Source organism: Mesocricetus auratus, unplaced genomic scaffold (assembly GCF_017639785.1).
Source record: "Mesocricetus auratus isolate SY011 unplaced genomic scaffold, BCM_Maur_2.0 Super-Scaffold_100004, whole genome shotgun sequence".
Lineage (NCBI taxonomy): Eukaryota > Metazoa > Chordata > Mammalia > Rodentia > Cricetidae > Mesocricetus > Mesocricetus auratus.
Window position 1 is genome coordinate 95,496,181 of NW_024429189.1, and position 118,545 is coordinate 95,614,725.

Consider the following 118,545-nt stretch of genomic DNA (forward strand, 5'->3'; position numbering starts at 1 on the left):
TTGAAGAGTAGAAGGGCCTCACTCACAAGCAGATGCCAACCCCTGGCTACAGCTGTGTACACTACACCCTCGAGCATGGGCGGTGCTCTGCCACATCCTGCACACAGAACCCCACGTGGGCACAGCGTGAGGCAGATGCTGCAGAAGAAATGACCTTCACTTCAGCTCACCAGTTGCCTTGCAGCTCCCACAGGTAGAGAGAATGCAAGGACAAGGTAGGAGGGTAGAAAGCTGGGGGAGGGTGCAGTGATACATGTCTGTCCCCAGGAGGCTGAGGCAGGAGGATCACAAACCAGAACCAAGCCAGACAGGAAGCTGGAGTGGTCCTGCAATGTAAGGGAAAAGCCATTGTTAGTTTTTGCTTGATTTGGCACTAGAATCCACATAACCTTGTGCTGACATCCTTTCCTAGACATCAGTGAATGCTCCAGCCAGCCTTGTCACAATGGGGGAACATGTGTGGAAGGAGTCAACCAGTACAGATGCATCTGCCCTCCAGGAAAAACTGGGAACCGTTGTCAGAATCAGACCCAGCCTGGTATGTAGCCAGAAGACTTGCTGGGGATGCTACCCTGGGGGCTGGCATGGATGCTGGTCACCATCACCAAAGGCCGATGTGTCAAGAACTCTGTGGTTCCCATCCACTGTCTGATCCTGCTAGTACCCTACAGTATTCACTGGGGTGGGCTTAGCTGTTTTTTATAGCCAGAGTTTTGATCCTCCTTTTAGAGAGACAGGCTCCAAACTAACAGCATTAGATTAGGGACGGCCTGGGAAGACACCCTGGGACACCTTTGCCTGGTTAGAATTTCATCCTCTTTGCCTGGTTAGTGTTTCGTCCTCTAACAGAATTACTTTTCCTTCCGATATCACATCCTGCAAAATCAGCAGACCAAGGAATTTTAAGATATGAATAACCAGACATCTAATTACTGAGTTACAGCACATGGCAAGAAAACCTCCTGATAAGGAATCTATGGTGAGGGGTTTCACACCATTCTGAAACTGAGAGGTGTCTTGAGAATAATTTCAAGAATTGTTTTTTTTTAATCCACTTTCTAGCGGGGTGGTAGTGGCCATACCTTTAAACCCAGCACTCGGGAGGCAAAGGCAGGCAGATCTTTGTGAGTTCAAGACCAGACTGGTCTACAAAGTGAGTTCCAGGACTGTTTCACAGAGAAACGCTGTCCTGAAAAACAAAAACAAACAAAAATCCCTTTACGAGGTTAGGAGCTGGGGTTCCCAGCATGCACATGGTGCCCCACAGCCACCTTTCACTCTCCAGTTCCAGACAGATCAAGAAACGCTTTTCTGGCCTCCATGGGCATCGGGCACCACAGATTGTACACATATACACACAGACACTTTAACATAAAATAAAATCTTTTTAAAGTATCCTTCCATCCCAGCACTCAGGAGGCAGAGGCCAGTGTGGTCTACACAGTTGAGTTCCAAAGCCAGCCAGAACTACATAGTGAGACCTTGATTTTGTTTATTCTGTTTACTTTACTTTTATTGTGGTTAGAAAACTACTTTTTGTTCTTCGAAAGACGGAAAAACTGTAATAATAAAACAACTACCCTGAACACATTGACGAGACTGCAAGATTGTGTACACATGCACACACACACACACACACACACACGGAACAGAAAAAGTGGAGGCTCAAATTTTTAAATTGTAGTGCCCACTGCATTGTTCACATTGTCCAAGATTCTCAGAATGAATCTCGAACTTCACACTGCAGTATGCCTGGCTGTCCGCTATTATATTCCGCTCTCTCTCGGGTCCTGTCCGGCTCGCAGTCTCTCAATTTAGGTTAACCGCTTGTCACTCCTTGCCTGCTGTAGAGTACGCACTGAGAGATAGGGTCTTGCCCGTTCTGGGGCGCACTGCAAGTGCCGGGGTGGGGGTTCCCGGAGGGTCAGGTGCTGAGCGTGTCTTCTTCTCGCAGCGGTCCCCGAGGGCGGAGTGGTCGGCGACCCCGCCTTCAGCCGCGCGCCGCGTTGCGCGCAGATGGAGCGGGAACAACATTGCAGTTGCGAGGCGGGATTCCACCTGAGCAGCACAGCGGGCGGCAACAGCGTCTGCCAGGGTAGGCTCGGGCTCCGCAGAGGAGACGCGAGAATGGGAGCCCAGGAACAAAGGGTGCCATCTGCCTCCCTGGGGCGGAGTGCAGGGTTGGGAAGTGTGTCTTCCTGGGCGTGGTCTCAGAGATACCTGTGATTTGCCTTTAGGTGAGGGCTGCCAGGATGAATGAAATTAACCGGAAGACTTGGAGGGCGGGGCGGGATTCTGAAGAAAGAAGTGGCTGCGCACCCATCTTGGTTCTCCTTTTCACCCATTTTGGTCTCCTTTTTACCTTCCCACAGCTGGGCTGCAGGAGGGTGCACCAGGGCCTTCTCTGAGATCGTACAGACAGCAGGTGGACTGCAAGGGATTTGCATTCAGTCTCTAGAGTGCTTGCATAGCGTGCACAAGGCCCTTCTTGCAATTTCATCACCGCTTAAATGTGAAGTGACATGCTTGGGATACAGAGGCAGGAGAATCAGAAGTCCAAGGCCATCTTCTGTAGCATGGGGGGAGGGGAAGAAAGCAGTCCAGGGTGATAGCCTGGAACTACTGAGCCAAAGAGGAACCCTTTGCCTCCACGTGTCCGCAACCTCTTCCCCGCCTCTGGGGGCGTGACAAGGGAGTTACACAAACTGAGACGCATTCTCTAGTCACCTCCTCAGTTTAGCTGACTCTAGAGCCCACTTTTGATAACCACAACTAAACAGCAGTTCCACCCTGAGGTCTGGCCAGTTAATGCTAAGAGGTTCATTTCACGGCATCAGAAATAAAATTACTCCCCACCCCCTCCTAAAGAGGCGTCTCAATATACAGCCCAATATACTGGCCTCAGATGAAGTTCCGTGCTTCTGCCTCCCAAATGCTGAGAGTACAGGCCCGCCCCACCACACAGGCTGTCTTACTCCATGTGTCCTTTGCTGAAGATGACGAGGGCTAAGATGGGTGTCTGAAGCTGCTTCTCCAAGTGGGGTACCTGACTTGCTAGGCTTTGTATAGTTTCCTGAGTTAGACCGAGGAACCCGGCTAGTGTGGCTCACATCATTCCACTCCTCCCTTCAGCCTTCTTGGTCCTGGGGCCATCCCAGGTGCTCTTCGGCAGGGTAGCTTGCCACTTTATCCAGCTATTTAGTCACAGCTGCCAGAGTCTACTTGATGGAGACTGCATAGCCTCCTGGAACCAAGAGCACTTTTTGTCCCCAGATGTGAATGAGTGTAAGATCTACGGGCAGGAAGGACGCCCCTGGCTCTGCATGCATGCCTGCGTGAACACCCCCGGCTCCTACCGCTGTACCTGCCCCAGCGGATACCGCATCATGGCTGACGGGAAAAGCTGCGAGGGTGAGTGAGACTATAACAGAGGCAGGCGACCACGAGGCGAGAGGTCACCCTCTACACTTGGCCGCCTGCTGCTGCTGTGACCCCTGCTCTCATCCCCATCCCCACTCAGGGTGATTAGGCTAAGAGAGCCACCGATCTGGGTGCACAGTCAATCTTGGAAGAGAAATCAATAAAAAGAACTCCCAAAGATCAGGTTATATATTCTACACAAACTAACTGTTTAGCCATCCAGCCTCTTCTGACCCCATGTGAGCGACATTTCTAGGTAAGGTCACTTCCTCTTATTCAGCACTGTGTCAGCCAGACTGGAACCCAAAGACCAAAGAGCCAGCCAGAGTCCACTCATCTGGAATCTGAAGGGACCTTGGAGGCATTGTGGCCCTGCGTATTCACCTATTAGTATCCTCTGACTACAGGAGCTGTACCTCAGCGTGGCCAGGCTCCACAGCTCTGGCCATGTGTGGTGGCTAGCTGAGGACAACAGGGAGGAGGCAGAGCCACCAGTGACAGGCAAGAGTGAGGGACAGGGTTCATAAGAGCCTGATGACAATTGTGGCTGGAAGCATGAATCTGCCACCAGAACTTAGCCTAGACTAAAAACAGAGACCATAGCTGCTCAGGCGTCCATTTACCAAACTCCACTAAACACCAGAAGGCCCGAAAACTAGAGGGCCTGGAGGCCCGAAGGTCTGGGAGCCTAGGCAGACAGGCCAGGCCAGTCAGTCTGCCAGGAACAGAGAATAGCCTGGAGGGTGGGCTGTAAACACAAAACACCAGACTCAGGTTCTCCCTAAGTGCCACCCATCCATTGTGACCCCCTGGACGAAGGGTTGAGGTTTCTGTTTCCAGACATGGTGCAAATAAGCACCATCATCAGCAAGGAATGTCTGCAGGTAAAGCGGGAGTGGGGGGAAGAAAGGAGAGACTGAAAGCTGTTCTCACCGTCATGGACACCAGACGAACCTAGTGGAGCCTAGGCACACCAATATCACGCCTCCCATAAAGACGTAGACACATCAGTTCTCCGTAGTAGCACAATCAGAATACAGTAGCCCCTCCCCCATCCATGGGTCAATACCCAAATTCAATTGAATAGTATCAACCCCTACCTGTACAATGTTTCTGTCCTATAGTATATACCTAATGTGAAGTTTAACTTATAAATTAGGCAGAGCAAATATTAACAACAGCTAATGGCAAGATAAATGACTATAATATACTATAATAAAACTTATTAAAATTAATGAACTGCTTGTTTCTAGAAATTTTTATTTAATATTTTCAAACTATAGTTGGCCACAGGTAAGTCAAACCCTGAATAAGTTAGGTAAAGTAGAGTCTCCTCTTGCTCAGCTTGATTCTAGGCCTTGGAACTTGGGTTGCAGGGGACTTCTGGGGAGAATGCAGCTGTTCCAGCCTCACATTGGGAGGAAGTCCAGGCCTGACTCCTCCATGAACTAAGAACACTAAAGGGACCCCAGCAGACTTTAGAAAATGGCTTTGAACTACTGGGGGAGAAGGCAGACAAAGGACAGGGGGCTAAGTCACAAGCTGACTTGGAATATGAAGGGAGAAGTGACTCTCTGCTGACATCTTGTTAGACTCCAGTGTAATTCTCAGAGGAGTGGGCAGCTGGGGACTAGAATAGGAGATCCAGATAGACATTCTCACATCCACCCATCTACACTTCCACTCATCCACCCACCCATTCATCCGTTCACCAACCCGTTCATCTGCCCACCCATTCATCCGTTCACCAACCCGTTCATCTGCCCACCCATTCACCACCCACCCATTCACCACCCACCTGTTCATCCACCCACCCATTCACCACCCACCTGTTCATCCACCCACCCATTCATCTGCCCACCCATTCACCACCTGCTCATCTGCCCACCCATTCACCCGTTCACCTGTTCATCTGCCCACCCATTCACCACCCACCCGTTCATCTGCCCACCCATTCACCACCCACCCATTCACCACCCACCCGTTCATCATCTATTATCCACCATTCACTCCATCATCCATCTCATAGCGCTCAAATGAGCCCACATAGGATTACTTGGGCTTGGGAAGGGACTACCTCCAGGTGGGTGAATTCACTGCATGTTTGTAAAGGGCACAGTTTCAGTATGGGATGTGGTTAAGGGGGCAGGCATTCCTTTATGTTTGAGTCTGAGTGTGAGGACAAACATGGGCAGTAAGGAGACTCAAAAGCACTTGAGAAGGAGGCAGATGACTGGTAACACTCATTTGGTGTTGGCAGGAACCCCTGTCACTTGTCACACCCCAGGAAAAGAAGACAGCATCCCAGGGAGGGGGTTCACTACCACAGTCCTAGAGTATTTCTGACGGACCCCGATTCCAGATGTTGAGAGAAAACAGAATACCTGACAAAGTTCTTGCTCTAAGAGGATGGATCCCTGGCACTCACTAGCCAGCCAGCCTAGCAGAATCAGTGAGCTCCCGGTTCAGCGAGAGACCCTGTTTCAAAAAACAATGCGAAGAAGCGATTGAGGAAAATACCCACATTGTCAACCTCTGGTCTCCACACACATGCACATTCACATGCATGTGTACTGCCCCTGACACAGAGTATTTGTTGGATATCTGGTAAATTCACCCCTTGTGGAGTCTCCCATTTCATCACCTACTGGGTTCCAAGTGACTGTATGATATAGGAAAGGCAGGAAGAGTCACAGCCTTCCTTGTGTCTCCCGATAAACAGATGTGGATGAGTGTGTGGGCCCACAGCACATGTGCCCCCAAGGGACCACATGCATCAACACTGGAGGAGGTTTCCAGTGTGTCAGTCCTGAGTGCCCCGAGGGCAGTGGCAACGTCAGCTATGTGAAGACCTCGCCCTTGTGAGTAGATCCAGGGCTGCCCACGGCTGGGCATGCAGTTCATGGGGAGGGATATAATGTCATCGTGCCCAGGAAATGTGAAAGACAGAGAAGCTTCTCTGAGCTTCCATTTCCCCTATAATTACCAGCTCACATGAAGCACAGACGTTTTGTTCTTCCAGAGAGATACTGGAGTCTACGGGAGTGTGGCCTCTTCAGGAGGGTGGGTGGGGCAGCCTCTCTTGAGTTTTCCCAAGTCTAACTGTCTCCATTTTACCCCTGTTCCAGCCAGTGTGAGCGAAACCCCTGTCCCATGGATAGCAGGCAATGTCGACACCTGCCCAAGACCATCTCCTTCCATTACCTCTCTCTACCTTCCAACCTGAAGACGCCCATCACGCTCTTCCGCATGGCCACAGCCTCGGTTCCTGGCCATCCTGGGCCCAACAGCCTGCGTTTTGGAATTGTGGGTGGGAACAGCAGTGGCCACTTCGTGATGCAGCGCTCAGACCGGCAGACAGGGGAGCTCATCCTGATACAGACCCTGGAGGGGCCTCGGACTCTGGAGGTAGACGTTGACATGTCCGAATACCTGGAACGCTCCTTCCAGGCCAACCACGTGTCTAAGATCACCATCTTTGTGTCTCGCTATGCCTTCTAAGGATGCCATGGCAGTCGGGAGACTAAGGTTTGGAATCTGGGCTGATTTCTCTTCCCCAAGGACACAACTGAAGGCAAGAGCTGTGATGGTCGTTTTTCCTGTCATGTTCCCACCCACTCTGCCTGTTCACCCAAGCTTCTAGAGCAATGTGCTGTGCTCTGTTCCATGGGCTGGCACAGAAAGGAAGCCAGAATACAAATGCTTTACCACCATCACTTTTTTTTCTGCTTTAAGCCTCACTGTAGTATATGTGAGTTTGAATGAACTGAGGTGGGGGAGATCTCATGGTGCATGCCTGAGACAATGGCTGACGGTTCTGCATTGAGTTGCCAAGCCTGTTCTGAGTGTGTTCTAGCTCTGTTAATGGTCTAATGCCCCTGTGGGCCTTCCCATCAGGGGCCTGGTCACCCCAAGTGGATTCTTCTAAACCAAGGAGTCAACATTAAATCATGGATTCTGCCAGAGTTTCTTCACTTGGCTGTGGACATAGAGTCTGCTTCTCTTCTCTGCCATCAGATTTCTCCCTGAGCTGGAGAGTTCCTTCTTGGAAGGAATAGTTCCCGTCTGCTCAGGTTGAAGGAGAGTGAGAGAGGTGATGTTTAAGATTGCTCTGCTAGTTTCAGTATGGGCTGGTCCCATGGGAGACTGGTAAGGATGGCATCTGGCCATGGAATGTTTAGAATACTCAAATTGTCTTTCATTGCATGGCTTTCTTCTTCTGCTGCTGCTGCTGCTGTTGCTGCTGAAGAACCAAGAGGTGGTGTCTTTCGGATGAACGAAGCAGGAAATCTCTCTCTAGCACAGAGAACTGGGTGGAATGAGGGAAAAATACTCCAATTAAAATTTAAAACTAGATTGGTTGAGAGGAATTTCAGTGTCCGAATACACATCAATCTGCTGGTAATATTGCTTTGTACACATTTTATTTTAAAAATATCTCTAGAGGGTAGGAGATCATGAGTTTGAGGGCAGCCTGGATGACATAGTGAGACTATGTCTCAAACAAAACAAGACAAGAAGAGGGCTAGAGGTGTAGCTCATTTGGAAGAGTTATTGTCTGCCATGCATGAAGACCTAAGTTCATTTTCTAACACTGCATTAAACTCATTGTGGTTGTACATATGTCGGCTACATAACCAGTTTGAGGCAGGCCTGCACTGCATAAAGCCCTGCATCAAACAGAAACAAACAAACAAAAAACCTGCCAGCTTCCCATTTCCCATCTAAATCTTTGTATTTGTCCTGACAGCAGCTAGGAAGCTGAACTAGGTGTCCCTCATTTAGTGATAAGTGTGTTATGAAGCTCCTCGGACAGTGTGTCCCTGGCCTCTTTTGTCAGACCAAGACTGAGCCTCCCATGGCTTCAGCTGCAGTCTCTAACAAGACAAGGGCCTGAAGATCTGCTTTTCCGGGTCATAATGTTTAAAACATCGTCCAGAGCCTTGTGTTTCTAGATGGTAATATGAAGGATATGATGGCAACTCTGGTGTCAAACAGGCCCTGTGTTAAGTGGTATTTTTCTCCACTGAGATCTGTCATTATCAAAGATGCTTCCAAACACATGGGCTTTTGGGGAGACATTCTGATCCAAACTGCAGCAATGCTCTCTTGTTACTTTCAGAAATCTGCTTCTGGATCTTTTTAAGGCTGCTGTCTGTTAAGTCAGTATGACTAGTTGTCAATTTTTCTGGGTAATATGGATCCAAGTACTGCAAATACACAAACTAGAGTAACGTAAGGAATCCCATGTGTTATCATCAGCTCCACCATCAACGCCTGCCAATCACCTCCTCTTCCTCCTCCGCATGATAGCTTTGAAGGAGGCCCTAGACATGATATCATTCCATCTCTATTTCACCTTGTGTCTCTAAAACATTTCTCTAAAGCATGACCTCAACATTATCCACAAATTTAACAGCAGGGCCTGTGGGGCCTGGGAAAGGTGTTAGCTATCAATACTGACAGCGTGACTTCAATCCCCACGACCTCTGTGGTGGAAGAAGAGAATCAACTCCCACAAGTTGTCCTCTGACCCCACATTGGACTGTGGTACGCTCACACACACACACCCCACACACACCCCACACACACAAATAAATAACTAAATAAATAGACAGTAAATAATATAATTAAAAATAGAAATTTAACAATGGTTCCTCAATGCCGGGCCGTGGTGCACGCCTTTGATCTCAGCACTCAGGAGGCAGAGGCAGGCAGATCTCTGTGAGTTCCAGGCCAGCCTGGTCTAAAGAGTGAGTTCCAGGACAAGCTCCAAAACAATACAGAGAAACACTGTCTCAAAAAAAAAAAAAAGCTAGACCATTTCCTATCCTCTGCCATTGAAGATGTTACGTCAGTAAGTGTAGCTTTTAATATTTTTGCCTTCATGTCTTAGATGTCAGTATTTCCTCCATAAGACAGAGACAACCTCCCACCCCCCAAAGGTCCCTGTCTCTCATGAAGGCGGATCCCTGCCTCAGCGTTCTCATGTCTGCTCCCTGAGCAGACCCTGCTTTGGAAATGAAGGAAGGCCCAGTACAGGCTGATCTACAGCCAGCCCAACGGTCTGCCTTGGCCCTCTGAGGAGCAGTCAACAGCCACCAGAAGACGGAACAGCCAGCCAGGAGATCACGAGCTGTTGAGCAATGGAAAGTGAAGTAGGATTTTGGATGAGTTTTTAAAAAATCATTTTATTTTTAAATTGTAACATGTCCAACCGTAGCAAGCAAAGAAGAAAATACGCCAAACCCCAAAATGCCATCCCAGGGTCGCAGTCAACCTGACTGGTTTATAGTCTGAGGTCAGACTGGAATGCATCTCTCTCCATCGGCCACTGTCCCAGCTTTGCCAAGCTCTCATTGCAGGGCTAGAAAGATGAACCCTCCTGACTCTGGTCTTGTTCATAGGAGTGTTTGTAAGTGTCATCAATCAGCTAAAATTGCATAGACAGCCTGCATATCCACTAGGGATGGTCCCTGCTCTGGTTACTGAAAGTGCAATGGATGATGAGACCACTAGATCCCGAACCACTAAAGCTTATGGGTTTTTTTTTTTTTTTTTGGTTTTGCGAGACAGGGTTTCTCTGTATTGTTTTGGAGGCTGTCGGTCCAGCCTGGCCTCGAACTCACAGAGATCCGCCTGCCTATGCCTCCCGAGTGCTGGGATTAAAGGCGTGCGCCACCACCGCCCAGCAACTAAAGCTTATGTTTAGCAGAGGAAATTACAATGTAGGGGGAGACAAGAGAAGCACGTGATCAAAGAGGGACGGGGGCTGCAAGAGTAAAAAAACGATTCAGGTGAGGCAGCTCACACCGTTCATCTCAGGTCCTGGGAGGCTGAGGCAGGAGAAGTTCAAGGCCAGCCTGGATTACTAGTAAGTGCTAGGCTAGCCTGAACTACGCATGAGATCCTGCCTCAAAAACAATAATAACAACAAAACAAGAGTCAGAAAATATTGCTTTCACCCAAATCTGCCACAGTCTTGACTATTCCAATAAACTTAACAGAGCTTTTTATAAATAAGCAAAATTAAAACAGTAAAAAAGGGCTGTGAATATACAATAAATGTATACATATAACGTATACATATATATATGTATAATGTATATATAAACACTGCATGTCACCCATGCAACCTGCATGCTGCAGGCACAGATCATTCGTGGTGACAGCTGGATCACTCATCCATGGTGTTTGGAATTAAGACTCAGAATCGCTTGCGGGCACAAATCAGGATGTAAACCCAAGCCTGTGTGATCACATTGAGTTCATATGTATGAAGGAAAGGCCCCTGGTCTGGATATCGAGAATAATGATGCCAACAAAGGAAAAGAAGAAAAATGGAAATGCATATTACGAGGGTTAGAGCCTAATTTTGTGTTCTAAGTATCTATTATCACTGCTACATAAAATAGCCCCAACTCAGTGGCTTTAAGTTACTATCTTAGTATATTATCATGTATATGGGTCATGAGTTCAGTTAGAGTGGGACTTCTTAAACATTTTCCATTTTTTAAAAAAATGAAAATATTTATTTTTACTCTTTTTGTTCTATGTATGTGATTTTCTGGGTGGGGCTGTATATGTGACAGTACAGGTGTCCTCAGATGCCAGAAACGGACATTGGATCATCTGGAGCTGGAGTTACAGGCAGTTGTGAGCTGACCAATGTAGGTACAGATAACTGAACTTGGTTCCTCCCTAAGATCTGCAAATGTGAACTGTTGAGCCATCTCTCTAATCCCCCCTCCTTTCCATTTTTATCCCCTTTACACTTGAGGAATTTTTACATGAACTCAGATATACAGTGTGCTGCCTAGTTTTATGTCAGCTTGACACAAGCTATAGACATCTGAGAGAAGAAAACCTCAATTGAGAAAATGTCTCAGGTTGGTTGTGATGGCACACGCCTTTAATCCCTGCACTTGGGAGGCGGAGGCAGGTGGATCTCTGAGTTCAAGGTCAGGCTGGTCTACAGAAAAAGTTCCAGGACAGCCAAGGCTATGCAGAGAGACGCTATCTCAACATCCCCTGGACTCCACAAAGAAAAGAAAAGAAAATACCTCCGTAAGATCAGTCTATAGGAGAGCCTGTAAAGCATTTTCTTAATTAGTGATTGATGGGGGAGGGTCCAGCCCATTGTGGGTGGAGCCACCCTGGGCTGGTGGTCCTGGATTCTGTAAGAAAGCAGGCTGACCAAGCCAGTAAGCAGCACTCTTCCATGGCCTCTGCATTAGCTTCTGCCTCTAGGTTCCTGCCCTGCTTGAGTTTCTGTCCTGGTTTCTTTCGATGGTAGACTATGATGTGAAAGTGTAAGCCAAAGAAATCCTTTCCTCCCCAATTTACTTTTGATAATGGTGTTTCATCACAGCAATAGTAACGCTAACTAGGACACATAGGTTCATAAAATTGATATACAAACCAAACATATACTAATAAGTCATAAAAACATATTTAATGCAACTCTTTGATGTCCATATAATTTACCATTTATTAAAAACTAAAGCAAGTTTGCATATTAATGAGATGGATGTACTAAATACCTGATATTGCAGAAAATAAAGCATCTTCAATGTTTTTCAGAGTTAATTTTTAAATTTTTAAAGAATCAACGCTGAGAATGTCACCTTCTAAAATATATAGTACAAAATGTCAGACAAGTGTATTTAGGGCCACTTCAGCAATTATTAGCAATGCTATTCTAATCCCAAGTCAGATTTTATTTAATACTTTAAAAAATGAAATTCAAGTTAGCAATCCAAGCAAAATTCTGGGGCTGAGGAGGTAGTTCAACCGTTAAACACTTGCCATCCAGGCAAGACGACCTGAATTTGGATCCCCAGAAACCCACATAAATGCCAGGTGGGCATGGAGATCTAGCTATGTTTCCAAGCTTGGAAAGGAAAGCTGGCTAGCAAAATTAGTGTTCTAGTTTCATTCTTGTGATAAAACACTCTGATCAAAAGCAATTGAGGAGAGGAAAGGATTTATTTGTCTTTCACTTCTAGCTCAGACTGTCTTTGCGAGAAGTCAGGACAGGAACTCAAGCAGAAACTTGAAGCAGAAACCATGGAAGAATTGCTGGCTTGTTTTAGCTCATGCTTAGCTAGCTCCCTTATATAGCCCATGGCTACCTGACCAGGTGCCATCCACAGTAGGCTAAGCTCTCCTGCATCAGTTAATAATCAAGACAATCCCACACAGATATGCTCACCGGCTTTGATGTGGATAGTCCTTTAATTGATTCTAGGCTCTGTCGAGTTGACAAATAAAGCTAAGTAGGACAATTACTCTTATTGGCAATCTATGTGTTTGATTGAAAGTCCCTGCCTCAATGAGTAACGTGGAAGATCAATCAAGGGTGATTCCCAACATCAGTCTTAGACCGCTACATGTGTACATGCATGGGCACCCACGCATATCTATGACCACACACATGCAAAAATGACAAATATATACCATGCACACATGAAAAATTAAAAGGGAAAGATAAAACTGATAAAAATCAAGCATTCCAACACGATCCAATCCAAAGATATACTAAGTTGATATTTTTATGCTAAGAAATCAGAATAGGAAAATATTAAAAGACTTTGTTTGCATTACGTTTCTGAAAGGGCAGAAAATATTGTAAAATAACTACAATTCACAACATGCAATGGTCTCTCAGATTTGTGCCATAGTGTTTCAGGCAGCATTCAATGGCGTTTTGTGGTGTGACTCTGTATGCAGCACAAAGCATACCTGTTGTGTGTTCTGAATCAAGGCTACACTGATGCATGATGCAACATGAGTGAAACCTGCAAGAAACATCTGATTCATTACATGCTTGATTCTGAATTAACTTTTGTTCATTACCACCTCAGAAACCTTTCACTGTTGTCAAATATTTTGCAACCCCTTCCTTTAGTTGTATGACTCCACATGAGGTCATCACCTAGTTGAAGGAGCCTGGAGTTAGGGCACTGGGGGTGTGGTGTCCATCAGCCATAAGACTTCCTGAGCTGGGGAGACTCCTTGCCTGAGACCCTGGTTACCTAATGGTTATTTGGTCACTCTTGTGATTGGCTTGGGCTCAGTTAAGTCAAGCATGGACCAACAATTGTGATGCCTACTCTTGGTTCCTCCATGTGATTTTGCCCTCTCAGAGCATGGTGGCCTCCAAGTAATTGGACTTCTGACACCATGACTCAAGTTTCCAGCAGAAGGGAAGTTTCCTGGAAGGGTCACAGACAGTTCATGGAGAAGCTGGCACTTGAAATGGTTCTCTTTAGAGTAAATTTAATGAGAAACACAGGCCACATCCTTGTGATACAAGGATTTCCAACAAAGCCAGCATTAGCAGAGCCATGGGAATGGAGGCTGACTCACAAACAGGAGTGTCCGATTGATGCCAAGTGGGTCTGAGCTGATGAGTCTGACCCTCTCCTAACCAAAGTTAAGGTCTTAGCTATCTAGCTCCTTGTCTCAAGGGAACTTCTCAGAGACCCTGTTGGAGGAAAGTGGGCTCTCCCATATGGCAGGACTCATAGCCACCATGGGTGCACTTGTATAATAAACAGCTTTTCTTTATGTCTTTCTGTCTGCGGGACACACATAGCTGTGCAAAGTTATTTGGCCACTGAATTGCTCCACACACTCCATCTTCAAACAGGATTGTTGTGTTTTCTCCAAAGCCAAGGCATATTAGAGTGAGCCCCTAAATTCTTGCATTGATAAGTGACCCTACCCCTGTTGGTCCCCCTGGGCCCCAGATTGGTTCCATTGTTCACGATGGTGTTTATGTGCCCTGACTCTGCCAAGCGCCTTTCTATTGCTAGGCCTTTGTATTAGCTGCTTCTTCCCTCAGATCCCCACTTGACTGGGGCTCAAAATCTCCTCAGAGAAGCCTCCCAGCCAGCCTTGCCAGTGCTGCCAACCCTCCCAGGCTTTCTTGATCACCTCATTCTCTTTTATCTTTGTAAGAACTTTTTAGCATGGAGGATGTAGCTCAGTAGCAGAGTACTGTCTAACATGCAAGAGCCCAGGGTTTAAACCCCACACTAGGCGGGGAAAGGGTGAGCTGATGAAATTTAACTGGGCATGCATCCCAGCATTTAGGAGGCTGACACAGGATTGCCACAAGTTCGAAGTCAGTTTGGATTAGAAAATGAGTTTTAGGTCAGCCTGGGCTAAAAAATGAGACCTTATCTCCAAGAATACTCAACCAATCAACCAAACCCAAAGCACTTTTCTCTACTCGAAATTATCATAAACAAATCTTTCTGGGCACATCCTGTTGGCTGTCCATCTGGTATTCGTTTTCCTTTTCTACATTCTGTAAAGAAGTATTTGGCTCACGCCATCTTCCTTTTTCTGAGCTGATCTGTGTGTTACCTGCACATCCACCAACCCATACGCTGAAGTCTTAAACCTCACTACACTAGAATAGAGACTGTGTCTTAAGTCACTGGAGGGGGCCATAATCTAATACATCTGCTGTCCATGAAAGAGATAGGACACGAACACACCCTCAGGGGAGATGACATACAGCTCTAGAGAGTAGGCAGCCAGACATAAGCCAAGCAGAGGTCACACAAGAAACCACCTATGGCAATACCTTGATTTCATACTTCTACACTCCAGAGCTATAGAAGAATATCTTCCTGGTTACTTATTATTATTATTACTTTTACTCCTATTATTTATGAGACAGGGTCTCACTGTATGCCCTAGCTGGCCCAGAACTCATGAATGCAGAGCAGGTTGACCTCAAACCCACAGAAATCCACCTTCCTCTGCCTCACCAAGACAGATTTAGTTTTTGTTTTTAAGGGTGTGTGTGTGTGTGTGTGTGTGTGTGTGTGTGTGTGTGTGTGAAATTCAGAAGAGGTCCTTAGATCCTCTGGAAGTGGAGTGACAGGCAGTCATGGACTGCCTGATGTGGGTGCTAGGAACTGAATTCCAAGCCTCTAAAAGGTCAATAAGTGCTATTCTTCAGCCCTGAACTCTACTGTTTAGCTCATCAGGTCAATGGTTCTTTGTGATGGCAGCTGGAGTTAACATGTGTTTATTATTCCAGCCTGTGTCTCTATGGAAGATAACCCTCCTCCCTCCCTCCAGACGCCAAGGGCAAATACTATGAGTCATTACCAGCAGAAACAGGCTAGAGCAGCCGTGAATGGATGGGATTAATTCCTAGACAACTGCTACATCTCTACTGGGACAGTCAGACAGAGTGAGGAAAATAATCTTAAAGTAAATATTCATAAAACAATTGTATTATTTTGGTGTGTATATGGCTGTTCTGCCTGCATGTATGTCTGTACACCATGTGTGTGTCATAGCAGTCAGTTTCCTCAGAACTGGAGTTACAGACAGTTGTGAGCCGCCATGTGGGTTCACATGAGCTTGGGTCCTCTGGAAGAGCAGCCTGAGCTCTTAACCAGCTCCGAAGGAATTTTCTTTCTGAATGGTCTTTTTCTTTCTGCCAATGAGAGGAAATATCTCAACACAACTGTTGCTGAAAGCCATCTTTTTGGCAACAAAGGAAGCTGGGAAAGGACGAAATGTCCTGGTGAGGACAGCCAAAAACATGGAGATGGGCTTCCAGCAGGACTGGACCTGGAATCTTCCTGCCTCTGGACTCCCAGCTATGTGAGATGACATAGGATTGATGTGGTTTCAGATGACGTTCTCATGGAAGCCAAAAGCAATCCTTACACACCGAACCCACTGGAATTCCAACTCAACCAGAGCAGGCATCTCGAAGCAGCCCCGGCACCTGCCTATACCATGGACAAGATGATGGACAGGGCTCAGAAGGAAGGTTGGCATCCGAGGCTGGCAGCAGTGAATTTGGTCACCTCTGAGCCTAGTGGCAAGCTGGACTTTCTGCCCTTGCAGTGGGTGAAGAAGTGGCACAGTGACTTGAAGATGCTGGAATCCCCGGAATGCCCTCCTCTTTCATATGGCCACTGGCTCCACTCGGAGTGGAGGTTGCTCCATCAGCTCAGCTGCCTCAGTTCTGACAGTGAGTTGTGGCTGCAGATGCATACAGGTATGGGTGAAAGTGGCCCTGTTGGTTAAGGTTGTAGTGTTGTTACTCAAGCATTGCAATTCAGATAAAAAGGGGGGAAATGAACTAAGATGCCTTCCACCACTGACAATAAGATCACACCATGGACGAAGATACTGAATGTGTTCAACTCCTTCCACCTGATTTGTAATTTTTTTCTTTAAATTGTAAAGCTGGAGCTAGAATGAATTTGAGAAGGTTCTTCAGAGCAGTCCCTAGCTTTATCCCAAACGCTTGCGGGAGGGCATAGTAAGCCTGTGCTGAGTGTATCCCACATAATGCTGTTTGGTCCTAGCCTGCCACCTCTCAATAGGACCTTGACTGGAAGCAAGGCTTCTGCAAATGTAACCAGTTAAAATGAAGTCATTCCAGACGGTGGCAGGCCCTTAATTCAGTGACTAGTGTTTAGGGGAAAACAGACACAAGAGAGAAGAAAGATGGTGGTCAGATGCTGTGACAGCCATGAGGTACTGAGGATGGCTGGAAACATCCACAAGCCAGGAAGAGGCAAGAGAAAACTCTTCCCTAGAGTCCTCAGTGGGAAGTCCCTGCTGGAAAGGAGTCCCTGCTGACACCTTTCAGGATTACAGCCTTCAGGACTATAAGCCACCCAATCTGTATGTCTGTATGTGATGGCTGTGCTAGGAACTAGCCCCAGGTCCCCCCCCACCCCCGCCCCATACACATCCAAGACATCAGCCGAGCCTACCAGCTCCCCTTGCTGGGGGAGGGTCAACCCCATCGTGGGGAACACTGGATACTGCCCCCTGCTAACTACATGCATTTCTTCTCAGTGTCCCTTCCAACTAAGTCATCCTTCTCTTTGCCAAGACTTGAAGCAAGATGGTGACTTTATGGGTGTAATTGTTGTTAAATTCAGTCAGAGAGGCAACCATTTGCAGAGAGTACAGAGCAGGACATTTAGCAGACCAGTTCTCAAACATTGTGGTCTTTTTTCTTTTTCTGAAAGGGACATTGACCAATTTTATATCTAATAATGACATAATTCTGCTTACTTCAGCAGTCAAAATTGAAACAAGGGGCTCAATCAGCAGATTTCATAAAGAGATTCATTGAATTCAGGAATGGGAAGGAATCTGACTCTTAATCCCAACCCTGGATTAGCCTAGAGCCCAGCTTCTCAAACTATAGGTTGCAACTGCACAGGAAATGGCTAGCTGAAGGCGATGGCTACAAGAGCATGCATGTACACACACACACACACACACACACACACACACGCACGCACGCACGCACACACACACGCACGCGCACACACACACACACGCACGCGCACACACACACACACGCACGCACGCACGCACATGCAGCACAATAAAATTTCTGAACATGCAATGACCAAAAACAAATTCAAAATCTAATGTGCAATGAATCTGAGGTGCTGGCAGCTCTGAGTGTGCCTGTAACTGTAGTGCAGCTTTGGTTGTGAACACACAATTAGTGCATTTGGCATTGTGTGCCCACAAACACTGCCTGAAATACCTGGCCTAAGATGAGGCCATTGTATTCTCAAGTACAGTGTTTCTGGCTGTACAAACTAAAATTTCTACTCTTCTAGAAACATAATGGAAGCATGGTAACACAAACCACTTTTAATATACAATGTTTTTCTGTTATCATTTCTCTGCTTACAAATATTAAATTATTGTTTCTTTGATTTGTATTGTCCTGGAATGTTTAATTTTGAAAATTATTGTTTGAGTTGCTGACTTGAGTCTCATAAGACAAATAACCATGGAATTATGTCTTGGGATTAGTAAGAAGAAATTCCAGTTATTTCTGAAATGTCCTTAAGCATATTTCTGCTATTTTGTATTATGTCTCATGGATTAAGTGCTTTAGAGTTGAACTCTGAGTCACTAACAATGTGCTGGTATTACATTAAGAAAAGAAATAAAAACACTTCCTCTTGGTGTCACTTAACAAAGAGAGAGCCAGATTTGAATTCTCTACTTATTGCTTCCCGTGTCTTGTGCCCTCTGACTGCCTGCTGTATGGATCTGAATCTGTGCCTGCTGGAAGACTGTCATGTCAATCTGTCCCTGTAACTGTGTTCGTTTCTCTCTCTCTCTCTCTCTCTCTCTCTCTCTCTCTCTCTCTCTCTCTCTTTGTGTGTGTGTGCTGAGTGTGTGTGTGTGCGCTGTGTGAGAGTCTGTCTGTGTATATGGGTGTGTGTTCTCAATAAAGGACTTCATATTTATTGAACAGCATAGACATCATCACATGGAGAAGGAATGGGACACTTCACAGAAACCTTTAACTGAGTTTTATAAGGAATTAAGTCACTGACTCCAGCTGGCTCCTAATAACCTAAACAACAAACAGTATTACAAGCATCATTGTCTACCAAGCAATATCCAAATGTTGTGTTCAACACAGCATTCATTTTTTAAATTGTTTTTAGCATCTGCTTTGCTGCTTCTAGCAGATGAGTATCAGAACATGAGTGCATTACTCTGTATCAGGGGCATGGAAGAATACATAGCTTAATATTGCAGCTATTCATTAGCTTAGACTGTAAATGTTTGTCATATGGGAAATTCAAGGTGAGTAAGGTTGACTGCTATATAGTTCTCTTAAATGCAGGTTAAACAAACAGGGCAGCAGTCTTAAGTGACTTCAAAGTGTGCTATTAACTCTAGCTGTGAAGTCTAGCGAAAGTTCCAGTCTCTTAGAATGTAAGATATTTTTACCGCATTGCATCACCATACTACATATTTATGTGAAGTGAGGTAGCAATTTCAATATGGATGATGATAGATTCAAAATATCAGTCGACATAGAAAAGTGTGAAAGATGATGTATGGCCTTCTCTGTCAAGTAGTCACCTGACACTTAATTCTTGTCATATATATGCATGTACATGTTCATGTTTGTGAGCATATGTGCACATGTGTGTGGATATCAAAGGTTAACATTGAGTGTCTTCCTCCATACTCTCCACTTTCTTTATTGAGACAGGGTCTTTCATGGACTTGGGGTTCACCAATACAGCTAGATGGTCAACAAGCCCCAGGGATCCTATGTTCTCCTACACCCGGCATTCCACTACACCTGGCAAACACTTTACTGACTGAGCCTTCTCTCCAGCCCCAATGTCTAATTCTTTACGTAAAAATAAAAACCCATGTTCATCTTATTGTATGTAAAATTGATTTAATCTTTAATAAATTATAAATGGCTCTCTTTCCAACTGTCCCTCTGAAGAGGCAGGCAGGTCTTTGCCCCCCCTCTTGCTTTGTCCTCTCTCTCTCCCCTCCCCCAATAAAACTTCCCACATTAAAAAATTGTAAATGTTTACATATAGAAGAGAAATTTTAAGATTGGTTTTATTTGTGTGTGTGAGTGCAGTACCCAGAAGAGGATATCAGTTCCATTAGAACTGATATTACAGGTAGTTGTGAACCACCTGCTGTGGGTGCCAGAAACTGAGATTGGATCCTCACCTAGAGCAGGACACACCCTGAATCACTGAGCCAGACCTGCCAAAGAATTGTTTTAAAATGAGTTTCTTTTTAGGGGCCATGCATCACGGCATGAAAGGAATGGCAGCAGAAGTGTGAGGCAGCTTATCATAGTGTGTCTACAGTCAGGAAGCAGACGAAGATGGAAGCTGGTGTCTAGCTCACTTCCTCCTTATTCTAAGTCCAGGACCAGAGACCACGGAATGATGCCGCCTACCTTTTAACCCAGGCTAGAAACTGCCACAGACAAGTTCAGAGGTCTGTCTCCTAGAGTATTCTAGATCCTGTCAAGATGACAACATCAGCCATCACACCCACTGGAAGGTTGGTTTGTTGTTGTCTTGTCTTGTTTTGTTTGTTTGTTCTTGTTTTGAGATAAGGTTTCCCTGTGTATCCCCGGCTGATCTCTAGCTCACTCTGTATCCCAGACTGGCATAAAACTCACAGAGGTCCACCTGCCTCTGCCTCCCGAGTACTGGGACTACAGGTGTGTGCCACCAACGCTCGTGCCCACTGACACGTTTGTAATGAGCTGTTAGGAGGCGACGGAAACTTGGTATAACTGAAGAGGCTTCCTTTCTGAGGCTCCACCCTGTTTCCTGGATGGGGGGGCAGCTCTCCTGCACCATGTAGCTCCTCCACGATGTTCCTACCTTTAGCTCCTCCGCGATGTTCCCACCTTTCCGCACACGTAATAGCAACAGATCAAAATCTCTGAAACTGAGCCAAAGCTAATCCTTCTTCGTTTATTTTTTCTGCGGTTTCTTGTCACAGTGAAGAGAAGCCGACTGCAGGAGGTGATTGGGTCAGGAGTGCGCCGCCTCCACATCTGGGGTTAGTGTCACATAAAAGAGACACAGAGAATGTGCTTGCCCCTCTCACTGCGTGACAATGCAGCACCCAGGAACCCACAAGTGGGCCCTCACCAGACCCTGAATCTGTGGATACTACGGTCTTTCGTTTCCCAGGCTCCCAAATGGTGAGAAATAAATTTCCGTTGTTATAATTCATCCAGTCTGAGCTGGTTAGCGATCCCCTTACGAAGGCCACAGCAGCTGCCTTTTCTAGAGCCTACCAGGGAAAGGATCAGCCTAATTTCCCCACCGAAATCTCTGCTTTCGTTAACTTCGGATGACAGAACAAGTGAAGGGCTGTGGGGGTGAATCATACCAGGCCATGGTGACCCGCGCTTCTCATCCCAGCACTGAGGAGGCGGAGGCAAGTGGATCTCTGTGCATTTGAGGCCAGCTTGACTTACATAGGAAATTCCAGGCCAGCCAGGACTAAGAAAGAATCAAACGGCAACCGGGAGGGAATTCCACAGACACTCTTCCCAGGGCAATCCTCCTCACAGCCCAGAAGGCACCTCCTCACTCTCTGATGGGCAGGTGGCTCTCCTCTGCATACACCATGCTGGTGGGGGACAACGCCAGGCGGGAAGGTCGTTACTCAATCCCTTCATCTCATTTGCTACACTTTCCTCATGATAGAGAGAAAAACTGGTCACCAGAAGTGAGGCAGCTGGGAAGAAGAATTGAAGCAGAGCCGTCCCCGGTCTGTTGCGCTCCCGCGAGTGCCAGGTCTCCCCCACCCCCAGAAAGGGACCTCCCTCTAGCCTGTCCCGTTGAACACAGGAACCTGACACTAAACCATTTGTAGACGACCTGCTTCTGGGTCAGGGTTTCCTACGTAGCAGAGCAACTCCCTCCTACTGAAAGTCAGTCCTCAACACAAGGGTTTATTAAAAAGAAAAAGAAATTTAACAGAAACCACAGCTCTTCAAAACATGCTGTTCTGGGCTTTGCAACACTCCAGAACTGGGCCCACTCAGAGCAAGAGCACCACAAACCATAAGCACGCATGCTCCTAACCCTGCTGGCCCACGGTCAACCAAACATCACTGACTCTTCTGGCAACTTTCTACTAATGAACTCTGGCCTTTTCCTTCCAGGATCATCCGAAGATCTCAAATACACTGTTACTATCTTTAGCTTTCTCCTGTTGAGATGTCCTCAGGTTCACCCTATACACAATCTCTTTTGCAGCAAAACCAACCTTTTTTTGTTGACACTCGGTGGGTTTCTGATGGTCTCTGACTGATGGTCCCTAGGTCCGCAAGCATACAGTGAGCAGCTTTAAAGTGTGTGCTGGGTAGTTGGTGGCTGGGACAAATTAAGACACTCAAACTTGGAAAAGAACATAGCTCACTCAGGAACTGGGCAATGTCATGGGAGGCAGCTTGCATGCCCTAGTGACTGTCTTATGATGAGCCTGGCCCATGCATAGGGAACCACTAAACTGCACTCTCAGGTACCCTTCATTTATGCCTCTGGTGGATTCCTGAATTGCCTGAGTAGAAGCATACATCACTCCTGTATGTGCTACTTGGTGAAATGACCTTGCCATGACAAAATTTGAATATTACAAAAAATTCTTTGTATTCTTTCATATTAATACAAACAAACAAACAAACAAGCCGGGCGTTGGTGGTGCACACCTTTAATCCCAGCACTCAGGAGGCAGAGGCAGATGGATCTCTGTGAGTTTGAGGCCAGCCTGGTCTACAGAGCGAGTTCCAGAACAGCCTCCAAAACAATACAGAGAAACCCTGTCTGGAAAAAACAAAAACAAACAAACAAAAACCTATTTTTTTCTTATGGTGAAAAGAAAAACCTTTTAAAATATCTTACATTTTATTGGTTCAGTGACTACTGAACCAGTACTTTCTCCTGACCTGATTCTGCAGGAAATACAGCCTTGAGCAGAGCAGAGCACACAGTTTGGTTGTCCTTCATATTCCAGAAGATCAAACAGGGCAGTTTAACTCAAGGGCCTATGAGGGTGAAGAGTGGCTCTGCCTGTTCTACAGACAACTGCGTTATTCTATAACACAGCATAGGTGGGTGAGGCCTCGGGGACAGCAGGTGTGGTCCATTAACAAGGCCTGCAAACACCAAGCCTTAATTCCTGGAGGACAGAAGAGGCCTCCTGTTTATAGGGCTTTCATGCAGCTCCTGCATGGCAGCTCACCACAGTATGGTTTTCATCATTATTACATTTATATGTATAGGTATTTTGCTTGCATGTATGACTGTGCTATGGGATTCCATGGAACTAGAGTTACAGATAGTTGTCAGTTGTGATGTAGGTGCTGGGAATCTAACCTGGGTCCTTTGGAACATCAGTCAGTGCTATTCTTAATCACTGAAATGTCTCTCCGGTCTCCACAGCTAAAATAGTCTTCCTAAAATTTAACAAGGCCTCATCCCCACAGTATCTTCCAGGTCTCTCCAATTGCTCCAGGGAACTCTATGGTCTTGGCCTCCCGTGAAGAAGGTCTGCAGATCATATTAAATGGGGTGCTTTTTTCCTCATCTTCTTGTTTCCTGCTTCAGAGTGAGCTGTGGGCAGCATCCTAAGGAGCACAACTCTCAGAAACTCCTGAAGCCAAGAATTGGTGGGGGCCAGAGAGGTTGGGCAAGTTTCTATTTCCTGAGGGGTTGCTCACATCATCTCTCCAATGTTCAAGAACACAGAACCCTTCACAACCGCATAAGGACAGGCATTCAGTCTCAGAGACAATGAGGAATTCACAGGGACCAGGCTTTCCTTCTTCATGAACTGCAATGACTGTTTGAATGTACATTTGGCTAGGAGTAGAATCGTTTCTGTTGATTTTAGGTTTACCTAACTGAGTACTGCCACATGAGGAAGTTTAAATTGGCTTGCAATCTGGAAGACTGGAAGAGCTGGTGTGTCTGCAGACACAGGTCTGCAATCAGAGATTCCTTCAAGACATCCAAGATTATAGTCTAGTGTATATTACTATAGGGAAAAAAATCTACCTGCCAAGTAACACATCCCAAGAACACATGTAGAATATTTTTGCATAGGGTGTACCTGGGATATAAGGCATGAATTTATTAAGACTCATGGGTATCATAAGACCTTTTCCTATTTATGGAGTCTCTTAAAAAGATAGTTTAGGGGGCTAGAGAGATGACTTAGTGGTTAACAACACTGATGGTCTTCCAGAGGACCAGAGTTCGACTCCCAGAACCCACATGGCACTCGCAACTGTCTGTAACTCTACTTCCAGGGGATCTGGCATGCTCACACAGACATACATGCAGGCAAAAAAATGCACATAAAACAAAGATAAATAAATAAATAATATTCTAATAGTATTCTTAAACAAAGTTTAAAGATCTTGGAGCACAGCATAAAGGTCTGAAAGACACAGGAGACAGGAGCCTCCTGCCAACAGTCACACGCAGTCTGGTGACTATTTCTTGTCTCATCCTTCTGTGTAGAATTGCACTCCCAGAAGATGAGACCCTGGCAGGGAAGGGGGATTCTGGGATGAAAAGTGCTGGAGTAAGCACATAATCAACCTTATCCAGCAATACACACATAAATAAACATACACACACACAACTATTTCCTTTTCTATTTATTTATTCTATTTGCTTATTTATATATACTTGTTTATATGAAATATATTTAGAAATATATTTATAAATTAGATGTCATTGCACACATCTGAATTTTCTGGTAAGGACAAACAATACTTAAAAATGAATGAAGCTTTCTGTTTATGGAATGGCAATAAATATAAGGAGGGTTTATAAACCTCTTTATAAAAGGCTTAAGAACTGGTAAAATGATCAAAATAAAGTTTTCCAGAATTCTGAGAAAGAACTAATGGCTCAGAAAAATTTGAAGAGAATGTATTCAAGAGAAACAGATGAATCTGGGTGAAATGCTTCTACTCTCCTTCCTCTCGTCCCCCAAATCCCTCACTTTGCCGCTGTGACAAATACCTAATAAGCGTTGCTGGAGTGGATAGACACTCTTTGAGGGTTCCGTCACTCTCTAATCATCATGATTTGGTCTGTTTGATGGCTTACTGGAAAAGCTGCACACTTAGTGACTGCCTTCATATAACCAGTGTCAAGCACAAACTCTGTGGGAACAGCCATGGAGGCTGGGGATATAACACTTGCCTAACATGCACAATTCCCGGACTGGATTCCCAACACTGAAACACAAACACAACGTTGCGCAAATAGATTTACTGGCAGGTTATTTGGTCAAACAACCAGCAGCAATGGTTTAACACTGTTAACTGCCTATGCTGCTGTTACGAGAGGGAATGAAGGAAAGGCCGATTCAAAACATAATAATAAAGGGGCTGAATAGATGGTTCAGTGGTGAACAGCATTGACTGCTCTTGCAGAGCACCCAGCTTTAGTTCCTAGCACCCACGTGGCAGCTCACAACTGTCTGTACTTCAGTTCCAGGGAATCTGGTGCACTCATCTGGCCCCTGTGGGCACCAGGCACATGCTGCGGAATAGTCCTTTTGTACACTGTGAAGATGTGGTGCTCTCATTGGTTTAATAAAGAACCAACTGGCCAATGGCTGGGCAGGGAAACCCAAACTGGAAGAATGCTGGGAAGAAGGGTGGAGTCACCAGCCAGTGGCAAAGGCAGCAGGATGTGTAGAAAATGAGGTAATAAGCCATGAGTCACATGGCAGTCTGTGAATTAATAATATGGGCTAACTGAAGATCTAAGAGCTAGTTAGTAACAAGCCTAAGCTATTGGCTGAGCATTTATAATTAATATCAAGGCTCTGGCTAGCTTTCTTATAGAGCTCAGGATTATCTGCTTGGAGATGGTGCCACCCACAGTGGCCTGAGCCCTCCTGCATTATTAACAGTCATGACAATTTCCTCAATTGTGTCCTCACCCCAGTCTTATTCAGGTAATTCCTCAATTGAGGATTTCCTTGCTGATGATTCTTGTCTGTATCAAGTTGACAATTAAGGCCCCCCTAGTATACATGCATCCCTATTCCTGCCTAACAGTTCTGATTACTGTAACTGACAGTTAGTTCTTATATTTGAGTTGTGTGTGTGTGTGTGTGTGTGTGTGTGCAGTATTAGTGAATGTGTGAAGTAGTGGGGATGTGTGTGTATGCGCAGTATTAGTGAATGTGTGAAGTAATGTGTGTGTGTGTGAGTGTGAGTGTGTGTGTGAGTGTGTGTGTGCAGTATTAGTGAATGTGTGAAGTAGTGTGTGTGCGTGTGAGTGTGTGTGTGAGTGTGTGTGCAGTATTAGTGAATGTGTGAAGTAGTGTGTGTGCGTGAGTGTGTGTGTGAGTGTGTGTGCAGTATTAGTGAATGTGTGAAGTAGTGTGTGTGCGTGAGTGTGTGTGTGAGTGTGAGTGTGTGTGCAGTATTAGTGAATGTGTGAAGTAGTGGGGATGTGTGTGTGTGTGTGCAGTATTAGTGAATGTGTGAAGTAGTGGGGATGTGTGTGTGTGAGTGTGTGTGTGTGCAGTATTAGTGAATATGTGAAGTAGTGGGGATGAAGTCCAGGCCTTCATGCATGCTATCCATGCACTCTACCTCTGCACCATACCCTCAGCCCCGAACGTATTGTTTCTAAGGTTGTTTTGGTTATTCTGTTTCCACTGTCCTTTCATAAAATTTTAGAATAAGCTTGTCTCCATCTATAAAGAAATCTATTGGGATTTCTATTGGAGCAGGGAGAAGTCCAATCAATCTGGAGCAAAACAACAGCTCCACAATATTGAGACTGTAGCACTGAAGTTGCCCCTTCAGGTTTTCAAGCAACAGTACAGGCACATGCAGACATTGATGGAATCTTGTGGGGTTTTTTTGTTTTTGTTTTTGTTTTTTACCAGAACATCACATAAGTTTATTTCAGATGTAACAGTAACATTAAAATTGACACGGTTAATTCTTAACTGCACCAAGGAAACATAGACACTTAAGTATCTTAAAGATATTCCCTCCAAAAACTGAGGGAGTTTTTCTTTTCCACCACCACATACCATGCTTCCCAATAGTTCTCTTTTTGAAGGATTTTCAATTAATGAGTGACCTCCTTTGGAGACACTTAGGAACTCCTTTCCCCAAATGAAAATTAATCTTGACAAATTATACATTGCATAGATTTCTCTACAGATTCTTTACTTTAGAACCCAAATTTAAATAGCATACAGAATAATTTTAACCTATTTACCCCACAGTAAAAATGATCTGTCCTGAAAATAATGGAGATCTTCCAGTTAACAGAATTACTGTTTTACCTCAAAGATTATTATTTTATCATATATTAAAAACAAAGAAAAAACAAACAAACTCAAACCAAAAACTACAAACAAACATGGGGTGTTAGCTTTAGTATTTCTTGACTCACAGGCACATGGACTAGTCCCAGTTTCTACCTCTTTCACATCTTCCCCTAATGTAAGTGGATAGAATTATTTAATGCAACTTTGACACAGAACAATTGACCCACTACATACAATTAAAATTTAGGTTAAATCACCAACTACTGTGAAAAAGGAAACAATACTAGGGAGCCCACACACTCAATTCAAACTTTATTATTTGTTCCTCCTCTTTAAATAACATGTACTTAATTGTTGTGAGGCAGCTATTCGGTTTCAATAACCACATTTAGGGATACATTCATAGGACTACTCAAATAGCCAAGTGAAATGGTTATAGAAATAGAGGCAGTGTCATCTCAGAAAACTTTTTATATATCAAAATCTATTTTGCTATCTGGAAGTTTACAAAATGGCTGATTTCTTCAAACTAATTACGCTCTATCGTTTATGTCCTCTTCTCTTGGCAAGAGTAAGCTGAAGATTATCCATGGAATAAAGGTGCTTAACACGAAAATTTTCTTCTGAGCTTAGATTTGGACTGTCTAGAAAACTGATACCCAAGAAACAAGCATGGTATTTCTACAATTTCACTACCCTATTCATCCATCCATCCATCCATCCACCAACCACACCCCTTCTCTGTATTTTCTTGGCACTCAAGACTACTGAAGCCTACTTAATGTATTTTCACATTCTCAAAACAAAACAAAACAAAAAAGCAAAAAACTTGATAGATATAAAGTATGCGTAAGCATTTTTTAACCTATTTGGAAATAAGACCTTCATAACACAATTTTCCTAAGAGGATGTATCAAACTTCCTTTTAAAGTCAAATGAGAGAAAACATACTCTGTTCTGTTTTAAAGTCTAGTAAGAACATTTCTCAAGCCTCTGATGACTACTGACAATCTAAGTAATGCCATGTATTTTGAGATGAGGCTATGTGAGGAAAATATGAGTATCTCACATGTCTACACAGTACAGTTCTCAGCCCATCAGAGCCACTACCAATGTGCCTGAAAATGATCTGGCCTTAACCAAACCTGTCAACTGGAGGTCACAATAATATTTGTATTAACACTTCATACTTCTATTGTTCCAAGAATAGAAGAAATTTGCCAATTCCTCTTATTCCAAATCTTTAAACTCAACATTGTAGGCACAAGAGTGTAAGAAAATCTGGGATGTTCTCCACCAGATAAGCAATAGCATAACAATGTTATTTTCAAAAATACTGTCTAGAAATTCTTTCATATATTATCAAACGCTCAATGGCCACAGTTCTAACAATTTGCATTAGTTGACATTAATAACACTTAATGCGTTACAAGTCCATCTAAGTTTTTTATGTAATTTTGTAGGTCCAAGAGAAAACACTTGCTTCAGGTTTATTTAGGGGTATTGGCTTATAAAACATAACTCCATTTAAGCTTACACTATTATTGGGCTTACTGAAAAACAAAAGAAAAAATCAATTATAACAATCTTCTTTAGGTCAGTTAAAGGCCATATCTCTCTCTGGGATATTAAAACAGTTAATTTCACCAGCTCATACTCTACAAGTTAATGCCTCTAGCACCAAGATTAACAGCAGGAAGGAAAAAAACCCAAACCAAAAAAAAAAAAAAAAAAAAGAACCCAAAACCAAACCAAACAAAAACAAAAACAAAAACACCTGTTAACAAGCAACCCACTATACTTTGACCAAAGTCTAATACTAACTACACAAACGGCCCCCAGCAATCAGCAAATATAGAGAAAAACTGCTTTAAAACCCCAAATAAGTTTAGTATTTTCTCACAAGAATAACAATGTTCATCTCCTGAGAGTACTCAAAGGACTAAGGGTAGAGTGAAGGCAATGTCAGGGATTAGCATCCCACAGATAGTCTTTAAAACTCAAAGTACCACAAACACACTAAGCTTGTCTATGAATTAGATTAGCATCCCACAGATAGTCTTTAAAACTCAAAGTACCACAAATACACTAAGCTTGTCTATGAATTAGAGAACAAGATATTGCTGCGGCTTCTTTTGAAATAAACAATATTGTAGGCTCTGCTTTTCAATGTGAAAGCAGAATGCCAAAAAAAAATTGAAATCATCTGATACCCAATTTGAGGGGACATCTTAACTGTGAAACTATACAGACCTATTTTCTCTTTCTTTCAACCCAACCACCTCACAAAAATAAGAGAACTGAAACAATCCAAACATGATCATTTTTAAGAGTCCTTGAAAGTATTACAAACTTTAAAAGGAAAGAAAGGAGAATATCAAGGGAGAAAAGCTGAAGAAAGGGGGAGGGGAATTAATGGGTCTTTCTTTTATTTGGTGACAAGCAAGGGCAAGAAAGTTCTTTTGTAATTTGTTCAGTTGTCTGTCTTTTGTTTCTCTGCGCTCTGACCAGATGGGACTTTGAGGTTTCTCTGAAGCGCATGAGCATCTGCAGGCTCTCTCCTCTTATAGTAGTTCTTCTTCGTCTCAATAATCTCAAAGCCAAACTTCCTGTAGAAGTCCATCGCTGACTCATTGCTGATCTGGACATGCAGATAGATGTTATCAAAAGTGCCATCTTTCTCACAGAGGTTTAGGACATGATTTAGCATTTCAGTTCCTATTCCTAGTCTTCGGTAAGGTGCAAGGCATCCTAGTGTCATGATGTAGTCTCTTTTGATTTCTGTGAATGATCCACTTGGCAGCACACTGCACCTACAGCTATATCATTGAAACATGCAAGTTTTGCTAGCTCGCCAACCTCTAGCACATCCTTGTAGAATTTATCATAGCTGACTGGAAAGATGACCTGGTTCAGTCTCTTCAACTGTTTAATATTGTGTGGTGTCACATCCCCCAGCTCGATACAGCTACCTTTCATTTTCCCCGCCTGCTAAGATCGTAGTCGCCCTCGACTCCTGGAGCTCTCTGTGCCCTGAGCTCAGGCCACTTAACCCCACCCGCCGGCCTCTCGGCTGAGGGAAGGGAACCGAGGGGCCAAGTTGGCCACGAAAGCCAAGCCGGGCCCCGAAGCTCCGGGGAGACACGGGAAGACGCGCCGCTGCCGCGCCTCCACACGTGCACACGGGACACCTGATGGAATCTTTTAAAGTACAAATCTAATGACTTCAGTAGCTTTGTGAATACCAGACAAGTGTTTAGCCCCTGAGGGACAGCCACAGCCCACCCCAAGCTCTTCTGTTCTCTCTTCCTTCCTTCCTATGCAACCCAAATCCAGGCAAGACTCAGATATAGGCCAGGCTGGTCTTGAACTTGTTATGCTCCTGCTTCAGCCTCTTGATCTCAAAAGGCATTAACCACCACATTTATTTATGAATTGTGCTCAGTGCTTTTAGAGAAATTGACAAATACATTAATTATTTTTCTCATTGGTATAACAAAACATCCTACTGAAACAATTTAAGGGAGGAAGGGTGTTTTTTTTTTTTTTTTTGGCTCACAACTTCAGTTGTGTCCATTATAGTAAGGAAGGCATGTCAGTAAGCAGTTCCGTCCACAACGATAGGAGTGCATGACAAAGAGGCTCATTCATACGGGAGCAGATAAGAAGTAGCGATGCAGGCAGAAACCAGAGGCCAGGACAGTATAACATTTAGAGGCCAGACCTAGTGATCTACTTCTGTCAGGTTCCACAACCCTCTAAACAGCACAAGCTGGGAACTGGGCACTCTGAGCCTGTGGGGAACATTCCAGATCCCAAACATAGCATTTGGCCTTGGTCCTGCCAAAACTCATGGCCATCTGAAAACATAAAAATGCTTTAGTTCCAAATTGAAGTCCAAAGTCTCTATTGAGATTCAAGGTAGCCACTTAGCCACAAGCTCCAGAAAACCAAAAAGGTAAGTCACAGATTTCCAATATAAAATGGCAAAGAACAGCCAGGAGGTGGTGGTGGTGTGTGCCTTTAATCCCAGCACTCGGGAAACAGAGGCAGGTGAATCTCTGTGAGTTCAAGTCCAGCCTGGTCTGGTCTACTGAGTGAGTTCCAGAACAGGCTCCAACGCTACAGAGAAACCCTGTCTCAAAACCTCCCCCCACAAAAGGCAAAGAACAAAATTCCCATCCCAAAAGGGAGGAATTGGGCACAAGGAAAGAGTAGGATAAAACAAAACTACAACACAGAAGGGGAAATGCTGAAACCCAAAGTTCCACACCTGGCATCCGAAACGCAGTGGCATCACCTGGGCACCAGCGGGCTTTGGCAGCTCCACCTCTTACATCGGTGGCTGCAATGTGGCTTCTTCCAGGCCAGCTCCACGTAGAGCCTGCAGTTTTCCTCAGCATGTGCCCCATGATGCTAGGATTTCTGACATCTCGGTATCTCCACACCAAGGCACATTCCCCTAGCAAGGATTCTTTGCTGGGAATCTGACCCTGCCTCACATTCACTGGCCTCACAGGCTTTTCTATGGAGGTGCTCACCTCCATAGCTCCTTAACACTTGTTCTCAGGCTACCTATAAAGTTGTCGTATGGATACCAAGTCCTACCTACCACCAGCTCCACAGGTAGCCACAGTCTGGCCATCTTGGACCATGACTACAGCAGTCTTTAGGGCCTATGCTCTTTTTAATTGACGGTATTTCAAATGCACCTGCATTCTTACATTTTGGAGCCATCAATGGGAAGTCTCTACCTTAAGCCACCTTTTCTGTTGTCTCAATACAAAGTGCACAACTTCTCTGTAGTCATTACAGTTGCCTTATCTAAAACCTTAAAGGAGTTTGAAACCCCTTCTTTACCAAATAGCAGACTTCTTACCACATTCTGTTTTGCTTCAAAGAAATTTCATTTCTCACTGTACACCTGGATAGAAGTAGCTGGTAACCATACCAAAAGAGCCTGGCTCTGGGGGTCGGGGTGGGTTGTTGTGAGTTTCACTACATAGACCCTAGCTGGCCTGGCACCCACAGGGACCAGCTTGTCTGTGCTTCCCAAGTGCTTAGACTGGACGAGAGGGACATACTGCTACTCTTGAGTAGTCAGCACTTAAAAAGTAGTGCTGGAGCTGGAGCAGTGGCTCAGCAGTGTGGTGAGATATTATTTATGACTTATTAAAGCATGCCCGAGGATTCGGAAAGAAAAGTCAGCCACAAGCCATAGAAGCCAGGCACACACCTTTAATCCCAGCAGCCAGAAGCTAGGAGGTGGTGATACACAGACAACTGTAACTTCGGTTCCAGATACCGCTTTCTGACCTCCATGGGCTCCTGCATGCACATGGTATACATATATTCACTCAGGTACATACACACATAAAATAAGCAAGGTCTCCTTACACACTTGGCTACTCTATACATTTTTCCTATACACTATTTCCTTTATGCTTTTCTGCCATGTTGAGTCATAGTTGGGAGACTGGGGTAAAGGGGAGACGTGATGACAACACTCTCATCAGAGGCCAAGCAAATGGGCTTTCAGCCACTGTCTTAGTTAAGGTTTTTGTTACTGTGAAGAGACACTGAGACCATGAGAACTTTTTTTCTTTTTTTAAGATTTATTTATTTATCACATGCAGTGTTCTGCCTACATGACAGAAGAGGGCACCAGATCGAATTATAGATGGTTGTGAGCCACCATGTGGTTGCTGGGAATTGAACTCAGGACCCCTGGAAGAGCAGTCAGTGCTCTTAACCTCTGAGCCATCTCTCCAGCCCCCCATGACAACTTTTATAACAGAAAACATTTAACTGGGGCTGGCTTTTAGTCTGGAGTTTAGTCTATCATCATCATGGTGGGATATGGCCCCACACAGGCAGACATGGTGCTGGAGAAGTAGCTTAGAGTTCTACATCTGGATTGACAGTCCGCCAGAAGAACAAGCTGTGAGGTCTGGCTTGATCTTCTGAAACTTCCCGTGACACACTTCCTACGAGGCCACACCTACCTCCAATAATGCTACTCCCATGAGTATTCGGGGGCCATTTTCATTCAAACCACCACAGCCCCCAACACTGTGATAAAAGCACATAGCCTCGGGCTTTATTATATCAAATTGACCAATGAAGATAAACACACATTTTAAGACTGCAATTTAAAAAATATAGTCATCCCCCCCCCCAAAAAATTGTCTGTTTTCCTGCATGTGTTATCAGTGCACCATTTGTCTAGTACCTACCCATAGAGGCCAGAAGGGGGCATTGGATACCTTGGAAATGGAGTTCCAGATGGCTGAGTCACCATGTGGGTGTTAGGATTCAAATTTTTAACTACTGAACCATCTCTCTAGCCTTAGATTACAATTTTTGTTTGTTTGTTTGTTTTTTGTTTTTGGAGACAGGATTTCTGGCTGTCCTGGACTGCAGACCAGGACTGGTCTCAAATTTACTCTGCCTGGCTAGACTATAATTCTTAATGATGAATCAGTTTTTACATGACTATGGCTGTGATGGTCAAACTCTTTATAGAACACTAAAAACTAGGCAGACAGGTGTAGCTTCATTCAGGGTGGTGTTACACAGCCAAGGCATGGCTGAAATTGTGCATTAGGAAACCTACTCAGGAACCATGGCTAACAGAAGACACACTGTAATTTGGCAAGACAGTCTGGTGTGCATGTACAGGGCTGAAAAGAAACTAACAGATTTCATCGACAGGTATGCTTGCCTCTAAAACACTTCATTGAAAAGTGAGATGGTTACAAACTTCTACAAGTTCTTCTCAGTCTTAAATAAACTACACAGATCATTTTCAATTCCTTAAAGTTAAAAACAGTCTTCATAGCACGCCTTTAATCCCAGCACTCGGGAGGCAGAGGCAGAGGGAGTTCGAGACCGGGCTGGACCGACAGCCTCCAAAACAATACAGAGAAACCCTGTCTCGTAAAACAAACAAACAAACAAAAAAACAAAAAACAAACAAACAAACAAAGTCTTCAGAGAAGATAAAAGGAATCTAGCCTGTGTGCGGCGACCTTACTCCTTCCCACAACTTATTACCAAACGGTTTGTAACAGACCCTTTCAAAGTGCTGTTTCTCTGTGTAACAGCTCTGGCTGTCCTGGAACTTTGTACACCAGGCTGACCTCGAATTCAGAGATCCCCCGCCTCTGCCTCCTGAGTTTGGGGATTAAATGTGTGCACCACTACCTCGAAGCCTCCTCTGTAATTTTTATCTAGCAGCTTCTAGTGCACTGTCCTGTCCTGCTCTTTAGCCACAGCTGGGGAGGAGACCAGTCAACACAGCAGGTGGCAACAGGTCATTGAGGAAAGGCTAACTCTCAGACAATGTCCTGAGCTTCTAGGGATCTATTCCAGTATCCTCCCTTCTTAAGCTTATCTGATTCTTGTAGCAAGAGCAATTTCTTGATTTGGTAGTCTCCCATTACAGCCAAAATAATCTTAGCTGGTATTTTCAACAGGTATCTAAGTAGAGTTGATAGAATGATGAACTCTATGTCAGAGGGGTCCTAAACAGTAAGTCTTAGGGTATTTGTCTAATAGCATGTATTCCACTGTATAAAATATATTTAGAATTATATCTATACTTGGAAAATGTTGTATGTTGTGTTACACACACACACACACGCATGCTGCATGTACGTATGCACATGCACGCGTCGTGCGAATGACAAATATGAATACAGGCACATATGTGCCATAACATACACACGGAGGAATCTGAGGGTCAAACTGGTTATCAGACTTGCACAGCAAGCACATTTACCCGCAGAGCACTCACTGGCCCAAGGTAAATACTCTTTTTTTTTTTTTTTGGTTTTTTGAGACAGGGTTTCTCTGTATTGTTTTGGAAGCTATCCTGGAACTCGCTCTGTAGACCAGGCTGGCCTTGAACTCACAGAGATCCTCCTGCCTCTGCCTCCCGAGTGTTGGGATTAAAGGGTGCGCCACCAACGCCTGGCGGTAAATACTCTTATATTTTAACAACAAGGTTAAGAGCATCACCGGGCGGTGGTGACGCATGCCTTTAATCCCAGCACTCGGGAGGCAGAGGCAGGCGGATCTCTGTGAGTTCGAGGCTGGGCTGGACCGATAGCCTCCAAAACAATACAGAGAAACCCTGTCTCGTAAAAACAAAAACAAAAGAAAAACAAACAAAAAAAAGGTTAAGAACATCAAGTATGAAAACACCATAGCAAGAGATATTATCCCACTTTATTTATAACAGGAATAATTAAAAACAGATATCCAGCAGAAAATTGTTTTTAAAAAGATCACAAAACCGCATTCTATGCTAAACCATAAAATGGAACTTTGAATTATTGTTCGAAATGTTGTGCAAAGCATTTAATGACATGTAGAGGTGTAACTTATTTTATCACCCCACTGTCCCCTGGCACGTCTCTATCGCCACCCTTCCTATACTTCTCCCATCCTCATTTAGCCCCTCTCTGCCTCTTTGTATAAAACTGTACGGAAATCTCGACTGGAAGAGACTTCTGCAACCTAGCACAGCACCGCATTCATCAGCAGTCAGCATGCACGTGCTCCTCTCGCGTCCCAGGAGCTGGAGCGCCCCAGTGCAGAGCCACCCTTCACTTGAGTGCTAGATCTGGGAGCTGCACGTGATCACAACCACACAGGAAGGTGCGTGAACTGAGGAACCTTCCAACTATTCCAAGTTGCCAGTCTTCAAAAGTCTTGACCAGGAATAGACGTGTCCTTTATACAAGCTGCAGAAGAGAATAAACACATCAGCTTGTAAAAATTACCAACTTAATCACCTCCCCCCCCAAAACTATCCATGCAGCAGAAGAAAGCATAAAATCCAAAATGAGTTAGGATATTCTTGGGGAAAATGGAAGGAACACCCTGAATTTAAATGCAAAATCTAAGGCAAGAACTGAACCAAAATCCAGAAAACATGGAAAAAGAAAAAACAAAATCACATTTTAAAAAAAGCTATACTGAGCCTCTAATACAACACTTAGGAGGCAGAGGCAGGCGAAGCTGTAAGTTCAAGACTAACCTGGTGTACACATTGAGCTCTAGGACAGCCAGGACTACATAGAAAGATACCATCTCAACAACAACAACAAAAAACAAAACAAAACTATATTAACAATAATAGAGTTGAATGGAGATGTAAGAACACATTTATGGCCAGGTGGTGGTGGTACATGCCTTTAATCCCAGCACTCGGGAGGCAGAGGCAGGCGGATCTCTGTGAGTTAGAGACCAGCCTGGTCTACAAGAGCTAGTTCCAGGACAATCTCCAAAGCCATAGAGAAACCCTGTCTTGAAAAACAAACAAACAAACAAAAAAAACCCACATTTATGGTTACATCAAAAATTTCACAATATGGAGTCTGGAGGGTTGGCTCAATGGTGAAGAACACTTGTTCTTGACAGAGGACCCAGGTTTGATTCCCACCTCTCACACAGCAGCTCACTACATGTAACTCCAGTTTCAGAGGAAGCAACATACTCTTCTGACCTCTGTGCAGGTCACAGACATACATTCAAGCAAAAAACTCATGCACACTAAAAACAACAAAAGGCTCACAAATATGAAGATAATACTGTTAAATTGTTACTATTACCTAAAACAATACTCATGTTCAATGCAATCAAGTTATAACTATATACTTGAAAAAAAAAAACAAAAAGTAAGAAAGAAATTTCTTTTCTTTCTTTCTTTCTTTTTTTTGAAACAGGGTTTCTCTTTGTAGCCCCAGTTGTCCTAGAACTGCTCTGTAGACCAGGCTGTCCTTGAACTCACAGAGTGAGTTTAATCCCTAGTGCTGGGATTAAAGATGCGAGTCACCACTGCCCATTGAAATAAATTTCTTAAAAATTCATATATAGGTGGAGTGGTGGTGGTGCACACCTTTAATCCTAGTACCTGGGAGGCTACAGAAAGAAATCCTGTCTCTAAAAACAAAAACAAAAAATCATATATAGAATCTGAATCTAAAATATCTAAAAGCTCTTGAATAACTAAAACATTGGAAAATAACACATGGCGAGACCCTACCTCAAAAAAAGCCTGGCATTGTGGCACATGCCTTTAATTCCAGTACTAGGGAGCCAGAGACAGGCAGAGCTCTGTATGTTAGAGGCCAGTTTGGTCTACTGAGCTAGCTCCTGGACAGCCGAGGCTGTTAAACAGAGAAACCATGTCTTGGAAAACCAAAACAAAAACAAAAGATAAAAGGAAAGACAGCTTACAAAATGGGAAACGACCCGACACTCTTCACAAAGTATGAAGAACACATAAAAGCAACGCAAACAGAACCCTTTGGCCAGTAGGCTGAAGATGCTGTATTTCATGCAAATAAGCTACGGGACACCGTTTTTACATCTACTAAGTTAGGGAAAGATTAAAATACAAAGTATTAACAAGCGTGGGACAGAAATTCTATGACTTACAGGAGTGCAAATTGTCACAAAACACTTTAGAAAAATTGTGTTACCTTAAACCAATCCATTAATTCTACTTGGTATAGACCCTGAGTAACTGCTGCAAATTATAGCAAGAGATATTTATAAAGAGTTATAGTAACAATGTGCATTTTAAAAACTGAAAATAGTCTAAAGTTCCATTAATGATACCTAGTCATAACACAGTCATAGGATAAAATGTTATCAGACAGACAGACAAACAGAACTCAAGAGGAGAATTTTTAAAAACACATGGCAGGCAAACCCAGACAGAGAAGCAGGCATGTACGTATTTTTATTGAAGAAAGAAGGAAAAGATGCTTTCATTGAAAAAGACAGAAAAACCTCTATTAATGCTGTTATATCAATGTCAAGAGATGATTCAGAGAATAAGAAAGAATATTAGCAGAGTCACTTTTACCTTTTTAGTCTATTTACATGACTTCTTTTCAGTATCCAAAACCTAAACAAAAAAGAAAATGTGATTTTTTAAAAAAATTCATTAATACCTACTATTTACACTGTCCTATCTACTAATATGTGGTACTACAACAAGAAATAAAAGACTATTTCACATAAGTATTTGGTGTGATTTCTAGTTCCACAGACACCTTCTCTATTTTAGACATAAAAGTGTCTGCTAGTAAGTACCTCCCTTTCTCATACTGGCCTATTCTCAGGGCACCTTTGCCACAGGCAGTTTTAGGATTATTTTTTAATTTCCACATTTATTTAAATTTAATTTTGGAGACACGAACCTCACCTAATCTATGGGAAAAGAATGTTAATGACCGTAACTTCACAATAACATTTTCTCAGAGACTAAGAATATCGGAAGACCAACTACCTGACTAGTTGTTGATGTAGCTAAAATGTTTGTCAACAATGACTCTGGATTTCCTTCTGAGCTTGTATCAAGAGGACTACACTATGCCTCTATTTTCTTTGCTTATCTTGATAAGTTGCTAACTAGAGCAAAGCGACGGCTCAGAGAGTAAAAGTGGCTGCTGCCAAGTGAAACAGCCTGAGTCTGATCCTAGGGACCCACATGATGAAGAACCAACTCTGTTTTTTTCTGACTGCCAGAAATCTGCGCGCACACACATAGTAAATCATAAAAATTGTAAATCTAGAATAATATTGAATTTAAGAACATTCTAATTCATACTATCAATGAATATTAATCTTCCTTTCAGTGACAATAAGATAAAAATAGTTTTCTAGACCTAAGTAAACTTAGATTATCATATACTAGCCCACGAAGCTCTCTCTCTTTAAATGTCATCTTGGTCCAAATAAGATAACACAGTACTTACTCTAGCCAGCAGTTCCTGTGTTTCTGCAGTCAGCGGGGCATGAGAAAAATTACAGTGATCGCCCTGATAACATTTTGCTCCTGTGTGATAAAACTTGCAAGGGTATTCATGTAATACAGTGTTAAGGGAAATAACAATTTCAATTCAACTGAAATAATTCCATATTAATTTAATAACTATTTTTCCTCTAAAATCTTTTTTTTTTTTTTGGTTTTTTATGAGACAGGTTTCTCTGTATTATTTTGGAGGCTGTCGGTCCAGCCTAGCCTCGAACTCACAGAGATCTGCCTGCCTCTGCCTCCCGAGTGCTGGGATTAAAGGCGTGCGCCACCAACGCCCGGCTCTAAAATCTTTTCTACCAGTAAAATCACTGAGTTTCCTATTTAAAATATTAGATAATAAAAGTTCTCATTTCAGAAAGACAATTTTTTTCTCCCTCATATATATTCTCATAGTGGGCCACAGGTAAGTTTCATTCACAGATGAAAGAAATGTGTCTTAATTACCTTGAGAATTGTGGTTATTTTAAAATGTTCTTTGAGGATGGGGTAAATTAAAGTCAATGACAACAGTCAGTATGTTCTACAAATCTGGATTTTAAAAAATGAATTATGTTTGTTAAAGTAGAACTAATTTATATAACATTATTATCCAGAAAACATCAAGTTAGAATCTGAGACTTCAGCTGGGCGTTGGTGGTACATGCCTTTAATCCCAACACTCAGGAGGCAGAGGCAGGCGGAACTCTGTGAGTTTGAGGCCAGCCTGGTCTACAGAGCAAGTTTCAGGATAGCTTCCAAAACAATACAGAGAAAGCCTGTCTCGGAAAAAAACAAAAAACAAAAAACTGAGACTTTTATGGTATATGACTACAGACTCAATTATACATGATCACAACAGAAACTGACATCTTCCTGGGCCTGACCTGTCTGTCTCATGAACCTTCCACCAGCCAGGCTGAACTGAATGGACTTACATTTAGGAGGTTTTGTGAAGAATCCTTTCTTTCCTATGTAAAAGTATATACACTGCAAACACTTTGATATCAACTTGGGCTTAGAACACTTTGTTATAGCAACAGCTGTGCTTTACTTAAATGTTCATGTTACAAGAAGAATGAAGGGAATCTTGTGGTAAAGGATATTATGCAAGTACAGGCAGTTCTCGCCTTTGGTGCAGTACCCTTGTACATAATACTTACACATTTCCTTCTTCTTCTCTATCTCCGCATCATGATCAAACTTACACTGGTCTCCCTGGGTGTAAAATTAAGTACAAGTTACGAATCACAGTCAGACCTTTGCAACTTAACTTCTACTGAATTAAATTAGCAAGCGAGTCCAGGCAGAACCCTAACAAGGTAGTGCCTAAGCACATGACAACACACTGAACTTTTAAAAATTCTTACATCTTTAGTAAATTACCTTTAAAAACCCAAAGTGGCACATCACTAATTTTTAAAACTTTAGAGGTTATGTTTGTAAAGGCTCAAACAGAGACAGCAGGTCTCGTAGACTTATGCTACAAACACAGTGTAGTATGTTCTTGTTTACACACTCTCATACCTTAATACATTTCCTTTCAAGGAAATATTTACAAACTTGCTTCCCCTTACGTTCCACTGTGTGCTGATTGATGAAGCCTTGACTCATCCTTACACGTGGCTGCTTCTCTTCAGGTCCATCAGTCTTTAATAAACCAAAAAAAAAAAAAAAAGGAGAAAAATTAAATATTTCATTCTGTTTTACAAAACTGCTTTAAGCTACTTTTAATACATTAGAATGTGCATCTTTTAGCTGGGCATGCTGACACAATGTGTCATCTCAGCATTCCAAGGATGAAGCAGGGCTATAAGATCCTGGCTCAAAACAGTGTCTCCCCTAAAAGAGCTTTCAAGTTGGACTGTAATCTATCAGTTCATAAAATAAGTGCTCATCAGTTTCAACAGCATTCAACCACTGAGTACTAGTGCTTGTAAAATTTGAATATCTATTGTGCTTTGTCCTTACTTTATAAAAATGAATAAAACACCAAAAAAGGAAAGTTTATTATCTGTAATAAAAAGAAGTCTACAACAGAAAGCTTCAGGGTTATGGAGACAAAGCTAGGGCTCATGACAAACAAGAAGCAGCGAAAAGGCTCTAGTTCCAATGATAGTTTTCCAGCTTAATATTTAAAAAGAAATGAGAACCTTAAAATCTGTTTTAACACTTTAGAAACAAAAACTATTTTTAATGTATTAACTTGTGACAGACTGTATTGCTTCTGTATGCCTAAGTAATAAATACAGTTTTAGAAATATGGTATATACAATTAAAGAACTAACCCATCTCCTAAGTGGCCTATTTTACAAGAATATCAAGTTACTGATTTATTAAGGCCATAAAAGTCGTATGTGTATCTCAGCTCAAATCAAATTATGCTATGAGAGTCTAGCATTTGTTTAAAATTTGCTCTTCATGTAGAAGGGCTGTCAGTTCTGGGTGAAGAATCATCAGAGCCAATGTTAAGACACAGAAGAGGAGAGGAGCAAAGCAGCCTTGACTTGGCCCTGTGTGGAATAAGCAGTGATTTGAACTGAGTTTAGATTCCCCATTTGCAAAATATGGAAAAAGAGACAGCTCTTATATAAGTTTATTTCAATCTTTAACATTTGGTATTCCTCCTCCCTTTTTATGATATGGATTCTCACTGTCTGGTACCCAGGATGGTCTTGAACTCCTGCTGCCACTCCTAAGCAGTTGGGACAACAAGCATCCACAACCATGTTTAGGTAATACGTGGTATTTCTAGTATTTTAACCTCTCCAAACTCTTAACCCTGCGACATAGCTGAGTAAAAAGCCTGCCATTTAGTTTCAAGGTCTTCGGAAGAGCAGTCACTTATTATCCTATGCTGAGTACAAATGCACATCAAAGAAGAACATTTACAAAGCACAGTCAAAGAACCGGGAGCACAACTGGGAGATCTGGTAAGATCAGTGCTCAGAAATAGCTGTTTTAATTTCCAGAAGGAATCTACCCAAAGCCTGAGGGGCTGCGGTATATCAACTGTGCAGGACAACGTGGCCTTTCAACTGCCTCCGAGGCTCTTCCCTTCTGCCCCAGTCTTCCACAGTTAGTGATGGTCCAATACACAGAGGCCAAAGGGATGGCACACCTGTACTCTGGACCAACAGGGAAATCCTTGAGGCTAGAGATGGGTGCTGGCAGCCCATGCTGAGAGGGAAGGAAGCAGTAGTTAAGAAGAAAGACCATCGCCAGGCGTTGGTGGCGCACGCCTTTAATCCCAGCACTCGGGAGGCAGAGGCAGGCGGATCTCTGTGAGTTCGAGATCAGCCTGATCTATAAGAGCTAGTTCCAGGACAGCCTCCAAAGCCACAGAGAAACCCTGTCTCGAAAAACCAAAAAAAAAAAAAAAAAGAAGAAAGACCATCGAGTCAACATAACCCTCGTTAGTGGGATGCTCTGCCTCTCCACATCACTGAGCACTTGTTGAAACTGAAGAGAAAGGTAACAGGCAGGAAGCATGCAGGCCGCTCCTACACGCACAACTCTTGTACCTTTTCTTGGGAGCCACTCTTCTTCAGGGAAACATTCGGCCCTTGGTTTCCAGTCCCAGGCCACTTTCGCTTCATCTTCTTCTGTTTAACTTTCTTGTGACCGGCTTTAGATTTCTTATTGTTCTGTTTGGCAACTAAAAACAAACAAGTTCATTTTTTAAAATATCATAGAGGTATGAGATCAGTTCAACCTTCAGAAATATGCCTTATGATAATTCAGGGAACCTGCACCTCAGTGAAGGAAGATTGGCAGGATGGTGACCTGACTCTCTAGAAGCTTTGCTGTTAAGAAGCAAACAGAGAATTCTAACATCCTAATTTCACATGCATTGTTTTGAAAAGAAGTGCTGGATGGGAGGGAAAAGCAAGATAATTAATTAAATCAATCTTGCACACCACAGGTCAGAACATTTTGAAGACATCAGCAATTGACTGATCTAATTAGAACTGCCACAACATCTGTTGAAAAAAACTACAGCGGTTTAAAACGATCTCATATATTATAGATTTTCCTTTGAAAATGTGTCACAGAGCTGAGGATGGCAGCACATACTTGTGTGCTCACTAGTTTTTTGTCAATTTGACACAAACTAGAATTATCTGGGAAGGGACATCTCAACTGATGACTCCATCAGATGGCGCAGGGCATGTTCCTAATTAATAATTGATGTGAGAGCCAGCTAAATGTGGCTGGACAGATGGACCTGGATGGTAAGAAAGCAGTTTGAACAAGTCATGGGAGCAAGCCAGTGAACAGCAGCCCTCCCTGGTCTCTGCCTCATTTCCCACCTCTATGTCCTTGCTGCTTTCTGTAATGGACTATTTGTTACCTGGAAGTATAACATGAAACCCTTTCCTCCACAAGGTGCTGTCTTGGTGTTTTATCACAGCAATATACAGCCAGCTAAATAACTGTAAGCCTCACCTGAGGAAACTGGGGTTGGAGAATGGCAACTTCAAGGCTATCTTCAATTACATAGCAAGTTTCAGACTCTACCTGGGCTACATGAGACCTCATCGCAAAATGTATCACACATGCACACACACACACACACACACACTCACTCACGTGTGCCAAAAGAGAAAACATTCTATATACACTAAATTTACCTATAGCTGTATCCCGAATAGAAGAAAACACTTGGAGGAAATCACAGTAAATGTAAAGCATTAAGAATTTCATTTATGCTAGGCAGTTGTGGCATGTCTTTAATCCCAGTACTTGGGAGGCAGAGGCAGGCGGATCTCTGGGTTTGAGGCTAGCCTGGTCTTACAGAGCAAGTTCCAGGACAGCCGGGAGCCAGAGCTACACAGAGAAACCCTGTCTCAAAAAAAAAAAAAAAATCATTTACAAATTGTTATGTGTCCTCATATCTATGTCTAAATTCTGTTTTAGTAATTTAAAGTAATACGTTTCAATTAAAAATGTAAAGAGATTTTAAAAAGAAATATATTTCTATGCTGGGGATATGGTTGTATGGTAGAATGTTTCCTTAATACACATGAGTCCTGCCGGGCGGTGGTGGCGCACGCCTTTAATCCCAGCACTCGGGAGGCAGAGGCAGGCGGATCTCTGTGAGTTCGAGGCCGGGCTGGACCGATAGCCTCCGAAACAATACAGAGAAACCCTGTCTCGTAAAAACCAAAAAAAAAAAAAAAAAAAAATACACGAGTCCTGGGTGATCAATCCCCAAGACTTAAAAATATATAAATACACACATACACAATCATCCAGCCAGTCAATTCTTTAAACAAGGGCCATATAAGCAGGTACAGCCCAACCTTCATGCATGTAGAAGCCAGTGATTCAGACTTTTGAGATAGACACAGCCTTTGGTAACCCACTAGCAGGTGCCAGTGTCTCCTACAGACTGAGAGCTTACATATCAAGCAACCAAGTCTCAGGTTATGTCTCACATCAAACAAGTTCATATCTAGCATAAATAGCAACAAAAGTCACCTTCTCACCATAAGATAAAAGTGCAGGTGAAAAATCACTTGTCCAAATACAGACAGCCAGGACAACTTCTGCATACAAACTCTAAGTGATAAAACAGTTTATGGCTTACTCTGCTGGGTGCCTTCTGCTCCCTCTTTTTTCACAGATTCTTCAGGAAGTTCTGACTGTTGAGCAGCATTTGCCATTTCTTTGGCTTGTATGTATTGCTGAAGCTCTTTGTCAAAATTATTTTCTGATTCCTGATTGCAGGTCTCACCATCACTGTATGGGTCATAGTCCTTACTCCTTGATTTTACACGTGGCAAACTCTTTGGTGATGCTGTAGCGTTCCCAAGGTGCTTAAACTACGTAAAGATGAAAAGATAATGTGTTTACTTAATTATTCTTTATCAATAAAAACTCCGGAATCAGATGGAGGGATAAGAATCTGAGTGATCAGAGAAGTAGCAGTGCAGTGACCGGTGACATCCTATCTCTCTCATTCCTCCATCCCAAAGGGCCAAGAACCTCTCTGAGCTTTGTCCTACTACTTCCTGTGTCTATCTGTCCTCAGTCCTCCAAAACCTATGTGGTTAATTTTGGTCAGCTAGTAGTTAGCTTCACCCTCTGATCAAAACAAACTTTATTGTAAGTCTCAGGAACATCAGAATACAATTAAAATACCACACTGAAAAAACTGAAATTTTTACAACTTAAGATTCAAAGCAAGACTCAATACCGGCCATTAACTGACTATCATTGCATTCGTATGATGGGTACATGGGTTTCATATAGCATTCTCTACACTCTTTTTTTAAACACCTGAAATTTTGCAGAATTAAAAATGGGCTAGAGAAGCCGGGCGGTGGTGGCACACGCCTTTAATCCCAGCACTCGGGAGGCAGAGGCAGGCGGATCGCTGTGAGTTCGAGGCCGGGCTGGACCGGCAGCCTCCAAAACAATACAGAGAAACCCTGTCTTGTAAAAACAAAAACAAAAACAAAACAAAACAAAAAAAAAGGGCTAGAGAAACAGCTCAGTGGTTAGGAACACATAGGGCTCTTCCAGAGGACCCAAGTTTGGTTCCTAGCACCATGTCCAGCAGCTTACACCTGTAACTCCAGCTCTAGAGGAATCCGATGCTTCTAACCTTGAAGAGCATACTGCACAAATGCATGCATGCACACATGCACGTTACAAACAAACAAACAAGCAAACAAACACCACAAGGAGGACTAGGGAGATGGTTCAGTCAGTAAACTTCCTGCTATGCAGGCACAAGAACTCAAGTTCAGATCTCTAGCACCCATGTAAAAGCTGGTCTGGTGGCCTCATATGTAACACTAGGAGACAGCACTAGTAAATAGAGACAGACAGATCCCTGAATCAACCACTGGCCTACAAATGTATTCACATGTGTACACGCACACATATTTACATACTTCCACACACACATAAGCTTCTGCCAACGCTCATACTCAATGAGCTTAGAAAATGCTTAGAAAAATTCAAGACAAAGACTGTATACTATCCTAAATATTCCAATTCCCCTCTAAATAATCTATAAATTTCACCTATTCCCAATGAAAATCCTACCAAGACTTTCTGTGGTACCCAACAAACTGATTTTAAATTTACATAGATAGGCCTATGTCTCAGAAATAGCCAAGTCAGCTGTGATTTGGTGCACACCTTCAGTCCCAGCACTTGAGAGGCAGAGACAGGCAGATCCCCAAATTTGAGGCCAGCCCAGTCTACAGAGTGAGTTCCAGAATAACAAGGACTACACAGAGAACCCTGTTTTGAAAAACCAACCAAAAAAAAAAAAAAAAAAAAAAAAAAAAGGTGCCAGGACTTGCTTATACAACACCAAATTATTATAAAACTGCAATAATTAACTCTACTGGGAAAGGAACTCAGAGGACAAGAACAGATAGTTGATAGTTGAGAAGACTGAACATACACACTTGATTTTAACAAAAGTGACAATGTAAAAACCACAGGGACAAGACAGCACTTTACTGATAAATGAATGGTCCTGGAACAATTAGGTATGATAATAACAAAATAAAGAAATGGTTGCCTGCACCCCATCATGATTACAAATTTCAATGTGAAAGGTAAAACAAAGCTTTAGAAGGTAATATAAGAAAATATGTTCATCAATACACAAAGACCATATTCTTAAAACCACTTATCACTGGATGGAAGAAAAAAACTAAAATGAGCCGGGCATTGGTGGCACACGCCTTTAATCTCAGCACCTGGGAGGCAGAGGCAGGTGGATCTGTGTAAGTTTGAGGCCAGCCTGGTCTACTGAGCAAGTTCCAGGACAGTCTCCAAAGCCACAGAGAAACCCTGTCTCAAAAAACAAAAACAAACAAACAAAAAAAAACTAAAATGAGCAGGTATCTGTGACACATAACACACAAGAATGACAACCAAAAACTACTCATAAAGAACTGTAAGTCGGGCTGGAGAGATGGCTCAGAGGTTAAGAGCACTGACTGCTCTTCCAGAGGTCCTGAGTTCAAACCCAGCAAACCACATAGTGGCTCACAATCATCTGTAATGAGATCTAATACCCTCTTATGGCCTGCAGGGATACATGCAGACAGAGCAGTGATACCTAAAAAGATACATAAATAAATAAAAAAGTTTAAAAAATAAAAATAAAAAAGAAATGGGAAATCAATCTTGTTACAACACTGGCACATTCTCCATCTGATGGTGGGGGGGTTCAAGCCACAAGGTAAGAAAGTTACTGAAAGATGATTCTGAGTTTACTTGACCAAAGTAACTGGGCCCTAAATGCTGGATATAATGAGACAAGCAGAATCCCTCATGTTCTCACATCCATCCAAAGCTGTCTGTCCTTACTTTCTTGGGAATTTGTACACAGTCCCGCTTGGCTTTCCGTTTTACTTTCTCTGTCTGCCTTTCTTCAACTTCAGCACCAGCTATTTCATCATCAGTTCTGCAGTGAAAAAAAAAAACAACACAAAAGTGTTTATTGCAGAGCATTAAAACTCATTGCTTGGGTTTGTCTTAAGATAAACTGCAAATTCAAAGTCTATTCAAAACAACAACATTAATAAAAACAACAATGTAGGCCAGGTATAGTGGAGCAGTCCTTTAATCCCAGCACTCAGGAGGCAAGGGTGGATCTGTTTGAGGTCAGAATGGTCTACACAACAAGTGTAGTCTACGCTAGTCAGGGCTACATAGTGAGACTCTGTTTCAGAACAACAACAATGCAATGATGATGTTAATATTTATAAACAACCTATAAAACTGAAACTTATTACATAATCTTAATGCTTAAAAATTACATATACATGCATATACATACATTTATCTCCGTTCACTCATCATTCCAGTCATTCAGTACATCCTAAGTGTTCACCACATGTCAGGCTATGGCCTCATATCATGAGGTACAACAATGAAAAAGACAAGTTGTCCCTACCTCCTGAGAGCTTTCTAATAATACAGAAATAATACAGGCACACATATAAAGAACACTTTGTTCTTATGTTAGATTTGGGGTTTTCTAAACAGAATTATGGAAGAATTATCAAAAAGGAATGTAAAAGAGAAGGGTATGCCAAGTAAAACGAGGAGGTCTTTGGAAGTTAGGAGACAAACACCCAAACGTGAAGATGAAACACTTTTCAGACTCATGCATGAGAAACTGACCATGCATAGATATTGTGAGGCAATTACTGAGCATACTCTAGCACGTTGGTTCTCAGCCAGGCTGTGTGTGTGTGTGTGTGTGTGTGTGTGTGTGTGTGTGTGTGTGCGCGCGCGCGCGCGTGCGTGCATGCGTGCGTGTGTGTGTGTGTGTAACAACCCCTTAAGATATCCTGCATATCAGTTATTTATATTATGGTTCGTAACAGTTGCAAAATTACAGTTATAAAATAGCAACAAAAATAATTTTATGGTTGGGGGTCACCACAACATGAGCATCTGTATTAAAGGGATATAGGAAGGTTGAGAACCACTGTTCTAACAGAAAAATGAACCCAAGATGAAGGGATGGAAAGCATCAGAAACTGGATAAGTGTGTCTTAAACACACCCTGTCATTCTACACTGCCCTCTCCACTTCACTGCTCCATTAGGGACCATGATTCTCAGTCCTAATTCTTGACCCACCCATGAGCTAGCTAGTAAGCCAGCTCCAGTGGTACTGAGCTGTCCCTGCTTTTTCCCCCCTATTGCTGCTACTTTTTTTTAAAAAATAGGGTCTGTCTCAGTTAGGATTTCTATTGCTGTGAAGAGACACCATGACCACAGCAACTCTTATAAAGGAAAACATTTAATTGGTGGCTTACAGTTTCAGAAGTTTAGTCCATTATTATCATGTCGGTATATGGCAGCATGCAGGCAGACATGGTGTTGAAGAAGGAGCTGAGAGTTCTACATCTTGATCCGAAGGCAACAGAAAGTGAACTGTCACTGGGTGTAGTTTGAGCAAGGGAGACTTCAAAGCCCACCCCCACAGTGACACACTTCCTCCAACAAGGCCACATCTCCTAATAGTGCTACTCCCTATGAGCTTATGGGGGCAAATTGCATTGGAACTACCAATGTCACTACGTAGACCAGACTGGCCCAATCCATCTGCTTCTACCTCCCTAGTACTGGGATCAAAGGTGTGAAACCATGCCCAGTTGCTACTTCTTTATCTCCTCGGATGGTTCCTCATCTTTCCAACTGTTAACAAAGCCAGTCCTAACCTTTCTTTCTCTATACTTTCATTCTTGGTGATGTCTTTCAGTCTTCTGGCTTCTAATATCATCTGCATATAGCTGATTCCAACATCCTAGTCTCCAAATTTCTGCCCTTAACAACCAAACTGGTAACTTCGGTTAAGGCTTTTCCTTAACTATCTTTTTTATATACTATCTACACTATCCTCATTATTCCACAAGTACTTAACTCCTCATTCAGTTTTCATTTACCCCATGGCTTTCATTATCATTTGAAATACCATGTATCCATCATTCACCTCAACAATATACAATTCATGAGCATTAGTATTTTTCAGCATTCCACTTATTGTTCTATCATCATGACCTAGAATAATGTGTCTTATGTAGCAGGAACTCAATAAAAATCGTTTTAAACGAATGAGTATTCCCATTGTGAGCAAAAAGTCAGAAACCTGAAGATGAACTCACTTGCAAGATTGTACACACACTCTCATCAGGTTGGAGAGATGGCTCAGTAGTTAAGAGCGCTGGCTGCTCTTCCTGAGGACCTACAGGACCTACAGGATGATTAACAAACATCAGTAGCACCTGCTTCATGAAGTCCATTGCTCGCTTCTGGCCTCCAAGGGCAAGGCATACATGTGGTTTAGAGACAGATGCAGGTAAAAAATTCATACACATAAATTAAAGCAAAAAATGTGTCAGTGCACTGAAAAAATCTACAGGCAAAAATCAAAAGATAAACTGAGGGAAAATACAGAAATCTAAAATCTTGAAAAAGACCTAAAGCCAAAGTAAAAAGCAGCATATGAATAGATACTTTACTTCCATGCCATTCTTCAACTATTTTTTGGCAAATCCCAGTGTCTCTTACATATCTCAGTCAAAAAATTTTTTTATTTTTTTGGGTTTTACGAGACAGGGTTTCTCTGTGTTGTTTTCGAGGCTGTTGGTCCAGCCCAGCCTCGAACTCACAGAGATCCTCTGCCTCCCGAGTGCTGGGATTAAAGGCGTGCGCCACCACTTCCCGGCTTCTCAGTCAAATTTTAGTAAACAGGTATTTTGCCTAATATATTTTCAAACAATTAGCTATTTTTAAAATCTTGCTCAGTTCTCACTCAAGTTAAAATTATCAATTCATTTCTGTTGTTCTTAAATGTTACCGCCTGCAAGTAATCTCTGTCCATTTCTTCACAGTATCTACAGGTCTTAATCTACATTGTGCTTTCGAAGCTGGGTCATGAAAGCATATGTACTGAAGTCACACTACCGGAGCACCTTAATCTTAGATCTGCTACCCCCACTGCACAATCTTGACAGGTGGCTTACGCTCTCTATGCCTCAATATTCTCATCTGTAAAACAAAAGCATCACTTTCTCCTTAAAGCTGAAGTGGGGACTAAATTTCACACGAAGCACACGGTCAAGCCCTAGAGGGTAGCACAATGAGGGTAATAGTTCCCACTAAGGCAGAGACAGAGAAGTGAACACACACTCTCTTTCCCCTTGAGATAGGGTTTCACTAGGTAGCAGCCCAGGCTGGCTTGCAACTTGCTATGTAGACCAGACTGGTCTCAGACTCCCAAAATCTGCCTGCTTCGGCCTCTCAAGTGCTGGGATTGAAGGTGTGCCACCAGCTCTGACCCAGCACTAGAAATGTACTCGTAAGGAGGCAAGGCAGGAACATAGAAGACAAGGGTTTAGGAGAGAAGATGGGGTGCGGGGGCGCTTTCAACTCGGAAGACTTAAAAGTGAATGGGTTCCTGTACAGAAATTCTACACTCTGCACTAGGTACGAGATTGATTAACAACAACATACTTCTCCAATTTACCGGAAATACTAAGCCGAAATGGTGCTTGCTGCTTTATTCTGGGCTTTTTGGTTCAGGATCACTGGCAGGGCAGTGTTTCTGTATCCTTCAAACTTGACAGGAAACAGGTTAAGCGCACGTGCAAGGGGAGCAGCCGGCCCCTGGGGGCAGATTCGCAGAGGCCGGAGCCTCCTCCCGCCGCCCGGTCACTGTCCTCGCCCCCGGTCCCTACTCTGACTTCCATCCCACTTCCCCTCGCGACCTCTCCGCTCCGGCCTCCGCCCACGCGCTAGCCCAGGCTCCCGGCTTCCAGGAGCGAGGGGGCGGAGCCCGGGCGGTGCCCTGCAAAGGACGAAAACATGTGGATCACCTTTCCTCAGAGTCGGCGACAGGTTTTTTACCGAGGGCCGGATTGGGGGGTTTTGAGAAAAGATTTTCAAAATCCATAACTCAAACAGGGACCGTCCCCTTCCACGCCGAGCAGCTACTGAGCAACCACCAGAGCCGAAGGAGAACCTAGAGTCGCGCCAAGGGCCGCAGGCTCCGCCCCGCGCACGCGCCACTTGGACGCGACTCCGCGCAATCCCGGGGCACTAGCTTGCGCCCGCACTACGCATGCACGGTCCTCACTAGGGCACGCTCAGTGCCTGCACTGCACATGCGCAGTTCTCTATGCTGGCCTTGCGGTTTTGCGTGCCTCTAGTGTAGCAATCTAGTGGCATTAAAAAAATCTTTATGAATTCTTTTTAAAGAAGGTGTATTATTAGCCGGGCGGTGGTGGCGCACGCCTTTAATCCCAGCACTCGGGAGGCAGAGGCAGGTGGATCTCTGTAAGTTCCAGACCAGCCTGATCTATAGAGCGAGTTCCAGGACAGCCTCCAAAACAATACAGAGAAACCCTGTCTCAAAAAACAAAACAAAAACAAAAAGAAAGAAAGAAAGAAAGAAAGAAAGAAAGAAAGAAAGAAAGAAAGAAAGAAATGAAATGCCCTTCCTGGTCTTAGTGAGTTTCAGGACATCCAAAGCTATGTAGAGAGACCTTGTCTCAAAAAACCTTAAAAAATTGAATGCCCATAATAGAAGGAAAAATAAGCAGATACAAAGGAAATCAAACAGAGGAGGCATAAAATTCACATGAAAAGCATCAGGTATTAGTATTAGCAAATAAAGATTCGAAAAGTTTACACATGTATTCAGTAGATTGATCCCAAATGGCTCAGTTGAAAAGCACTGGGTGCTCTCCCAGAGAACCTAGGTTCAATTCCCAGCACCTACATGGTGGCTTACAAGCTTCTGTACTCTGAGTTCCAAGGGACCCAATGCCTTTTTCTGACTTCTGAGAGCACTGGGTGTGCATTCAAGCAAGAATCCATACGCATAAAATAAATATATCTAAAAAATGAGAGAGTATTGAAGGTCAGTCTTGGCCACATAGAAAGTTTGAGGCCAGCCTCAGCTACATGAGACTCTGTCTCAAACCTTCACACACACACAAATAAACCAGTATGCTAAATGAAATAAACAAAACTCATGAGGACAAATATCTAGAATATTCTAATTTATAGAGTATTTATAGAATTCTAATTTATAGCAAAATGGGGGTACCAAATGCTGAAGAGTGATTAGTTTCTGTTTGAGGTCTAGAGACAGGTAATAGTGAATGGTGCACAATAAACTGAATGTAACTAATAGCACTGCATTGTGTGGTTCAAAATGGATGGAAGGGCAAGCTTTATGACATTTTACAAAACGAGAGAGAAAAGGAAGTATCTGGCATGATGAGAGGGTGCAACGACCTCTTGAAGACTTTGTTCCAGCATTTGCTAGGTATACTGTCTTGAGGGTGTATGTAATCATCAACAAAGGCTGCTGCATTTCTCGCCGTTCGGGGAATCTAGGGTACAAATGGGAGTTGATGCTCTGCATGGCCCCTCGTAGTGCCCCAGGAAACAGTTTGCTTTCCTTCTCATAGCTGCAGATTTTAGAGTCATCTCCATCCCTCAGCACAACTATCCTTTGGGGTTTGACAATTCTTTGCTTTGGACTACAGCTGGATTGAAGGAGAGTAAGCTGTTTCTACCACTAGATGTCAGTAGTACTTGCTCCTGACATCACAAATCACATGCTGAGAAGAAAAAGACCACGAGGAAGGGGGAAGAGCTTTCTGGAAAGCCCAAAACGTTGCTAGAATTAATGAAACTTATCAATTTACAGGTCTAAACAAACAAATACCGACTTATTAGCTTAGCAAGCAAAAATTTCCCTGTGACAAATATGGAGGGAGAGGAGCTGAAGGAGAATGATCCCTAGTCCAAAGGCACTGGTTCGAGGTTAACTCCCAAAGCAGGAAGGTGTCTGTTAAAAGCTATAACAGTTTTCCACAGCTTCAAGTTAAGACTACCGTTTTTCCACGCAGGGCTCATCGGGTCTATGAATCAACAGGTAAAAAGGAAAGACTCCCGCTGCTGCAATGGAATGACTCAAGTCATTCCAAACACAATGAGGTCAAATAAAACGTGTCTAGAAAGAAGGATGATTTCTTAGTCTGGGTAGAAGATAAACAATCTTTTGTTCTATGACTAAACAGAAATGATCCACAAGCAACAATACTTGTGCTCCAAGGAGGCTACTCACCAGCCAAGGAGAAAAGACCAGCTCAGGGTAATGGGAACATGACAAAAAGCAGAGGAAAAAAGATATAAAAGTATCAACTACGCCGGGCGTTGGTGGCTCATGCCTTTAATCCCAGCACTCGGGAGGCAGAGGCAGGTGGATCTCTGTGAGTTCGAGGCCAGCCTGGTCTACAAAGTGAGTTCTAAGACAGCCTCCAAAGCTACAGAGAAACCCTATCTCGAAAAACCAAAAAAAAAAAAAAAAAAAAAGTATCAACTACAAGCCCATTTAAGCTCATTTTAATAAAACATAACAGTCCTTCAGAACTAAGTATACACAACTCATTTCAAAATTGCACTGTCATGTTCTTGTTTTATTTCATAATATCGACGTAAGATCATATTTTAATGGACTCAACGGCTATGTTTAATTCTGTAAAGTAATGATTGAATTTAATACTATCAGAAAAGTTGCATGCCAACTAATCTTCCTTATTGCTCCAATGCGCACTAATTACGGGGATAGATAACAGCAACAATTCTGAGGGCCTAGGATGATTTCATCAACAAAGGTTTTCTTTTTCACAAAGATAACTGGCAGTTCCTTTTTATCTCATGCAGCTAACGGTGGCATAGGTGCAGAGGGTTGTGTGATGCGTCCGGAACCCCGAAGCGCAAGCCCGTGGACGGTGAATATCGCAGGGACACCGAGAAACCGGCACAGAAGACATGGTGGACACAGCAAGCACTGAGGGGTAGCCCGCCCCTCCCGAAGTGACTCCAAGCGCCACCCGACCGCATCTCTAGCCTCCCTTCCCAGCCATCAGATTGCCGCCTCCGCTGCTGCGGCTAGGGTATCAAAAGCCCACCCCTGGAGGTGATTGACGGGTAGTTTCCTCCAATGGCCAAGGCAATCAGCCCCGGCGGGCAGGGAGAGGGCGGCGGCTGGCGGAGGAATCTCACTTGCCCTTTAGTCCCGGGCAAGGTGTTGCGGCCGGCGCCATTTTCCGAGCCGCCTGTCTCGGGTGCCGCCATGTTGGTGAGGAGAAATCACCGTTACGGCCACTGTCCAAATCCCCGCTTCGCTGCGCGCCACCCGCCGGCTCCCACGCCTCAGCCTCCGGCGGCGAATACAGACTAGAGCGGCAGCGCCGGCAGCGCGGGGCCGTTGCCCAGTCTTTGCAGTTAGAGCCCCATCTCTCTGGCGTGGTTGTTAATAGACTGTGTCTGTGTCGCTCACTAGTAACCGTGAGTTTTTACCACTTCGTCACCTGTCGGCGGCGGCCGGGAACAGGTGCCCGCAGGCGGCGCAGGGGTCCTCCCCGCGCCCCGCCGCCGCCGGCCTCCAGACCTGCCCTCCAGCCCCGCCCCGTTCTTGACCAAACATGACAGACTCTGAACATGCAGGGCACGACAGGTCGGGAACCCTTCTTGTCTGTCTTTCTGTCGGATGAGAGGAGGGGTCGGGGCGGCGGGAGCGGGCCGGGGCCGGGCGCCTCCTGCATGACTTAGACGTCTCTGTGTGGCTCCATCGGTTCCGTGACGCGCACCTTCGTCCACCGCAGCTGGCTGCCGGCCGCGGGGGAGGCCGACCCGGCCGCGCCCGCCTCCCGGAGCCGGGGTCGCCGCTCGCCGCCCCGCCCCCGCCGGGCACGTGCGAGCCCCCCGCCCCCGGCCCGGCTCAGTCGTCGGCGCCGCGCGGGCGGCCGTGGCGTCTGCTCGCCGGGCCAGTAGCCGGCGTCGGCAGCCCCGCTGGGACCGGCCCCGAAGGCTCAGTAGTAGGCCTTTTGGATGTTTGCCTCCTACCCGAGTCCACCTCTGAAAATAAACATGTTTAGTTTTTAGGAGGGAAAGGAAAGAAAAAAAAAAAAAAAGGGCCTCTTCCCTTCCCAACCCCCACCCCTAGGCCATGTGTCTGCCGCAGCCCTATACCCCCAGGAATGTGAAATGGCAGTTTTCAAATTGAATATGTTAACACAGACTACAGATTTTAGCTTAACTTGATTTCCTAGGTGCTAGATACCATTTGATCATTTAGCTGAGATTCTGATTTTCAATTTTTATAAATTTTGCTGTGCTCCGAGAGGCACGTGCTTGGTGCCATTCAATGATTTGGTGACATTTACAGACTATAGCATACCTGAATTTTGGTTAGACATCAGATTTGCATTCATAGCCAAACCATTTTTAAATGGGGCAGAGGAGGACTTTTATTAAAATTCCTGGTGCAAAATCTTATGCATCTGATTCTTGGAATATTAACTTGAAAATCTACATGCTCACATTGCTTTGTGTATAGATGTCAGAAGTATACATGTGTTCTAGTAAGAATTGCTGAGTAATATGATCTGCTTTTGATAAAGTACACACTTTACTAAATCCAGAAGCAAAACAAAAAATGCAAAGGGATTTTTAAAAAATTAACAACTTGAATAATGTAATAAAAATAATCCAGAAAGACATCAATCAATCATGTAGCAATTTTTAGATAATAAAATAGACCCTTAGAAGTAAGTGCTGAAGCTTGTACTCGACACACTTTTAATAGTTTTTTAAATTAATACTTATGGCTTTGGTGCTAGCAAATAGACCATAGGCAAACACTCAGCCATATCCATAGCCCAATATTACCTTTGTAAAAAAAAAAAAAAAAAGTAAAAAGGAAGTTCTAGAATTAACTAATAATGTTGAAAAGTCTACTGATAAGCCAATGGCAGGGTTTTGTTAATGGACTTAAAATTCATTTATATGTAAGGGAATTTGTTCTCATTTGTTAATGGACAGAATCACTTGAATATGTAGAATTACATATTTTACATAACGAAAAAAGCACATCACCAAATTTAGAAATCAAAATAATTCTCTACTAAAGAATGATGACCTCAGGGTTTTCTTTTTCTTTCTTTTTTTTTAGACACGGCCTCACTAGCGTTTGCTGGCCTGGAACTTGATATGTAAACCTGATTGCCCTCCAGAGAGCTGGTTTAAAGGTGTGCACTACCATGTCTGGTTGCTGTCAGACTTTTTAAAGAATTTGGGGCCCCATGTGGGAGTGCACACCTGTAATCTCAACACTCAGTAGGAGACAGGGATGGTGTGTTCATGTCAGATTGCCCTAAACAGCCGGACCCTGTGTTTTTAATAAGTGGAATTTGAAGTTTTAAAATACTGACTTAGAAGTTAAAAATGAAGCGTCAGAATAAGAGCTTAAAGTAGGAATGAATGATTAGTAGCAATAGTTGTGTTTCAAATTAGCACCCCAGAAGTATTTCCAGTTAGCTCAGTGTTGTGGTGCTATGAAACAAGTACTTTAAAAAAATGCACTTATGTGAAAAGCACTACATCAAGAAACTGCACTATTGGTATGTGGTGGGTTATACTAGTAATTCTGACACTCTGGACGCCACGGAGTCCTGGCATTTGAGACCAGCCTGGGCTAAAGAAGGAAGAAAACCAACAAAACGGGATCTAAAGAAAGGGCCCTTGCTCCAGCACTGCTACCATTTATTTAACTTTATGAACTCGGTAACAGAATCCTCTCAGAAATTTTTAAACCTTACCAAAGCAGTTTTTGTTTTTTCAGTTGCTTTGGAGAGTTCTCAGTGCACGGTGTTTCCACTGATATGACCTGGGCCCAAGTTTAAGTTTTAGAAACACCCAATGTAATTACAAACCACTAAGTAAATGTGTCTCAGTCTTATCTAATCAGACTTGGTTTGATACAAAATAAAGATTTGTGTACTGCCCATGCCCAGAACAACTTGTATAGAAATCTCTAGGTAGATTTGTGGTTATCTGTATTTCTATAGGTTTCTAGTTGATCCTAAAGAAACTTGGGAGAAAAATCATCTATGGATTCCTCAAATATTCTCTACTTCTATATTATAACTCTTATAATACAAGTTTATATGAATTATGTGGAGAATATGTAAAATTTGGCATAGAACTAGGTATTTTCATAAAGATTATTTTCTATCACTTTTGAAAACTAAAATATACATTCAGGAAAAATAGTGAAATCTCATAACTGCTTTGACTTTATATAAACTAGGATATAGTTTTCAGGAGAAGGAAATTCTAAATGTAAGTGAAATTCATAAAATGTGTAATTTTCTGCTTTAAAATTGTTTTCTTGTACATGTTTTATATGGTGAGTGCTTTTTGTACATTTGCTGTATTTTGAAATACATATATATATATATTTTTTAAAAATAACCTTTTGAGGATGTCCATTTGGGAGTCAGGTATTGTTGGTGCACACCTGTAATTCCAGCACGAATTTATTACCAATCTGAGCTGTGTAGTGTATCCCTGTCTCAAAACAACAGACAATTCCCTGAAACAAACAAAACTATCCAATTGGTGTACTTTCCTTTAATATTTTCATGCCTGGAGCAAAAAGTATAATTTTATAAGGATTTGTTAATATAATACTTAAAAACTTGCTGATGTGTAGAATGTTAGTGTTCTTGTGCGTTAAGCTGGGAGCCTAGTTCTAAATATAAATTAGAGATACAGAGGAAAGAATTGAGGAAGTTAAGGAAAGGCATGTCCCTCTATCACTCAGTTCTCTAATTCACTTCTTTCAGGCACAGCTTCACCCTCCTAACTTTAACCTTCTGCTGGATATTAACCCAAGTAAAACAACTTTGTATTATGCTGGGTATCAGACCTATGGCCTCATACATGCTAGGTAAGAGCTATCCCATTGAGCTACACTCTTGCAACCCACAAGCAAATGCTGAAGGTTAAATGCCAGTTCTGCCTCAGGCACATCTACAGCAGAATAGAAAAGGATAAACAGAACCCTAATAGCTATTGCAGAGTTTTTTGAAATATGCTAATGGTAAAATGTCACTCAGAACCTTCACTGGAGGAAAGGATGATTTTAACATGAACCTAGTATAAGACCTTGTGATCCCTAAAGTTTATTCATTTATTTGTTTATTAAGTATTTTTACTTCATAGGAGGTATGGATATTTTCCTTGAGTTGGAGGTTATTCTTTGTTGTATATGAACAGTTTCATCTTTTGTTTCCCTCCCCTTCTACTTTCCTTCACCTAAAGCAATAACAACAAAACTCCAGCTAGTTAGAAGTGTAGTAGTGGTTTAACAACTTCTGATAGTCTCCCAGGGGATTGAAAACTTGGCCAAGAGTACTCCAGAGTTAGACCAAGTACAGACTGAGGTGTATGTGTAGAAAGCACAAAGAAATGAAGTGAAACAATAGGCTCAGACATGATTAAGGTATTAACATATAGACACTGTAGAATTATTTTGAAAAGTGAGGAATAAACTTGGGACCAACCCATCCTGAAATTGGTATGGGAAATCACATCAACATTTTTAAATAGGACAATAATCAGTTGCATATTGTTGGTATGCTACCTCAGGGCTAGGAAAAAAAAAAAAAAACAAGCTACAGCTACAGGAGAGTTAGGAGGCTATTGAGTCATTTTGTTTGTTTGTTTTGTTTTTCGAGACAGGGTTTCTCTGTGGCTTTGGAGGCTGTCCTGGAACTCGCTCTGTAGACCAGGCTGGTCTCGAACTCACAGAGATCTGCCTGCCTCTGCCTCCCGAGTTCTGGGATTAAAGACATGCGCCACCAACACCCAGCTATTGAGTCATTTTGGTTAATCATGTAATATTTAATATTATTGTTCTAGACATGGAGTATATAGCAATAAAGCATTACAAAACTTAGATAAAGCAAAAAGTGCGGTGAGTTCTGTAGAATGCTTCTGTTTTCAGTAGGGCTATTAGGTAACTACTTATTAAAAGAGTAGTATTTGTTAGAATTGTGAAATAGGAAAGCAGTCCAGACGGAAGATATTTAGGAAAATAACATCCCAGGGGGGAAATGGAAGATAGAAATGGTCAGGACTCAGAAATGAGCTTGGGTTAGGATTAAAGGAAAACAAGGAAGTGGAGTGGCATGCCAGAGGGCAGTGAGCAAGGGAGACAGTGGTAGAAGTAGAATTAGAGGATGCTTGGGTGCTGTCTAGAGCCCTCAAGCTAATTAGAAGGACCTTACTTTTACTCTAGAGTGATATGGAAAGCACTGGAAGAGAGGAAAAGCAATTCCTGCAGCAATCTAGATACTAGGCAGTGATAGCTGTGTTTCAGAGTCGAGTGTGAGAAAGAATGAAGCAGAGCTAGGATAGCCATCTAGTAATTGCTCAGTGAAGACTTGATCATTAGTAATGACGCAGACACAAAGCAAGATTCATGCGTTATTTCTTAGTTAATTCTTGGTAGAATTAGAGGTGTCTGAGATGATAGTTGAAATTATTGAGATCAACTGAGATATGTGTTGTAATAGGTCATGGAGAAAAGAACACACTTTTAAAAACTAAAGGAAGAAAAACCTTTCAAGAATGTGAAGATCAAAGCACTGAAGGAAAAACGTTTAAAAGAAAAATTCTTTGGGCGGTGGTGGTGCTCGCCTTTAATCCTAGTACTCAGGAGGCAGAGTCAGGCGCATCTCTGTGAGTTTGAGACCATCCTGGTCTACAAGAGCTAGTTCCAGGACAGCCTCCAAAGCCACAGAGAAACCCTGTCTCAAACACACACACACACACACACACACACACACACACACACACACACACACACACACACACACACAAAGTTCTTTGAACACATTATTCTAAATTAGAACATTTAGTACTGAATTCAAAGGTGCTGTAAACTGATGCCCTACAGTCTGAAAGTTTACACACACCTATTGTCTGATTAGATGTTTTTTTTTCCTTCTGTATTGGAGATTGAACCAACAGCCTTTCACATTGCTAGGTATGCTGTCTACTACAAAGTTAAGCCCGGCATGTTTCAAAATAGGCTTGTTTGAATGCATTTAAGATTTGACTTAGTATTTTGTACCCTATAAGTCCGTTGTCACTTCTGCATCTGCGGACTCACACCCAAGGTGTGCTTCATTCATGTAGGTGATACAGTTAGTATCTTTCCTTACAACGAGTTTATTTTCTGCTTTTTAAATTTTATTTATTTATTTTAAGACGGTTTCACTATATGACCTGGAACTCACTATGGCCTCAAACTCATAGAGATCAGCCTGCCTCTGCCTTCCTAGTGTTGGAATATTAGGTGTGGGCTGACAACTGGAGTTTGTAATCCGTTGTTATTAAACCAAGGTTTCCTCTTAGACAGATGGAATGCCTATTTCACAGGGATGGCTGACCTTGAATTCATCAGATCAAACCTTCATGCCAGGGCTGTCAGGACACTGCTTTGTGATTTTTTTTTTCCAGAGTCATCTTCCAGAGTGACCCCGAATTATCAGTTTTTCAGGTTCAGAAGTGGACTCACCTAGGAACTATTTAGAGTCAGACTTGCCAACTCATGCTCAAAACTAGTAACACTGATCACTTTCTGTGTGAAAGCTAGTATCTTAATTGCTTCATATGAGTATTTAATCCTTACAACAATTCAGGTAGAAGGCCTTATTATTGGCCTTCCCTTTTAAAGGTTCCCAAAGGCCCTAAGTAAATTCCAAGTAATCTAACTACAGAACCTACCCTTTTATCCCCATAATCAAGAGAATGAATATACATGAGAATATCAGTTTATTCCTGTGAAATGAAGGACTAGGTGTTTATATCAGAGACTGTGTTCTCCATATAGAATGTTTTGTAGAAAACTATGGAGTTGCCCAGTGAACAAGAGCATAATGAACAAGGGCATGATATTAGGACAAAAGGGTTAGTTGTAAATGACTGGGTTTAGTGGCATTAAACTCTAATGAAGTGATATTCACATCTCCATAGTGTACCTGTGAAGTATACACTTGTATCTCTTAAATGCTATCTTTTCTCCTGGACACTGCCCATATTTGCCATTGCATTTCTCTTTCATTGCTTCTATTGTTGACAGCCCCTCTTTCTGTTAAGAACAGTTCTTTGTGTTGCATATTAGTATATTAAATTTAGTTCTCTTTTTTTTTCTAATTGGTCCTTCTTAATCTGGTATGGTTTAATCTTTTGGTTTTATGGTTGTTTTCTTCATTTCTTTTTAATTCATTTAGAACATTCTTATTCTAAACACACACACACACACACACACACACACACACACACACTAGTACACATAGGTCCATTGTGTGATGGTTGGGTTCTGGGAACTGTTACTTGACTGGTGTGAACACATACCAACCAAAGATTATAATAATTATATTACTTTAACAAAGACAGTTTTAACAGGTTTGCTCTTAGCAAAGCAGGCTTTTCTACTATAACTGATTTTATATGTGTCTTATTTTTTATTTTCTGGCATAACATTAATACTTGAAATACTGATACTGTTTTAATGTTTAATCTTTCATTCATCATATGCATATGTTTGAGTGGAAAATAAATGACTAATGCCAGTCCCAAGTAGCTTTTAAAGTCTTAAGTTAATTAACATTAAAAGTATAACATAAAACTAGAGCAAAGCTTTTTCTCCCCACAGAGTTGATAAAACAACCTATATTTGGAATTCCTATGATCCTCAAAATTTTACATGTGTTACAGTTAATTCATATTTCACTCCATTTCCTAGTTTACGAGCAGATTCTGTATGGCTGAGTGAGAAGGACTACCTCTCTGTGGTAGTGTCAGTGTCACTACCTTTTCCATAGCTTTAGAATTATGATTACTCTTGTATCATGTATAGAAATTACTAAATTATGGATAATTCTGTTTTAGTTATTTATAAATTCATCCTTTGTCATACCTTTGTCTGAATCCTAAAATATGCCTTCTTCTAAATCTTAAAAATATCAAAACTTCCAGTTACTTGGGTTTAATATCTTCATATTGCATTTTAAAGAAAGTCAGCTAACAAAGCTGCATTTTTAGCTATAGAAAATAGAAATTCTGCTATTGCATATACAATTTTATTTCTTAGGGGAATTAGCTGATGCACAAAAAAACCTAATTCTCCTCTTGCTTAAGTTTTTAATGTCTACAGGCAGTTGAGAAATGTCTTGGGACACTTGCACTTCCGTGGGGCATTGAGTTCTAGGTTGTGACTTCATTGCTATATCCTTGAAATATATACTTCTATCTTAAATTTTTATTTTTCATAAGCAAATAAAGTACAAATGAATAATCTATTGTCATAAGAAACACCTTCATGGTTTGGTTGTGCATATGTTGTAGCAAATGCCTCTTTTTTCTGAATGTCAAATGGCCAAGCGTGAAAAACAATAGCCAACCAAAGCAGGAGCCAAAACCAATGTCATCATCATTATATAAACAAACCTCCAGCATATGTGAAAAAGTAGGAACAACTGTTATACTTGAAGTCCTTGTTACAAGTTTTAGTGGTCTCATTTAAAAGTAAGTCATTAGAGTACAGTAATGATATTTTTTTCAGCACTGCGTATTGCTAGATTAGTTCATTTGTTGCTTTAATTCATACTAGGATTACTTTCACTTGAGTAGGACACCAGACAGTTGAAAGAACTTGTTTCTTATACCTTTAGAAGTTTTCCTTATGAAATGTTGAAGTGGAAAAGTCATCATATAGTAGTTAGTTTCTTTTTACACAAAATAGCTTACATAAGTATTACCTTTTCCACATTCATTAATGTACATTTATACTTCATCTAATAGGTAAAATTTCAATAAAATTTTTCATTCCAACTTGTACCTAAAACATTGATGGCTCACACCTTTAATCCCAGCACTAGGGAGGCAGAGGCAGGTGGATCTCCGTGAATTCGAGGCCAGCCTGGTCTACAGAACCAAGTTCCAGGATAACCTCCAAAACAATACAGAGAAACCCTGTCTCAGAAAAACAAACAAAAACAAAACAAACTTAATTTGGAATATACAGATATTTACAGCAATCTAAATGTCATGTGTATACATAGATTTACCTTACTATACTGATTAGTTAAAATGGTAAAATGGGGGCTAGAGAGATGGCTCAGAGGTTAAGAGCATTGACTGCTCTTCGGAGAGGTCCAGAGTTCAAGTCCCAGCAACCATACTCACAGCCATCTATAATGAGATCTGATGCCCTCTTCTGGCATGTAGGCAAACATGTAGACAGAACACTGTATATATAATAAATAAATCTTTAAAGTGGTAAAATGATCAGGCAATTTTTGATCACGTGACATCTAGGAATATCAGAAATGACTTGACCAAAGCAGAATTGGAAAAAAATACATTTTAGTTGAAAACTTAGACTGAAGTATAAAGTAGAACATTTCAATTAACAAATAAAAAAAGTATTCCTATCACACCTTCTAATCCTATAGTCTCATCACCTCAAATTTACAAATAGCCTAATATCAAATGGTGGGTTGGAGTTTTGGGTACTTACAGAACTAATGCTCTTTGGATGTGTTACTAGATGACAGGTGGTTCGTTGATAGAGCCATTCAAAAAAGATTTCTGGAGAATTGCTACGTGAAAATGGGGGATATTATTTGATGAATATTTTCTGTATCTTTCAGTTTGTAGCAGTGAGTCTAAATGAGAAGGATAAAATAAAGAATGAAAATAAATTAAATCTAATTTAATTGGTTATCTAGTTAAATATAGAAATGCAAATATATATTCTAAAGATATTATATATGTGTATGCACACATACATACATACATACAACTATGAAGTCTTGCTGGGTGGTGGCGGCTTATGTCTGATCCCAGCACTTGGGAGGCAGAGGCAGACAGATCTCTGAGTTTGAGGTCAGCCTGTTCTACAGAGCTAGTTCCAGGACAGCGAGAGTTATTGCACAGAGAAACCCTGTCTTAAAACAACAATAACAGAACTATTAAGTCTCAAAAGAACTTATCAAGGTAATTAAAATTGTTGATTTATGCATATACCACCCTGTTTCTGCTTATTTCAAAAAAGATGTGAGGAGTGTAACTATATTCTTTTGTGATGTTAAAGATATAAGCTTAGGGCCGGGCGTTGGTGGCGCACGCCTTTAATCCCAGCACTCGGGAGGCAGAGGCAGGCGGATCTCTGTGAGTTCGAGGCCAGCCTGGTCTACAGAGCGAGTTCCAGGACAGCCTCCAAAGCCACAGAGAAACCTTGTCTCGAAAAACCAAAAAAAAAAAAAAAAGATCTTAGGTATATATTTAAAGACTTACTAGGTATGATGGCACAAAACTGTAATCCCAGCTGAGGCAAGACGATTACTGTCCCTCTGAGGGTAGTCTGAGCAACATAGCAAAATCCAGGCCAGCTAAGGTTACATGTGCTTTAACAAACAAACACAGTAATAAAAAACATAAAACATAAAAGACGGGGGCTGGGCACATAATGGACATAATAGCATGTTTGTAATCCTAGTGATAGGGAAGCACAGATAGGGATGGCTTGCTAGCCAGCCTGCCTACTTGGTGAGTTCTAGACCAGTGACAACCTGTCTCCAAAAGAAAAGGTAGATGGTGCCTGAGGAATAACACTTGAGGTTGTCCTCTGGCCTTCACAGTCATGTGACACATGTCCTTCTATAATCCACCTTGACATGAACAAACAGAAAATCCCAAAGTAAATAAAAATAAAACTTCTTAGAATAAAAATAAAATTTCCTAGAAAAAAGGCACAACAATATTTCCCTCTACTTTCTTGGAAAATGAAATGGGTTAGAGAATTTGGCATTAACAAATACTTTGTTATCCTGAAGCCAATTTTTGGACACATTGAAAGAACTCTGAATAAAGGTACCTTCTCTTCCTGTTTTACTGAAGTTATGTTTATTTCTTTTAGTTACTTTGGATCTTTGTAAACATACTTATAATCCTGATGAACACTCCATCTTCTGTTTTATTGCTTTGAGGAGACTCTGGGAAGATAGACATTCAGACAGACTGCTGCTGAGGTTGTATACAATAAAACAGAAATACCCTCAGGAACAGACTCTGAATCTGCTGCATCCCAGCTTCATTGCTGCTTTATCTGTCCAGATAACTTTTCATTATTATTCTCAGAAGGAAAATAAGGGCAATTTGTTAGAATCATTGCTTCTTGGATTTATAACTTCTCTTATTTTCTTCTTGTGAAAATATATATGGTCTAATTATTTTCTATTCATATATATATATCATAAATCACAACAAATCAAAATAAATAAAAAGAAAATTCCATAGGTTTAACTCAGTCCTTTATTGTCAGCCCAAGTATTCTGCCTTGGAGAACCCCATTTCCTGACAAACACTAAAATATTCAAACACTTGAAGAATGGATATATGTGACCCAGTGACACTAAAATAACTTTAGTTCCAAATGTGTTGCTCTCTACACAGAAATTTTATTTGTTCTGTCTGCAGAGATCTCTTACTATGCCCATCTCTCAGGCTAACTAGTCACAACTTCCTACAGTGTCATCCAGACTGAGCTGACAGATGGTGTCACTGTATGAGACCACACTCTCAACATTGTTTACCTCCATATCCTTGGGTAGCTTTGTTTGTTTGTTTATTTTAAAAAATTGCCTGACTTCACACTTCTATAATATAAATGTTATATATCTTGCCCATAACTTGTCTCTGCTACAGACAGATAAGTAGGAGTCAGCTAAGATGGAAATGTCTTTCACTCTCTAGTAACTGGTGCTGGGTGCACCCAGACTTCTGCTATGTGTCCCATAGCAGAGGGCCAGCCCAGGGTAAGCAGGGTTTTCTATGCCTCCTTGGTCTTCTTCCTCTTGGGCTGTCTGGATCATGGCATACTTGAAAACAATTGCCTGGCTCACCCATCACTACGTTAAAAACTTCATGAGGCTGGATAAAGTGCTTGCCATGTAAGTATGAGAACCATATGAGGGATCCCCAGCATCCAAGAAAATTCTCAGTGGGCCTAGCCACCTACATGTATTACCTGCCCTTGAGAGGCAGGGATGGGACCCTCAGAGCTTTTGGCTAGCTGAATCTGTCAAGCTGGATTCAGGTCAGACCTTGCCTCAGTATTTAAGGAAGAAAGTCATGGAGGAAGACACATGATGCCAGGCTTTGCTATCCACGTTCACATGTGCATGCAACACACACACACACACACATGCACACACACACCTACACCTTCCAGAGGGGGGGAAATGCATCTTATTTTCTGCTGAATTGCTACTCCAGATATGAATTTAATCCCGGGAGTAAATCAGAACATTAGACAGGTGTGTACTTAGACAGTTTTACTTTGTTTCCCAATGTAATTGCTTTTTCTTAATTGAATTTTGGCAGCTTGTTCTTGTTCAAATTGTAATATGCTGTAAACTATAATCTGTCATATTTGTTTTATGAATAGCCTTGAAAATAGTGTCCATTGTATTGAGTATTGTCCATTATTTCAGGTAATATTTGTCAGAACTCAGAGGAGAAATTTCTCTTTGATTTTATTCTCAGAAAAAGAAGTGGATCCTTATAATTTTTATTTCTCTTTTGTCCTTGGAAGTTTTGCTATCTTATACTTAATCTTGTTTTCTGAAGCTCAGGGTTGAATTTGTTGCTAAAACTTAGCTTTTTTCTTATATACTTGTAAGTTTATCTCCTGTCATTCTGGTGATTGAACCTGTAATGCTAGGCAAGTGTTCTACAGCTGAGCTATGTCTACAGCCATTTAAGAAAAAAGTTCTAAAATGGGTGAGAGCAGTGATTCTCAATCTTCCCAATGCTGTGACCCTTTAATATGGTTCCTCATATTGTGGTGACCCCAAACTGTAAAATTATTTTTGTTGCTACTTCATAACATAAATTTTCTACTTATGAAGTGTAATGTAATATATACCTGTGTTTTCTGATGGTCTTAGTTGACCTCTGTGAAAGGATCATTCTACCCACAAAGGGGCTGTGACACAGGTTGAGAACCACTGGACTAGACAGACAATTCAGAAGCTAAGAACATTGGTTGCTCTTCCAGAAGACCCAAAATTGATTCCCAGTACTTCATGGCAGCTCACAACAACCTGTAATTCCAGCTCTAGGGAATCTGACACCTCTAGGTTCTTTGGGAACCTACACTTGTGCACAGATATGCACACACACTCTCTCAAAAATAATAGCAAATCCTTTAAAAATCGCTCTAAAAAGGAAACTTTGACGTAATTAAAAAAATTTGGCCAGGCATGGTACACCCTTTTAATCCCAGCATTCAAGAAGCAGAGGCAGGCAAATCTTTGTGAGTTTGAGGCCATCCTGGTCTACAAAGTCAGTTCAGGAACAGGCAGGGAAGTTACACAGAGAAACCATGTCTTTTAAAAAAACAACAGGAATTTTTTTAAGGCAGGGTTTTGCTATCTGGACCAAGTCATTCTTGAATTAACTTTAGTTCTGGCAGGCACTGAATTTGCAGAACTGCCTCAGCTTCCCATGTAACAGGTCTATACTACCAGGCCCAGATAATTAACCTTGCCCCTTAGCCTAGTATAAAGTAAGCATGGTTAGCCTTATCTTAAACTTTGGAATTTTAAATAATTTATTTGCATATTTTATAGTTTCCCAATAAGATTTTATAAATACATTTCTGGCAGTAATACAAATGTCACTAGAACTTTAATAAAAGGTAAGAAATCTGATTGGTAATAAAACAAATTCAGTGTTTCCACATTGAAGTTAGAAATAGAGAGAAAAAAATAAGATTTATTTCATACCAAAAAGGAGTCTAGGTATTAAAGTTCAAATTGGTTCACTTAGGGATTATGAAATTGCCCCTTTTGGTTTATTTTGAAAAATCACAGGATTGACTTAACAAGGAGAGCTGAAGTATATACATTAGAACTTGGTTTGAATAGTTTCAACCCCCTTGATCCTCAGTTACATACCTAAAGAAGAGAACGTTACATACCTTCTGTCTTATGAATTAGGACCTACTTTGAAGGAATTCCAACTTACAAGTCTTGCTTTTAGAACCCTGGCTGGGGAGCAGCAGCCCCTTTGTTTCCTTCTATTACAAAACAACTTTCTGAGTGTTACTTACCATTTTCATTTTCTATGTGTTTGTTGGCATGTGTATCTGTGCACCATGTGTGTGCAGTATTCTCAGCCCAAAAGAAGGTGCCTGATCACCTTGGAACTAGAATTACAGATGGTTGTAAGCTGCCCTGTGAGTGCTGGGATTGAACCACATTCCTCGGGAAGAGCAGTCAGTGCTTTTAACTGATGAGCCATCTCTTCTGCAAAACAAGTTTTTGTTTCACAAATGAAATAACAGCTTGCAGTAGCATATGTGAGTGACTCAGGAGAGCCAAACTATAAGACAAAAATAACCATGAGTGGGGCTTGGAGAGATGACTCAGCAGTTAAGAGTACTTGCTGCTCTTGCAAGGACTAGAGATTGGATCTCAGCTGGGGTCTGTCACCTTCTTCTGATCTCCACAGGCACCCCCCACATGCTTTTACACAGTTAAACACACACACACACACACACAGAATTAAAATAAATACTAAAAAATAACCACGACTATCATGTAGACACTAGAAGGCATTTAGATGGATAACCAAAAGATTTCCCATCTTGAGTCCAGTTAGGTGTCAGAGTTCTCTCTGCTTTTGAAAGGCATGTTGTCTCTTCTTTAGTTTGGTTATTGACCGGTAACCTTCCCTGCGTTGTTAATCTGCACAGCAGAAAGCACTAGCTGCATTGCAGATTTCCCCCTTGTTGGCAGCAAGAGCCCTAAGGCTGCACTGTTTTCTGTAAGTATTAGAGTAGTTATTTCATATTGGTTTGTTGTGTTTCTAGGGCCACACAGTTTCTGTTTTCATTTTTAGTCAATAAAGTTTTAGTTAATAAAGTTTTTCAAGTTACACGATCCCATCCAAAAAGATAAATGCCCTTCCAGATACTTCTAGAAAGACATGGTCTTCTGAATTGAGAAGGAAATATTTAAAATGGTCTAATTCAGTGGTTCTCAGCCTTCCTAATAGTTGTGATCCTTTAATACAGTTCCTTATGTTGTGGTGATCCCAGCCATAAAATTATTTTGTTGATACTTTATAACTGTGAGTTTGCTACTGTTAGGGATTGTAATGTAAATATCTGATGCACAGGATATCTGATATACAATCCCCAAAGGGGTGGGGACCCACAGGTGGAGAACAATTACTGAATTGCTCTATAGTGGTTTTATTTAACAATTACTGTGCAAGCTAGGTGTTGAGTAAGTATGTTACTGACTGAGCAAGTAAAAGTTGTTATTTGTAACACAAGAAAGGAATTCTGTTATCTATGCTATAGAAATACTTTTGCGACGGACGGGCAGTGGTGGTGCACGCCTTTAATCCCAGCACCCGGGAGGCAGAGGCAGGAGGATCTCTGTGAGTTCGAGGCTGCGCTGGACCAACAGCCTCCAAAACAATACAGAGAAACCCTGTCTCGTAAAACCAAAAAAAAGAAAGAAAGAAAGAAATACTTTTGCATAGAGTTAAGTGAAATTTTCAAAGGTTGTCATAGGACTATGGAGAATGTAAGGATTAATGAAAATACATTATATAGTTCATGTATTTGTACTAAGTTCCACTCTTAAAATAATCTTTATTTGGATTGGTTTAGGCTTTAACAAGATTAGCTTGAGGAGTAAAATAAACAGTAAAATAAAATAAATAAGTAAATAAAAATTGCCACAAGGGACTATAGAGATGGCAACACCCATATAACAGCTCATAATTGTCTGTAACTTTAGTTCTACAGGGTCAAACACCCTCTTCTCTCTTCTCTCTCTGGGCACCAGACCCTACATGTGCACATATAACATGCAGGCAAAATACCTATACACATTTAATAAAATTAAATCTCAAATAAAACATTTAAATTAAAAAACATAGGCATAGTTTTAAAAGTGTAAAAGGGGGCTGGTGATATCACTCAGTGGTTACTAGCACTCGCCGCTCTTCCAGTTCCCAGCAACCACATGGTGACTTACAAATAGAGTACTCATATATAATTTTTTTTTTAAGCCAGGTGTTTGTGGCACATGCCTTTAATCTCAGTACTCAGGAGGCACAGACAGGTGGATCTCTGTGAATTCCAGGACAGCCAGAGCTACACAGAGAAACTCTGTCTCAAAAAACAACAACAAGAAAAGCAAAAACAAATAAGAAAGATAGTGAAAGGAGATCCTGCAAACTAAATGGCTTTGAAAATGCAAAAGAAGCCAGGCGGTGGTGGCTCATGCCTTTAATCCCAGCATTTGGGAGGCAGAGGCAGGGAGATCTCTGTGAGTTGAGACCAGCCTGGTCTACTAGAACTAGTTCCAGAACAGGCTCCAAAGTTACACAAGGAAACTGTCTTCAAAAACCAAAATAAAATAAAAATAGACAGACAAAAGAATATATTGGATAAAGGACAGAGATGGAGAGGTGGTAGTGTTCATCAGATTTTACCTCTGGTCATTTATAAAGAAGAAATTTGATACTTGCAACCATGTGGTGGAAGGAGGGAACAGACCCACTCCTGAAAAGTACCTTCTAACCTAGCACTAGCACACATACACATACACAAGGTTGGTTTTTTATTTCTGCTTTTTTGTTGTTTGTTTTTAAGAAAATAAGAGCTGGAGAGATGGCTCAGCAGTTCAGAGTATATACTGCTCTTGTAGAGGGCACAAGTTGGGCCTGATATCCTCTCTAGACTCCCACCACCTGCACTTACAATATGCATTTATCCCCATACAGATACATATAATTAAAAAAAACTAGGCATGGTAGCACACACCTTTAAGCATTTGGGAGTCAGAGGTAGGCATATCTATCTCTGTGAGTTTAATGCCAGCCTATTCTACAGAGTGTCCATCCAGCCAAGGCTATATAGTGAAGTTGTCTCTCAAATAAGTAAAGAAATAAATACATCTTTTAAAAAATAACTTAAAAGGTGAACTATCCAGGCTATAAATTTCTAAGGTTCAAATCTAGGATAATATAATGTCAGGTAGCATGGCCTCAGGATGGCCAGGCAGTGGTTTTGCTTAATGGAAATAACTGGTCTAGGTGTGTAATTCAGGGAGCTACTTACAGCTTAATTGAGAGTTTGTTGGGATAAAAGGCGAGAGTAAGCTGAGAAAAGCCCTTAGAATCTGCCAAGCCTGTTGATAGATTCCGTTAGTAGAGTCAGTTTATTACACAGAAAACAGCTCAGTTTCTTCTGCTCATGGCCTCCCCCCCCCTTGTCCTCAGGATAGCACTGAAACAGAAGGAACCTGATGGTAAACAGCACTGAGGGTAAGGACTGGCATTTTGTAGCTGAGGAACTATTTGAATACTGTGCTAGCAGTTTTTCTTTAACTTGAAGCTACACTCTTAAGTGTAGGGAAAGTGAGCCACTAGACCTAATTAGACCTTGGAAGGCAGATAAGAAACTGCCTCGCAGAAACCTCCCTCAAAATCAGGAGGTGAGTGAGAACTAGCTCTCTGGCATCATCTAGCACTGCCTGTCTTTCCATATTTTAGGGAATCATAGGGCATTCTGTCGAGGTTCTGGCTGCCTGTAGTTCAGCCTTTCTTAAGTAACCTGTGAAGACATGGAAGGTCAAAGACACCAGTACAGTGTCCTACCTTGTCATTCAGGGTAGGGAGAAATGACAACATGAATTAATACAAAGTGTGAAAGGAATATGTTGGTTAAGTAGAAGTTTCAAGTACTGGGAAGATTCACATTGTTTGGGGGGAGGATCCAGCCTCCATCTCTGCATGTGCACTGTGAAGAAATCCTGGCAGTCACTTAGTACATTTAAAGAATGTCTGTTTTGTGGTATTTATATCAGCAAATGTGTGTATTTGTAATACTGGTAATGTCTGTTAGGAGTGCTTAGCTAGTTTTTTTTATTGAGGTATTTGTTTGTCTGATCTTGTAATGAAGGAGCCCTTAACCAGTCATCATAAAGACAGAAACCCATCTGGAGTCAAGGCTAAAGGATTCAGGCAACTTTATCCTAGTAGTAAAAAATGGCATAATAGAAGAAGGCAGAATTATTGAGGCTTGAGACGGTAACACAATAAATAAAAGACTGAGATTGGGGTTCAAGCTTCAAGCTGAAGATCAGAGAAGCAAAGCAACCAAGCCAGTAGATCTTAGCTCTACCCAGATGAAATGGCTGGCAATCCTGTCTTCTCCTTCTTTTATTCTTTTCTCTGCTCAGCCATATCCTCCTGTCTCCACCACCCTAGTGCTCTGATTAAAGGTTTGTGATCCCTAGTGTTGAGATCAGCTTTGTGTGGGTTGTTTCTTTTAAGACTGGTTCAATTTCATGTAGTCAGTGTGGCCTTGAACTAACAGAGATCTGTCTACTTCTTAATCCTGAGTCCTGGGATTAAAGGTGTGTGCCACCACCATCTAGCTTCTATAGCTAACTAGTATGGCTGCTTTGATATTTTGATCTCCAGTAGATTTAATAAATCATAAACAATATATCACCACATGAGGCATAATCTGGTTTTTTGAGGCAGAGTTTCTTTGTGTAGTTTTGGTTATCCTGGAACTACTTCTGTAGACCAGGCTGACTTCAAACTCAAGAGATCCACCTGCTTCTGCCTTCCAAGTGCTGGGATTAGAGACATGCACCACCACTGCCTGACCAGAACTTTTTTTTTTTAAATACAGATGTATAACCCAGACTGGCTTTAAATATGTGATTAAATTGCCTTAGCTGCCCAAGTGTCAGGATTATTGGCCTGCATCACTGTATCCAGTTCCTAAACAGTTACCTTCAGAATGAAAACATAGGGACATCTGAGTCTTTAATTTACATAACAGTTTATTATGATTCTTTCCACTTGTTTACAATTTAGATATTTAAACATCCCACATTGGTGGCATTGGGAATCAAAGCCAGAACTTTGCACATTCTGGGAAAGTTCTCTGTTACAGATACGTTCCCAGATCTTAAACAATTAAATCTAAAGAAAACATGTTTTGGGTCTAATGCAGTCTTAATTAAAATAGAATTCCATCACGTTCCTCCTCCCATTTCCTCTCTCCAGCTCCTCCCAGGTACTCTCCCTCAACTCCTTTTATGCCTCCACTCTCAAATTGTTAGCCTCTTTTTCTTTGATTATCATTACATAAACATAAAAGTATATGTAGTCAGACTTTCATTTGGGCTGCCAATTCACAGATAATGATACACACTTAGATTAGGCTTGTCCCACTAGCTCTTATAATTTAAATTAACCTGTTGCTATCAATCCACATTCTGCCAAATGGCTTTTACCTCCCTCCCATTCTGTATATCTGATTTGCTCCACATCTCCCTGGCATCTCCCACTTCTCTTCTTCCCAGTGCTCCTCTCTCTCTGCCTTTTCTCTCCTGTCTAGCTTTTAGTCATTCACCTCGTTATTAAACCAGTCAGAAGCCACTTTAAGGAGAGACACAATGTACAAAAAGATTTTCCTACAAAACACACACACACACACACACATACACACGTATGTACGTATGCACAAATGTTTACGAAGCCATTTCTAGAAGAGACCTTTTCACATTAAGACGTCTTGTTCTTAGGATCATTCCATCCCCTTTCCATCTGCTCTTCCAGGATATTCCCTGTTGGCCTAGGGTTCAACCCTATGACCTCTGCATTATGTCCAGATGTAGATTTTTTGTGATGACCTCCATCTGCTTTAAGAGAAGTTTCTTTGATGAGGGGTGGTAGCTACACTTATCCAGGAAAGGTGTATGGTAAACCAGAACAACAAAATACTTTAGTCTTTTAAAGACAACTTTATTGAGATACAGTTCAACATCTTAAGTATATAGATTGAATTTTAAATGTATTCAGGGCTGTATAATCAGTACTGCTGTGTAATTTCAGATCATTTTCATCATCCCACAGAGAAACTTGAGGCCCATTGATAATTCCTCTTTATTTTCCCCTCTAATCCGCCTGGCAACCCCTATTTTTTGTCCTTGTGGATTTACCTAAGAGATACACTCCTAAAGACTGGACAGCTATTTGCCAGGCTTTTGTACAGTTTTTATTTTTTATGACTAAAGTTATTAAAACATTTTTGTACTTGCCTTCTAGTTACTAAATTTGTTGGATTGAAGAATTCTATAGTGGTTTTCAAATGCAAAAAAATTAATTTGAACAGAATGGTGCCAGTGAGATAGCTCTCAGCAGGTGAAGGTGGTTGCTGTGAAGACTACAACATAAGCTTGTTTCTAGAACCCACTCAAAAGTAGAAAGACAGAACTGACTCTACAAAGAGGTCCTCTGATATATATGGAAGTTTTTGTCCTGCCCAGTTCTGCAGCTGTTTAATCTCAAATAAGCACACAGAAGCTAATATTATTTATAAACTGTTTAGCTGTTGGCTCAGGCTTCTTATTGGCTAGCTCTCTCTAAACTATTAAACCCTTTCTATTAATCTGTGTATCTCCATAGGGTCTTGACCTACCGGAGGATGTCCAGGCATCTAACCTTGCAGGTAGCTACATGGCATCTCCCTCGAAACTCCATCTCTGTGTTCCTCTTCCCAGAATTCCTAGTCTGGGAGCTCCACCTATACTTCCTGCCTAGCTACATCCTGCTGGTCCATTTGGCTGAAACAGCTTTACTCATCAACCAATAAGAGAAACATATTTACAACATACAGAAGACTATCCCCCATCATCTCTTTTCTGTCTAAATAAAAAGGAAGATTTTAACTTTAACCTAGTAAAATTATGTATAGCAAAAACAGTTATCAAGTAAGAATTATAGTTACAATATTTAGTTCATTTACATGTGGCAAAATTTAAAGAAAATATTCTATCATCTGTCCTATCTTTGTGAGTCTGGCAAAATTTAAAGAAAATATTCTATCATCTGTCCTATCTTTGTGAGTCTAAAGTTTTATATGTAATGTATCTTTTATCATAATTAAGGAAAACCATAACCATAATTATCTGTCTTCATCTCCATCAAAGACTCCAGAAAGATAATATACGAACTCTAGAATTGACAGAGACATCTTGATGCCTGGAGAGTCACCTCTGTAACATTGGGGCAGCCCTCTTCAGCCTGTAGTCCCAGAATGTCTGGCAGATGTTTTGATGAAGCAGGAGCCTTGAAGGACCATCCTGTCCCATGGCAAGTTCAGCAGTTACTTTTCTTTGTAACCCGCTTGTCCAGTTTGGACAGCGTGCTGTCAAGCAGTGCAGGCAAGAGCAGTTACTTGTCCAAATGGCTATTTCTGCCATGTTGAAGGCAATCTCCATAACAAGTTTTTTTGGATGTCCCACTTTGTCTCTGACGTAATTGGTGTTTCCAAGAGCAGTTGTGTCTCAATGTCATGAAAAACCCTAATAAACCACTTTAAATGCCATATTCTGTAGGTCTTTGAAAGGTTTTGAGGAATACCTATCCATTTGAAATATATCTCTGTATATCTAGAAAACTTAACTAACACGTTTTGACTACTATAGGTGACTGTCTGTAATCTGCATTTAATTATATATTTTAAAAGAGCTATATAGACACAATACCTAAACAAGAGTAGAAATACACATTAACCATTTATAACCAACCCTGTTTAAATGACAACAAGCAAACAATATTTGGAAATGTGGGCATAGTGTTCTTTCTAAACTGCTTCCTGCTGTTTGGGGGTGCTAGCAATCCCAAGGAGATCCTGAGAAAACCCAGAACCATGGCCAAATCCTGGCTGTAGTGGTCTGTGAGGCTGCATTTGTCTCAGATGTTTTGGATGTTGGGTCACTGCTTCAGGGGGTCTTTAATCAAACCATATTAGTCTGGAAGGAATCCACAGCTTTTCATCTTCTGTGGAAACAAAAGCAGAACCTCTTTTCCAAAGTAACATGTCCTTAGACTTAAGTTTTGAAAATATATAGGTTGGATTAATCCAGCAGCATTTATAATCAAATATCTTTTAGCAGCTGCTGCTCCTTCCTCAGCAGTCAAACAATTCAAAGACAACACAACAACATACAGTATTCAGACTCCATACTCTATGTTTTTTTCCATCTTTACATGAAGTTTTTTATTAGTCTTTTTTCTTTTTAAATTATAAACTTTGCCCATTGGCTCAGACTTCTTATTGGCTAGCTCTCTCTAAACTATTAAACCATTTCTATTAATCTATGTATCTCCATGTGGTCTTGGCTTACCAGAGAATGGCCAGGAGCCCTACCATCCCAGAATTCTCCTAGTCTGGGAGCCCCACCTGTACTTCCTGCCTGACTACATCCTGCCTGTCCATTGGCAGAAACAGCTTTATTCATCAACTAATAAGAGAAACATATTCACAACATACAAAAGAACATACTCCATCACTCTGATCTCCACATGCATGCTGCAGCATAATGTTCTTGCCCATGCATCAAGTACACACAACAGCAGCAACAACAATAATAATAAATACATTATTATCATCATTATCATTAAGATAGCAGAATGCAAAGCCTGTCTCACAGAAAATTTTAAGTCCATGTAACTGGAAATACACCACTGTCTTTGTTACTTTTCTATTGCTGTGAGTAGACCAAGGAAAAAGAAAGCATTTAATTGGGGCTTGCTTACAGTTTGAGGTGGTGAGTCCATGGCTATTATGGTGGGGTGTATGGTAGAATGACAGAGGGAGAGAGGAGGGAAAGGATGGGGGGTAAAAAAGGAGGGAGAGATAGGGGAGTCAGTGGGAATGGCATGAACCTTTAATCTTTCTCAAACTATTCTACCAACTGTCCAACAAGCATTCCAATATATGAGACTTTGGGGCGGCATTCTCATTCAGTCACTACACTATTTCAATTTTTTTTTTTTTTTTGGTTTTTCGAGACAGGGTTTCTCTGTATTGTTTTGGAGGCTATCGGTCCAGCCCAGCCTCGAACTCACAGAGATCCGCCTGCCTCTGCCTCCCGAGTGCTGGGATTAAACACTATTTCAATTTTACAACAGCTGGGGGAAAATAACAATGACCATTTAGGATGGTATCCTATATTTGTTCTGTATGGGTATTACATATTCAGTGATTCAATAATGGTAGGTACTATGCTAGATACTAAAGATACATATATGAAAGACAGCCAAACTCCTTCACTCACCAAGAAATAAACAAATGATCAGAAAACAATGTTAAGAGTGCAATAATAGGACAAACAGGGCAGTACTTGGAGTATCTCCTCTAAACTAGAGTAAGAGGAGGCATTTTGGAGGAAATGGCATCTAATTTGTATTCTAAATATAGTGAAATTAGCTATGTGACAGAAGCGGGAGTTGTTATTTGAGGTGAGTAGGTTAATGAGAAATTGTAGATGATGTTTTAAGTCTTGAAGACTTGAGATACTAAAATTAGCTGGCCAAGTGGGGGTTCAATTATTAAGAGCCCTTGAATAATAAATACCAAGGAGATCTGATATCAGTCGCAGGCCAGAAGGGAGCTACTGTAGACTGTTATTAAAGACTTTGAATACATAAAGAAGAGTAGAATCTTTACCTGCACAAACCAGTTCATTAACTAACTACCATCACAGTTCTCTTGAGACCACTTCCTCTCTCAAAGTAGATATACTTGAGGCAACTTTGAGTTATTGTATTATTATTGAAGATTTTTAACAGGAGAATGACAGGAACAATTTATATTTCATACATTGAACATTCCTAGTAATTCCAGCTTACTTTTAAGATGCCCACATCAAATTGGAGAGATGGCTCAGAGGTTAAGAGCACTGACTACTCTTCCAGAGGTCCTGAGTTCAATTCCCAGCAACCACAAGGTGGCTCACAACCATCTATAAGCAATCTGGTTCTGATAATGCAAACAGAACACTGTACATAACAAATATTTTTTTAAAAAAAGATACCCACATCATAAATTGGTGTTTATCATTTGGTTTGAATTTTAAAATAGAATTAAAACTTTGGATTCTATAACTAAAAATGTGACAGCATTAAAAGTTAGTTTCTAGTATGTAGCTTTGATAATAGCAAAGATGCTAGTCACTGGAAAGTGGAATTAGATGCTTAATTTTACATATTTTATAAATGAAAGTTGAGGAATTTGTAAATCTTTCGTGGCTTGGACTTTATTAAATCTATTCATATAGTATATATACTTACTGAAGTTTACTCTGATGGTAAAAAATGCTATAGATTGCCTTACTGATTGATTGTTTGATTTATTTTTCAAGACAGGGTTTCTATGTGTAGCCCTGGCTGTCCTGGAGCTAGCTCTTGTTGACCAGGGTGGCCTGGAACTCACAAAGATCTGCTTGCCTCTGCCTCTCAATTGTTGAAATTAAAGGCTTGTGCCATCACGGTCCAATTAGCTTGCCTTTATTTTAAAGCTAACTACAGGCCACAAATTAAAGTTTTTCATGCTGGGTGGTGGTAGCTCAAGCCTTTAATCCCAGCACTTGGAGTCAGAGATAAGTGGATCTCCGTGAGTTCAAGTCCAGCCTGGTCTACAGAGCAAGTTCCAGGACAGCCAGAGCTACACAGAGAGAGACCCAATCTAGAAAAACAAAGTCTGTCTTGTAATTATAGTATTTCCTTAAATAATTTAGTTTTTCTTCACAGTAGTTCAAGTACTGGTAATTGTAATAGTTTGTGATAACATTATATTCATTCATTTTGAGAGAACCAGTGATCTGAATCTAAATTAGAAATTGACAAACTTTAGTTGCTGAGAATAATGGTTACATTTTAATTTCTGATTTTTTTTTGTTTTTTGTTTTGCTTTGTTTTGTTGAGATGGTTTCTCTGTGTAGCCTTGGATGTCCTGGAATTCATTCTGTAGACCAGGCTGGCCTACAACTCACAGAGATCCTCCTGCTTCTGCCTCCCGAGTACTGGGATTAAAGGCATGCGCCACCACTGCTGGGCCCATTTTAATATTTTTAAGAGAAGAATTTGTAACAGAAACCAAAGATACTCTCAAAAAAGTATTTACTTGGTTCCTTGTTGAGAAAAATTTCCAGTCTCTTATCTGTATGAATGTAATTTTTTGTGGCACATGCATCTTTTTTCTTCTCAAAATATTTCTTAATTTGTCTTAGAATTGACATTTGAAGTGTAAATTTTTCATTATTTTCTACAGAGAAGATGGGGAATTAGAAGATGGTGAAATAGATGATGCAGGATTTGAAGAAACACAAGATCAGGAGGCAAAAGAGAATGAAAAGCAGAAAGATGAGAAAGCCTACAGAAAATCAAGAAAAAAACACAAGAAAGAAAGAGAAAAGAAAAAATCCAAAAGGAGAAAACATGAGAAACATAAGGTTAGTTAAGCTAGCATCAACTTTTCATTCCTTTTTGTTGTTGTTTGCTTGCTTGCTGGCTTGTTTGAGACAGTATCTCATGTAAGCCAGACTGACCTTGAATTCATTCTATAGCTGAAGATGATCTTGAACTCCTGATCCTTCTGCTCCCCTCCCCCCATGACAAATGCAAGACTTCTGTGTTTGACAAGGACTACATACAAAGATCATGTCTTAACCACACCCTACACACATAAAAGTTACAATTCAAAATGAATATATTATTTTTATATTCTTCAAAGAAACAACTGTCATGAAGCAGGAACAGTTAGTGACTATAAAAATAGAGCGTAGCAGTAATAAGCTAATATATTTCTTCCATCAGTTTAAGTGTTTATCTAGTTATTCTTTATAAATGAAATTCAGGAGTCAGATATGAGTGTAAGTACCTGAATGATCAAGTAAGTGGTGAAGAAAAGAACAAAGAGCTATCTCTGTCTGTCTGTCTGTCTTGTTCTTCCATCCAAAAAAGGCATGAGAACCTCTCTAATCCCTGGCCTATTACTTCCTATCTCTATATATGTCCTCAGTCCTTCAAAACCTTTATGGTTAATTAATTTTGGTCAGCTAGTAGCTAGATATGCCCTCTGATTCAAAGCAAATTTTTATGGACAGTCTTGGGAGCATCAGAATGTGATCAAAATATCACCAAACAATCAAGTAATTACTGATCAAACTTATCTCCTACTGGACAAGTGTGTATTTCAAACCCTAACCAAAAATAGCTGTGTATTTGAAGTATTTGGCAGCATAATTGTAAAAAGATTGTTCATCTGTCAAATCAATGAAATCAAGATTAAAAGAGAAAACCAAACTCCAAACATTTAGAAGCAAAATAGGTTTGTACTAGGGCCACAGAGGCAGGTGGAAATCTGTGAGTTTGAGGCTAGTTTGGTCTACACAGAGAGTGTCAGGTTTGCCAGGGTTAGTGAGGCCTTGTCTCAAAAAACAAAACCAAAAATACTTGTTGGTTTTTATATTTGAAATTGCATTACAATGTAAATAAGCTTTCTCTCATTATTTGCCAACTATTATCAACCACTTGGTGTTTTCATTTTACTTTTGTTCAATTTTGTGGGCTGGATTCATTTCAGGTAGGTAATTTGAAGTAGTTTTAGTGTTTTCATGCCAATAAATAACTCCAAAGCAACTTTAGACCAAATTAAGTAAACAAATAGCCTACTCATGTTCTGGAGCCTTTTGGTGATGAGGAGCCAATTTTATTTCCTTAAATATTAGCTTAAACTGAGCATGGTGGTATATACCTGTAATCCCAGCTCTGGAGGCTGAGGCTGAGAGGCATAAATGTGTAAATGTCAGACCATTTTAGAGCCAAGTGATTTGTTTTAAGATCTTGGTATGGAGTTGATGAGAAATACATGTCCATATATGTGAACAAAAGGGGAAAAAACTTCAGCCTGTAAGTGGTGGTGGCCTTTAGAGCAAGACTTTATCCTTTTGGTTTTGAGCCTAGCCTTTAATGGCTGACTTATCTCTCCAACCTAGAGCAAGAATTTCTCAATGCACTCAGGAGTCTAAGGAATAGTAGAACCTCCTGTTTGCCACCACTGACTGAAACAAGCTTATGTGGTTATGAACTAATTTCCTTCTTGTGAATGTAACATAAGTCTTTGTTCCTTTCAGCATAACTCTCCATCTGGTGATGATAGTTCTGACTACAGCCTGGATTCAGATGTCGGACGTATGGAAAGTTCCTATAAGAAAAGAAGTAGTTTCTACAGGGATTATGACATTCCATTTTCTCAGGTATTGTCTTTTTTTATTATGACAAACCATGTATAACATAAAATATACCATGTAACTGCATTTCAGAGTATGATTGAGTAGCATTTAAATATATCTGCAGTATTTAGCCATCACTGCCATTCTTGTCTAGAACTTCTTACTCATTTGGAATAAAATTCCTGTCCCTAGGAAGCAGCCCTACTCCTCATTCCTCTATCTACTGCCCTCACTTTCTGTCCATGAATTTGCCTCTTCTAGAACCCTGGTATCATGCTTTGTCCTTTTGGATATGGCTTATATTACTCAGCATGTTTCAAGATTCATTCATGTTCAGTGTATATTAAAAGTTCATTCTTTTTAACACTGATTAATACTCCATTGTTGTATTGCTACATTTTTGTTTATCCAATCATCTGTTGAGGGACCCTTGGGTTTTTTGCACTTTTTGCTTGTTGTGAGTAATCCAGCTTATAAAAATGAGTAAAAAATTGTCTTCAGAGCCTTTCATTCATTTCCTTGGAGCATATGCCTAATAGTGAAATTTATTGGTGGTTCCTTTTAAATTTCTGAGGAATAACCACCAGTCTGTTTTAACAGATTTTACTGTTATACATCCGATTAGAAATGCTCAAGGCATCTTCTCTGCATCCTTGCCCGTGCTTGTTCTTTTCTATTTTCGTTGACTGTGGGGAGTAGAAAATGGGTGTTCAAGTAGCAGTCATATTTTTTGTATCACCTTTTTTTTTTTTTTTTTTTTTTTTTTGGTTTTTCGAGAGGGGTTTCTCTGTATTGTTTTGGAGGCTGTCCTGGAACTCACTCTGTAGACCAAGCTGGCCTCGAACTCACAGAGATCCGCCTGCCTCTGCCTCCCGAGTGCTGGGATTAAAGGCGTGCGCCACCAACGCCCGGCTTGTATTACCTTTTAAAGGTGTAAAATACAAGTTGAATTTGCACATATTTTGGAAATACTGAAAATCTGTTTGTCATGCTAGCATATATTTGTTAGATACATACTACAAATTCCCAAGTCTTTGAGATAAAGAATGTATTATATTATCAAATTTACTGGCACTGGTGTTTGTCTGGATCACATATTAGACATTTTTTTCCTGAGTCTTAAGTCTAGAAGTTCCTGTTCAAGATGCTAGCAGAGTTTGTTTCCATTGGCAGCTATATGGAAGTGTCTGGTTAGCACCCCCCTCTGGTTTATAAATGGATGCCTTCTTACAGCTTTGCCTTCACATGGCAATGCTGCTTTATCTAGTGACCCTGGTGGCTCTGAATGCACAGATTATTCCTCTCTATAAGAACGGCAGTCAAAGCTGGGTGGTGGTGGCACACACCTTTAGTCCCAGCACTCTGGAGGCAGACAGGCAGATCTCTGTGAGTTTGAGGCCAGCCTGATCTACAAAGTTACACAGAGAAACCCCCATCTCAAGAAAAAAAAATCCAGGCACTTGTGGGGCAGAGGTAGGCAGATCTCTGTATTCAAGGCCAGCCTGGTTTACAGAGTGAGTTCCTGGACAGCCAGGACTACACAAAGAAAGAACACCAGCCAAATTATATTAGAGGTTATTTTTAGGCCCTGTCTGCAGATGCAGTCACATTCTGAGCTACTGGGGTTAGGACTTCTGCACAGGAATTTTGGAGAGATACACTCCAACCTGTAGTGCACCAAGGTCATAATGAATTGTGAATTTATGTAACATTGGCTTCTTTAAATGCAAAAATCATGTGGAATGTTTTAAAAATGAAAGAGTGGTAGAACACTTGCATAGCATGCTCTGGGTTCCATCCTCAGCACTAGAAAAGAAAACAGTCATAAGGCAACACTATACTTCTTTCTTAAATATGTGCTGTATAAACAAAGTCCTTATATAAGTATTAATTAATGTTCTACTAGGAAAGCAATATTCTTTTTTACAAGAACTTTATTCTTTGTCCTAATTTGATAATGCTAATCTCTTGTGAGTTTAGAAACCTAATTAGTCTGTTTGAGTATATGGTTTATCTCTGTTGTCCTTTTTTTTTTTTAATTTTATTTTATTTTGTGTGCATGCAGTGCCCCCAAGGGCCAGAAGAGGGCAGTGGATCCCTGAGACTGGAGTATTACAAAATGCTAGAGATCAAACACTGATCCTTTGGAAAAGCAGCCAGTATGTTATCCTCTGAGTCATCTCTTGAACCCCATATTCTTTTGCGTGTGTACACAAATGTATAAGTGTTGCAGATGAATTTGCACTTGTGTGTATACATGTGGAAGCCATAAGACAACCTTGACTGTTATTCTCAGTTACTATCGCTTTGCTTTTTGTTTGTTTGAAGATTTGTTTTTAATGATGTATATATGGAGTGGGGACAGTGTGTGCACGTATCAGGTGTCCATGGAGGCTAGAAATGTTAGATCTCTGGAGTTCCTGGTGGTTTTGAGCTGCTTAACATGAGTTTTAGGAATCAGGCTCAAGTCCTCTGGAAGGGCAGTATGCAGTTTTAACCACTGAGTCATCTTTCCAGTCCCAACTCACGTTGGTTTTTGAGAAAATGTCTTTCATTGTCCTATTGTCAAATAGGCTAGGCTAGCTAGCCAATGATTCCTGAGACTCTACTTGTTTCCATCTTTCCAGCACTGGTATTGTACTGCCAACATTTTGCATGAGTTTTGGGGGACTGAACTCTGTTATCCATGTTTGCAAGGCAAGCCCTTTGCCAGATGAGCTAGTGTCCCAGTCCCTGGTGCCCTCTTTATAGTTGGTACTGTTAAATGACTATCAGTAAATGTTTAATTAAGTCACCTTCTTTAAAAAATTTAAACAATAGTTACAAATTTATATTTAGTTGTGAAATATTAGAATTAATATCACATGGCTGGGTGATGGTGGCACACGCCTTTAATCCCAGCACTAGGGAGACAGAGGCAGGTGAATCTCTGTGAGTCCAAGGCTAGCCTGGTCTACAGAGAGAGCTTTTAGGATAGTCAGAGTGACTGCCTCAAAAAAAGAAAAAATAATTCCTATCACACCACATTTAAAGTGCAATAAACTAAGAACAAGGTATGGTCTTTGCTTTTTCGTGGTCTTCAAGTCAAAATTATGTGGAATTTTTCTTTTTTTATTAAAAAGTTGACAGAAGATATGATAGAACTAATTATAAAGTACTTGTGAAATATTTAAATGAATACTATCATTAAGCAAACTTCTAGGACTAATATATTTGTCTTTCATGTTTTAGTAAGAATGTAATGAAATTAATGTTTATTGTAAGCAATTTCTTAATAAGCAATTTTTTTCATTCAGTATTACTTCACTATTAGAGAAAGCTTCTCTATTGGTAATAGACCTCAGAGATAAATGATTTTTCACAAAGATTTTGCAATTTTATTGAATATACACTTATTTTTTTTATTTTTTTATTTTTTTTTTTGGTTTTTCGAGACAGGGTTTCTTTGTGGCTTTGGAGGCTGTCCTGGAACTAGCTTGGTAGTCCAGGCTGGTCTCGAACTCACAGAGATCCGCCTGCCTCTGCCTCCCGAGTGCTGGGATTAAAGGCGTGCGCCACCAACGCCCGGCCTGAATATACACTTATAAGGATATTTTTGCACAAGTGTATATTATATTCTTAACATATTCCCCTCCATACTCCCACCTTCCTCTTCCTCAACCTCCCTGATTAATCCACATTGTTCCCTAACATGGCATGTATTCACATTATTATATGTGCCTTTATAAAGTCTAAGACACAAAGAAAACACAGCATTTGTCTTTTTGAAATTGGCTTAATTAGCTTAATATGATAATATCCAGTTACATACATTTCCCTACAAATGGCAAAACTTTGTTCTTTATGCCTAAAAAAACATTCTATCCATCCCTCTGTTAATGGCCACCTAGGTTTGTTTCATAACTTAGCTAATGTGCCTAACTGCAGTTTATGGATGTGGGAGTATCTCTATGATATACTGGTTCAGACTCCTTTGGGTAAGTAGTCATTGTTTTTCATCATCATCACCAACATCATCATTATTGTTATAGCTTAGTATTGCTTTGACTATCCCGAGTCTTTTGTGTTTCTATATGAATTTTAAGATTTTTTTTCAGTTTTTGTAAAGAATTAGGTATAGGCATTTTGATGGGGACTGTCTTAAATTTGTAGATTGCTTTTGATAAGATAGCCTTTTCATATTAGGCCTTCTAATCCATGAACATGGGAGGTATTCACATCTTCTAGTGTCTTCTTCAGTTTCTTTATCCAGCATTTAAGTTTTCGTTGGGGGGTACTGTAGTAGGATTTTTCTTTTCAGACTGTCAGCTTACAAATAATGGCCAGAGACTTCTTATTAATTATGAAAGCTCGGCCTTAGCTTAGGCTTGTTCCAAACTAGTTCTTATAACTTAAATTAACCCATATTTTTAATCTATATTCTTCCACAAGGCTCATTACTTCATCTCCTTCCGTACTTCCTCTCATCCTGGTTCCTCTTCATCTAGCTGACGATTCCACCTTCATTCTTCCCAGAGTTCTCTCTGCCTGGAAGTCTGACATATACTCTCCTGCCTAGCTATCGGCTGTTAATTTTTTTATTATACCAGTCACACAATACATCTTCACATATTGCACAAATATCCTACAATAGTACTTTTTACTTGCTTAGCTAGATTATTCCAAATTTTGGCTTCTAAGAAAACAATTATGAATGGGATTGTTTCTCTGGTTCCATCTTCAGCATGTTTGATATTTTTTTAGGGTGGCTGCTGGTTTTTTTGTGTTAATTTTTTTAACTTGCTGTGCTATTTTCTGAAAATGTTTATCAGATCTGGGAGTTTGCTGATGGAGTTTTCAGGGTCTTTAAAGTATAGACTCCTATCACCTTCCAATGATGATACTTTTACTTTCTTTACTATCTGTATCGTTTATTTTCTTTTTTTCTTATTGCTATAGCTAAGACTTCATGTATTATACTGAATAGGACTGGAGAGACTGAACTTTTTGTCTTGTTCCTAATTTTAGCGGAAATAATTTAAGACCTGCCTGCCTCTGACTGCAGAGGTTTAAAGATATGTGCCTCCACACCCAACCTGACACCATCTAGAGAACCTTAGTGAGTGTTTATATGGATTAGGTTAGCCTCTAGGGAATTTTCTTAGTTACGGTGAACTGAGGTTGGGAAGACTCACCTTAAGTGTGGGCAGCATCATTTCATGGACAGGACCTTGCAATGAAAAGGAAAGAGCAAGCTGAGCACTAAAAGCATGCATGCATGCATGCATGCATCCATTCATTCATGTGCTCTCTGGTCCTCATTGTGGAGGTGATATGACCAACTCCCTGAAACTCATACTGTGAGCTAAAATAACCCCTAAATTGCTTTTGTCAGGGTGTTTTTAATCACAGTAACAGGAAACAAAACTTGGACACATACATTTTACTTTGTTATGTTATAATTTAGTTCAGTTTTAGGAATTTTAAATTTTCTGTCTTGAGGTATTGGATGACTCATTCATCATTCAGGATTGTGGTGTTCAATATTTATGAGTTTGTGTATGTTCTATAGTTTCTCTTGTTGATTTCTAGTTTTATTCTATTGTGTTCAAGTAGAGTACAGGAATTATTTCAATTTCCCTCTATTTGTTAAGATATGGTTTATTCATTAGCCTGGCTCATGGGAACTCAAAGAGTCCGAACCAAGGGAGCCTGCATGGGACCCACCTAGGCCTTCTGCATATTGTCTTTTAGGTCCATTTGATTAATGATGTAATTTAACTCAAATGTTTCTCTTTTTCTTGTCACAATGACCTGTCTACTGGTGAGAGTAGGATATTGAAGTCACCACATTTACTGTGTTGAGGTTAATGTTACAACTTTACATCTAGTAACTTTTTTTATAAAATTAGGTTCATCTGTGTTTGTTGTGTATGCCTTTAGAATTATAATATCCTTTTGATGGGTTGTCCCTTAATCGATAAGAAATGGTCTTCTTTCTCTCTTATTTTTGTGTGAAGTCTATTTGATCAGATATTAGAACAGTGCTACCTATGTACTTATTATTTCTATTTTCTTAGAAAACCTTTTTAATCCTTTTACTCTAAGATTGTGTATGTCTTTGACTTTTTTTTTTACAAAATTTTTACATGTTTTTTATTTTTTTCCATTTTTCCTTTTATTGAAAATGGATTCTTGGGCAGGGTATGGTGGCACATGCATTTAATCCCAGTATTCAGGAGAGGGAAGCAGAGACAGGTGAATCTCTGTGAATTCAAGGCCAGCCTGGTCTATAAAGTGAGTTCCAGGACAGCCAGGACTGTTACACAGAGAAACCCTGTCTCAAATAAAACAAAACAAAAAAGAAAGTAGATTCTTTTCTCATACAGTATATCCTGATCACCCTTTCCATTTCGTCTACCCCTCCCAGTTTCTTTCTACCTCTCCTACCTTCTAGATAACTCCCTTTCTAGCTCTCATTAGAAAAGAACAGGCTCCTAGAAGATAACAACCAAACATGACAAAATAAAATACACTAAAACAGAAACCATAACATTGAGTCTGCTCAAAGCAACCCAACAAAAGGAAAGGAGCCTCAATATGAGGCCAGGCTTCAGAGACCACTTTTTCACACACTCAGGAGTCCTATAGGAACACTAAACTGAAAGTTGTATTATATACTTAGAGGACCTGGTGCAGGCCCTGTGCTTGTTGCTTCGGTCTCTGTGAGTTCATATGAGCCTTGCTCAGTTGATTCAGAGGGTCTTATTTTCCTGGTGTTCTCAAGGATATCCCTCTGTATATTTATGTGTGTTGATATTTTACCTGCATGTATATCTGTATGAGGGTGTTAGATCTCCTGGAACTGGAGTTACAGACAGTTGTGAAGCTTCGATGTAGGTGCTGAGATTGAACCAGGTCCTCTGGAAAAGCAGCCAGTGCTCTTAACCACTGAGCCATCTCTCCAGCCACCACCTCTGGCTCTTCCATGGGGGTTCCCTGATCTCTGATGGGAGGGATTTGATGAAGGCATCCCATTTAGAGCTTTGTATTCCAAGGACTCTCTCTCTCCATGTAATGTCTGTCTGTGAGTCTCTGCATCTGTTCCTGTACACTGTAGAAGGAAGTTTCTCTGATGATGACTGAATAAGGCATATCATTAGGAGTCATCTAATTGATATGTTTTTTGTTTGTTTGGTTTTTAGTTTGTGGGTTTTTTGTTTTGTTTTGTTTTTTATGCCAGTAGTGTTTGGTTTTACCCTGGGTCTCTGGGCTATCTAGTTTCTGGTTCTTGGTCACCCAAGCATTGTTGGATGTAGGCCTTAAGTCAAATCAGACATTCGTTGACTGTTCCCACCAATTCAGTAACACTGTTGTTCTAGCGTATCTTGACACATGACAGATCAAAGGTTTTGTGGCTATGTTGGTGTATATGCTTGCTTTTGGTAGAGTACCTTCCTGCACCAAAGACACTAGAACATAGAGGTGAAGGCTCAATGTTGGTACCAGATTGACATCTCCATGTGCAAAGAATTATGGGTGTGTTGTCCTGGCAATGGGGCCTGTAGCATTAAATGTTTTTTACTCTTTTTGACTTTTGGGGGATCACCACCCAGATCCCAAGTAAGTCATTCAAGGAGGCTTATAATTAGTTGTGAGTGACTGGCCTTAGCTTGGCTTGTTTCTTGTCAACTTTTCTTAACTATAACTATCCCATCTACATTTTCCCTCTGGGTATTTTTTTTCTCCATTTTTATTTACCTTTTACACATGTTACTCTCAGTTCCCTCTCCCTTCCCTCCTCCCCCGACCCCCTATCCTCCCAACCCTTCACCTTGCTCCACTCCTCCTCCACACCCCAGGAAGGGTAAGGACTTCCATGAGGGATTTTCATATCATCCCAGGCAGGGCCTAGGTCCTCTACCATGTGTCCAGGCTGAGAGAGCATCCCTCCATGTGGAATGGACTCCCAGAGTCTATTTGTGTGCCAGGAATAACTACAGATCTACTCTCCAATGTCCCATAGATTGCAGAGGCCTGTTCTCTGACACCCAAGTTCAGGAGGGGGCGGTGTGGATCAGTCCCATGCTGGCCTCTCAGTCATCAGTCTGGGGTCCATGCATTCCCACTTGTTTAGGTCAGCTGCCTCTGTGGGTTTCTCCAGCCTGATCTTGATTCCTTTGATCATTACTCCTCTTAGTAACTGGGTTCCAGGGGTTCAGTTCTGTTTTTAGCTGTGGGTGTCGCCTCTGCTTCTGTCAGCCACTGGATGAGGGTTCTAGGATAGCATATAAAGTAGTCATCAGTCTCATCATGGGAGGGCATTTAAGGTTGCCTTAATGTCTGTTGGTGTCATTCTTGTATATCTATGAAGATCTCACTAGTGCCAGATCTCTCCTCCAGCTTATAATGGCTCCCTCTATTATGGTATCTCTCATCCTTCTCTCCTCTTTTCTTACCCTAGCTCAACCTTCCTGTCCCTCCTCATGTCCTCCTCTCCCCTCCTCTTTTTCCCCTCTCTTTCTCCCATCTCTTTCTGCGCCCCACCCCAGCTCATAATCCAATTAGGAGATCTCATTCCATAACCCTTCTCTGGGTTCCCATGCATATCTCTCTTAGGATCCTCCCTGCTTCACAGACTCTGATTGTAGGCTGGGAATGCCCTGTTCCATGTCTAAAATCCATATATGATTGAGTACATACCATGTTTGTCTTTTTGTGACTGGGTTACCTCACTCAGGATGGCTTCTTCTAGTGTCATCCATTTGCCTGCAGATTTCAAGATTCCATTGTTTTTTTCTGCTGAATAGTACTCCATTGTGTAAATGTATCATATTTTCTCTATCCACTCTTCAGTTGAGGGGCATCTAGGTTGCTTCCAGGTTCTGGCTATTACAACAAATAATGCTGCTATGAACATAGTTGGGCAGATGTCCTTATTGTATGAGTGTACATCATTTGGGTATATGCATAAGAGTGGAATTGTTGGAGCTTGTGGTAGCTGATTTCCATTTTCCTGAGGAATCTCCATACCGATGTCCACAGTGGTTGCACAAGTTGGCATTCCCACCAGCAGTGGAGGAGTATTCCCCTTTCTCCACATCCTCTCCAGCATAAATTGTCATTAGTGGTTTTGATTTTAGCCATTCTGACGTGAGTAAGATGGTATCTCAGAGTTGTTTTGATTTGCATTTCCCTGATGGCTAAGGATGTTGAACACTTTCTCAAGAGTCTGTCAGCCATTTTAGACTCCTCTATTGAGAATTAGCTATCTTGTTCTGTAACCCACTTTTTAATTGGATCCTTTGGTGTTTTGGAGACTTGCTTCTTGAGTTCTTTATAAATTTTGGAGATCAGCCCTCTGTCAGATGTGGGGTTGGTGAATATCTTTTCCCATTCTGTGGGCTGTTGTTTTGTCTTGTTGACTGTGTCCTTTCCCTTGCAGAAGCTTCTCAGCTTCAGCAGGTCCCATTTATTAATTGTTAATCTTAGTGTCTGTGCTACTGGTGTTATGTTCAGGAAGCAGTCTCCTGTACCAATTCATTCAAGGGTACCTCCCACCTTCTCTTTCAAGAAGTTCAGTTTGGCTGGATTGATGTTGAGGTCTTTGATCCATTTGGACTTAAGTTTTGTTCATGGTGATAGATATGGATCTATCTGCTGTCTTTTACATGCCAGCATCCAGTTACTCCAGCACCATTTGCTGAAGATGCTTTCTTTTTTTCCATTGTATAGTTTTAGCTTCTTTGTCAAAGATCAGGTTTTCAAAGGTGTGTGGGTTGATATCAGGGTCTTTGATTAGATTCCATTGGTCTACCTGTCTGTTTTTGTGCCAAAACCAAGCTGTTTTCAGGACTATAGCTCCATAGTAGAGCTTGAAGTCAGGGATGGTGATGCCTCCGGAAGTTCCTTTATTGTACAGGGTTGTTTTGGCTATCTTGGGTCTTCTGTTTTTCCATATAAAGTTGAGGATTGTCCTTTCCAGGTCTGTGAAAATTTGTGCTGGTATTTTGATAGGGATTGCATTGAATCTGTAGATTGCTTTTGGTAACATTGCCATTTTTACTATGTTGATCCTATCTATCCAAGAGCATGGGAGATCTTTCCATTTTCTGGTATCTTTTTTTATTTCTTTCTTTAGAGACTCAAAGTTATTGATATACAGGTCTTTCACTTGTTTGGTTAGCGTTACCCCCAGATATTTAATGTTGTTTGGGGATATTGTAAAGGGTGATGTTTCTCTGATTTCTTTCTCAGCCCATTTATTGTCTGTATATAATAGGGCTACTGATTTTTTTTAGTTAACCTTGTATCCTGCCACTTTGCTGAAGGTGTTTATCAGCTGTAGGAGTTCCCTGGTAGAGTTTTTTGGGTCACTTATTTAAACTATCATACCATCTGCAAATAGTGAAAGTTTGACTTCTTCCTTTCCAATTTATCCCCTTGATCTTCTTTTGTTGTCTTATTGCTCTAACTAGAACTTCAAGTACAATATTGAAGAGATATGAAGAGAGTGGACAGCTTTGTCTTGTTCCTGATTTTAGAGGAATTGTGTTGAGTTTCTCTCCATTTAGTTTGATGTTGGCTGTTGGTTTACTATAAATTGCTTTTATTATGTTCAGGTATGTTTCTGTTATCCCTGATCTCTCTAGGACCTTTATCATGAAGGGGTGTTGGATTTTGTCAAAGGCTTTTTCAGCATCTAGTGAGATGATCATGTGATTTTTCCTTTGCCGTTTGTTTATATGGTGCATTACATTGATAGATTTTTATATGTTGAACCATCCCTACATCGCTGTGATGAAGTCTACTTGATCATGGTGGATGATTTTTCTGATGTGTCCTTGGATTCAATTGCTAGTGTTTTATTAAGTATTGTTGCATCAATGTTCATGAGGGAAATTGGTCTGTAGTTCTCTTTCTTAGTTGTGTCTTTGTGTGGCTTGGGTACCAAGATAATTGTAGTCTCATAAAAAGAGTTTGGCAGCGAACATCCTGCTTCTATTGTTAGGAACACTTTGAGGAGTATTGGAATTAACTCTTTGAATTTCTGGTAGAATTCTGCACTGAACCCATCTCTTCTGGGCCTGGGTTTTTTGTTTGTTTGTTTTTGTTTTTTTGTTTTGGTTGGGAGGCTTTTGATGACTGCTTCTGTTTCATTAGGGGTTATAGGTCTGTTAAGATTGCTTATCTGCTCTTGATTTAATTTTGGCAAGTGATATCTATCCAGAAAATTGTCAATTTCCTTTAAATTTTCTAATTTTGTGGAGTACAGGTTTTCAAAGTATGCCCTATGATTCTCTGGATTTTCTCAGTGTCCGTTGTTATGTCCCCTTTTCATTTCTGATTTTGTTAATTATCATGCTCTCTCTCTGCCTTTTGGTTAGTTTGTCTATCTTGTTGATTTTCTCAAAGAACCAACTCTTTTTTTCATTGATTCTTTGCAATGCTTTCCTGGTTTCTACTTCGTTTATTTTAGCCCTCAATTTGATTATTTCCTGGCATCTACTCCTGCTGGGTGAGTTTGCTTCTTTTTGTTCTAGAGCTTTCAGTTGTGCTATTATTTCTCCATTGTGACTATTCTCAAGTTTCTTCATGTGGGCACTTAGTGCTATGAACTTTCCTCGTAGCACTGCTTTCAAAGTGTCCCATAAGTTTGGGTAAGTTGTGTCTTCATTCTCATTGAATTCCAGGAAGTCTTTGATTTCTTTTTTTTATTATTTCTTCCTTGACCCAGTGATGGTGCAATTAATTGTGCATTGTTCAATTTCCATGAGTTTGTAGGGTTTATGAGATTTGTGTTATTGTTGAATTCTAATTTTAAAGCATGGTGGTCTGATAAGATACAGGGGGTTATTTCGATTTTTTTGAATCTGTAGAGGTTTGCTATGTTTCTGATTATGTGGTCGATTTTAGAGAAGGTTCCATGTGGTGCTGAGAACAAGGTATATTCTTTTTTATTTGGGTAGAATGTTCTATAGATGTCTGTTAATCTCAATTGGGTCATAACTTCTATTAGTTCCTTTGCTTCTTTGTTAAGTTTCTGTCTGGTCCTGTCTAGGTGAGAGGGGAGTGTTGAAGTCTCATACTACTAGTGTGTGAGATTTTATGTGGGATTTGAGATTTAGTAAGGTTTCTTTCACAAATGTGGGTACCTTTGTATCTGGGGCATAGATGTTCAGAATTGAGACTTCATCTTGATGGACTTTTCCTGTGACAAATATAAAATGTCCTTCTTAATCTCTTTTGATTGATTTTAATTTGAAGTCTAATTTGTTAGATACTAGGATTGCTACACCAGCTTGTTTCTTGGGTCCGTTTGATTGAAAAATCTTTTCCCAACCCTTTACTCTGAGGTAACATCTGTCTTTGATGTTGAGGTGTGTTTCTTGTATGCAGCGGAAGGATGGGTTCTGTCTTCATATCCATTCTGTTAGTCTGTGTCTTTTTATAGGCAAGTTGAAACCGTTGACATTGAGGGATATTAATGACAACTGATTGTTGATTCTTGTTTGCTTTGTATTTATTAGTGGTGGTGTTATTGTGTATGGGTTTTCCTCCCTTTTTCTTTTGGTATTTGGTAAAGTGGGATTATCTATTGCCTATGTCTTTGTGAGTGTAGCTTTCTTTGTTAGGTTGAAGTTTTCCTTCCAGTACTTTCTGTAGGGCTGGGTTTGTGGATATGTATTGTTTAAATTTGGTTTTGCCGTGGAATGTCTTGATTTCTCCATTTATGGTAATTGCAAGCTTTTCTGGGTACAGTAGTCTGGGCTGGCATCCTTGTTCCCTTAGCGTTTGTAGGATATCTGACCAGGATCATCTGGCTTTCATAGTTTCCATTGAGAAGTCGGGTGTAGTTCAAATAGGTCTGCCTTTATATGTTACTTGGCCTTTTTCTTTAGCTGCTCTTAATATTTTCTCTTTATTCTGTAGGTTTGATGTTTTGATTATTATGTGGTGATGTTACTTCTTTTTCTGGTCCAGCCTATTTGGTGTTCTGTAAGATTCTTGTATTTTCATAGGTATATCCTTCTTTAGGTTAGGGAAATTTTCTTCTATGATTTTGTTGAATATGTTTTTTGTACCTTTGAGCTGTATTTCTTTGCCTTCTTCTATACCTATTATTCTCAGGTTTCACTTTTTCACGGTGTCCCATATTTCCTGGATAGTTTGTGTTAGGGATTTGTTGGATTTGAGATTTTCTTTGGTTGATGACTGTAATATCCTCTAATGAGTCTTCAACACCTGAGATTCTCTCTTCCATCTCTTGTATTCTATTGGTGATACTTGTATCTGTAGTTCCTTATCATTTACTCAGCTTTTCTATTTCCAGCATCCCTTCATTCTTTGTTTTCTTTATTGATTCTATTTCAGTTTTCAAGGCTTGAACTGCTTGGGTTGTTTCCTTCACTTGTTTGGTTGTTTTTTCTTGACTCTCTTTAGATTCTTTAAGAGATTTGTTTATTTCTTCAATTTTTTGGTTTATTTTTTTCTTCTATTTCTTTAAGGGATTTCCTCGTTTCCTCTTTGAGGGTCTCTATCATCTTCATAAAATAATTTTTAAGGTCTGTCTCTTCTGCTTCATCTATGTTGTGCTTTTCAGGTCTTGCTGTTGTGGAGTCTCTAGATTCTGGTGGTGTCATATTGGTCTTTCTATTGTTGAGTGTATTCTTATACTGTTGTCTTCCCATCCCTTCTTTGAGTGGGTGCAAGTGGGTCTCTCTGTCTCCACTGATCTCTCTGAAGCTGGCCGTGCAGATATGGGGAGAGCCCAGGGTAGGGTCTGGAAGGACTCAAGTCTTTCCTGTATGGGTGGATCCTCTTGATGCCAGGATCGCCCGGAGGATGGAGAGAGCAGGTGATAGGCAGGGAAGGGTTCCCCAGGAGGACCCAAGCTCACCTGGACCCAGGGCTTAGGTGTGGGGAGAGCCGGGGATGGGTTTGGGTCTTTCCTGGGTGGGCAGGTGCTCTGGATGCCAGGAGTGGCCCCCGGAAGATTGAGGGAGTGGGTGATAGGTGGGGAAGGGGTTCCCAGGTGGACCCTAGCTCACCTGAGGCTGAGTGTGCAGGTGTGGGGAGAGCTGGTAGTTGGGTCTGGAAGGCTCCCTCTGGGTATTTATCTTTCTTACTTGTGTGTATCTTATTTTTCTTCTTACTTCATGGATGTCTGGGTGGCTGACTCCTGATAGTCTCCTCTCTTTATTCTCTCCTCCTCTTTTCTCCTATTTTACTCTCTTCCTGCCAGCCCTACATATCCTTGCTCCTACCTCATTATTGGCAGTTTAGCTCTTTATTGGGATCACCAAATGTTTTAGATAGGCAAAGAATCAGAGCTTCACAGAGTTAAACAAATGCAGCATAAATAAAAGTCACATACCTTGAAATAATATTCCCCAACAGGGGCCCTGTTGTTAGTTTGCAGAGAGCAACCTGTTGTCTTAGAAACAGCCTGGGTTGTTTGGTGATTTTCATTGAACCCTTTTTGCCCAAAACTCAATTGAATGCAACCCAGTCCCAGTATTGGAAGCCTGGTTTGTGACAAGAGATGGCAGTTGGGACTCTGTTTCCCTCATTATTAGTATTTCTCATTAGGATCATCTTCATAAATTTTAGGAATTTTCCACTTCACTAGGTTTCCATATCATCCCTCAAATGTCTCTCAATTCTAGCTGTTTCTTCCTGCAATCCCTCCCTCAACTCTATCTCCCCTTCCCATCCCCACCTGATCCACCCATTCTGTCCCTAGTCACCCAAAGTCCACTCCTATTCTGTTTAATCTCTCAGTGTTTGATATATGCATATGTTCTATATTATCCCCAAGCTTTATTTTTAGAAAGACCTTCTGTAAGTCTTACAGCTGTGAGGGGAAGAGATTCCCCAACACAAGTGTGACAGCTCTGTTTCAATCTGTATATCTTAATTTTTTCAACTAGAAAGGTAATATTAATGTTTTTAAATGTATATAACATTACGATAAAACACTCTGGCAGTCTGGAGCCAAGGAATACCACAAAGTCACACCACACAACAAACCTCACCCAAGAGATTTGTTGGGAATGACACATAAGAATGGCTGCTTCTGCTTGGGTGAGAAGCAGTCAAGAACTGAGCTGGAGGCAGGCTTTATGTAGGGTTTCTTGGGAGTGGAGCTTTCCAGGGCAGTGATTTACAGGATGGGGATTGGTAGGATTTCACATCTTGATCTTGGGACAAGCTCAAGGATTGATAGGCTTTTGACTTCAGGGATTGGTGGGATTTCAAGTCCCAGAATTGAACTCAGACTTTTTACTTTGTGTAAAGAGGACAGAGCTTGGCCGCCTGTGTCTGGAGGGGCTGGTTCTGTGGGTGGAGGCTGACAATTGAAGACTTGAGGGGCTTACACCTTTTTCTTTGGAAAAGGAATTTACATACAATGCCATGGACTTAAAAATATCTGCATGCCTATAACTATTGAGACACAGAACATGGAAAATAAAAGCTAAAGAATAAAAGTACAGTGTTTAATTATAAGTGGCATTTAGTGTACTGAATTTAGTGTTACATATGGTCATAAGGAAATACTAATGTCAGAACTAATAACTGTCTTCTATCCTTTGTTCTCCCAGCTTCCTGGAGAAAAGATACTATGTGTTGATATCAGTTGCTATCGTTATGTGAACATTTCTGATAATGATTGTCCATTTTTACCTAGCATGGACATATATCAGGAAGTTACATGACATCAAAGAAGAGTCAACATAGCAAAAAATTCAGCAGTAAAGAATATGCTGAATCTAGTTTCTACAGTGATGACAACTTTGGTAACTACAGTGACGACAACTTTGGTAATTACAACCATGAGGGAGAAGAAGACTTTTCCAGTCAGCTGAAATATTATAGACAATCTCAGGAATCCTCAGGGTCATCGTTTTCTAAGGAATCAGGGAAAAAGCAGAGAACTAAAGGAAGCCCACCAGGTGAGTTTAAAGCTAGTTTGTCTTAGAATATGAGAACCGTATAGGTTTACAATAACAAGTTTCTTAGTTCCTTTTCAATAATAAAACTATTTAAAAGGGGTGTGGTTGTGCATGCCTTTAATCCCAGCACCAGAGAGGCAGAGGCAGGAGAATATATATGATATCTAGATCAGCCAGAACTATATAGAGACCTAGTCTCAAAACAAAATTAAAAGAATGAGTTGTGAACCAGATGTGGTGGCTCATGATTGTAATCCCAGTACTTGAGAAACTGAGATGGGAAGATCACTGGAAGTTCTAAGCCAGCCTGCACTACAGGATGAGACCCTGCCTCAAAACAAAGACAAGTGAAAATAATAAATTGTTAACTATCTTATTCCAAGACTGGGAGAGGAGAGACAAGAATGACTTCTCTCGATATGGATACTCTTAAGCTTTGCGTCTTGTGTAGCTAACACCTCCATCTTCTGAGCAGGAAGCAGTATTCAAAAGGTAGAGATGGTTGGTTAACTTTCTCACTGGCTCTTAGGGGAAAGAAGGATGACTCACTGTAGACTGCTAAAAATACATTGTTACTTGTAAGCTAATTGATGTTAGTTACACTGCTTTTCTGTGATATTTGAAGTACATTTAAACTTTTTTAGGTACTGAATATCGGGTTAAAAGTTTTAGTACTAGTCATGGACGTGTTTTGCCGAAGAAAATCAAAAGAAAAGAACACCATGGGGCAAGAGTCACTAAAGGGCCTAATGTCTTTTCAGGAATGGATGACTTTCAAGAGGTACTGGGAACTTATGTGTAAGGAGGGGAAGACCTTTTTTCATTTTTAAATCGTTTGGTTGCAAATAATTCATTGTGATTGTAATGCTACTATATGAATAAAATGAAAAATTTTCAGCTAAGATACAGTGAATATAAAAATCCTCCCAAAAGAATTTTTTAAGTTAGTCATGGTATTAGTATATAGGTACACATTTAAGAGACCTAGAAATAAAATGAGTGTATGTGAAAAGCCTCAAAATAAAACTAAGCAGAAACATATCCCTATTCCTCCTTCATTGTGCTCCCCTGTCCTAGAGGCCATTCTCCCCAGTGCAGAGAGCAGTAGCAGGGTAATACAGCTCAGTGGGCCAAGAAGGAAGATGCTGGTGACTTTATTTATCAGAGCTGAAAGCAATGGAAAGGGGCAAAGGGAGTATAAATGGTCAGAAAGATGAACTTAAATACCTGTTGTGTAACAGTTATTCAACAAGTACATGTTAAATTGAGCTGAGTTCTGAACATGCACATTTCAGCGACTCTGACTTGGAGTTATCCAGCTTCTGTTTTCTGTCATGATTCTAGCTTTGATTCAGTTAGATGGAGGCAAGGGTACACTTTTAAATGTTCCCATTACGTTTTATGTATTTTATGCTCATGTGTGAATATTTAGGGACAGCACACATGGAGATCAAAAGACAAACCTGCTGGTTCTCTTCTTCCACCTTGTGGATTCCATAGGGTTTGGTGCAAAAGCCTCCACCTGCAGGCTGTCTCACAGGCCCCAGAGAGGACTTCTAAAACCTACATGGCTGTAGCTTGAAAATGCTTGGTTTTGACCTGGACCTGGTTCTGAGATGCTGAGTTTGCAGCCTTGGCATCGGGGTGGAAATTTTAAAGTTACTTATAATGTATCTGTCAGCAATACACAAGAGTCTGTATTTTATAGCACCTTTACCCAGCCTGAAGATTATTATAAATTTTCAAGCTTTTATAATTTTATTTTTAAAATATATCTTTAAAAGGCTCCCTTGCAGCCAGTAGTAGCAATGAACAAGACTGCCAGAAGCATTTCTCTCCAGTTAAGTGGATAGAATCAGAGTGTCTAAATCTTGATTGCTATTAAGACCAATTCATACTGCTTTCCAGATCCATGTAAGTATGCCTTAATACGTATTTATATTTCATATCTTACATTCACATGAATGTTTTCTTGCAGTACAGTAAACCGGGGAAAAAGTGGAAAGTTATGACTCAGGAGTTTATTAACCAGCATACAGTGGAACACAAAGGAAAACAGATCTGTAAATACTTCCTGGAAGGAAGGTGTATTAAGGTAAATATTTTCATAGAGGGTATGATAGATCGTTCTAACATTCAAAGTAATCTTTAGAATTTAGTCCTTTAGGGAGGGGTTATTTTCTTTCATTGCTCATATAATTCTAATAATGCCAGATTTGTAAAATGTACCTTGTATGAAATTACTATATATGCAGACTCATTTAATTCTATTCGGAAACAGCCAACATGGATAGAAAACAGATTTCATTTGGCAGATGTGTTAACATTTGTGACAGATATAGGATTACCTGCATCATTAGTAGCTCAGTGTCTACCTCTAAAGATGCTGATTAGAATTCACCATGGACACATGCAGAGAATAGAACTGAATTCTTTCTTTCTGCTTTCTTTTGTTTAAACAGGGAGATCACTGTAAATTTGATCATGATGCAGAACTGGAAAAGAAAAAGGAGATCTGCAAATACTATTTACAGGGCTATTGTACCAAAGGAGAGAACTGCATTTATATGCATAATATCCTTTATAGAAATTGTGTATTAACCAACACACTGATATCTCATCATTGTGGTTTTTAAAAAGTCATAAATACAATCTAGAAATCTAGCGTGGTTTTATACTTAAAATTACACATTATAGAAACCCAGTCTTGTCAGCCTCTGTACTTCAAACAGGCAAACAAAGTGCTCAGGAATAAAGGAATACCCTTCTTTATAACCTAGAATGAGAAACCTTATTGTGGCTCAGAACCAGAATCAGTAAGGGGAAAAAAAACTAAAAATTTGACTGGGAGCATTTAAATTCTTACAACAAAAATCTACAAGCTAAGTAAACACATTAAAACATGGGAAATTATTTATTTATATAGCATATATAAATAAATATATGAGTTCTGTAAATTCTGTAAGAGTTTCCTAAAAATTGAGAAGATTGGGAGCAGGCGAGAAAGATAATTCACAGAAAGAGAAACATAAATGGCACAAAGTCAAATGGAAGAATGCGCTTGCTCATAGTAAGAGGAATATAATTAAAGCCATATCAAGATAACAGCCATCAGATATACAAAAACCATTTGTTACTTGCAAGGCTATAAGAAGATAGAGACACACTAGAATTTTTTTGATGGGAAGGTCACAGTGGCACACCTTTATCTGTTGTGTTGATTGTCCTCCACAAGAATGTATTTGAGCTGCTGCTGCTGCTGCTGCTGCTGGTGGTGGTGGTGGTGGTAGCAGCAGTGACACATACCTTTAATCCCAGCACTCTGGAGGCAGAGGGAGGCTGATCTCCGTGAGCTTGAGACCAATCTGGTCTATAGAGTAAGTTCCAGGACAGCCAGGACTACACAGAGAAATCCTGTCTCAATGCCCCCCCAAGAGTATATTTGATATTTAATCTGACAAATATATCTCATTTCTTTGTTAAAATATAACGTGTTAGTCAAGAAAATACAAGCATACTGTTTCAAATTTGATAGCAATCTTTAGAAACTAGATACTAAATTCTGTTTTTAAAAGTTTCTACTCTGCTCTTGGGGTCTCATTTCACTTGTAAATAAATGATATTTTATTTAATTCACTTTTGCTATGTTTTGTTATACTTTGTGGTTCTGGGGTTTTTTGCTTGTTCATTTTCTGTTTTTGAGAAGGTTTCTCACTGTGTAGCCCATAATTGGTTTTACAGTCACTGCATTGCCCAACATGGCCTTGAATTCTCTTGGCCTTATGTGACTGCAAATGTATGCCACCATGACTTTTATAATTTTAATTATACTCAGTATACCTTTGCAGTGATGTTAAATAATAATGATTGGAGCAGACATAATATTTGTCTTAACATAGTTTTTTTAATCAAAGTAAGTATATTTTACTAAGATTTTTATTAATTAAAAAAGGATTTTGAATTTTATCAGTTTTTTTCCTTGCACTAGCCAGAATTAGTCATATGAATTTTCTTCCTGGAGTTTGTCATTCTGCTTTTGTTTTGGGTTTTGTTGTTGTCTTTTTTGAGACATTGTGTTGCCCTGGAACCCAAGAGGATGTTGATCATGCCAACCTTGAACTCACAAAGACCCACCTACCTCCTCCTCCCAAGGATTGGAATGAAAACTGTGTGCCACAGTGCCCAACATGTCAGGAGGCTCTAAAGCCACACAGGTATTACTCAAACGAATGTCACCCAAATAGTACATTATACTATATATCTAGATTTTGTATTTTATTTAGAAATTGACTCTAAAAATTCAAGTAAAACTCGTCTGTAGCTTTGTTAGGAATTTTATTTTTAACATGACATATCCAAATACCTTTATTTCCTTCAAGATAAAAATTTTTTCTTAACAGTTTTTTGTTTTCTATAACATTTAGTTATTAGAAAGGAATGGTACCTGTATATTAAAACACAACTTTTCTATTAACTATTGTAAATGTTTTTCTTTTTAAAGTACATTTGTGTTAATACATCTCTTAACCCTCATCAGAGAAGCTTTTATTTGCATTAGATGGTGGTTAACATAGAGACCCACAACCAGTCCAGGTACAAAGAATAAGAGACCGGCATGGTGGAACTAACCCACCCAAAGCTCAGGTAATTTGTAAGAAAGGGCAGAACTTTAGGCAGATTTTCTGTCTCTCCTTTCAGTTCCCAATTCATAACACTTAACTTATTATAAAAGATTGACTGATAGCTTAGGCTTGTTTCTAGCTAGTTCTTATAACGTAAACTAACCCATTTCTCCTAATTTTCTTTCTGCCTCGTGGCTATATTACCTTATCTCCATAGTACCCATACTGCTTGCTCTGCATCTCATGGCACATTCACCTTTTTTTCTTGACCATGTCCTCTATGTCTGGCTGTCCCACCTATACTTCCTGACTAGCTAATGGCCATTTAGCTTTTTATTAAACCAATAAGAAGACACCTTGGCATAGACACATCTTCACAGTGTACTGTGCTCCTGAAGGAGGTCACACTCCCAAAAATATATGGACAGCACAAACTAGACGATGCTTTTGTTTGGGGGGCACAAAGTTGGGTGGATAGAGAAGGGAATATATCTGAGGGGAGTTGAGGGGTGAATGTTATTTAAACTTTCTGAATAGGCTCTTCAAATAACTAATAAAATTAAAAATGGAAGTACATTTGTAGTCGTAAAATAAGAGTTTAAATTTTTAAAATATTCCTACATTATTAAAACATTGATCTATAATACATTATTAGATGTGATTACAGGTTCTTCAGTACAGCAAATACTAGCAAAGTTGTATTGATTCAGCATTTTTTTTCTTGTGGTAAGAAAACTTTCAATATGAGATAGATTCTCTTAACAATTTTTAAGAAGGTATAATATGTAAGTGTTGATTGTAGGTACAATGTTATACAACAGATATCTGGAGTGAATCATCTTTGTAACAGTTACTTTTCCAAATGAAATAGACTAGACTTCGGGCCTAGGATGATGGCTTGGTAAAATGCTAGCTGTTCCAGCATGAGGAGCCAAGTTCAGATCTCCAGCATCTATGTAAAAGTCGGGTGCAGTGGTGTGTGTTTGTAGTGCTGGGGAATGGGTGGGACAGACAAACCCTGAAGGTCACTGGCCAGCCAGTGTAGTTAATGGTGAGCTCCTGGTTTGACACACTGCCTCACAACACTCAATGTTGACCTCTGTCCTCCACATATATAGGCACATGTGTGTGCACATATGCATGCATAGATCAACACACACACACACACACACAATTATCCTTGATTTTATTTGGTCTGTTCCTTAATATTTTTGTTTACGTGAATTTCCTTGCAAGTTCTATCATAGTGGAGCAAAGTGCTATCAAGGAGACAACTGTAAGTTTTCCCATGATGTTCTGACTAAAGAGACAAAGAAACTTTTGGACAAAGTGAGTAGTGCTTTTACACCATTGATTATTTGATCTTTCCTCAGATTTTACTTAAATCATATAAAGAGTATTTTATAAAGTTGCTAAGAAATTGAAGAACTGCTGTAGGTTTTGTTATATCAGTATGTTTGTGGGAAAATACAATTACTGGTCTAGAAATTTGAGAATATTTTAATGCAAGCCTTATTCTGATACTAAAAGAAATAATTTGCTTTGAGCAATACTACAAGATTTTTCTAGATTCTTGGCCTTTTACCTAAGATTGAAAATAAAGGCTCTAGTCTTATGGTATGTCATGTTTGGTTAATATTCCTGCTAGGCTGCTCTTTTCTGAAGGAAAACAGAGGAGAAGTGGATCTGGGGGAGAAGAGGGGCAGAGGAGAAAGGGAGGGGAAACTGCAGTTGGGTTATAATACATGAAATACATGAGAAGAACAATAAATGAATAAGAGAAAAAGAAAATAAGGGCTTATACAAAGTTGCCAGAGTAGCATGCTAACTTTCTTTGGAGCAAAGATGTATTGGAGAGAGTGTTTGTCAGGATTGACAGTGGCCCACAAGTGGTTCTATGTTTTTTTAAATTATTTTTATCTTCTTATTGTATGAATGTTTTGCATACATGCATGTATGTGCACAGTAGGTGTGCCTGGTGTCATTGGAGGCTAGAAAATTGTGTCAGATCCCCTGAAACTGGAGTTACAGACAGACAGTTGTGAGTTGCCCTGTGGATGCAGGGAACTGAATCTGGATTCTTTGGAACAGCAACCAGTGGTCTTAACCACAGGGCCAAATTGCTCCAGCCCCTAGTTCTCTATTTCGATGTACTTCAGATCATATAATAATTTTTTATTGATCATGTCTCTTCCCATAATACATCTGATTTTATTCATATACACACTTAATTATGCATACGCAAAAATAAGATGGTAAATAGACAGTTATTCCTATAGTTTACTTGAAAGACATAGTTTGCCTTAACTATACATGTACCTAAAACCAGTTGGTGCAGTATCAGCCCTTCTATTTTTCATACTAAACATTGAGAATACACTTGAATAAAAGATGTCTAAATTTAATTGTTACTGGGAGTGGGTAAATATGTACTAATGTTCAGAGATGAGGGTATGTGTAGCCAAGCAGGTGGGGATCCCGGGGGTTCTGGGGTAGCTAGGTACATTATTTGGAGAGGGATGGGTATGTATAGTACATGCCGTTAAAGTAGCTAGGCTTCCAAGTGCATTCTTATGAGAGGTGTGTGTGTCTGTCTGTCTGTCTGTCTGTCTGTCTGCCTGTCTGTCTGTCTGTGATGTATACCAAAACTAAAGAGGGTTCCAGACTAAATTACCTTCTATGTTTGACTATTTTAAACCACTCTGAACCTCATTCTGCATATTGAAAATAGTTACTCGTCTCTGATCCAGTTAAACTTTAATATTAATCTTCATTCATTCGTTTAACAAAAGTAGCTTACTGAGAGGTCTTTAGTGTTAAATGTGAGGAAGACCGATTTTTCTGAAGTACTAACCTTTTTGTCCAGGTGTTGAATGCCGATGAAGAACTTATACATGAAGATGAAAGAGAATTAGAGGAACTTAGAAAGCGTGGCATAACTCCTCTCCCTAAACCACCCCCAGGAGTCGGGCTTCTACCAACCCCGTCAGAGCATGTTCCCTTTTCTGATCATGAAGATGATTTTGAGACAGATCTTTCTGATGATTTGAAGAAAATTCCATCTCTTTTTGAAATAGTAGTAAAACCTACTGTGGATTTAGCACATAAAATTGGGAAGAAGTAAGTTAAACCCATCAATATGGCAACATTCCCCCTGAAGTTCAACATTCAGACACTAAGGAGCATTCCAGGTCACTCACATGGTTAAACGTGGGCAGAGAGCAGTTATCTGACTGGCTTGGACCTGCTGCTTCCCCTGTCTCTTTGTTATTACCCTTCTTTCCTGCCCCTAGTGATTTTTCTCTGTAGAATTTTTGTACAAGCTTTGTTGTATAGTAACCCTGAGTGGCACTCCAGGATGGATTTGACATCCATCCTGGTTATTGGATTTTCAAATGACTGATACTGTGTCTCCTGTACACTGGGTTTTTTCTTAAAGCATTTCCTTAGGGTATTAGAGGAAAGACTCTGGATAGGCCGCATCCAATTTTCATTTTCTAGCATGGCCATTATAGCCCTGTTCCCATCCTCTATAGAGGTCCTGCCATTTATTATTCTTCAATCCTAAATGCCCAGGGAGGCAGCATTATCTCAGCACACAAGGGACAAGGAACTAGAGTAAACATCACAACTTATGTGAGCCGGTAAGAGTATTGCAGTTACAGTTCTGAAGAAAACCAGACATGGTGGTAAATGTGCTTTTAATGTTAGAACTTGGGAGTTATGCTGTTTTTGGTCACCTTGACACAGCTGGAGTCATCTGGAACAGGAAACCACAGAGATGTTTTCATCACACTGGCTCATAGGCAAGACTGGAGGGACATTCTCTTGATTATGTGGGAGGATAAAGCCCACTGAGGGTGATACCACTTTTGGGCAGATGGATCTGGGTTGTAGAATGGAAGCAGGCTGAGGAAGCTATGGGGCAAACCAGTAGTAGCAGTGTTCCTTATGGTCTGTTTCAGTTCCTGCCTTGAGTTCCTGCCCTAGCTTCCCTTCACGATGGACTGAACTGTAAGAGGAAGTAAACCCTTTCTTCCCTGGGTTGCTTTTGGTCATAGTGTATATCACAGCAATAGAAAGTAAACTAGGATAGGAGGTTGCTGTGGGCCATATAGTGAGACTTGACCTCAAATTTAAAAAATATAGGAATACCCACCATCTTGCCAATGTGGTATAACATAATCAATGAAGTAAAAAAAAAGATATAAACACATCAAAATTAGAAGTATAATGGGAGACTCTCACTGAGCAGTTTCAGTAAAACTAAAAAAAAAAATGAACTGACCAAACTATTAGAAATGATTAAATAAGGTCGGCCTTAAAAATGAAATCTTTTCTGTGCAGTCAGCATAGTAAGCTTGCATTGAAAAAATCATGATCAGAGCATATGTTTAGATAGTAGGATTTTAATTTGAATGTAGACAAATCTGTGTATATCCAGAAAAACAGAAGAGTTTCCTAGTGCTGGGTTTCACAGTGACTTTTATTTATCTTTGCAGTTTTCTGTATTTTCCAAACAGCTGGTAGTGAGCAGTAATTAAGAAAACCATATATAAAATGAAAGCAAGAGACACATTTTTAATCTGTCAATGATATGGAAATAAGTAATCTCTTAAATACACAGGATTCTATTTGAACATAAAAGATCATTCTTGCCACGTGGTGGTGGTGCATGCCTTTAATTCCAGCACCTAGGAGGCAGAGGCAGGTGGATCTGGTCTACAGAGCAAGTTCCAGGACAGAACAGCCTCCAAAACAATACAGAGAAACCCTGTCTCAAAAAAACAAAAAATAAAAAAATCATTGTTAGCTAGTATCTATTTAGGAGTATAACATTTTTGTTTCTCTGTTTGCTTTGAACTGAGAAATACTGTTTTTTGTTTACATTTTGTTTTGTTTTCATTTATAGACCACCAGCATTTTACAACAGTGCCTCACCACCAGGACAACAGTTTCAGGAAAGCAGTCCCTGTCCACAGCATTTGTACAATTCTGAGTCAAGTCCAGGTCCAGGACCTAATGTGCCTCAAGGATGTGAGAGTCCGGTGAGGCACCCAGGCTCCCCTGGACATCACCCACGTATGGGACCTCCTGGTCCACCAATGCAAGAGAGCCCACCTTTGCCACCTGGTCCACCTGAAATTGTGGGCCCTCATAGTCAAGCTGGAGGGCTTGTTCATCTGGACTCATTACCAGCTATGGGTGGAACTTATCATTCCCCAAGCTTTCCAGGACACGTGATGAAAGTCCCTAGAGAGAACCACTGCTCTTCAGCTTCGTTGTACCAGCAAATGCCTGGAGAGATGCAGCTTACCACGGACTCTGAGTCCTTGCAAATTCCAGCTGAGTTTTATGATGATTATTACTCACAGCATGCTGCACATAATTCTCAGCTACCTGATAACTGTGCTGGTAAGTTGGAAACAAAAATTTCTAATTTAAAATATTTAGACTTGCTTTCCATTAAAAACATGCATTTTTAAGTTAAGTAAAATTGATGAAATGGAAACCTTGAAATGTTTTCAATTTCTCAAAACTATAGAACTTGAAAGACCTGAGGTTATCAGGCTGAATACCCCGTGACGTCCCGAGCTCAATAACCAGACACTTGGATGCAAACCGCAAGAGGTTTATTGATTACACAGGCCTGTGGTTACCTCAGTAGCCTTAGCAAACTGAGTGTGCTGGGCTTTAGGACAGTTTTCCTTTTATATACGTAATTTTGGCATGCAATAGGGATATTTTGCAAAGCATAGCAAAAAGCCGGACATCTGGACCTAAGATTAACTTTTGTTTTGAAGAACCCTGGCAGTTTTATGTGTAAGCACTGTAGACCAGATGTTTTTCAACCTGGCCTTTTTCCCAGCTTTAGGGACCTTGGGGGATTTTTCCACTAGGGTGGTAGCCTTGGGGAATTCCACTAGGGTGGTAGCCTTCTGAGTCTCAAGGGGGTGTATTGGGGTCTTTCAGAAACAAAACTTTTAACTTTTGATGCACTAAATTTTTTGATAATATTTAAAAACACAAAATTTAAAACAATAGAATTTAAATTTTTTAAAAATATTTAATTATACAGCAACTTGGGAATCCAGTGTAGAGATTAGGAGAGATTCAGTCTCTTACACTTTGGTGGAGTTTGAGCTCACAGCGTGTCTCTTCTGTAGATGAGATGTGGCATGAAGAATTTGCACAGCAGCAGCCTCCCATTGCTCATGACTCACCTAACCTTGGGAGCGGGCCTGACATCAGCAGCAATATGACAGGTCACTACCCTCTGCCTACTTCAGGGCTCCCTCCTGCAGTGCAAAGAGCTCTTTTCATCCAATTGACTCAGAGATACCAAGAAGATGAAGAACCAGCTGGTACCCAGTCTCATAGAGCATCAAGCAAGGAAGAAGGTTTAATAGCTTCTTATGTTTTGAAATAGGTTAAGATGTGAAAATTAGTTCCTCTGTACCATCCCCTTCCAGTTTACCTTGTAGCCCTCATCTTAGAACTGTTTCTGGCTTCAATAACAGGCTTTAAATAACAGTTGCAGAGGTTATATTTATACACAAGCATAAAAAGATGATGATTCTTTCTGGAGAGTTTTCTGTCCCTCCAAGCCCCACAGCCATTTGTAAATAATCACTCAGAAACATAATATTAATTATAAATGTTTGACCGATGGCTCAGGCTTATTACTATTCAACTCTTACATTTAAATTAACCCATTTCTATTAGTCTGTGTATTGTCTGTGGCCTGTGACTTACTGGTGGTGCTCTGGCATGTTGCTCCTTGGTGACTAGATGACATCTCTCACACTCCACCCTTCTTCTCTTGTATCTCTGTTTGGATTTCCTGCCTGGCTCTATCCTGCCTTGTCATAGGCCACAGCATATTTGTCAACCAATGTGAGCAACACATATTGACAGTGTACAGAAAGACTTCCCACATCATTTCCCCTTTCTATCTGATCAAAAAGGAAGATTTTAACTTAATATGTAACAAAACAGTTATCAAGCAGGAATTATAGTTACAATATTTAGTCTATCTGTATTTGGCAAAATTAATGAAAATACTGTATCAACTATCCAATTTTTGTGAGTGTAAAGGCTGGTCTCGAACTCATAGAAATCTGCCTGCCTCTGTCTCCCTAGTGTTGGGATTAAAGGCATGTGCCACCAATACTCAGCGCTATGTTACATTTTTAAATGAACTGCATAGACATAATACCTTAAACAAGAGTAAAAATATACAAGCATACAGCATAACAAAATTGACTTTAAATTTGTATCAATAAACCAAAATCCATACCAATGTAAAGTATTTTGAGATTAACAGTGGTCTTTTAGATAAAAGTAGATTCAATAATCTACCCTTTTTCTTTTTGTCATAATAAACTATCCCTTTCCCCATTATTCCTATATCATATCCCCCTTTCTTCTTTAGATTAGGCCAAACAACCAAATCCCCACAACAGCAGATAGAGTAGTCTTCCTAAGTCACAATTTGCCTTACTGTGCATGTACCTAAAACCAGTTGGTGGAGGACCAACTCTTCTGTTTTTCACACTGAACATTGAGAACACACTTGAAATTGTCTAAATGATTGTTACTAGGAGTATAGAAATTGGTATTATTGTTCAGGTATTATAGTCCATTTAGCTAGGTAGGTGGGGATCTCTTAAAGTAACTATGCTAAGTTCGGAAATAGTACTGCTTTTAGTCTTAATTATGGTCACATATGAACACTGAATTTTTAACCACAAGCTTCTGCTCTACTTAGATGATACAGTTAACTGGTACTCCAGTGGTGAAGAGGAGGAAGGAAGTGGTGTCAAGTCAATACTGAGAACATTACAGAAGCAAACAGGCACTCTAAGAAGTCAGCAGCACCCTCCCTTAGAGCTCTGCATTCCTACTGATCCAAGACTTGCTAAAGAAAAGAGGAAAGGGAGTCAGGTGCTTGACCCAAGGCTTCGGACTGTCCCAAGGCAAGACATTAGGAAGCCTCATGAGTCTGTCCCAGTGGACCTTAGACTTGCGTGGGATCCCAGGAAATTAAGAGGGAATGGAAGTGCTCCTGGAGGCGCTTCTGCTAGTGGAGCAAAGTTTGATTTACATCATGCAAATGCTGGTGGGAATCGTAAACCCAAAAGAAGAGATGAAGACGATGAAGATACAGAAAGAGAACTGAGAGAGAAAGCCTTCTTAATCCCTTTGGATTCTTCACCTGGAGTCATACTCCAGGATCCAAGGTCACAATTAAGACAATTCAGTCACATTAAAATGGACATTATGTTAACCAAACCTAACTTTGCAAAACACATCGTGTGGGCTCCAGAGGACTTACTTCCAGTTCCTTTACCTAAACCTGATCCAGTATCTTCAATCAATTTGCCTCTGCCTCCACTTATAGCTGACCAGAGGCTCAGTAGGTTATGGAATACAAAAAGTGATCATCAAAGTGCCCTGTCCCTTGATCCAAAATCAGCAGCCAAAATGAATCTAACACAGAGAGAAGGCTACTTAGAAACTTGTGGAGACTTACATAGTTCAGGGGGTAAATTAGGAGACCCTAGGCTGCAAAAGAGTTTTGATCCTAGGCTTCACAGACTGCCCAACACAGAGTCACATCAAGTGGCTATAAAGGACTCACATGTATCAAAGAGTGCCCCAAACCTAGCAAGATCAAGCCCTGCTTTGTCACAGTCCTCAACAGCATCATCTATCAATGCTGGTCCTGTGGCTCTTCCTCCATATGCCCCCAAACTCTCTTCAGCTGGCCTCCCACTGGGAACTTCAAGTCCAGTTCTTAGTAGCATTAGTTTGTATGATCCTAGGGAGAAGGGCTCGTTGTCTTTATCAGAGCTAGCTACCATTTCTTCAGAAGAAAATGCAGAGAACCAGGAAAAAAGTGGTTCAAAGAGTAGTGATAAAAATGAGCCTTCCCCTGGAGAAGTGATCCTACAGAAAACTCCTGCAGACATGGACATCCCTGGTGAGGGGCCAGTCGACGTGCAGGCAGATACTCTGAGGAGTGCTGATAAGGTTCAGGTCCCCGCTGTGCACAGTCTTCCTATTCAGGCCTTAACAGGCTTAATTAGACCTCCATACAGTGATCCAAGGCAGGCAAGAGAGCCAGAACAGGCAAGCCCGACCCCAGGAGATGATCCAAGTAGAGAAACAGATGACAAATCTCTGAAGGAGGTTTTTAAGACATTTGATCCAACCGCGTCACCATTTTGTTAGCTGTTGTATAATTAAGCTGTTCTCATGCTATCATAGTTGTTGTTTTGTAACTGGTTTACCTCTATAGTTTATTTATTTTTTAAATTATAAACATTTTTCAGCTGCTAGTATCAGAACCACATGAACTTACATCCTCTAAAGTCTGTGGTATTTTATATAATATTTTTATAACTTCAAGAGACTGTAGTCTAGAAATACATATCATGTGAGCATTAGTAAAAGTACTTTTATTGTAAGTGAACCATCATGAACTCAACACTCAGCCCGAGTGTATATATGTATATATGCCAGCTGTCTTTCGTAATCAATGTTTAGGTTAACAGTTACCACTTTTGTATAGTTGTTTAGTTTCTAGAAATATGGATACACATTAATTTTGAGAATCAGTATTTTAACTAGGATCCTCTCTGCCAGCACAAAACTAATTAGTTTGTAATGCCAACTGCTAAGTAAAATGCAAGGTGAAAACATTTTAAAACATAATTAATTCAGCTCATGTTTAAGGGCATCACTTTATTAGCATTGGCAACATGTTTGTGTACATGAAGCACTTGAATGTTGTATCTTTTAAAAGTATTTTATTGAACTCTGTATCATAAAAGCTGAAGGAATATAAATACAATGTTTTGCTACAGTAAAAAAATTTCCAGGTTCTCTAACAGAACTTTTAAAATTTGATTTTTTCATATTAAATAGTTATGATTTTATTGCTCTGTCACATTGTGATATTTATGTATTTCAGTGTTTTGTCTTTAGCAGCATAATTTTTATCACTTTCAAATGATGTAACTGCAATAATTGTACTCATGACTATGGCAATTTTTAACAGAATTTTCAAAGTGAGACTGTAGTAATTACTAAGCTTATAATGTTTTAAATGTCTAGATTCTATATATTTTCTTGCATAGCAAAAACTCCCACTGAGATGGTAGGTATATTCCACTGTATATGGTACCAATAAACAATCTTTTAGATCTCACATGACTAGTTTTATAACAGAGATCACCTGTGTTTTAATTATTTCATGTCTCCATGGCTTTGAACTCCAAATTAATTAGAAATTGTATTTTATGAAAAGTAACTTGTATTCATTCTTGTATATTCATTGACATGTATAGGCAATGGCACCTGTGTTTTATGATATAACTCATAACTCACAGTGTTAAACACTGGCATGATCTCTTGAACTGCTGGTTTATGGCAGTGTTTGTTGGTAAGATGCCAATAAATTGCTTGAAAAGGAGAATTTTTTGTGAGACAAAGGAAGTAATGACTCCAGTTCTTAGTTAAAGAGAGCTCCCACAGAAGCAATTTTCACAGTTCACAACAAATGTTTTTGTTTCTATTTGTTGCATAAAATGGCTCTGTATAACATGGGTAGCATTAAAGATACTGTTTAAAGCCACCATAGAAACTATTTTCTGACTTGCTATTCAAATGAACTTTACTGTTAATTGAAAAGTGAATAAAATAGACAAAACTGACAAAAAATGTATCCCAAAGTAGTACAATTTCCTCTTTAAAAAGCAAATAAAATACCTCAATTTTAGTTAATCAAAAATTGTAACAACTCTTTAGTTCCACTCACGCATTTATCCTTATTGTTGAATTAGTAATAATTTTAACTTTACAAGAAAGATAATTTGACTTGTTAAACATGACTTTTTATTTTTTTTTTTTGTTTTGTTTTATGAGACAGGATTTCTCTGTATTGTTTTGGAGGATGTCGGTCCAGCCCAGCCTCGAACTCACAGAGATCCTCCTGCCTCTGCCTCCCAAGTGCTGGGATTAAAGGCGTGCACCACCACTGCCCAGCTAAACATGAAATTCTTAATGAAAGCTCAGTTTTTTAAATTACTGAAAGGGAAGTTAGATGAGTAACTTAAAAGTAGGATTTAAAAATTATTAAGTCCAAGCCCGGGCAGTGGTGGCGCATGCCTTTAATCCCAGCACTCGGGAGGCAGAGGCAGGAGGATCTCTGTGAGTTCGAGGCCGGGCTGGACCCACAGCCTCCAAAACAATACAGAGAAACCCTGTCTCGTAAAACCAAAATAAAAATTATTAAGTCCAATGATGGAATATTTGTTTACTCATTTCATTTTCTCAGTCATTGTTCCATTGGTGTGAAGAGACACCATGGCCAAGGTCACTCTTACAAAATACAACATTTAATTGGGGGCTTGTTTCTAGTTTTAGAGGGTTTGTCCATTATCAGCATGGTGGGAAGTTTACTGGGAGCATGGCAGTGCTTAGGCGATGGAACAATACCAGAGAGAGACATCCTGATCTGCAGACCAAGAGAGAGAAAGTGGGCCTGGCACAGGCTTTTGAAACCTCAAAGCCCACACCCAGTGACACACTTCCTTCAACAAGGCCACACCTCCTAATCCTTCTCAAATAGTGCCACTCCCTGATGACTAAGCATTTAAATATATGCGCCTATGGGGCTGTTACTATTCAAATAATCACACTCATTTTTGGATGTCTATTATATTAGCTAGTGCCCTAAGACTATTTTATAATCAATTTTGGTCTTAGTTTCAAGTTTGACACAGTTTATATTTTATGTTTAAAATAGTTCTTTTAACTTACAGAATTCTTTGGGATTGAGATAGTCACTTAGGGTATATTTATTGTTCAGAACCTGTTAACATAGAATGGTTTAATGCCCCTTTCTATTTTCTCACAAAAAAGTATAACAAATAACTACTTCTCCCAGTAAGAGCTTCTTTAAAAGTGGATTGTATAGGGATTTAAAGTGAACTTTCCCATAGCCTTAGATATTTAAATACTTGGACCTAGTTGGAGCCACTGTTTGGGGGAGGTATAGGCCATGTGGCCTTGTTGGAGGAAGTATGTCTCTAGTGGTCAGCTTTGAGAGTAAAACAGATTCAGCTACTTCCAGTTTGCCCATTTATGCTTGTCTTTGAAGATGTGAGCTCTCAATTTCAAATTCTGGTTTCTGCAACCATACCCATATGTTCCAGTGCACCCCTGCCATGATAGACTCTTACACTTCTGGAACCACAAGCCAAAATAAACCCCTTCTTATGTTATCTTGGTCATGGGATTTCAGCACAGCAACAGAAAAGTAGCTAAAATAGTTGGTATTTTTAGAATTCATGGAATTTGGTGTCTACTATCAGTGAGAATAAATTATGTCCTATTCTTAGAAACTTCACATTTACAGATATAAACAATTTGTGTCTGAAAAGACTGCATAGGCTCATCTGTTGTGATGACTTGAACCTCTATGCTGTGTCTCAGTTCCTACCTTTTTATTTACTTTGGTTGAGTAGAGTATGAATTGGGCCATAAAGCTGGAATCACAGAAAATCATAAGAATTTAGATTTTTCAACTGTTTTTCCTGTATCATGGCTAGGACTTTATTCTGAACTTTGAAAACAAACCAAATGTTGAATTTATTTCACTCTTAGCCACTTAACCCCATTTCTGTATGGAACCTCCATGTTTCCCACCCTGTACTTGAAACCCCAGAACTGGGCTGTAGTGAAAAAAAAACACATTATACAATGATGTAGCTTTGTTTTGTTGTTGTTGTTGTTTTGTTCTTTGTCTTTTAACTTGACATAGTATTCAGACCTTAGTGCTCCTGCTAGCCCTGTTTAAGAGTGGAGAACAGTTGAGTAGTTGAGTCTTGTTTAAACTGAATGATAGTTACAGGCTAGAAGGACAGAACTGTTGAAGGTCTCAAAGTGTAAGGACAAAGGAATGCACATTCTCTTGTTCCGAATTGATTTCTGAGCTTAATCTCAATGCCTGGTTTCTTATCTGAGATATATAAGTAATTCAAATGTTCATAATTTTGAGGTAGAGAGGGAATTATTTTATTGTGTCTTTGTAAATACAGAATTGCTTTCTGTATATCACAGATACAATCCCTGCATTTCTATCTGATTATTAAGCTATTCAGGGTTGTTCTAGAACAAGCAGGAGTGACCTGTGTGGTTTACCAACTTTTTTCCCTTTCTATCTTTCTTTCTTTCTTTCTTTCTTTCTTTCTTTCTTTCTTTCTTTCTTTCTTTCTTTCTCTCTCTCTTTCTTTTAATGTAATTAAAATTAGAAACAAGTTTGCTTCACATGTCAATCCTAGCTCCCTCTCCCTGCCCTCCTCTCCCGCCCCCCCATGGTTTACCAATTTTATGACACTTTAGATGTGCACTGAAATCATAAGAGAATTACCTGAGAAGTTGTTTCAAAGAATATTAACCCACCAGGTTAGCAAGTCTTTAAATGTTGGCATGTAAGAAGTAGAGAACTTCTCTGCCATAGTGGTGTACTGATTTGTAGGTTTTCATAAGGATCTGACCTGCCCAAAGTATGCAGGATGGGAGCCATCAATTGCTTTGCTACTGGGCCATATTGTATGTCTGCTGAAATAGCATGTGAGAATGAAGTGGACATTGTTAAGGGAAGCCTTTTTCTTTGAGAGAAGCCTTCCTGCCAGCCTGGTTCTAGAGCCGCATCAGTCCCAAATAAACACACAGGAGGCTTTATTAATTATGAAGCTGTTGGCCTTGCTTGTTTCTTACTGGCTAGCTCTGACTTAAGTAATTACCCCATAATTGTTAATCTAAGTATGTCTCTTAGAAGTTTCCGGGCTTCCTACCCCATGGCGTTACATCTCGACTCTCTGTGTTTCTCCTTCCCAGAGTCCTTCTGGACTCCTAGTCCCACCTATCTTGATTCCCTATTGGCCAGCAGTGCTTTATTGACAAATGCACAGGACTTACCCCCAACAGGACATCAATTCAGTATAAAAGCCATTGGTTCTTAGAAACAACAGAGATCCTGGTTCAGGTGGGCATGTGGCCACACTGTTTAGTCACGAGTTGTTCGTGTTATAAATGTAAAAATGTGTAAGAAAGAATGAAAATACAGCATTAATGCATTAAAAGTATTAGCTCTCAAGTGGTCAGTCCCCCATACTTCTCTCTGTTGATTTTATACAAACAACTTTTCTTTCCTTTCAGTGCATGCCAGGCAAAAACTGCCACTGAGCTACTCTCCCCAGCCATTCACTATGGATTTAAGTATCTTCATGAGGATATTAAGGTTGGAAGGAGTAGTAAGATTTGCATTTTTTAGTGTGGTAGCTTGAATGCAATGGCCCCCATAATCTCATAGGGAGTGGCACTATTAGGAGGTGGGGCTTTGTGGGGTGGGCATGTATGGCCTTGTTGGAGGAAATGTGTCACCTTGGGGGTGGGCTTTGAGGTTTACTCTAAAGATACTGCCCAGTGTGTCAGTCAGTTTCCTGTTGTCTGCAAGATGTAGGATTCTCAGCTATCTCCAGTACCATATTTGCCTGCATACTGCCATGTTCCCCATCATTATGAAAAATGGACTGAACCCCTGAAGCTGTAAGCAATCTCCATCAATTAAATATTTTCCTTTACAAAAGCTACCATGGTCATGGTGTCTCTTCACAGCAATAAAAACACTAAGACAGTATCTTGTCAGAGGTTTTATCCATAATAATTTATTATAAAGTAACAAACATGTAGAGGCTGAATTTTTAGACAATAACAATTTTTCCCTAGACCTCCATTGTCATCATGTCTTGGAGTTGTCAGTGATGCACTTTGACATCTTTCATGCTTTTTAAGTCAACACAAAAGAGAATGTGGTCACTCATTTATTTCAGGTAAGAAGCTGTCGACTACCTCCATTTTACAGTTTTTCCTCCAGGTGCTTAGGAGGAAAATTAAAATAGGAGAATGGTTTTTTTAAGAAGCAGTACAGTTCCTTGAATATAAAAATGACAGTCAAGAAGTACTCATTTGTATACCAATTTGCCAAAATTTAAAACATTTTTACATTGCTTACACTACACATGATGCCCCAGCCACCTCACTAAGAAAGGGGCTCAGCGTGATCCAAGGTTCAGGCTTCCATAGGGCTTCAGTGCTTACATAAGCCAAGGCATCTGGTGGCCCCTATGCCCAAGGACTCTGCTGCAGGAGGCAAGGTATCCAGACTTGGTGATCTGTTTGGGCTCCATTCATATCTACCCTGGGATGTGCACAGTGCACAGTCTGTAGGTTGACTATGCCTAGAGTATGTGACTCTGACAGGTTGCTGGAAAATGAACTTCAGGAGCTCATTAGGGTCAAATCAGGATCTCATTGCAGCAGGAAATGCTCAGCAACCCTTCAAGGTCAGGGAATATCATAAGATGGTTTCTGTTTTCTGTCCTAGTCTGTTCAGTGGTCAAGTGCTCATTACTGTATGAGAGCCTACAGGATTACTGGATTTAATTATTGAGCAATTAATCTAATCATGAGACACTACTTCATTGAGAGACAGCATAGTCTCGTCCTGGTGCCTCTCTTGTGCATGAGCAGTGTCGCTCAGGCTTTAACTGAGTATCACACGATGCATCTACAAGATGCAAATTCATTTGCTCAGAAACAACCGAAGGACTGGGAAATTGGCTCAACACTGTACAGGCATGGGAATCTGAGTTCAGATCCGCAGCACCCATGTGTAAAAGGAGGCATTAAGGCACACCTATAATCCTAGCACCAGGGAGGAAGAGGCAGGAAGATCCCTGGAGCTCACCGGTCAGCTGATCTGGCTGAGTTGGTGTAATGGCTATGTCACATTCAGAACATATGCAGTACCCCACCACTCTTTCCCCGTGCCTGGTTTCCTTAGTCCTTCTTCACCATCTTGTTTGATGTTCCTTGGGCCTCAGAAAAGGTGACACGATGTCTCCCTTAGGGCCAGCACTAACCAGCCATTTAGTTCCAACACTTCAGCTAGTATGAGTCCCCGCTTTAACCATTGTCCACAGCCAAAATAGGTTTCTCTGACCAAGGCTAGGAACTGCACTAGTCTATGGGTGTAAACACATGTTTATAAGGCAGTTTAGCTACAAGTTGGCAAAATATCAGTAATATATTACTTAAAGGGCCCATGACCCACATAGACATAAAAGTTTTGAACAGGTCTACAGTACTAGACATATTCCATCCTGTAAAACAGTCCTCAAATCCAGTCAGGAAATAATTGGTTACTCGAAGAACATTCATGTCACTATTACACCAGTGAGCAAATCTTGCCAGGTGATCAGTATCGAAGCACATAGGTTCTACAGGTGCTTGTGGTAGTTGATGACTTCCCTCCTGTTTTGTTTAGCCTTAGTTCTACATTCATGTGACATGAAGCCACCCCTCTGCTCTGGTTGTAATGAAGTAACAAGGTTTATCCTGCCTTAAATAGCTACAAGTGAGGTAGGAAATAAAAACAATACAAGAAAATCTATAAAACTAAAATGTGTTTGA

The 118,545-nt window shown here is 40.7% G+C and overlaps 3 protein-coding genes and 1 pseudogene across 4 annotated transcripts in view; 2 read left to right on the forward strand and 2 right to left on the reverse strand.

The window, feature by feature from the left end:
- The window catches only part of Fbln7 (fibulin 7), a 45,265-nt gene extending 37,440 nt beyond the window's left edge, over nucleotides 1–7,825 (forward strand). The window contains exons 4-8 of the mRNA XM_005068603.4: nucleotides 413–538; nucleotides 1,955–2,095; nucleotides 3,274–3,411; nucleotides 6,143–6,281; nucleotides 6,549–7,825. Coding sequence (XP_005068660.1) covers nucleotides 413–538; nucleotides 1,955–2,095; nucleotides 3,274–3,411; nucleotides 6,143–6,281; nucleotides 6,549–6,921 — 917 coding nt within the window. The 3' untranslated portion in view covers nucleotides 6,922–7,825. The remainder of the gene's footprint in view (nucleotides 1–412; nucleotides 539–1,954; nucleotides 2,096–3,273; nucleotides 3,412–6,142; nucleotides 6,282–6,548) is intronic.
- Nucleotides 7,826–29,380: 21,555 nt separating this feature from the next.
- On the reverse strand, nucleotides 29,381–30,048 carry LOC101837232 (annotated as a pseudogene).
- A 5,233-nt stretch (nucleotides 30,049–35,281) lies between these two features.
- Zc3h8 (zinc finger CCCH-type containing 8) lies at nucleotides 35,282–51,447 on the reverse strand. The gene is made up of 9 exons (XM_005068604.4): nucleotides 51,252–51,447; nucleotides 47,228–47,324; nucleotides 44,478–44,712; nucleotides 42,409–42,542; nucleotides 40,412–40,534; nucleotides 39,991–40,102; nucleotides 38,847–38,956; nucleotides 37,952–37,993; nucleotides 35,282–35,819 (listed from the first exon to the last, which is right to left on the reverse strand). Exons 1-8 carry the CDS (start codon nucleotides 51,326–51,328, stop codon nucleotides 37,961–37,963), a joined length of 921 nt encoding a protein of 306 aa, XP_005068661.1. The 5' UTR covers nucleotides 51,329–51,447; the 3' UTR covers nucleotides 35,282–35,819; nucleotides 37,952–37,960.
- Nucleotides 51,448–54,093: 2,646 nt separating this feature from the next.
- Nucleotides 54,094–112,729, forward strand: Zc3h6 (zinc finger CCCH-type containing 6). 2 transcript variants are annotated; one of them, XM_005068605.4, is made up of 12 exons: nucleotides 54,094–54,910; nucleotides 79,478–79,658; nucleotides 81,342–81,464; nucleotides 97,111–97,375; nucleotides 98,020–98,156; nucleotides 99,354–99,470; nucleotides 99,838–99,949; nucleotides 103,217–103,326; nucleotides 104,864–105,117; nucleotides 106,910–107,412; nucleotides 108,165–108,398; nucleotides 109,769–112,729. In XM_005068605.4, exons 1-12 carry the CDS (start codon nucleotides 54,879–54,881, stop codon nucleotides 111,232–111,234), a joined length of 3,534 nt encoding a protein of 1,177 aa, XP_005068662.1. In that variant the 5' UTR covers nucleotides 54,094–54,878; the 3' UTR covers nucleotides 111,235–112,729. The 2 variants fall into 2 exon arrangements, with proteins under 2 accessions (XP_005068662.1, XP_021081990.1); XM_021226331.2 differs by lacking the exon at nucleotides 54,094–54,910 and adding an exon at nucleotides 58,083–58,186.
- The last annotated feature ends 5,816 nt before the right edge of the window (nucleotides 112,730–118,545 follow it).

Excerpts from the sequence above, each read along its gene's own strand:
- Zc3h6 (XM_005068605.4), top strand. The coding sequence starts at position 54,879 with ATGACAGACTCTGAACATGCAGGGCACGACAG. Across the intron at positions 98,157-99,353 it reads GAATGGATGACTTTCAAGAG|TACAGTAAACCGGGGAAAAA; the intron begins GTACTGGGAACT and ends GTTTTCTTGCAG. Across the intron at positions 105,118-106,909 it reads GCACATAAAATTGGGAAGAA|ACCACCAGCATTTTACAACA; the intron begins GTAAGTTAAACC and ends TTTCATTTATAG.
- Zc3h8 (XM_005068604.4), bottom strand. The coding sequence starts at position 51,328 with ATGGATTTTGAAAATCTTTTCTCAAAACCCCCCAATCCGGCCCTCGGT. Across the intron at positions 40,535-42,408 it reads AGAGTGGCTCCCAAGAAAAG|ACTGATGGACCTGAAGAGAA; the intron begins GTACAAGAGTTG and ends GGTTTATTAAAG. Across the intron at positions 38,957-39,990 it reads GAACTGCCTGTACTTGCATA|ATGAATACCCTTGCAAGTTT; the intron begins ATATCCTTTACC and ends ACACTGTATTAC.